Raw genomic sequence first — 134,384 nt, 5'->3', positions numbered from 1 at the left:
AACTGCATGGCCCTCTGCTTGACAAAAAAATTTTCTTTAAATTGGATACCACTCATTATAAATCAGTTTGCATATTTGAAACGTAACACAATGAGCATAAGCAATTTCCTGCACGGTTTAGTCTGCATTTTGTGCTCTGCGGTCCAGTGTTTCGCTGCAGTTCTGAAGCAGACTGCAGTTTGCTGCAGACGAGGGTTTGATCCCGGCCGTGGTGGTCAAATTTCGATGGAGGCGAAATTCTAGAGGCCCGTGTACTGTGCGATGTCAGTGCACGTTAAAAAAACCACAGATGGTCAAAATTTCCGGAGCCCCTCACTACGGCGTCTCTCATAGCCTGAGTCACTTTGGGACGTTAAACCCCCATAAACCGTAGACCATTACTCCGTGGTTTGCCGTGAGAGCAGTTGTAATGTTATGGCTGAATTCGCATTTTATGCCCAACAATAACAAAACCAACTATGCAACCTCATCTTCCAGACCGTGTAGTAGCATGAGCTATTATCCCACCCTACAAGCTTTACCTGAAGGATTGCTGTTCATAAACATTATTAATAGTTTCTCATGAATGCTGAAAATACTTCCTGTTATAGGAAGTGCGCAGACCTCTGCAAAACTGGTCAAAAATTGAAAATTGGTGCACTGACATCACACAGGTAGCACACGGGTGCCTTTTGCATTTAGATTGCGGCCGCCGTGGTCATGTTCGAAACCGAGTACTCTGGCTCAGTAACCGAGTGCCCAAACCACTGAGCTAGTAGAAGCACCAGGTAGAGGGTAATTTGGTGTCGTGGGCACGAAGGAAAAGAGAACAGGAGAAGGTGAGGAGGCCAGACGGACCGCCGACGCTGCAGGCAAATGAACAAAATAAGGAGTTTGTGGACCCATCACGTGATCGCGTGACTCCGATGTGGGCAAGTGCCGCGCAGGCTTGCGGCTGCCTAAAGAATATGCTTCGCATTGGCAGCTGTCAGCGTGCAATTAATGCCACTTCAAAGCTGCATGTCAGCAGTTGTTCCTTGGTTGTTTTCTCCAAATAATGATATCGCACAAATATGTTAGGCATGCACGTTTAAAAGAGAGGCGGGCAGGTAAATCAGAATCGTTTTAGTGGTTTTTGAGGAAAGTGATATGGCGCAGTTACCCCTCGGTGGACACCTGTACCGTACCGTAAGGAAGGAAGGTGGAAGTTAAAGAGAGAAAGGGGTGCCGTAGTGGATGGCTTTGAAATTATTTCGACCACCTTCTGGCAATTTTTAAAGTTTACTGACATCACACAGCAGACGGGCGCCTTTTTGCGTTTCGCCTTCATCGAAGCGCGGCCGCCACGGTCAGGATCGAACCCGGGTACTCTGGCTCAATAGCCGAGCGCCATGACCACTGAGCCATCGCAGCGGGTCATAATGTTGTTGCGGTTGGCTACCCTGCACTCTCGCCCTCCGCATAGGTGTGTAACCACCTTCGGGTTACGCTCTCTTCCTACACTCTTGCTACACTCCGCTCCCCTTATACACCCTTCCTTCCAAGCTAACTACCCTCCGGCAAAGCGCAACGCATACCCCTCTGTAGCCATACCTTCGTCTTTCAATGGTAACCCTCCTACTCCTTCCCTGTGATTATCACCCTCCAGTTACACTGACTACGACTACTGCGACGACGCTAAACCAAGGGGACGGGTATTTAACAACTGTTGCAGTAAAAGATTCTTCGAGTGAACCAAGAAAAATAGACAAACTATCGGGCACAAAAGTATTAAGGATGAGCTTTTAAAAATCGATCTCGGCGCATAGGTGCCTCACCTCGTTTGAGTTTGACTATGCCACACGCTACACCAGAAGAGTCCGACTTTAACCTTCAGAAGTGCGGTCACGAGCCTCCGGTTAATAACGGAGCTATGAGCTTCTGCTGCGGTTCACGCGTCCTGGGGTCTTTGGTCCCGATAGTACTTTCCTTATGTCCACAGGCAAGGGCGTCCGCAGAACTTTTTCCAGGGGGGGGGGGCACCCGATGTCCAGGGATGGGGGCGGCGGTAGGTTAGCACCAAAAAGGAACTAGTGCATAAATAATATCCGTAATTCCAAGGGGGTGGCAACCGCCCCCCTTGCCCCCCCCCCCTTACCTTCCGGACGCCCATGTCCACAGGCTACGTTCATTTTCAGCACGATTGGCAAAAACGGGATCCCAAGATTGCGCATTCACACTGGCCTGCTGCTCGTTCATTGGGATAGGACAATTGTATGGGTATAACAAAGAGGAATGCGCAAAGTATCTTGTCGATGGTTTAACCTAAAGTCCCTAGATAAGCTTTGCTTTTTTTAGAAAAGCTCATAAAGGGACTTTAGTTTAACCATGCTGGCTAAAATCGTTAAAAAGCTTCCGTTCACCCCGATGCGGAAGCGTGCCATTTTGTATAGAGATCAGAGCCGTTGAGTTCTTGTTCGTCGCACGGAACTTGATTATCGGTGCGAAACTAAATTCCACATTATCAGCCCCTCACGGATAAATACGCTGAAGAGAGGCCATTACCTGCCTTACCGGCGGCACCATGCGCATTATATGCGCCAACAGCCTTGCCAAGAGAGAAAGATGTCTTCACGCGATTGAAATCTGACATTGTAGTAAATACCTATAGCAAGGTCACTGTCCTGAATAGAGAGAGAGAAATGTATGTCTAACTGGGCGGATAGACATGCATTGATTGATTGATTGATTGATATATGCCCTTTATTAAATACCTTTCATGTGCATATTGCTTCAGGCATCTGTACGTGCGTGTGGCCCTACCGTTGTCACGGCAGCCGAGGTTGATGTTCACTCAGTCGCCGCCAACTGCTGTAAAAGTGTATTTCTATTGCTCAGGCCTTCTACAACAAAATACCCGAGCTTTGCTAGGAGACAGCATCGGCCGTACTCTCGAGTATTGAAAAAATCCAGTCGCTGTGTGTGGCTGGGCGGATCGCAGCAGGCAGTTCTGTAAGCTTCCTTGTGCGTAGCTGTGAATATTTTTGGCGTTACCGGATGATGTGGGAGCTGTCGCCGGGCTTCAGCACCGACGGCACATTCCTTCGCCAAGGTCTTTGTCGAAAAACTTGTGCCATAAAGGCCGGGATAAGTGCAGTGTTGGCGGCGAGGCGGTGGACTAGAGTGTGCGCGTCCCTATACGGAATAGGGCGCGCCTGCTCCTCAGTGCGTTCCTCCTATAGTTAACAGTGGTGGTGCTGAAGGGCGTTTCGGCGTCGCTTCTAAAAAATTTCTTTCAAGGTTGGGAGGTCCGTCAGGCGGGCGTGTGTTCCCGCTAAGGTGGTATGTGAGTTCGGCGTTATGTATACGCTGTGCGTTAAGGTGGTATGCATTCGGCGTGGCTGCCACCTTCTGTTCAGCTCCTAGCGCTTCGATGTTGCTCCCCTCAGTTCTGTCGATGCCTGCGTGTGTAGGCGCCCAATAAATCATCGCAGTAACGTTGAGCTTGAGGACAATGGTTGTCCGATGCTCGGGTATGTGGACGTCCTCGCGCTCACTCGTCTGCACGTTTTATATGCGCGAGACGAGTCCGCGTGTAGAGGCAAAGGCTGTGCCAGAAGTCCTGACGAGGAAATGTTTGTAGGGCCTGCTGCGCTTCTCTAAGAAGAGCTAGCCGAACATGTATGGACTGATCGATGTCGGACTGCTTCGGCCTGTGTGGGCCATATGGAATCACCGCGCATTCAGTCTTCTCCGGCGAGGCGTGCATGCCTACTGTGCTTGGGAGCCGTCACCTAGGTGGTCACTATAGAGATCTCGCTACGAAGCCTTCCGACAGTGATGAATTTCTTCCCAACCGTGTACCCTCATCACGTGTGCCGCGAGGGGCTACTTTGGAAGGACGTGGAGGACTTGTTCATAATACCGCGCATTCGCAATTAAATTTACACGGAATTTTGTAGAATCGCATGCTTGTTTAGATAACAGAAATGAAAGCGCGCGGGCTATGCTTAGTCTCGCGTGCTGCATCACTGAGGGCGAAGAATAAAACATTCGGAAGGCCGCTGTCCGGTAAACAGCGAACAAGGTTACCTTCCGTGGTTTTCTTGCATGACATATCATGAAAAAAAAATGGCTGGGACACAACTCCTCTAAACCTAGTTAGAGCGAAAGCATTGACAGTTAGCAGCTTCTGCCAATGCCTTTATCTCCTTTCCCTGGCTTGCAACGGCTGCTTAGCGAGTCGTTGCTCACGTTCTTCCTCTGTTTCAGCTGCTTCTTTGGCGCGTCTAGCTTCTCGCTTTCTCTTCAACAGCGCACTCCGTCGAGCACATCTGCAGGGTGCTCCGACTCGGCCTGCAGTCGATAGCGTACGGTTCTCGCAGGCGTTACGATCGCACTGCCCGCCGTTCGTCTCCTTTAAAGGGTCCCTGAAAGGGGTGTCTGAAGTTGGCAAACAAATACTTGCATTATGTAGAGCGTAGGCCACTGAACGTTCATGCCGCGTACAATACATCAAAGGCGAGTAGATAATTTACAATACATTTTCAAAAACTACCTCTCCCGAGCCTCGCGGCGACCAGCGGCGGTGAACTTCCGCCCGAATCCGTACTCATTACGTCAGTTTGTACTCTTTACGTCACAAGTGCTGGGCTATGATTGGTTCGCGGTGCCAACGTGAAATCACGCATTTAACAAACTAGAAGCTCTAGATACTTCACACTCTTACTCTATTCGGAAACATTTCGCATTTCAGCAAGCAGAGTTGTCGTTTATATGCATGTTTACGCAGTTATTGTGTGTTCGGTGTCAGAAATTAGTACTGCACTTCCGGTTTACAATGTTTTCGTCTGCTCGTGCCGCTTGTGTCACTCCGCCGGCGCCGACGTCGAACCGAATCGAGAATCGAGGTGCGATTTGGAGTCACCGCACTACTGATTTCTGTCGCGACCTCCGTCGCATGCGCAATCAAAATGGACCGGCCGTGCTGTGTCGTTGGTTGCAAAGCCAGGGTTCGGCAAGATGTTGCCCTTCGGTACTGTCTGCCGAAAGATGGAAGTGAGCGAGCCGTCGTCGTCGTCAGGATTCAGCGCTCGATTTCTGAACGGCGTGTCCTTAAAAGCTTGGCCGACGCGCTGCACCGATCGTCGCTTGCGAACTGCCGCCCCACTACAAGCAGGGAGACACGGGGCGGTGAGCATCGCTGCGCCGCCCTACCCAAGCTCCGCTCACAACCGGTGTCGCACTTCGCCGCCGTGCAGCAATGCCTGAGCGCTGCTTGGGATGGTGTACAAATATCACAAGGCAAGATCGCCTTGTTATCAGAAATACTTCTCGAGCAGCGACAAAGCACGCCTGCTTATGTTGCGAGCTTTCGGCAACGGCACCGCTCGCGGGCGCTCAGGGCGACGAGCTCTGCTGCTGCCTGGCTGCCGTGGTCGTCGCTAGGCCTATTGCCTCTTCGGCATCGAAGCTGCAGCGGCCGGCGCTTCGGAAGTCGCCTGAGCTATAATACAAGGCTTACTCTACACATCGCTTTTCAGTCAACAGCATCATCTCACAATAAAATAATAGTATGGTCACTTTCCGCGACTCCTTCTGCAGCGAAGCGAGCGGGCGCCAGGCGAGTCGGAGCCCACGTCGGGCCAGCGGCAGCTGCGAGACGGTTGTGGCAAGAAATTTGCTCGTATCACAGTCGTTACCTTTATCAGCAGCTCAGTATTGGTCAGCGATCCTCAAAAATGACACATTTTTCACATTTCTTATCCCAGGGTTTATTATTTACGTCAAGAACACACTTTAGCTCGTTTTTATGTCGCCGGCAGACGGGATCCAGGCTGGCCGGCCGGCCGGCATGCTCGGCGTACATCACGTTCGCACAAGAAAATGCAAAACAGCCATGATACCAGCGAGGATGCTTCCTAGATTCGAGCAACGAAAATATGTCTGTGCAAAAGTGGATCTTTCGGCAACGACACCGCCTGCGGCAACGCCGCGCGACGAACTGCGCGCTGGTCCCAGGCTGCCCTAGTCGTCGCTAGGCCTATCTGGTTTCGCATTGAAACCGCAGCTGACGGCGCTTCGGAAGTTGCCTGCGCTATAATAAAAGGCGTACTATTCACATCGCTTTACTGCGAACTCGTCCCATAATAAAAGATATGTTCGATTTCCACGATGCCTTCAGCAACGGAGCTAGCAGACGGTAGGCGAACCGCACCAAGTAGCAGCAGCACCAAATCGGTTGTTGGATGAAATTTGCTTGTATCGCAGTCATCACTTTTACCAGCAACTCGGTATTGGCCAACGATCGTCAGAAATTATGCATTTTTGACATGCATCTATCCAAGGGCTTGCTATGGACGAGAACAAACAATACTAGCGCGTTTTTCAGTCGCCGGTGGCCGGCATCAAGGCTGGCAGGCCGGTCCGGCGTGGCTCGGCCCCGAGCGCCCTGAGCAGCGCGCTGTACGGCATCATGACGCTGCCGCTCTCCGCACTCGTATTGGCTCCCGCTTCCCGTCGTTGCGTTTTCCGCGCGCGGCTTGTCGTAGACATCCAGCAGGTTGGACGCAGGCGACGAGCTGCGATCGGTTGTTACGACGTCGTTCACAACGGCGCGCCGCAGCGAATCGCACACACTTTTCGCACATGTGTCCCCGCCTTAAGGCTGAAATCCCATTTCGGCACTCATCCGCAAAAGTCGTTCCTTCAGCTCGGGGTCTATAGTACGAGAGAAGCCGCAGCGAGGGTTGCGAGACACAGGTGAACATAGCAGACAGCGGGAAAGCGAGCGAGCGAGCGATCGAGCGAAAGAGCGCGTCAACCGGAAGTAAACAAACCGATCTCGTCGATGACGTATTTGTGGGCGGAGCATGGTCCCGGCCTGTAATCTTTATTTTTTTATGGTTTGCTCCGGTGTACGAGTTGAGAGGGAAAAGGCTGGTGGTCATTTTTAATAGCCATTATCTCTGGTTCCGCACAAGGTAGATAAAAAATTTTTGCGGTAGGATGATGGATCGTTCAATGTCTATCAATACTTCGACTTCTCTTTGCCTACATGGACACCGTTTCAGGGACCCTTTAAAGCTCACTTTAGTCTCCTTATTAGGCGAACGACGAGTCACGAGGTTTAATCATGTGACCACAGCTGGCGATGCGTAAAGCCGCGATGCGGGGTTCAGCGCGCCGCTCAGCGACGGCGGCGGCGCAGCGGCTACAGCTGTGGCGCGTCACGTGGTATGGCGTCCGGCCACACCTCCGGCGCTCCTCCGGTTGAAGTTCATGCGGCGGCAGTCGAGGACCTTGGCGAAACATGTCGTAGTGGGGCTTTCGCTCCAAAATAAAAGTAACGTGGTGGCAAGCCACAACCATCACCAGCGTAAGTAGGAAAAGAAAAAACTAACATGCAATAAACTAGGCGCTGCCCAAGCACAAAATGCAAGGCAACGCCGGATAAAGGCTTGTTCAACACTGGCACCGGAGGTGAAATAGGCATATCGTACTTGTGATTTGCAGCGGTTACACCCGTGTCACATGCGCACAAGAAATGGCAATAAATGCTTAAGGCCTTAAGTTTGTTAATGTAATTATTTTCGGAGGTGATGCTACACGTCCACGTTTAACGTCATAATACGAAAGTAACGATACCATACTTAAACAAGGGAATTGCGCTAGAAAAGACACGCATAGCTCACTTTAACACGAACGAGAAGGGGACATGGACGGGCGCAAACTCGCGACTGATTTTATTCAGAAAGAACACAAATACACCGGGTGTTTCAGCGAACACTTTCAAAAATTCTCATAAGTAGAATTTTCTTGGTAAAGATATGGCTTTTGCAGCATAGTATTACCAATGTTGGCGGACACCAGAAAACCGGTAAATCATATTAGGAGTGAACTGGTTCACTAATTTTTAATAATTAACTTTTTAACTATTACACTTAGGTGCCTAGTTGCAATTAGATATTTGTAGCCGGTCGTTAGTAATAGCCATATCAGTTTTTAGAATTTCGAAAACGCAATTACCCTCACCGCTGTGGCTCGACAAAGTCTGGCTGTTTCGTGCGAAAAATACATGCGCTATCGAAAGCATGCAGGCAAAGCATCCCCTCCAGTGCACGTAACTAGTCGAAAAAGCCAAATTTTGTCGAGCCACAGCGCCGAGGATAATCACATTTTCGAAATTCTAAAAACTGACGGCTATTACTAACGACCGGCTACAAATATCTAATTGCAACTAGGCGCCTAACTGTAATAGTTAAAAAGTTAATTATAAAAATTTAGTGAACCAGTTTACTACCTAATATGATTTACCGGTTTTCTGGTGTCCGCCAACATTGGTAATACTATGCTGCAAAAGCCATATCTTTACCAAAAAAATTCTACTTATGAGAATTTTTGAAAGTGTTCGCTGAAACACCCGGTATATATACCTTGATGCTTATCCAATCATTGCCTAAGCGCACATGCCAGGAAAGTTTTCTCTTTCTTATACAATTTGATAGTAGAATCGCTTACGCATTCATCACCTGACTTATCAATGAAAAAAGCCTCTGCGAGTTCACGTGCTATCTGGTTACATGCGCCGCAATGTAAGGGCATATTTGACCCCCTTTTCCGTTATTCATAGAAAGCTGATGTTCCCTTAGTCGTTCATTTATACAACGGCCCGTCTGGCCGATGTAAACTTTTCCACATGTCAGGAGAACTTCATACACAGCCCCGACAGAACACCTGACAAACTGTGGCGTGACGCTTCGTGCAGTCTCGCACGCATTCCTCGCCGGAGACAATCCGGGGGCACAAAGAGGCCAACTTGCGCGGGGCAGAAAATACCGCCGGCACACCGTAGCGATTGGCTACATTCTTTAGGCTGTGGGACCGCCACCTTCTAGAGGTGTTCTAGCTTTCAAACTCTGCAGAAGCTTCTCTGCCACAGCAGCCACCACTGAAACAGGAAAACCAGCTTTCTGTAACCTGCGGTTGACCGCCACCTTCTAGAGGTGTTCTAGCTTTCAAACTCTGCAGAAGCTTCTCTGCCACAGCAGCCACCACTGAAACAGGAAAACCAGCTTTCTGTAACCTGCGGTTGACCGCCACCTTCTAGAGGTGTTCTAGCTTTCAAACTCTGCAGAAGCTTCTCTGCCACAGCAGCCACCACTGAAACAGGAAAACCAGCTTTCTGTAACCTGCGGTTGACCGCCACCTTCTAGAGGTGTTCTAGCTTTCAAACTCTGCAGAAGCTTCTCTGCCACAGCAGCCACCACTGAAACAGGAAAACCAGCTTTCTGTAACCTGCGGTTGACCGCCACCTTCTAGAGGTGTTCTAGCTTTCAAACTCTGCAGAAGCTTCTCTGCCACAGCAGCCACCACTGAAACAGGAAAACCAACTTTCTGTAACCTGCCAACCTGATTGTTGAGGCTGTCATTTACCAGGTGAACACATGATTTCTGCAAGGCTTCTTTCAGGCACAGCATAACAATGCATAACAACAAGAAATCATCTGTTCACCTGGTAAATGACAGCCTCAAAAATCAGGTTGGCAGGTTACAGAAAGCTGGTTTTCCTGTTTCAGTGGTGGCTGCTGTGGCAGAGAAGCTTCTGCAAAGTTTGAAAGCTAGAACACCTCAAGAAGGTGGCGGTCAACCGAAGGTAGCGGTTGTCCCCTATATTCATAGGGTGTCCCACAACCTAAAGAATGTAGCCAATCTCTACGGTGTGCCGGTGGTATTTTCTGCCCCGCGCAAGTTGGCCCCTTTGTGCCCCCGGATTGTCTCCGGCGAGGAGTGCGTGCGAGACTGCACGAAGCGTCACGCCACACAGTTTGTCAGGTGTTCTGTCGGGGCTGTGTATGAAATTCCCCTGACATGTGGAAAAGTTTACATCGGCCAGACGGGCCGTTGTATAAATGAACGACTAAGGGAACATCAGCTTTCTATGAATAACGGAAAAGGGTCAAATTTGCCCTTACATTGCGGCGCATGCCCTTTGGCTACGCCTGATAAAGCATGCCAGCCTTTGCTGGATAGAACCAAAATCTTAAGGCGCAGTCGTAACAGATAGCACGTGAACTCGCAGAGGCTTTCTTCATTGATAAGTTAGGTGATGAATGCGTAAGCGATTCTGTACAAGAGAAAACTTTCCTGGCATGTGCGCTTAGGCAATGATTGGATAAGCATCAAGGTGTATATATATATATATATATATTTGTGTTCTTTCTGAATAAAATCAGTCGCGAGTTTGCGCCCGTCCATGTCCTCTTCTCGTCCGTGTCTTTTTTAGCGCAATTCCCTTGTTTAAGTATGTACGACCGACTCGCCCAACAACGTGCTCTCTTAAATAACGATACCATAATGCCTGCAAGGCAGTAAAAAATTTCACCTGAATTAAAATAGAGCTAATGCGCACAATATTTCAGCAAAATGATTGGAATGTAATATAAAAATTACTTGTGGAAAAAATGCCGGCGCTCTTGCTTAATAAGTCGAAAAGCAGCCATAAACTCCCGTGTGAGCACACAAGCGGACAGTATCTCTCAGAAGTGCTGGTAAAAATGTCGCCTTTCGCATTGAAAATGCGGCAGAGATACCTCAACTGACTGAAAGTTTTGAATGACCGGTTAGGGAGTTGTTACTAACAAAGCTGAAATGGGGACGAGAGCCCGTATTGCTCGGACGAATAAGTTGTCGCGAACTCAGTGAGTTGCGAATGGCAGTTAATGGCATTAAATTTGTTAGTGCGGCAGGGGTATTATGCTCGTCTAAGCGGATTAGTGCGTTGTGGCGTACTCTAGTAGCGAAATGTGCGAACATAAGGTCACGAATGGATAATATCGCCAAAACTCGAGCAGAATGATCCCAGTCACAACACTCTCAAGTCGTTAGTCGGTGGGTGAGGTCACGGATGGATATGGATGGATGGATAGGAGCGCCCCCTTTGAAACGGGGTGGTGGCAAATGCCACCATGCTCAGCTTTTCTTCTTTATTTTTTTTTTGTTTACTGTGTTGGCAATTCTCATTAAGAATCGCCACCATCTTTACCTACGGTTTCCTACAATTATAACCTTATGCCACATCTCTGCTTTTCAGCCACCAATCCTCCAATCGCTTTTTGCTGACTTCCACTGCAGATTTATTTACATGACCATTGTTATCTTTAAACCCTAGGGCCTCAGGAAGAGTGATTGCGCCTGCATCGACATCCGGATGGATACCGTCACATTTGATTATGAGGCGTTCAATTGTTTCGACAGATCTACCACACACTGCACATGTGTCATCTTCTTCGTTAAATTTCTTTTTGTAGCTGCGCGTTCTAAGGCACCCTGACCTAGCTTCAAAAAGTAGGGCACTGCCTCTTGAGTTATCATAGAAAAATTCTTTCCTGATCTGCCTTTTCCAGCATCGATATAGTTTTACACTATGTTTCTTTTCCATTGAATTCATCTAATTTTTAACTTCCGCGTTTTTAACCTGTCGTTTAATGCTCTTTCTTTCTCCGTCCTCATGACCTGCATACTTACTGGTTAGTTTTCTAGTTCTTTTCCGCCACTGTGAGTCAACGCTCTTTCTGTATAAATATTTAAATACCTTAGCTGCCCACCTGTTATCGTCCAATTTCCTCAGGCGTTCTTCATATAGTATTTTACTCTTAGCTTCCCGTGCTTCGAACGATGCCCAGCCCATATCCCCTTGTACTGCCTCGTTTGTGGTTTTGCCGTGGGCACCTAGTGCTAATCTTCCAACAGCTCTCTGATTTACGTCTAATCTCGACTGAACTTCTGCCCTTAAGCACAGAACCGCATTGCCGAAAGTAAGTCCCGGCACCATTATTCCTTTCCAAATACCTCTTAGTACTTCATATTTGTTGTACCCCCATAATGCCCTATGTTTCATTATCCCGGCGTCTCTTCGTCCTTTTGCTCTAAGAGCCTGTTCGTGCTTTTCCGTGTATATCTGTCCTTCGTTTAGCCATATCCCGAGGTATTTGTATGCGGCCACTTTGGGTATTTCGTGGCCTTGTATTGTAAGCACCTGGTCAGTTGTATCGTTAAAAACCATCACACCTGATTTAGTTGCGCTAAAGCTGAATCCTAGAACGTCTCCTTCGTCTCCACAGCAATTAACCAAAGTTTGTAAATCTTCCTGTCTATCTGCTAACAGTACAATATCGTCCGCATACATTAAACAGAATGGAAAGCTGGGCTAGTTGTAGGTTGTTCATAATGAAAATTTCTGGGCGCGAACAAACAAAGGACAGCGAAGAAACCGGCGCTTAAGGCTTGTCCTGTGGTTTTCTTCCTGTGGTTTCTGTGTGTCCTGTGGTTTCTTGGTAAGGGCGCTTGTCCTGTGGTTTCTTCGCTGTCCTTTGTTTGTTCGCGCCCAGAAATTTTCATTATGGACGCATACATTAAACCCGGGAGTCGCTGCTCAACTACATTTCCGCCTAATCTGTACGACAGATTATAACCTAGACTACTTTCTTCTAGCCTTCTTTCCATATTTATCACGTAAAGCATGAACAGCAGCGGTGATAGAGGACAACCTTGCCTTAATCCTTTGTGCACCCCCACAGTTGTGGTACTTTTTTTCCCTTCCCATGTAATTTCAACTTCATTATCTCGGTAGATTTCCTGTAGAAAATCAATTACGTCATGACCGATACCTAAATCTTTCAATATGCTCCACAGGAGTTCCCTGTTCACGTTATCGTATGCACCGCTTATGTCCAGAAAGGCTAAAAACAGAGGTCTGTTTTCCGCCTTAGCTATTTCTATGCATTGGGTAAGCACGAACAGGCTATCATCTAAACGCCTACCCCTTCTGAACCCATTCTGAAGTTCTCCGAGTATCCGATTACCTTCTACCCATGCCTGCATTTTTAATTTCACCGCCTGCATGGCCAGCCTGTACATAACAGACGTTATCGTAATCGGACGGTAGGATTTCATGTTCATCTTATCTCCTTTCCCTTTATAAATCAAATTCATTTTACTCACGCTGACTGCGCGCCATGCCACCTAGCGGAAAAATTCTCCTGATCTTTTCGTGTGCATTAGCTACTGTTGCAGATAGAACAGCAGCGCAAATAAACAGACTGTGAAACGCCAGCAACGATGAACTGTGCTAAATGATGAAAGAAGCCAACAGCCACAGAAACCAAGGGGCACAGGGGATTTTTTTTAAATTTATTTATTTATTTTGTGGTGTTGATCAATTTAGAATATTACTGAACATCTTATCGCTTAAAGCTAATTGATTAGAAAAGCAGAAGAAAAAACAACCACTGCCGCCGGTGGGATCCGAACTCACGACCTCCGAATTACGCGTCCGGTGCTCTACCTCTGAGCTACGGCGACGGCTGTCAAATCTTCTGCTTTCGGGGGTATTTATGTTTACAAGTAACCTAACCTTGAGAGTGTTCATCAGCGCCACCCACGTTCATAAACGGCGGACGTAGAACGTCCTGAGTTACCGCAGGTAGTGACGTAGAACGTCATCGAACGGAGAGGGTGGAAGCTACGTGAGAACCCTCTTATGCTTCCTATGGAGTCAAGGCTGCCAGAACCGAGGCCCTCGCTAAGCAATTAAGCAAATAAGGGAAGGGGAATGAGGGGCTCTTTATAAATATGAAAGAAGCCAACAAGCCAAATGATGACAAATAGGTCTATATATATATCTCGGTCTTGCACAGTTCATTAGATAAGAAACTTCTCAGAGTCCGCGTTAGTATGTGTTTGTGTCAACGTTCGTCAACCTTATAAATGGCGAAGTTTAGCTTCTTCCGGCGAGGAGACTAAAACGAAAGGAATGGCGCGATCATTTGTCTTAATTTGCCCTCCTGCAAAGGCGTCGAATGGTACTCCTGCTATCGTGGTTAATCCCCTTGCACCTGCTAGCGTGACGTCACGGGGGCTTGCTGATTGCAAGGGGATTAGCCATGAATCAAGCGGATTAACCACGACGTCCGGACAACTTCATGGTGGACACTAGTCCATATCAGCTCTGTTAGTGGACACCATTGGCTGTGGGATCCTTTGAGGAGCGCGTTGCATCTCTTTACATAGAGCCAGCTCAACATTGAAGCAATAAGTTATGATGATGGAGGTGGTGCACGTGTAGTGACAGGCCAGGCCCCGGCAACGGGGCTGCTGGCTGACCCGCCTCTCTGAAGAAAACGTATTCTACGGAGCGCCAAAGCATCATCAAGTAAGGGCCGTTCGCTGCCGTTATCGCAACCATTGAGCTAAAACATTGCGTGCGCTTGCTGCACAGATTTTCCTGTTTCTATGGGGTACTTTGGCTTACTGCTTGCGAAGTTTGATCGTAGAATATGAAGGCTCCTCATATTGACTGCCTTGTATACAAACACGTACTAATTGGTTTCACCGACTTGAAGAGCACCTACTTTCAACACTTCAAGGTGCTATCGCACTAAAAATCACAAATAAAAAGACGAGGGCGTGGATTCAGGAAGGAAGGAAGGAAGGAAGGAAGGAAGGAAGGAAGGAAGGAAGGAAGGAAGGAAGGAAGGAAGGAAGGAAGGAAGGAAGGAAGGAAGGAAGGAAACGCTGAAACTACAGGTGCGTAGCGTGCAATCTTTTTGTTTCCAGCGCTTCTTCCACTCTTGTTTTTATGTCCAGCGAGCAGTCAGGGTGCGCACCCTGTCTCTGTGTTCTCTCACCAACCAGCTAATTCGTTAGTTCGTCGTATGCGCAAGTGATGCTGCATACTGCACCGTTGGCGCTTCTGACGTGTCCTGAAGAGTTTTGGCGGACTCTTTCACCTACGATAAGCCAATAGGGACTTTTACTTGCTGTGAACAAGGGCTTTTGCAAATACCGAAACTAAGGCGGAAGCTACTAGCGCAGCAGCACCAGAAAACAAATACAAAATCATGCGGCTCCATAATGACACATAGCGACGCTCTAGAGTCATATAGCCGTGAAAACTCCTTTGAGCCTAGGTCGGGCTCCGGTGTGGAAGCTCTCGTTATAGAGAACGAACGGCACGGTAAAATATCGAGAGCGAAGCCTAGCCTCCCTCCTGCAGAACATCCCTTCCACCCCGCGCCCGGAAACGTCCCGGGAGACATGCTACTACGTGAGCACGTGGCTTGCCTGTCCTGGAGCAACTGGAATTTTTTTCTGTGAGTACCGCATTCCATCTATTAACGGTGGCAGATTTGGAAGGGATATGGTTTCTGCCAGCTAGAGTTCTACAGCATACCAAACACCTTCGCAGTACCTATATTTCTCCAATGAGAAATTCTAGAGGCCCGTGTACTGTGCGATGTCAGTCCACGTTAAAGAACCCCAGGTGGTCGAAATTTCCGGAGCCCTCCACTACGGCGTCTCTCATAGCCTTAGTCGCTTTGGGACGTTAAACCCCATAAACCTAACCTAACCTAACCTAGCCTAACCTAACCTAACCTAACCTAACCTAACCTAACCAGGCCACTAAAAAGTGCAATTTCGAGGAGCTTGCAGGCAAACCAACCTTTTCAGAGCTCGCAGGCAAAGCAACCTCTCCAGTGGAATATATTCCGATAAAGACATCGACGGTTGATGAAACTAGCACATTGTCATTTCGTAGCTGGTGTGGCATTGCTGTTTATTTCTACCGGAGTTCAGATGCGTAGTTTTGCTGCAGACAAACACCAGTAAACCTCCCATCTGGTGTCATTCGTGTTCAGTGTGTACAAGCACACAGCGCAACACACTCGACGGGAAAAGAACACGTGTTTTTTTTTTCTAAAGTATCTCCTTAATATAGTTAATTCGAACAGGATACAACTGCATGGGGTGCATGGGGTTACGGGAATTATATGATGATATATGATTATAGGATGATAGGATGTGACGACGTCTTCCAAGTTCGCAGTTGACGAGTTAGTTTACTGGGGGACATCTTTAGTGGAAAGTTTGTATGGAAAAGGGAACACAAGCAAAGACAAAACAATTTAAAAGTGGATTACAGAAAAGACTGATGAATTCAGCCGCTGAGCCTACGAAAACCGTCTCTTTTAAACGCAGTTTCCCCGCCCTACCCGCACACACACGCACACGCACGCACGCGAAAACAAAGAACACTCCAAACATCAACAATAAATCTCAGGAACTTAGTTGACGCTCATACCGAGAAAGAGCAACTCGTCGCCCCAGCAGCAAGCCCTGGAACACGTATACACAAAATTTGTGCCGGCTGTACCTCCTTTGGGCAGCGTCGCAGGAGAATTTCGTGAAAGAGCCAGACGCAGACAACGAGCATCGGAACGGCTGCCTTTCCCGCTTTCGAGAAATAATCTGTTTGCTCGTCCCGAGACGTCGGCTTGCCCTTCGAGAGTCGTCGGTCAAGGCTACTTCCGCCAGCAAGAGTGGCAAAGAAAAAAAAATGCACCCCGTGGGGCTGACAACAGCAAACCTTGCCTTCATGCCCGATCTCAGAGGCCATGGCTGATACGTATGTATGCCGTGGCCCTTTCATCTAATTCGCTGTCATCAGTAGCAAAAGGTATCTTACCTCTATGTATAAAATGACGCCCATCAAGTTGGTATGCTGACGTGGTGTTGCCTCTTCCCGATCGACAATCGGCGGTTTTTTTTTTTTTTTGCAGCGGTTCGGCTGCAGAGCGCCGAACCGCAGAGCTGCCGAGCTTCGCTGTTTCGCATGCTGTTTCGTTTGGTAGGAATATTCGCGCAAGTAACGAATATTCGTAAAAAATATGCGATTTGTATTTGATTCGGTTCTACCACTACTGGATTCGTATTCGCATTCGAGTCGGCAGCAAATGTACATTAGTTGTGATATTTAGGTGTGAAAAAAATATTATTGCCACACCCCAGGTAGATTTATAAAGTGTTGCTATTTCATACCTAATCTGAGGGCGCGGTTGGAAAGGGTTTCTGCGTGTTCATATCATTACACTGTCCCTTGCGGCTTCTACCACATTCTGAGTAATATATAAACAAAATATCACCCTTATAAGAACCTAAGACACTGGCACGTTCAAAAAAAAAAAAACTTCACTAATATGTTTGATTCCTTAACAAGCTGGGAGGAACATTAAACATACGCTACTGAAAAAAAAGCTGTATGACGCAATATCCCCATACATGCTTTGTCATAAAAGTTTGATACAGTTAGTACAATAATGAACGACACTTGTATGACAAATGAATGGTTTTTAAGAATGTATGACATCTGGATGAGATTTGTACGACAAACCTGAATGAGGTTATTTCATTGTACAGTATTTTTAACTTGGGTATTAGGCATTATGCTATTATACTTACTGTGAATTCATTGCCTGACTAGAATGGTTTAGATATTTTTAGTGTGCTAATGTTGAGCCGGTCTTATCCTTCCAGCTGAGCCATAAAAGTTGTTTATTTTGGGGATCAGAGGAGCGCGCAAGGACTGGCACGGCTTGGCACGAGGAGTTCCGGTGACAGCAAGCGCTCCGAAAATAGGATGGGAAATTTGTTATTGAATCCTGCTTGAGTATTGATGGGATCTGCAGAGCGTCACCCGTGGCTTGAACTTCGGCCTGAGGAGTCTGTCACCTTGACCAAGATCGTGGCCCACCAATGACCTGTCGTCCGTGGTGCTTCGAACACATGGCCTCTCTCGTTTGCAAGCCGGGGATTCCGGGCTTGACCGGAATCTCGTCGGAACCCTGCGCGGGAGCTTCTTGAGTGAATTCGCTCTGAGTCTTGAACTCGAACTGCTCTCACTGCCGAACTGTTTCGTGGCTCCTCTGGTTGCTTTTTATACCCCTGACTGGTCGGTCCGCGCTACGTCCTCCTCTTCTCTAGTCTCACCCCCCCCCCCCCCCCCCCCCCCCCCCCCGTGGTAAGCTCGCCCTTCCTCCTTTTCTGGCTTTATTAATTTTTCTTCCTCAACGTTCTGTGAATAAAGCCTTTGTTGAGACCAGCGCCCGTCCAGTGTACTCCTTTTTCTAGTCCCGTCCTCCGCGCTGTTTGCCGCTGTGAATTAACCTGCCGGTTCAACCCGCCGCATGCTTGGGCCTCTGTCATCGCGCCTACTTTCAGCGTCCGAGAGACTTTTCGAAGCGTTTGATAGCTTCTTACGACAGCGCGTCCCATCAAATGACAACGAAGTATGTACGAGGCGCGTGGCATGGGTATTGCGTGTACGGAGTAGCCACGTGATCGCGGGTGAACGCACCACCCTCCCGAAGACGACGAAGGCAGCGCGAGGCGCGCACCTATCTCGCCCATTGCGTTGGCACTGCTCCTCCTCACCCACCTTGTTGCGCCGCCGACACCGTCGCCGAAGAAACAGGAAACATGCTGTGCTATAAAATAAACGGGCGTCGCTGCCACTGTGCACGCCGAAGCAGCAACGATGTCTGTAAGTAATGGGTTTATATGGATTTATGGATTTAACGTCCCAAAGTGACTCAGGCTATGAGGGACGCTGTAGTGAAGGGCTCCGGAAATTTCGACCCCCGGGGTTCTTTAACGCGCCCTGACATCGCACAGTACACGGACCTCCAGAATTGCTCAACTTGCTGTTTACTCTAGGTGCATACATCCTGTACCCTTTGAACGTTAATGCATGACGTATCACATAAGTTTCAGATTACGCTAGAACGTAAAAGCTTGTCACTGCAATAATGAAGAAATACAGGTACTGCGAAGGTGTTTGGTATGCTGTAGAACTCTAGCTGGTACCATGTCCCTTCCAAATCTGCCACCGTTATTAGATGGAATGCGGTACTCACAGAAAAAAATTACAATGACTCCAGGGGAGGCTAGCCACGTGCTCACGTAGTAGCATGTCTCCCAGGACGTTTCCGGGCGCGGGGTGGAAGGGGTGTTCTGCAGGAGGGTGGCTAGGCTTCGCTCGATATTTACCGTGCCGTTCGTTCTCTATAACGAGAGCTTCCACACCGGAGCCCGAACTAGGCTCAAAGGAGTTTTCACGGCTATATGACTCTAGAGCGTCCTATGTATCATTATGTAGTCCATGATTTTGTATTTGTTTTCTGGTGCTGCTTTGCTGGTAGCTTCCGCCTTAGTTTCGGTATTTGCAAAAGTCCTTGTTCGAAGCAAGTAAAAGTCGGATATATTGGCTTTTCGTAGGTGAAAGAGTCCGCCAGAACTCTTCAGTACACGTCAGAAGCGCCAACGGTGAAGTAGAAGCGTCACTTGCGCACAGGACGAACGAACGATTTAGCTGGTTGGTGCGAGAACACAGAGACAGGGTGCGCACCCTGACTGCTCGCTAGGCATAAAAACAAGGGGAGAAGCGCTGCAAACAAAAAGATTGGAGGCTACGCGCCTGTAGTTCCAGCTTTTCCTTCCTTCCTTCCTTCCTTCCTTCCTTCCTTCCTTCCTTCCTTCCTTCCTTCCTTCCTTCCTTCCTTCCTTCCTTCCTTCCTCCCTCCCTTCCTTCCTTCCTTCCTTCCTTCCTTCCTTCCTTCCTTCCTTCCTTCCTTCCTTAATCCACGCGCTCCTCTTTTTATTTGCGATTTCCGATGCGATAGCACCTTGAAGTGTTGAAAGTAGTTCAAAGTAGGCGCTGATCAAGTCGGCGAAGCCAATTAGTATGTGCTTGTATACAAGGCAGTCAATATGAGGAGCCTTCATATTTTACGATCCAACTTCGCAGACAGTAAGCCAAAGCACCACATAGAAAGAGGAAAATATGTGCAGTAAGCGCACGCAATGCTTTAGCTGAATGGCTGCGATAATGGCAGCGAACGGCAAGAGTCTTACTTGATGATGCTTTGGCGCTCCGTAGAATACGTCTTGCCCATTAACGACTTAATTAAGACAAATGGCCGCGCAATTCATTTCGTTTTAGTCTCCTCGCCGGAAGCAGCTAAACTTTGCTATTTGTAAGGTTGGCGAGTGTTGAGAGAAACACATACTAACGCGGACTGTTAGAAGTTTCTTATCTGATCCACTGTGCAAGACCGAGATATATATAGACCTATTTGTCATCATTAAGCCCACTTCATCGTTGCTGGCGTTTCACAGTCTGTTTATTTGCGCAGCTGTTCTATCTGCAACAGTAGCTAATGCACCCGAAAAGATCGGGAGAATTTTTCCGCTAGGCGGCATGCGCGCAGTCAGCGTGACCTTGACAACCGACTAACGACTTGAAAGTGTTGTGACTGGGATCATTCTGCTCGAGTTTTGGCGATATTAACCATTCGTCACCTTATGTTCGCACATTTCGCTACTAGCGTACGCCGCAACGCACAAATCCGCTTAGACGAGCGTAATGCCATTAACTACTTACTGCCTTATATTTTAATGAAATTCGCGTGATGCCACACGGCCTTACTGCCATTCGCAACTTACTGAGTTCGCGACAACTCATTCGCCCGAGCAATACGGGCTCTCGTCCCCATTTCACACGCAGAAAAGCATGCAGCCTTGTTAGTAACAACTCCATACCCGGTAGCAAGTTGTTTATTCAAAACTTTCAATCAGTTGAGGTATCTCTGCCGCATTTTCGATGCGAAAGACGCCATTTTTACCAGCGCTTCTGAGAAATAATGTCGGCTTGTGTGCTCACACGCGAGTTTATGGCTGCTTATCGACTTGTGAAGCAAGAATACCGGCATTTCTTGCGCAAGTAATTTTTATATTACGTTCCCATGACTTTGCCGAAATATTGTGCTGATTAGCCCTATTTTAATTCAGGTGAAATTTGTGACTGCCTGGCAGGCATTATGGTATCGTTACTTTCGTATTATGACATTAAACGTGGACGTGTAGCATCACCTCCGAAAATAATTACGTGAAAAAACTTAAGGCCTTGTCGTGTCCGGTCGCTGTGTTGAATGCAGCGAAAGACGCACACGGTACTTTAAGACTTCGTTTATTTAAAGCCGATGAGGGTGCGACCAGCGTCGACCGAGGCAGGAGCCGAACTGGCCGCCCGAAGAAAGGAGGGAGGGGAGAAGCGTCCACGGGAGGGAGTGGCTTCCCAGAACAGGAGGAGGGTGCGGGGACGCACCGTGGGGGGGCCTCTGGCGACAGCGTGCGACGAGGGGCAACTGTCGTGGTCGTTAGGAGGAGGATTGAGTGGTCGTTAGGAGGAGGATGCGAACTGTCGTTAGGAGGGGAATGCGAGTGGTCGTTAGGAGGGGGCGCACACACACAAAAGCAATAAGGGGACACAACACTTCCTTCCCCCTTAGAAAGTTGCCTGGTATCGTGCAGGGGGTCGGCGCTCACGCGTGGAGGCGCGCTGGCTTTGTGCGCTCGGGGGAGAAACACTTGTAGGCTGGCTGTTGTTCGCTGTGTCTCCTGGGTCTGTCCTGGGCGAAGTCTCTTCTTCCGGGAAGAGGTGCCAGGCTATGTGGGAAAATGGTGCACGTGTTCTCTCCGCTGGCGGACAGCTCTCAGACGGCGTCGTAAATCTACGCAGCTGGTTGAGATGTCGGCGTGCTACTGTGCCATGTATGTTGACGAGCCAAGAGCGCTGGCCTATGCGTCTGACAATTGTAGCTTCCTCCCAGCGTGGCTTTTTCAGAAACTGTCGGGCGAGGACGCGCTGCCCCTCATTAAGCGTGCCGCAGCGCGGAATTGCTTTTTCTTCCCGGAACGTCTCTGCCTTTGGCTCGGGGAGGATGGCTGTGAGCTGGGTTCGCATTTCACGCTCGAACATCATTTTCGAGGGGGTCTCGCCCGTTGTGCTCTGAACCGTCGTGTGCTGCTTGAAGAGAAAGCGCGCAAGGCGGCGCTGCAGCGAGCCTGTCTGATCTCTTTCAAGGGCGCGTTTTAGCTCGGCTACGTAGCGCTCGGCTTGTCCGTTTGTCGCTGGGTGGTAGGGGGCCGATGTAACTGATGAGATCCCGTTGTCGCGATAAAACTTGAGGATCTCCGCAGACACAAACGGTGTTCCGTTGTCCGACACTACCTTGCGCGGCAGGCCGAACGTTGCAAATAGTGATCGGAGGTTGTCAATGACTGCTGCCGAAGTCGTCTGTCCCATTTGCCTTATCTCAAGCCACTTTGTGTAGGCATCTACGACCACAAGGAAAGTGCAGCCCTCAATTGGTCCTGCAAAATCAGTGTGCAGTGTGTGCCATGGTGTGTCTGGCTTTTCCCATTCTGGGACAGGAGCTTTCGGCGGGGCGCTCCGGCTGCTCTGGCAAGGCTTGCATTCTCGCAACACTGTTTCGATGTCGTTGTCAATGCCAGGCCACCACATGTAGCTTCTGGCACACTTTTTCATTGCAACGATGCCCCGATGTCCGGCGTGGATGAGAGACATAGCTTGTGCGCGTAGTTCTCTCGGCATCACAACTCGGGACCCAAATATGATGCAGCCGCGATGGGTGCTCAACTCTGTAGTTCGCCTGCGGTAAGCGTCGAAGTTGTCCCCTTTGAGTTTATGCACGTTGCCTTGTTGAACAGCTGTGTAAACTAGCCGGAGAGCTGCGCACTTCTGCGTAGATGCTGCAACTGTGCCTGCTGTAAGCGGAGGTTCTGGCAGTGCTTCGAACATCAGAACGTCTCCTGGTGGAAATGGTTCGTCAACAGTTGCGTCTAGTGGCAGACGGCTTAGCGCATCGGCGTTTTGATGTTTACTCCCATTGCGGTAGACCAGAGCGTAGTCGTACGCTGAGAGTTTGATGCACCAACGTGTCATTCGCGGAGACAAAGTTGGTGGCATAGGCCTTTGTGGTCCCAGAATGCCCAATAGCGGTCGGTGATCGGTTATAAAGGTCACCTTCCGGCCGGCAATGTACTGGTGAAAATGTGTCGCCGCGTAGACGATGGCTAGCCCTTCTTTGTCAAGTTGCGCGTAGTTGCGTTCTGCTTGCGACAACGTACGTGAGGCGAAGGCGATGGGAGCTTCCCTTCCTTGCTCGTCAGTTTGCGATAGAACCGCGCCGACTCCGTACGGTGATGCGTCGCAAGCCAAAAGCAGAGGCTTCCTTTCGTCGTAGTGGCGGAGGACTGTACATCTTCGAATCAGGTCTTTCAGGGCATCGAATGACTGCTGATGGCGTGGCGACCATGTCCATGTCACATCTTTCCGAAGGAGTTGGTATAAGTCGTTGGCCACGGTAGCTCTCTGTTCCAAGAACCGGTCGTAGAACGTCAAGAGTCCGAGAAAAGCCTGTAGCTCCTGCTTGTTTGTTGGAGCTCGTGCTTCTGTGATCGCTCGCACTTTGTCCTCGGTAGGGTGAATGCCTTCCGCATCAATTCGGTGTCCCAGAAATTGCACCTCTGGCACCGCAAAACAGCACTTCGATTTGCTTATGCACAAATTAGCGTTTGCTAGCCTTTCGAGAACGAGCTCTAGGCGCACTGCATGCTCTTCAGTGGAAGTGCCACTGATGATGACATCGTCAAGGTAGACACAAACTCCTGGGATGCCCTGAAGCACTGTCTCCATGAATTTTTGAAATATGGCCGGGGCTGCAGCTACGCCAAAAGGCAGTCGCTTGACTTTGTACAAGCCTTTCAGTGTGTTAATTGCCAATAATTCAGCAGTTGACTCGCTCACCTTCAGCTGCTGATACGCCTGGGTGAGGTCCAATGTGCTGAAGACTCTTGCGCCACGTAGTACACTGAATACTTCTTCAGGTGTCGGTAGCGGGTAAGAGGACGCTTTAGTCGCAAGATTGACGGTGCTCCGGTAGTCTCCGCAGAGGCGTATGGTTCCGTTCTTCTTGCGAACTACGACAAGTGGTGTGGCCCATTCTGAATGCTGCGTCGGCTCGATGACACCTTGCTGCTCCAGTTTGTCCAACTCTTTTTCAACTGAATCTCGGAGAGCAAACGGCACCGGCCTGGCCTTCAGAAATTTGGGTTGCGCGTTGTCCAACAACTCCAGTGTGACCGGGGGCCCTTCGTTTCCTGGAATCTCTTCCGAGAATACTCTTCCGTATTTCTCTTGCAGTTGCTCAACCATGTTCTGGCTCGGCGTCTGGTGTATGCCGCATATCATCACGCCTAGTGGAGAAAACCAATTTCTCCCTAGAAGGCTTGATCCTGTGCCCTTCACAACAAGCAGAGGTAGCGTATGGGTCTGGCCGTTGTAGTTAACCTGCACGTTGGCAGAGCCCAATAGTGGCAGATTCTGTCCTGACCACGTTCGCAGGTGCGTGTCGTCTTGTTGCAGGGCGGGTGCGTCAGATGGCCATGAAGTTCGGAACGTGTCCTCACTGATCAGAGTACAGGCTGCGCCGGAGTCCACCTCGAACTTAATCAGCTGGTGATGTACGCTTACTTCTGTAAAAATCTTCGGTCGCGTGCCGAGATTCATGGTGTTCAGGTCGTACAACACAGATGGTGTTGCTGATGTTGTTCCATGGAGATCAGATAGCGGCGTATTCTCTGAGGCGTTGACGCTGTGATTAGGCTGGGAAGGTGACTTTATCTTGGCAAGTCTCCGTTTCGTAATGCATGCTCTTTCGATATGCCCTCGCTTGTGGCAAAAATTACACGTGGCTGACTGGAATCGACATCCCTGGGGGTTGTGTTGGTCGTCACACCGCCAGCAGCGTTGTGCCTTTTTGACCGATTTTACAACAACAGAAGGCTTGCGCACCTGGTTGCTTGTCTGGTGTACCGGCTCGGTGTTCCGGCGAATCCCTCTCTGCTGGTGACCGGCGCTCTCCGCTCGAACGGCGATGTCGTAAGCTTTGCTGAATGTGAGGTCCTTCTCAGCGAACAGGCGCTGCTGCAGTGACTCGTCACTCAGTCCGCACACAAATCTGTCGCGTAACATCACGTCCAAGGGAAGCATGGTGGTGTTAGCAGAAGAAGCTGCGTCTCCCTCCTGCCCGGTAGCTGTTGTCGACAGCGTTCCAAAATTGCAGTCGGCAGCGAGCTTCTTGAGCGCGGCTACGTAGGCGCTCACAGTTTCTCCTCCCAGTTGATCTCGTCGTTGGAAGCGAGCCCGGCTGTAGACCTCGGATGGCCTTGGGTCGTAGTGCTTTTGCAGCGCTTTTACGATGTCGTCGTAAGACACTGCCGCTGGTGTGCTTGGCTGAATAAGGGCGCAGACAGTATCGTAGGTCTGCTCCCCGCACAGCGTCAGCAGGTTGGCCCTCTTCAAGGCTGGGTCTGTGATGTTGTTAGCTTCAAAGTAGAACTGAAGGCGTCCAACCCACGATGACCACGATGAGCCGTTGAACTCTGGTATCTGATTGGGAAACCCTCGCGTAGCCATGGCTTGTCAATAGCGTTGCGTAGCGCGGGTCGAATCCACTTTCTCGTCGCCACTGTCGTGTCCGGTCGCTGTGTTGAATGCAGCGAAAGACGCACACGGTACTTTAAGACTTCGTTTATTTAAAGCCGATGAGGGTGCGACCAGCGTCGACCGAGGCAGGAGCCGAACTGGCCGCCCGAAGAAAGGAGGGAGGGGAGAAGCGTCCACGGGAGGGAGTGGCTTCCCAGAACAGGAGGAGGGTGCGGGGGCGCACCGTGGGGGGGCCTCTGGCGACAGCGTGCGACGAGGGGCAACTGTCGTGGTCGTTAGGAGGAGGATTGAGTGGTCGTTAGGAGGAGGATGCGAACTGTCGTTAGGAGGGGAATGCGAGTGGTCGTTAGGAGGGGGCGCACACACACAAAAGCAATAAGGGGACACAACAGGCCTTAAGCATTTATTGCCATTTCTTGTGCGCATGTGACACGGGTGTAACCGCTGCAAATCACAAGTGCGATATGCCTATTTCACCTCAGGTGCCAGAGCTTGAACAAGCCTTTAACCGGCGTAGCCTTGCATTTTGTGCTTGGGCAGCGCCTAGTTTATTTCATGTTAGTATTTCTTTTCCTACTTACGCTGGTGATGGTTGTGGCTTGCCACCACGTTACTTTTCTTTTGGAGCGAAAGCCCCGCTACGGCATGTTTCGCCAAGGTCATCGACGCCGCCGCATGACCTTCAACCAGAGGAGTGCCGGAGATGTGGCCGGACGTCAAACCACGTGATACGCCATAGCTGTAGCCGCTCCGCCGCCGCCGCCGCCGTCGATGAGCGGCGCGCTGAACCCCGCATCGCCAGCTGTGGTCACATGATTAACGTCGTGACTCGTCGTTCGCCTAATAAGGAGACGAAGCAGCCGCCCACGTGCAGTTTCGCCATGGAGGATAGCGCGGCGGGCAGTGCGGTCGCAACGCCTGCGAGAACCGTACGCTATAGACTGCAGGCTGGGTCGGAGCACCCTGCAGATGTGGCTCGACGGAGTGCGGTGTTGAAGAGAAAGCGAGAAGCTAGTCGCGCCAAACAAGCAGCCGAAAGAGAGGAAGAACGTGAGCAACGACTCGCTAAGCAGCCGTTGCAAGCCAGGGAAAGGCGACAGAGAACGGCAGTGGCAGAAGCTGCTAACTGTCAATGCTTTCTCTCTAACTAGGTTTAGAAGAGCTGGGCCCCAGCCTTTTTTTTCCATGATATATCATGCAAGAAAACCACGGAAGGTAACCTTGTTCGCTGTTTACCGGACAGCGGCCTTCCGAATGTTTTATTCTTCGCCCTCAGTGATGCAGCACGCGAGACTAAGCATAGCCCGAGCGCTTTCATTTCTGTTACCTTAGAGAAACAAGCATGAGATTCTACAAAATGCCGTGTACATTTAATTGCAAATGCGCGGTGCTGTGAACAAGTCTTCCACGTCCTTCCAAAGTAGTGCCTCGCGGCACACGTGGAGAGGGTACACGGTCGTGAAGACACATATCGCTGTCGGGAGGCTTCGTAACGAGTCCTCTATTGTGGTCACCTAGGTGACGGCTCCCAAGCACAGTGGGCATGCCCGCCTCGCCGGAGAAGACTGAATGCGCGGTGATTATCAATGGTCCACACAGGCCGAAGCAGTCCGATGTCGATCAGTCCATACATGTCCGGCCAACTCTTCTTAGAGAAGCGCAGCCGGCGCTTTTCCTCGTCAGGACTTCTGGCACAGACTTTGCCTCTACACGGACTCGTCTCGAGCATATAAAACGTGCAGACGAGTGAGCGCGAGGACCTCCATCTACCCGAGCATCTTTCGTGGTTTAGGCTCTGCGCTGACAAAATTTGTCCTCAAGCTCAACGTACTGCGATGATTTATTGGGCGCCTACACACGCAGGCATCGAAAGCACTGAGGGGGCCAACATCGAGGCGCTAGGAGCAGCACAGAAGGTGGCAGCCACGCCGGATGCATACCACCTTGACGCACAACGTACATAACGCCGGACACACATACCACCTTAGAGGGAACACACACCCGTCCGACGGACCTCCCAACCTTCAAAGAAATCTTTTAGAAGCGTCGGCGAAAGGCCCTTCAGCACCACCACTGTTAACTATAGGAGGAACGCACTGAGGAGCAGGCGCGCCCTATTCCGTATAGGGACGCGCACACTCTAGTCCACCGCCTCGCCGCCAACACTGCACTTATCCCGGCCTTTATGGCACAAGTTTTTCGACAAAGACCTTGGCGAAGGAATGTGCTGTCGGTGCTGAAGCCCGGCGACAGCTCCCACATCATCCGGTAACGCCAAAAATATTCACAGCTACGCACAAGGAAGCTTACAGAACTGCCTGCTGCGATCTGCCCAGCCACACACAGCGACTGGATTCTTTCACTAATACTCGAGAGTACGGCCGATGCTTTGCTCTGAGCAAAGCTCGGGGAAGTTGTTGCAGAAGGCCTGATTAATATACACTTTTACAGCAGTTGCCAGCGACCGAGTCAACATCCACCTCGGCCGCCGTGACAACGGTGAATCCACACGAACGTCCAGATGCCTGAAGCAATCTGAACATGAAAGGCATTTAATGAAGGACGTATATCAATCAATCAATCAATCAATCAATCAATCAATCAATCAATCAATCAATCAATCAATCAATCAATCAATCAATCAATCAATCAATCAATCAATCAATCAATCAATCAATCCGTGTCTATCCACCCAGTTAGACATACATTTCTCTCTCTCTATTCAGGACATTTACCTTGCTATAGGTATTTACTACAATGCCAGATTTCAACCGTGTGAAGGCATCTTTCTCTTTTGGCAAGGCTGCTGGCGCATATAATGCGCATGGTGCCGCCGGCAAGGCAGGTAAAGGCCTCTCTTTGGTGACTTTATCCGTGAGGGGCTGATAATGCGGAATTAATTTTCGCACCGATAACCAAGTTCCGTGCGACGAACAATTACGCAACGGCTCTGATCGCTATACCAAGTGGCACGCTTGAGCATCGGGATGAAAGGGTGATTTTTAATGAAAAAGTAGAGATTTTAGCCAGCGTGGTTAAGCCGCCGACATGATACTTTGCGCATTCCTCTTTGTTATACCCACACAACTGTCCTATTCCAATGAAGGAGACAGGCCAGTACAAATGCGCAATCTTGGGATCCCGTTTTTGCCAATCGTGCTGAAAGTGAATGTAGCCTGTGGGCATAAGGAAAAGTACTATCGGGACAAAAGTCCCCAGGACGCGTGAACTGCAGCTGAGGCTCATAGCTCTGTTATTAACCGGAGGCTCGTGACCGCACTTCTGAAGGTTAAAGTCGTACTCTCCTGGTGTAACGTCTGGCAAAGTCAAACTCAAACGAGGTGAGGCACCTATGCGCCGAGATCGGTTTTTAAAAGCTCATCCTCGATACTTTTGTGCCCGATAGTTTGTCGTTTGTCTATTTTCCTTGGTTCACTAGAAGAATCTTTTACTGCGACAGTTGTCAAAGACCCGCCCCCTTGGTTTAGCGTCGTCGCAGTAGTCGTAGTCAGTGTAACTGGAGGGTTGTAATCACAGGGAAGGAGTAGGAGGGTTACCGTTGAAAGACGAAGGTATGGCACAGAGGGGTATGCGTTGCGCGTTGCCGGAGGGTAGTTAGCTTGGAAGGAAGGGTGTATAAGGGGAGCGGAGTGTAGCTAGAGTGTAGGAAGAGAGCGTAACCCGAAGGTGATTACACAGCTTCGCGGAGGGCGATCACCGTATGAGGAGAACGGAGAGTATGGCGAGAGCGAAGTTGTAGCATGCTCCGGGCGGCTGCTGTGAAATGCGCCGCCCGAGGTCGGGCGGAGCGGTGGAGTGAAGAGCTAGTTAGTCTATGAACGAGCATGCATAGAAAATTAAAAAGAGTGCTCTATAACTATATATATAAGCAAGTCGCTGTCTAATTATTTACCGAAATATATATATGTTGTGTCCCCTTATTGCTTTTGTGTGTGTGCGCCCCCGCGTCCTCCTCCTAACGACAGTTCGCATCCTCCTCCTAACGACCACTCAATCCTCCTCCTAACGACCACTCGCATCCTCCTCCTAACGACCGCTTGCCCCTCGTCGCACGCTGTCGCCGGATGCCCCCCCACGGTGCGCCCCCGCACCCTCCTCCTGTTCTGGGAAGCCACTCCCTGCCGTGGACGCTTCTCCACTCCCTCCTTTCTTCGGGCGGCCAGTTCGGCTCCTGCCTCGGTCGACGCTGGTCGCACCCTCATCGGCTTAAATAAACGAAGTCTAAAAGTACCGTGTGCGTCTTTCGCTGCATTCAACACAGCGACCGGACACGACAGTGGCGACGAGAAAGTGGATTCGACCCGCGCTACGCAACGCTATTGACAAGCCATGGCTACGCGAGGGTTTCCCAATCAGATACCAGAGTTCAACGGCTCATCGTGGTCATCGTGGGTTGGACGCCTTCAGTTCTACTTTGAAGCTAACAACATCACAGACCCAGCCTTGAAGAGGGCCAACCTGCTGACGCTGTGCGGGGAGCAGACCTACGATACTGTCTGCGCCCTTATTCAGCCAAGCACACCAGCGGCAGTGTCTTACGACGACATCGTAAAAGCGCTGCAAAAGCACTACGACCCAAGGCCATCCGAGGTCTACAGCCGGGCTCGCTTCCAACGACGAGATCAACTGGGAGGAGAAACTGTGAGCGCCTACGTAGCCGCGCTCAAGAAGCTCGCTGCCGACTGCAATTTTGGAACGCTGTCGACAACAGCTACCGGGCAGGAGGGAGACGCAGCTTCTTCTGTTAACACCACCATGCTTCCCTTGGACGTGATGTTACGCGACAGATTTGTGTGCGGACTGAGTGACGAGTCACTGCAGCAGCGCCTGTTCGCTGAGAAGGACCTCACATTCAGCAAAGCTTACGACATCGCCGTTCGAGCGGAGAGCGCCGGTCACCAGCAGAGAGGGATTCGCCGGAACACCGAGCCGGTACACCAGACAAGCAACCAGGTGCGCAAGCCTTCTGTTGTTGTAAAATCGGTCAAAAAGGCACAACGCTGCTGGCGGTGTGACGACCAACACAACCCCCAGGGATGTCGATTCCAGTCAGCCACGTGTAATTTTTGCCACAAGCGAGGGCATATCGAAAGAGCATGCATTACGAAACGGAGACTTGCCAAGATAAAGTCACCTTCCCAGCCTAATCACAGCGTCAACGCCTCAGAGAATACGCCGCTATCTGATCTCCATGGAACAACATCAGCAACACCATCTGTGTTGTACGACCTGAACACCATGAATCTCGGCACGCGACCGAAGATTTTTACAGAAGTAAGCGTACATCACCAGCTGATTAAGTTCGAGGTGGACTCCGGCGCAGCCTGTACTCTGATCAGTGAGGACACGTTCCGAACTTCATGGCCATCTGACGCACCCGCCCTGCAACAAGACGACACGCACCTGCGAACGTGGTCAGGACAGAATCTGCCACTATTGGGCTCTGCCAACGTGCAGGTTAACTACAACGGCCAGACCCATACGCTACCTCTGCTTGTTGTGAAGGGCACAGGATCAAGCCTTCTAGGGAGAAACTGGTTTTCTCCACTAGGCGTGATGATATGCGGCATACACCAGACGCCGAGCCAGAACATGGTTGAGCAACTGCAAGAGAAATACGAAAGAGTATTCTCGGAAGAGATTCCAGGAAACGAAGGGCCCCCGGTCACACTGGAGTTGTTGGACAACGCGCAACCCAAATTTCTGAAGGCCAGGCCGGTGCCGTTTGCTCTCCGAGATTCAGTAGAAAGAGAGTTGGACAAACTGGAGCAGCAAGGTGTCATCGAGCCGACGCAGCATTCCATCAAACTCTCAGCGTACGACTACGCTCTGGTCTACCGCAATGGGAGTAAACATCAAAACGCCGATGCGCTGAGCCGTCTGCCACTAGACGCAACTGTTGACGAACCATTTCCACCAGGAGACGTTCTGATGTTCGAAGCACTGCCAGAACCTCCGCTTACAGCAGGCACAGTTGCAGCATCTACGCAGAAGTGCGCAGCTCTCCGGCTAGTTTACACAGCTGTTCAACAAGGCAACGTGCATAAACTCAAAGGGGACAACTTCGACGCTTACCGCAGGCGAGCTACAGAGTTGAGCACCCATCGCGGCTGCATCATATTTGGGTCCCGAGTTGTGATGCCGAGAGAACTACGCGCACAAGCTATGTCTCTCATCCACGCCGGACATCGGGGCATCGTTGCAATGAAAAAGTGTGCCAGAAGCTACATGTGGTGGCCTGGCATTGACAACGACATCGAAACAGTGGTGCGAGAATGCAAGCCTTGCCAGAGCAGCCGGAGCGCCCCGCCGAAAGCTCCTGTCCCAGAATGGGAAAAGCCAGACACACCATGGCACACACTGCACATTGATTTTGCAGGACCAATTGAGGGCTGCACTTTCCTTGTGGTCGTAGATGCCTACACAAAGTGGCTTGAGATAAGGCAAATGGGACAGACGACTTCGGCAGCAGTCATTGACAACCTCCGATCACTATTTGCAACGTTCGGCCTGCCGCGCAAGGTAGTGTCGGACAACGGAACACCGTTTGTGTCTGCGGAGATCCTCAAGTTTTATCGCGACAACGGGATCTCATCAGTTACATCGGCCCCCTACCACCCAGCGACAAACGGACAAGCCGAGCGCTACGTAGCCGAGCTAAAACGCGCCCTTGAAAGAGATCAGACAGGCTCGCTGCAGCGCCGCCTTGCGCGCTTTCTCTTCAAGCAGCACACGACGGTTCAGAGCACAACAGGCGAGACCCCCTCGAAAATGATGTTCGAGCGTGAAATGCGAACCCAGCTCACAGCCATCCTCCCCGAGCCAAAGGCAGAGACGTTCCGGGAAGAAAAAGCAATTCCGCGCTGCGGCACGCTTAATGAGGGGCAGCGCGTCCTCGCCCGACAGTTTCTGAAAAAGCCACGCTGGGAGGAAGCTACAATTGTCAGACGCATAGGCCTGCGCTCTTGGCTCGTCAACATACATGGCACAGTAGCACGCCGACATCTCAACCAGCTGCGTAGATTTACGACGCCGTCTGAGAGCTGTCCGCCAGCGGAGAGAACACGTGCACCATTTTCCCACATAGCCTGGCACCTCTTCCCGGAAGAAGAGACTTCGCCCAGGACAGACCCAGGAGACACAGCGAACAACAGCCAGCCTACAAGTGTTTCTCCCCCGAGCGCACAAAGCCAGCGCGCCTCCACGCGTGAGCGCCGACCCCCTGCACGATACCAGGCAACTTTCTAAGGGGGAAGGAAGTGTTGTGTCCCCTTATTGCTTTTGTGTGTGTGCGCCCCCGCGTCCTCCTCCTAACGACAGTTCGCATCCTCCTCCTAACGACCACTCAATCCTCCTCCTAACGACCACTCGCATCCTCCTCCTAACGACCGCTTGCCCCTCGTCGCACGCTGTCGCCGGATGCCCCCCCACGGTGCGCCCCCGCACCCTCCTCCTGTTCTGGGAAGCCACTCCCTGCCGTGGACGCTTCTCCACTCCCTCCTTTCTTCGGGCGGCCAGTTCGGCTCCTGCCTCGGTCGACGCTGGTCGCACCCTCATCGGCTTAAATAAACGAAGTCTAAAAGTACCGTGTGCGTCTTTCGCTGCATTCAACACAGCGACCGGACACGACAATATAGAAATGAAAATACGCCAACAGCTTTTGCAGTTATTCTCGCGTTACACAGTGGTAACCGTCTTGCGAGTTTTTCTATTTTTTTTTTTACGCCATGAGCCTCTGTTGTGAAGCAGAAGCGCGTCTCATGTACACCTCTGCTCCCGAGTGTGTCCGTGTTTTCTATGCGGCCTCGGCGGTTTGCACTGGTGGTTTGCACGAGGGGATCGACGCCTCAGTTAAATCACTACGACAGATATCGATCTACGGAGTACTCCTTGAAAACGCAGCCTGTGCTAGTTTTAGTTTCGTGCTAGTTTCAAAATTCGGGCTCCGTAAAGCGGGCTCCGTAAAACGGCTTTCGCCGTAAAATGTAGCAGCGTTCCTTGGGCGTTAGGCTGATCGGCGCCTTTCCTTGTGGGCCGCCGGAGACAAATCGTCAACTTAAGGAAGGAGTGCTCTGAACGCGGACCCGCGACGCCAGAGGTACGCTACTCTGTTTAGGCTGTAAATTACGAGGCTGATTCAGCGTTCAGTGCGCCAGAACAGCAGGAGAAACCGCATCGGCGCAGCCAACTATCGCTGAAGCGACAAGCGAAACTGGTAGCCGTTATTGCCTTCTCAGCTTTAATATTACCAGGAATGGCGCGTAAGCTTAATGTAACATGCATCTTCATGACTACCCTTTGTCATGTGGCCTTGTCGGGAGCACCTAACGGGAAACGCTACGAGACACGCTAAACACGCTAAAATGTGCGGCCATGCTTTTCGATACTATAAGCAGACGCCGCCCGCAGGAAAAGCTCCACTTCGGCGTACGAAGAGCAGGTAAGTCTGAATTCATTTAATTATGAAAGTGGGGTAGGGCTGAACACACACGAGATTAAATAGACTGTTTATAAGCTGTAGAATGAGGAGTTCAAGACACTTAGAGCTTTGAAATGTGCTTGATAGCTTCCATCTCTTCATCAGTTTCGCTTTTGCAAATTTCGTTGTGAATAAATGTCTATAAATCTCAGCCGCTGGAAGTGTTCCTGAACACCGGTGTTCTTGTGAGGTGCCACGCGGAACGTGATACCTTGCATCCCCCCGTCGCGGTGGCTCAGTGGTAACGGCGCTCGGCTGCTGGCCCGAAAGACGCGGGTTCGATCCCGGCCGCGGCGGTCGAATTTCGGTGGAGGCGAAATTCTGGAGGCCCGTGTGCTGTGCGATGTCAATGTGCATTAAAGAATTCGAGGTGGTCGAAATTTCTGGAGCCCTTCACTACGGCGTCCCTCATAGCCTGAGTTGCTTCGGGACGTTAAAACCCCCTAAACCAAACCATAAACCAAACCTTGCATCCCAGTGTGGCCGTGTTGGCTCGAAAGTAGCGGCGTGCTTGGCGCTCACCAGTTATCCAGCAGGTACAGCCTTTCACCTGGCCTGGTGTACGACTTCTCTGGGGTGAAATGCTTGAAAAAATAGGCTTTTGTCTCCATCTCGTGCAGACAAAAAAAAAAGATAAAAGAAGCCACGTTAGTCATAGCCCTTATTGGCCGAGCGGCTCTTGCGCCAAAACATCATTATGAATGCACTGGCGCAAATCACCGGCCCTTGCTAATAGCGGAGCGAACATGAGCAAACCAAGCCAAGTAGACATCGCGATAAATGCCTTGTAAATGTCACCCGAAACTCGCCCGTCGGGATTTCATAATACCACCACAGATGACGTAACAAATCGCGTACGGAGCACGGGAACTACCAACTACAGCGCATCAAAGGCACTTTCCGCTTATGTAACTGCGTCTAAACGAGCTTGAGAAGCAGTAAGTGCGGTCAAAAGATACCCGAACTGCGGCTTCGAGAAGCAAGTGGACGACGTATGAAACGATTTCGTTGCCCCTAAAGGACGATTTGCTTTCCTATAGTGGCGATCTATTTGCCTCGGCTCGATCGTGTATGCTCAGCTAAGGCGGTAGTCCGCTGGTTAAGCCAGCGTCAGAAGCCAACTTTACCAAAATGACGAACGAATCATGCTAGATGACGCAAGCTGCAGAGGTGTCCCCAGAGGTCTTCTCTATCTCAAATTGTAACACAGGAATGCATTTAACGTCTACATTCCTGGACCTCGGTGTCATTCACGTCTGCGGTTTCCTGTCCGAGCACGGAAGAAGACGACTGACTACCCTATCATACGAGTGGGCTGGATGGACTTCTCACGCGCATTTCCGGCGGCTGAAGAGTTAGTTCATCAAATTTGTCCGCATAATTATTCATTTGTGTTGTGTCCCCTTATTGCTTTTGTGTGTGTGCGCCCTCGCATCCTCCTCCTAACGACCACTCGCATCCTCCTCCTAACGACCACTTGCCCCTCGTCGCACGCTGTCGCCAGATGCCCCCCCATGGTGCGCCCCCGCATCCTCCTCCTGTTTTGGGAAGCCACTCCCTCCCGTGGACGCTTCTCCGCTCCCTCCTTTCTTCGGGCGGCCAGTTCGGCTCCTGCCTCGGTCGACGCTGGTCGCACCCTCATCGGCTTTAAATAAACGAAGTCTTAAAGTACCGTGTGCGTCTTTCGCTGCATTCAACACAGCGACCGGACACGACAGTGGCGACGAGAAAGTGGATTCGACCCGCGCTACGCAACGCTATTGACAAGCCATGGCTACGCGAGGGTTTCCCAATCAGATACCAGAATTCAACGGCTCATCGTGGTCATCGTGGGTTGGACGCCTTCAGTTCTACTTTGAAGCTAACAACATCACAGACCCAGCCTTGAAGAGGGCCAACCTGCTGACGCTGTGCGGGGAGCAGACCTACGATACTGTCTGCGCCCTTATTCAGCCAAGCACACCAGCGGCAGTGTCTTACGACGACATCGTAAAAGCGCTGCAAAAGGACTACGACCCAAGGCCATCCGAGGTCTACAGCCGGGCTCGCTTCCAACGACGAGATCAACTGGGAGGAGAAACTGTGAGCGCCTACGTAGCCGCGCTCAAGAAGCTCGCTGCCGACTGCAATTTTGGAACGCTGTCGACAACAGCTACCGGGCAGGAGGGAGACGCAGCTTCTTCTGCTAACACCACCATGCTTCCCTTGGACGTGATGTTACGCGACAGATTTGTGTGCGGACTGAGTGACGAGTCACTGCAGCAGCGCCTGTTCGCTGAGAAGGACCTCACATTCAGCAAAGCTTACGACATCGCCGTTCGAGCGGAGAGCGCCGGTCACCAGCAGAGAGGGATTCGCCGGAACACCGAGCCGGTACACCAGACAAGCAACCAGGTGCGCAAGCCTTCTGTTGTTGTAAAATCGGTCAAAAAGGCACAACGCTGCTGGCGGTGTGACGACCAACACAACCCCCAGGGATGTCGATTCCAGTCAGCCACGTGTAATTTTTGCCACAAGCGAGGGCATATCGAAAGAGCATGCATTACGAAACGGAGACTTGCCAAGATAAAGTCACCTTCCCAGCCTAATCACAGCGTCAACGCCTCAGAGAATACGCCGCTATCTGATCTCCATGGAACAACATCAGCAACACCATCTGTGTTGTACGACCTGAACACCATGAATCTCGGCACGCGACCGAAGATTTTTACAGAAGTAAGCGTACATCACCAGCTGATTAAGTTCGAGGTGGACTCCGGCGCAGCCTGTACTCTGATCAGTGAGGACACGTTCCGAACTTCATGGCCATCTGACGCACCCGCCCTGCAACAAGACGACACGCACCTGCGAACGTGGTCAGGACAGAATCTGCCACTATTGGGCTCTGCCAACGTGCAGGTTAACTACAACGGCCAGACCCATACGCTACCTCTGCTTGTTGTGAAGGGCACAGGATCAAGCCTTCTAGGGAGAAACTGGTTTTCTCCACTAGGCGTGATGATATGCGGCATACACCAGACGCCGAGCCAGAACATGGTTGAGCAACTGCAAGAGAAATACGAAAGAGTATTCTCGGAAGAGATTCCAGGAAACGAAGGGCCCCCGGTCACACTGGAGTTGTTGGACAACGCGCAACCCAAATTTCTGAAGGCCAGGCCGGTGCCGTTTGCTCTCCGAGATTCAGTTGAAAAAGAGTTGGACAAACTGGAGCAGCAAGGTGTCATCGAGCCGACGCAGCATTCAGAATGGGCCACACCACTTGTCGTAGTTCGCAAGAAGAACGGAACCATACGCCTCTGCGGAGACTACCGGAGCACCGTCAATCTTGCGACTAAAGCGTCCTCTTACCCGCTACCGACACCTGAAGAAGTATTCAGTGTACTACGTGGCGCAAGAGTCTTCAGCACATTGGACCTCACCCAGGCGTATCAGCAGCTGAAGGTGAGCGAGTCAACTGCTGAATTATTGGCAATTAACACACTGAAAGGCTTGTACAAAGTCAAGCGACTGCCTTTTGGCGTAGCTGCAGCCCCGGCCATATTTCAAAAATTCATGGATACAGTGCTTCAGGGCATCCCAGGAGTTTGTGTCTACCTTGACGATGTCATCATCAGTGGCACTTCCACTGAAGAGCATGCAGTGCGCCTAGAGCTCGTTCTCGAAAGGCTAGCAAACGCTAATTTGTGCATAAGCAAATCGAAGTGCTGTTTTGCGGTGCCAGAGGTGCAATTTCTGGGACACCGAATTGATGCGGAAGGCATTCACCCTACCGAGGACAAAGTGCGAGCGATCACAGAAGCACGAGCTCCAACAAACAAGCAGGAGCTACAGGCTTTTCTCGGACTCTTGACGTTCTACGACCGGTTCTTGGAACAAAGAGCTACCGTGGCCAACGACTTATACCAACTCCTTCGGAAAGATGTGACATGGACATGGTCGCCACGCCATCAGCAGTCATTCGATGCCCTGAAAGACCTGATTCAAAGATGTACAGTCCTCCGCCACTACGACGAAAGGAAGCCTCTGCTTTTGGCTTGCGACGCATCACCGTACGGAGTCGGCGCGGTTCTATCGCGAACTGACGAGCAAGGAAGGGAAGCTCCCATCGCCTTCGCCTCACGTACGTTGTCGCAAGCAGAACGCAACTACGCGCAACTTGACAAAGAAGGGCTAGCCATCGTCTACGCGGCGACACATTTTCACCAGTACATTGCCGGCCGGAAGGTGACCTTTATAACCGATCACCGACCGCTATTGGGCATTCTGGGACCACAAAGGCCTATGCCACCAACTTTGTCTCCGCGAATGACACGTTGGTGCATCAAACTCTCAGCGTACGACTACGCTCTGGTCTACCGCAATGGGAGTAAACATCAAAACGCCGATGCGCTAAGCCGTCTGCCACTAGACGCAACTGTTGACGAACCATTTCCACCAGGAGACGTTCTGATGTTCGAAGCACTGCCAGAACCTCCGCTTACAGCAGGCACAGTTGCAGCATCTACGCAGAAGTGCGCAGCTCTCCGGCTAGTTTACACAGCTGTTCAACAAGGCAACGTGCATAAACTCAAAGGGGACAACTTCGACGCTTACCGCAGGCGAGCTACAGAGTTGAGCACCCATCGCGGCTGCATCATATTTGGGTCCCGAGTTGTGATGCCGAGAGAACTACGCGCACAAGCTATGTCTCTCATCCACGCCGGACATCGGGGCATCGTTGCAATGAAAAAGTGTGCCAGAAGCTACATGTGGTGGCCTGGCATTGACAACGACATCGAAACAGTGGTGCGAGAATGCAAGCCTTGCCAGAGCAGCCGGAGCGCCCCGCCGAAAGCTCCTGTCCCAGAATGGGAAAAGCCAGACACACCATGGCACACACTGCACATTGATTTTGCAGGACCAATTGAGGGCTGCACTTTCCTTGTGGTCGTAGATGCCTACACAAAGTGGCTTGAGATAAGGCAAATGGGACAGACGACTTCGGCAGCAGTCATTGACAACCTCCGATCACTATTTGCAACGTTCGGCCTGCCGCGCAAGGTAGTGTCGGACAACGGAACACCGTTTGTGTCTGCGGAGATCCTCAAGTTTTATCGCGACAACGGGATCTCATCAGTTACATCGGCCCCCTACCACCCAGCGACAAACGGACAAGCCGAGCGCTACGTAGCCGAGCTAAAACGCGCCCTTGAAAGAGATCAGACAGGCTCGCTGCAGCGCCGCCTTGCGCGCTTTCTCTTCAAGCAGCACACGACGGTTCAGAGCACAACAGGCGAGACCCCCTCGAAAATGATGTTCGAGCGTGAAATGCGAACCCAGCTCACAGCCATCCTCCCCGAGCCAAAGGCAGAGACGTTCCGGGAAGAAAAAGCAATTCCGCGCTGCGGCACGCTTAATGAGGGGCAGCGCGTCCTCGCCCGACAGTTTCTGAAAAAGCCACGCTGGGAGGAAGCTACAATTGTCAGACGCATAGGCCTGCGCTCTTGGCTCGTCAACATACATGGCACAGTAGCACGCCGACATCTCAACCAGCTGCGTAGATTTACGACGCCGTCTGAGAGCTGTCCGCCAGCGGAGAGAACACGTGCACCATCTTCCCACATAGCCTGGCACCTCTTCCCGGAAGAAGAGACTTCGCCCAGGACAGACCTAGGAGACACAGCGAACAACAGCCAGCCTACAAGTGTTTCTCCCCCGAGCGCACAAAGCCAGCGCGCCTCCACGCGTGAGCGCCGACCCCCTGCACGATACCAGGCAACTTTCTAAGGGGGAAGGAAGTGTTGTGTCCCCTTATTGCTTTTGTGTGTGTGCGCCCCCGCATCCTCCTCCTAACGACCACTCGCATCCTCCTCCTAACGAGCGCCCCCGCATCCTCCTCCTGTTTTGGGAAGCCACTCCCTCCCGTGGACGCTTCTCCGCTCCCTCCTTTCTTCGGGCGGCCAGTTCGGCTCCTGCCTCGGTCGACGCTGGTCGCACCCTCATCGGCTTTAAATAAACGAAGTCTTAAAGTACCGTGTGCGTCTTTCGCTGCATTCAACACAGCGACCGGACACGACAGTAAAATAAATAAGAAACTTCAACAAATACAAGTATAACCAAAAACCCTTGAGCTTATTTTACGCATGTCGCCTATCTGGTGGATTTCACCGGATTTGAGAATGTTTAAATCCAAATTTCACATTACGCGGTAATGGCGTGGCTGCAATTATGCGCTAATGCAGGCCATTTACACTGCTTCGTCACGGAGAACGTGTAGAGGGAAGTGTGCACCATGTACACTCCGGCTTTTTTTTTCTTCTTTAGATGGTTAAGGTTGAGTGGCGGCAAAGGTGGGTACAGATACCGTTAGGCAGCTACTTGGTCGATTGTTCAACAAAGTCGCTCACTGCGGCAACTGACAGTCTATCGTACGGAGGAAAGCACACTAGTCTGATGCAATGCTCCGCAGCGGTGCGCTGCAGGGGAAAATGTAGTAAAATCTTTACGCAGCTGCTTTGCTAAGGGCGAGGTGCTTGTGCGTATACTCAGTTTGCGAGTCTATCCGGCCACGCTCAAGCGCGAGGATAATTTGTGAAGCACAGCCACTGCTTTGAAATTTCGCTTCTTTTCCTCTGCAGAGCACCGCTCCAGCACTCTATACAAGTGTGCTCACCTCCGTACCGTGGCGAGATCTTTAAGCCCAATCCCTTGTTACGAAAGTACAGTCATCAGAATGCTGACCAGGTATGACGAAGCGGCGCCCAAAACCTATGCACTCTAAACAGAAAGGACTAAAAAGGGAGTCAGTTGTCGTCTGGAACACACTTTTTTTATAAAAGGCTATGCGCTAGAGGACAGCTTACTGCACTTTTACTAACATATAGGTGTATCCGTGTTTAGAGTGTATTGGTCGTGTCGTGCAACTACCAGAACATGAACCTATAGCGAGAAAAAACTCCGCCATGCGTGCTAGAGCGCAGAGAAGCCCGCCTGCATATCTGGTGAGCTGATGGGCCTGCCTTCGTTGGCAAGCTTCTATCATTCATACGGTGATCCCTTTAGGCTCGTTTTACTATCTATTTTTGTTTTCGTTTTGCTTCTGTTGATTAGTTTTACAAAACTGGTTTCACTAGCGTTATCACCGCAGAATTATTCCACTCGAAACGAGACGCGGCAGTGCTGTAGTTCTGACGTTTATCTTGTTGTTGGTTCGTGTTCTCGTGAATTGCACGCAGCCAGTGGTGGTTGACAGTCGTCGCTATGTCATTTCAGGTTAGCTAGCCCATGACTATACGCACCGTCAACCACAAGGGCGGTGAGTGACCCCGAACGCACTGTCTTGAATTTATCTCCACGTGAAAACTCATCCCTGAACATGCGCGCAAAGGCAAAAAAAAAAAAACAAAGTAGAAAGAAGAAACACTCTCCTCGAAGCACGAAGGTGTTTCGGACGCTGTGGCGGAGCTCCACCAAGCAGGAAAGTTTGAAAGTATCTTTCGAATAGTCCGGGCGAATGCACTGCGGCGTAGCTTTGCGAAAGTGAAAGTTGCGCAGTACGATGTCGCAGCAGCTACATGCGGAGGGAGTTCCGCACGGATGACCTTCACGGCGCACCTGAGTCTGTAAGAGAAGCTATTTTTCTACAGGAAGAGCGTAAACATGTCAGCACGTGACTTTAAAGGGCCTCTTGAAGACGCCTCGTCTTAGCGCTTGCGTAACTACACGTGCGCTGCTCAACTCCCCCGTAGGCAGGCTGGTGTTATAGCATAGGAGGGTGATCCAATTTTCACGAAGTGCAAAAAAAAAAAAGAGAAAAATAAGGAACTGCGAAGCTAATTATCTCCTTGCTGAAAGATTTATTCTTAGCATTTGTCGTTTAAGTCATTCTGCAGCCGTGAAAGGCTGCACGGTGAATTCAATGATGGGGAACACTGCTGTAATGAGCTCTTCGCAAGCATTCTTGTCTTGACCCATGATATTTCGGAAGCAGATTCCAGCGCACCAAATCTTTCTCTGAGCAACGACTTCCCATTTGGAAAGAGAAAGAAAGGAATCAACGGGTAAGAATATGGAATGACTGCGATGAATGGCCATCGTTTTAGCAACGTGTATGTTATACGTATATGTATATACAGGGTGTTTAACTTGAGGCTTTACACAATTTTTAAAAATAGCCTTTTTGACTTAGAAGATTGCTTTATTTGGCATAGCGTTGTCAGCCGTAAAGTACATCAGAATAGAGATAAGACATGCTAACTAGCAGGCTGATTAATGTTGAATAGTTAATTTTTTTAACTATTACTGTTAGGCTCCTTAATTATTGAGAGGCGTGTTGACCACGGAAGTAATATCCATATCAGTTTTTATAATTGCGAAAACGCGGTTACCCTCGGCGCTGTGGCCCAACAAATTTTGCCTACATTGCGCCAAAATACATGCGCTTTCGAGAAGCTTGCAGGCAAAGCAACCTCTCCAGTGCATCCAAACTCATCAATATAGCCAAACTTTCAATTCAATTCAATATATTTCAATTCAATTTATTTATTTCGAATTTCTTTTACAGAAACTTTGTTGGCCACAGCACCGAGGGTAATCGCGTGTTCGGAATTCCGAAAACTGATACAGATATTACTTATGGTGGGCTACACGCCTCAAAATAATTCAGAAGCCTAACCATAATAGTTCAAAAGTTAACTATTCAATATTAGTTAACCAGCATGCTGGTTAGTATGCCTTCAATATATTCTGATGTACTTCACCGCTGTTCTAACTGAAAAGCCTGTTTTTAAAAATTGTGCAAAATCTTAGATGAAACACCGTGTATAAAGATAAATGCACGGCGAATCCCGCGAAGACGGCAGGCGAGGTAAAGAAAAAAAAAATATGTCGGGATTCAGTTCGTGTGATCTTGTGTAATGTAGTAGCGTGGCAGCCAAAAGGCATCACTAATATTTCTGATTGCTTTTCGTAGTTCAAGAACTTTTCAAATAACTGCAACGCTGTTTCACTGATTTGGAGGATTCGCCGAAGTCAAGCAGTGAGACGCCGCCGTACTTGTGAAGGCATTTCGAAACACTATAAAGAACGACCATTCTTTTTCTTCTTCTTGTGTCTGCTTCGTCATTTGGGGAGCCAGATGGTTTTTAATTACAACGAAGATTTCTCGCGACTCAACCAACCTCTTTCTGGGCGCGTTACAAACCACGAGGAAACGCGTAATCTCAGACTAATGACCCCCCCAGCATTAAAGACGCCCGCTGTGTTCTAGATCCCTGGAGCACTTTGACGTTCGACATTCTCTCCTTCGACGCGCCCCGAGGCTGGCTTTCTCGACCGAGTGTAACTTTCTCTTATCTCAGAAAAAAAAAAGACCTGAGAGGGAGGGAGGGGGGGGGGGGGAGGCAAAGAAAAAGAAGGTGCGTAGGAAAACAGGAAAAAGGAAAAGCTGTGTTTATAGTCGTCTAGGCTCTCCCGCCTTCTCCGCACACGGGACAGCGCATGAATCCTTTCAAGGGGTGCTAACCTCCGGGCCTCTTTCTCCGGCGCCGCCTCGCTCTCGCTGGGAGGCGATGGATCCCGGGTCGAGAGCGGGTATCTATCGCGCCCGTGAAATAGCGCAGTCGTTAACGCCCGCAGCGCCAGAAAGGAGCCCGGGGCCACATGCTGTCGCATCGCTAAATGCGCTCCGCTAATGGAACGACAGCCCGAACGCGGCGCTCAGTGCCGGCCCCACGCGCTCGATCGGTGTCGTGTGACGGCAGTCGGGGCCCGCGTGGCGACAGCGGCGGCGGATGCGTGTATGCAGCGGGGGCAACGCGACGCCGCTCCGCTGCCTTGCTGGCCGACGAGGCCAGACACGGGGCTCACTGCGGTGAGGCAACCTGTTGAAATATACATGACATCGCGCGGTAATCATTCCTGTCCTGCTCACGTGCTCCGCGACCTCCTCGTCGTACGTCGCCGCGCGGCACCTCCCGAAAGCGTACAGAGCTTCGCTCTATGCACTCACGGCCGTGGGTGGTGTTGACTGAGTTGAGTAAAATGCGCACCTCTCGCTTGCTTCGCTATTGCTGTGCAACCCCACCCCTCCCAGCCCACTGTTTCTTTTTTTCTCGCCGCAGCGACAGATGTTTTGGTTAACAGGAGGAGCGCAGAAAAACAAATAACTCCATGAAGCGCTGTGTGCTAAGAGAATATTTTTGAGCTATGATTTGTGTAGCTCATGGGGAGAATTCAGCGCTGCTCCGAGACTCAATGGCATCAAGACAGTAGAGAAGTACACTTCAAGAATACGATATTGTTGCAGGTGTATGATAACGTCTCCACAATATAGTCAGCCAAATGCAGAAAAAAGGGGAGGCAAATCGTTTCACTCTAAGGGCCACGAATAGACAACTTGCCAGATAATGATCACAGCTCCTATCACATCTTCTGACGACTGGGCATTACTGTAATTACCGCAACAATCAAATTAGGCCGCCTTTCAGGCTCTGTGGTGGAGCTGGGTTCTGTCAATGAACAGACAGGTATGGTGGAACGTAAATTAAACAACAATGTGACATTTAATAATGACAAAAAATGTATATAACCTCGCAAAGTACACTCGACAAGATCTTCAGCGCAATACGAGTATATACCCGCATCACAGCCCGCGGCAACGGTGCAGTTCGATGCAGCGTCTGTCACAGGTCGAAGCGGGAAAGTGAGGTAGGATGCCACGGTTTCAGTTCCTTCTCATTCCCACCAGACGTACACAGAACACGGCACAAGGAGCACGCAGGCCGAACGTTTCCTTCGCACGCGCTTACACGTTGTCCGATCATAATGTTCGTGGTACTGCATCACCTTAGTCTCTTTCTGCACTCACATCACGCACAGAAACGTTTCACACTTCTTGCGGCTGGGGAGACTTGCTTGGCGCTTTCACGAACGTCCGCACCTTCTCCACAATTGGTCCAACAAACCATATGAGTGAAGACAGGATGCATGCCGTCGCCATGCTGTAGAACAGGCCATCGTAGCTGTGCCAGTTGTCCTTGAAGTAACCTGCAAAAGGAAGTGTAGAGTGATGGACTATCTGCCGGCCTGCTGACCGCCAGACACGCGTAAAGGCTCGCGGCTCATCATATATTGGCCAGCCCGTTTTCCTTCTCAGCGAGCGGATGCCCCGGCGGACCGGGACTGATCTCTGAGCACATAAACGTGCTATGAGAAAAGCTTTGCAAGATACGCCGGAAATACGCCGGAAATGGAAGCGGAACGCAAAGTCATTTGGGAAAATTTTTCGCACGCTTCAAACACTCAGTTTCTATTTTGCTTAAGATTGCATTTTCTGCTCAAAGGGAAATAAATGAACGTCTGCCTGCAGTTAACGAGGACGGTTATATGTGATCATAGAAAGCGTTGCTTACAGGATTTTTTTAGATAAATGTAGACCATGTTTAACTGGTTTTTGACGTTTTCCCACATTCACACCTCTAAAGCGCTCCAGTGTGCGCAGATAAATGTCAGGCTGCTTTAATTGTAAAAGTATGCCAAGGAAATCAAGAAACAAACTTCAAAACAAGCCATAGCAGGTCGTGCAGTGAGCGTATCAGCCGTGAGCGCATCTCACGATATTCTACACATCTCGAAGTCAACGGCGGCTTTAAGAAACCCTGCCTTAATTTGACGGCTATTAAATAAACAGCACGAAAAAATTGACCATCCTTACGAGCTCACCTATGATGAATGGTCGCAGCAAGGAAGCGATGCCAATGAACATGTTGGACATTCCAAAGGCCATGACAGCTAGATGAGGTCCCAAGAACTCGGTGAGAAGAACGGGAGACATAAATATCAGCCCACCGGTCACAAAACCGAACAGCAGGGTCATCAGCACAAAGGACCAGTAGCTGTCCATGGAAGGCATGACGAGCATTGTCAGGCCCGTGATAAAGCCTCCGCAAATAAAGATTCCTTTATTGTCGATAATTTTCTTGTAAGCCAAGAGGCCAGGAATCGGTTTGCTGAAAAGGTCCGTTATGCCGTACACAGACAACAGAAATACCCCTTCACTTTGCGTCAGACCTTTGTCCGTGGCATAGTCTGGAATGATGATGATGAACGTGCTGAACACGAAGAAGAAGCCCACCGCCGAGGTGGTCACCAGGATAAAGTGGTAATTTCGCAGCAACTTCAAGTCGTTGAGCACAACGCGAATTATGTTGCCGCACAGGGAGGAGCCAGCGCGGTCGACGTCGGTCAGCGACGCCTTGAGAGACGACTGGTTGCCGTTCTTCCTGGCGTCGAGAGCAGTGTCGGGCGCTGGCCCAGTCTCCCAGAGCGGCTCGAGGGGGCTGGGGTCGCTCAGTTTCTTCAGGCTGGTCGCGGGGCTGCATGCGTGGTGCTGGTCCAGATGCTCTTCCCGGCTGTGCCACTGGTCGCCATCGGACAGCACCATGCAGAGGCCGGACACGGACACCGCGCACGCCGACGCGCTGTCGTCCGCGAAAGCCGAACGAACGGACATGCGCGATGAGTAGCGCCTCGCGAAGTGTCCGCCGTGGGGGTTGGAAGCGCCGTTCTGAAAAGGATGGAAATCGAGGCTCTGGCACTTCTCGCGCAGTGGTTCGAGCATCTTCTCCTCCTCGGCGTCTGGCTTCGGCTCCTCGGCTTCAGTTTCCTTGCGCGGCGCCTTGGAAAGGGGAGTCAGCAAGATGGAGCCCATGACTCCGTGCAGGATGGTGGCACCGTAGATGAGCAGCGCACCGCGCAGGCCGAACTCGTTGATGAGGTACTCCAGCAGCGCAGGCCAGAAAAAGGAGCCGATGGTGGAGCCGGAGTAGGCCACTCCGCAGGCGATGGCGCGGTGGTTCTCGAAGCACTGGGTAAGTAGCAGCGGCGTCAGGTTGCAAACCATGCCCGTTCCTATGCCTGCAATAGTCGAAGAAAGTCTCCTACTTACCACACTGCCTAATAATAATGAAACAAACAAACCCGCACGCGCATGCTCATAGATAGGCGCGCATTACAATTACGAATCTGTGGTGTAATATTCCCTTGTATGCGAAGAAAAACACGCGGTAATGAAGGTAGAGTAAAAAAAAATACCATAGCGCTTAAAACTTAAGCATATTTTAGAAATTCGTCTTCGTGGTAAATAGAAATTGCTTTGTAATTAGTTCATCAGTACTCGTTTTTATTTTTGGTCAGTTGCGATTTGAAACGCTTGGTAAGTTCTCCCTTTGCGTAATCAAGGTTTTCGAGCTGCCATGAGGCATAACAGAGGGTGTTTTTTTTTTATGTACTCGTATTTTTACAACCAGCCGCTTACTGCAAAAAAAAAAAAACATTGCAGAAGCATAAACATTGCAAAAAAAAAAAATATCTTACAGGCTGCCATTTAGTTTATTTTTTGTTCACAGCTGCGATTCGAGATTTGCTGCAATAAAGCGGGGTAAGACATATTAAACATGAGTTTTCTGCATGATGAATCGCATCTTATTTATTAAATTAGCAGCCACATGTACGAACGCTTAAACAAATTTCGATTCAAGAATCAGGCAATTACTTTCGCTCTAACAAATTTTTACGAATTTCTTTGCGCATTATCTACATGCAGAAAAACACGCATTCGCGCAGGCGAACTATACTTCACTGAGCAGCTGTTAAACGTGAAATTAACGAGGAGATGACAAAGGAATGCTCATGTATGTGTAACGCAGACTTAAAGCTGCTTATTGAGGTTCTTGCCAACCAAGGTATATTAGCAAATGCTATCAACGTGAAACATTCTTTTCAAAACATTCTTTTCAAAAGAGAAAACAGAAGAGAAAACATGCGCCTCAAAGCGCTCGCCTTTGCGTTGCATGTCAAACAGCGTAGAAAATAAAAAAAAAAAAACGACAGAGGCCCAGTGCCTCAGTCTATTTTTGTTGCACTGTTTGGCAACGAACTGTGCGTGTCGAGAAAAGACAATGGAAGGAAAGAAAAGAAAAAGAAAGAAGGCAGTGAAGCACAAAGAGAGGACGTGGACAAGCGCCAGCTTCTGGCTATTTACTGAAACGCTTCTCAACCAAATATATGAACTACTGCCAGGACGTGCACTTGCTTCACAGACAAGCGTGCATACTGCGACACAACAATGCAAAAAAAAAAAAGAAAAACATGCGTACATAAACGTCAGCAGTCTGTGCTTCCAAGTGTTAATAAAATCTCGGCATGGAAGTCGGCATGGAAGCTAACGCCTGTCCAGACCACATTTGTCTTTTCGCTGCCTTCTTTATAGCAGTGCGTTAATTCTCAACCTATGCCGGATGCTCACACGCCAAAGTCGATCTTTTAACACGCATAAGCAATGACAGCGAAATCAATACAACGCTTCGTTCTGGGCACCTGCTGACACTTTGCCAATTTTACGCATCGCAGAAACGGCTGTCGTCTTCCGAACGCCAGGATTAATTCGACAGCAAGCGGTGGAGGAGCCAGTACTGACCGTATAATATTCCCAGAAGAATTACAACGACGATGATGTCTTCTGTGAAGAAACACGAGCTGATGGCGGCGGCTGTGACCACCACTCCTGCCGACACGATTACCCTTATGGACAGCAGTCGGCTCAGGGCGCCGGCGAAGGGTCCTGAGGCGAAAAAAAATATATACAAGACAGTTTGGCGCAATGTAGAACAATGCTGTAATACAGCGAGCTTAGTTTCAACCTAGTTTGCACTTTGAAAGAGCAGCGGACATTTGCAGTGAACTGATAGCTGCGTGAACAGTAAAATAATTAGGGAAATAATTAGCCTATTTAGCCACTTCGAAAAGTGGATTAGTTACAGGATACAAAGAAACTTCATGCAGAGGCGAGGTGTAGCAAAAAAACCCCAGCGACGGGTTACGCATCAATGAATACATAACAAGAAACGACAACTTGAAATGTCTCACAATGTCAAAAACAAAGATTGACAGCCCCTCCGTGGTGGCTCAATGGTATATGGCGTTCGGCTGTTGAGCCCAAGATCCCGGAATCCCAGCCGCGGTAAACGCATTTCAACGGAGGCGAAATTCAAAGGACGCCCGTGTGCCGCGCGATATCAGTGCACATTGAAGGATCTCAGGTGATAGAAACTAATCCGGAGTTCTCTACTACGGTGTCCCTCGTAGAATTACACTATCAGGATTTTAAAAAATAAAGATGCGCAGCGCACGAAAGCCGTTTTCAAATGCAGGTTATGCGACCAGGCGGATACAAAGTGAGAAGGTAACTGTTGTCGTCAGCCTAGTAAATAAATAAAATTAATTACTAAACGTCTTCGGCACTGCAGTTAGCGCACAAGATTATATTGCAATCTTATAGAGGCAGTCGCAATCCATGACTGCTCCATTTGGTAGAATTCTCCTTGTATTCGCGTGCTTCGAAGTATCCACTTTCATACGGGTGCAAGGAGGTGACAATCGACGCGAAACTTGTTCAATATGACGCGGATGTTGTGTATGGCGCTTATTCCATTTCGATAGCTAAATGTGATAGGGAAACAGCAGATAGCTGCACCAGTCGCCTGTAGACCGTTGGCGAACTAAACGCCACACGCAACAACTGCGTCACGTCGGGAGGAGTTGCGCACCGATCGTCCCCGTCTTCCAGTCGTAATTACGCGGATTGAGTTGAAAGTCTGGGGGTGCGTATATACCTCGGGGCACGCGAGCACAGGGAAAATTCTACCCAATGGGGCACTCATGCAACGCGACTGCCTCTTAATTTCTAATATAAACATGCATGCTACCTGAAGAGAGTAGAAAGCTTTTTTTTTTTCTTTTCAGTCAGTTAGGCAATTGACGACGAGATTTATGCTGTGGCCTAGGCGCGAAAAATGCTTTTGTATGCTGCGCATTGCTTGTTTGCAAAAAAAAAAAGAAAAAACCCACAGTCCGATTTTTAACACCATGCGTAGCTAGTGCTGATAGTCTTAAGTTTGACCAAATGTAAATTTTTTCACGGGGGGAACCATCTTTAAATTTAGTTGGGGTAAACTACACTTCTCTTCGTAACGCGTAGTGGTCAGCTAAGTGCACATCGCCCCAGCATACACGCGCTAAAAAAAAAAAAAAGCGCCTAAAACTCTCCGCGATGCTTGCATATCAACGAAAGAAAGTTAAGCGTGCGCAAAGAAATCCGTGCGTCTGCTTCCATCACTCGACTGCGGTGACGTTCCAAAAACGAGCCAAGGCCAAGGGCATCGCTACCGCGTTCGCAGTTCCCCGAGCGCGAGTTGCGCATGCACACGCGCACGCTGTCAGCCGTTGAAACGGCAGTCGGGCGTGCTGCGCAAATACCTTGGACCTTTGTCTTCGGCGGAGAAGGCCGCACGGGTGTTCCCCCCCACTGACGTCGTAATGACAGCTGCCGGCGAAAGAAGATGAATCCTCGTTCGTGTACAGACGTGTCCAGCGAGCCGTAGCCGCAGTGGGGGGCGAAGTTTGTGCTCGTTTCTTTCTATACCTCATATGCATTATACCGAGGCGCTTCACGTGCGCGTTCACGTCACGAGCGAAGCACGCTGCTCGAAAGAATTGCCCAACGCGGAAGTGGTCGGCTGCCGCCCATTGACGGCACCCAGCTATTGGGAAAGACATTGGGCAAGCCGGGCACCCCCAGCACTTGCTTTGCTCACTCATAACCGCGCTGTGTGTGCATATCTGCACGCCCTCCGTAATGCTCCTCTCAGTTCGGAGTTCTTTCCTGCTGGACTAGTTAAGCGCTTGCGTCGTAAAGGTGTTCCTGTCCAGCTCCGCTAATTACGGACCACGTCTTTCAAAACGCGCGAGCTGGAAGTTCCTTGAGGTCGTGAGCGGCGTTCGCGTGCAACTGACTGATAGTTTAGTGGTACGGCCGATGTTGCTCTCTTCGACTTCATACTACGCAACCTACCTAACTCAGTTATCGAGAGCGTCACGTATATCCTGGTTGCGTATTTTCTGACTCGTTAATTATTTCCCGCACATTACCAGCATATCTGCCTCAAGAGGAAAGTTTATATGAAAATTTCTAGTGTCATGTGCTAATGCAAATAGACGATAATCCAGTACTTACTAGAACAGATGCACGATGTTTAAAACCTCTGCTACACTGACAGCCTGTTATGAACATTGTCAGCTCTCGGTAGCTCCTTCAGCAGGTCAATTACCTGCATCGGCCGGTGCGTCTCTTCAAATATATTTCACAAGAGAGCAACATCCGATAAATGCGCTTTAATCGAACTAGCGCTACCATCGCTTTTCAAAAACGCTTTCGTCGATACAGTCACCGCGAAATTTCAGAAGTTTGGCTGCGTGATGTAGACACTATATTTCTGATTCTTTCCGTGTCGTTGGACAATGCTTGCCTTCAATGGAGGCAGAGCGCCCGCCTAGCAGTGGGCCTATCATATGACGAGTGCTCCGTGTAAATAAATACGCTTTGCACAGAATGTAACCGCAGAAGTAAACGCCAACCGAATCCGAGCATGCCGTTTGTATATCATGGGCGACTTCTAAACAGCTCTCTGCGGACGGAAATGGAAACAGTTTGAAATCTCCTAGGTGCGATACAAGAAGCTGTTTTTGCATACCGCACGAATACACTGAGGGCGGGCACAGAAGCTTTTTAATGATTCATGGGCATCTGCAGAATGCGGACACCTATATTTCCAGCGTCAGCTGAAGTGTTAGCTTTACCGCGTAATCACGAACTTTTCCGAAAGGGACTAAACTGCAAACTGTAGGGTTCAGCCCCCTGAAGCTACACATAGGCTATGAGATACGCCGTAGTGGAGGGCTCCGTACTAATTTAGACCACCTGGAGTTCTTTCACGTGCGCTGACATCGCGCAGCAAACGCGCGACTTTCGCGTTTCGCCTCCAGCGAAATGCGGCCGTTGCGGCCCTGCACACTGCGCGCGGTATACGCATGCGCGAAATGGCAACAGTACCGGCACACGCTAATATGCAGATGCATTATAGTGGGAAGGCCACTGTTCGCAACTGACGCCTGAAATCAACGTCAACCCAACGTATTTGTATTTTTTTCTTTTCACAATTCAGCGTTGGTGTTTCATTGCGTTCCGCACGGTTCACAACCTGATAGATTTTTCTTCACAAACATCTATGGCGTACGCATTCTCCGAGCTGAGAGAGTTTTGAGGCGTTCATTTCTTCGCATCGCGCACGGGGGACAAAGAAGAGTCATTCGTCTCTTCTTTGTCCGCGTGCAAAGGGAACGCGACAAGCGCTCATTTCCTTCATACAGAGTCCTGCCTTTGTTCCCGTCCGCACTGCATATTAATGCAGCTTGGAAGTCTTGTCTGGAATTCCCTCGCTTTTACACAGGGTGCTCAACGAATTGTGTCTTTCGGGCTGTAACTTTTTTTGTTATCTGATGTAGGTGATAAAGATCGCATTCATATGAAAGGGCCGACGCACCACCGCCACCTGTGCAGCCTTCGTAATATGCTTACAGAGATTACATATAGCTCTCAAATAAAACCGTTCTTCGTACACTTGGTACGTTACACGTCACACCGACATTATGAACAAAGACACAGGTCTGAAAGGAGTAAGCAGGAAAAATGGCGACCAACTGGGGTTATTTAACGTTCATATAAATCATAGTATACAGAGCTCTTCCGTACTTCGTCGCCAACGAAATACGGCCGCCGTGGCTGGGATCTAATACGCGCTGCCACTAAGCCCCTATGGAGAGCAATTTACTGTGCAGTCAATAATGCCACTTTGATATCAACCATTCCTGCATGGTAGTTACTTTTTACGGATATCAGATCGGGAGAGTTCCAAAGTGAAGCATATGTACTTAGAAGAGTGAGTTTGTAAATATTTCGCAAAGCGTTGTGGGGACATGCTCCAGATGTAATTTTCTTTTGTTAATGTTTGTGCCAGGCGGGTGCAGTTTTCACAGTTGAGCGATTTTTGCCCGTTATTTCTTAATTTCTTTTCCGTTTTTGCCTACGTTGCTTGGTTCAGTTTTTGAAAGTCATTCATTTGAAATTCAGGGGTGGTCTTGTGCACCCTTTTGTCGCCCGTATACAAATAAAGACAGCGCTAAAAAAAATAGCACTAAAAAAACAGGGACACATGGCGGGCTATGAGGGGCGCCGTAGAGGAGGGCTCCGTATTAATTTAGACCACCGGGGTTTGTTAACGTGCGCCGACGTAACACATAACTCAGGCTTTTATTTTTTTTTTTTGCATTTCACCTCCATCGAAACGCGGCCGCCACGGCCGGGACTCGAGTCCCCGACCTTGGGACAGCATCGCACTAACCCGACCCAACTGTTTATCACAAGTGAGAGTCGACAAGTGTTGATATTTTCGCTCGTTAAGTTTCCTTCCGCGCGAGGTAATTCCAGCCGGAGAAAACGTTCGCCTCCATTTTGAGAGGCTTTTGCACCCTTCTGGCGCGCCCGTCTTTTGCGAAACCGGGCGTGTGGGCTTGTGAAGCAAATAGCAGCTCCGCCTGCCCCGTGTTAGTGTCGGAGTTTCGCGAAACGCCGCCAGCGTTCCAGCGCGCACGCAGCGATCAAATTTCGTTGCCAGGAGATGCGTGCGCAAAGAAGTCGCGATTCTCTCGGTGCGTCCGTTGCGCCGACTATAACGGGGAGCGAGTACTTCGGTGCGAGCGGGTGCCCCGCTTTCGACGGGGCTACTTGGGAGGCCTTCGCAATTTTCCCTCCTGTCGTGGAGAAAATTGGCCGTTTTGTCTCCCTTGCGCGCTTCTACACGTGCCGCTGAATACGAACCCCCCCAAAAAAGTAAGAAACCATATCTGTTCTCGAAGGGCCGATTACTGAAAGTGCGCCTGTCGACGGTCTGTGTGATGCATTGCGCCACCGACGTCAGCAAACGGAGCAGTCTTTTTTTTTTTTTTTTTTGCGATGCTTACGCAGCCGTCTCTGAGTCTGGATGCGATATGCGTGCGGGTATGGTTTCGCGGTGCGCTTATATAGTAAGGCAGCCTCGGATATTAATTAGCTGATTGCCTGAGCACGCTTCATATTATTTTCCTTCTGATCGCACCCGAAGCTTCCCCTCTGCGGCGTAATTGGAATGATTGTCGTAACATTCGGGTTTATAGTGGCGTCGGCTCTCTCCTCCATCCAACGTTATCTGCTATCTTAGCGCAGACGCTCTAACGTCCGACCTGCACGCGAAGCGCGCTGCCAGATATATTCCGTATTCAGAGCCGAAGTGTTTCCAGCAAGGCCGTCGGTGAGATCCTAATCGTGTGAATAAGAACACCTGTCTTATTCTCGTGGTTATATCAAAGCAAGTCCGAGTGATTAAATTACAACCTAGGCAAGAAATAAGCGAAGTATAGAAATGCCGGAAATCTGCTCGCCAACCTTTCGCATGCCTGAAGAATGCTAAACATGATATACCAGGTGTCCCAGCCAAATGTAACCAAGCTTTTAAAAAGACTAAATGTCCTAGCCTGGTGAAACCAACCGAGGGCTGTTTAAAGTCGCGTGACATAGTGTGCAGTATTTTTTCGTTCTTGAAAGTTAATTAATTAGTTAAGCTTAATTCGCCAATTTTAATTATTGACTTCAGGAACAAAGTGTCAATGGAAATGTTGTAGATCGTCTCGAAAAACCGCTACCAGCGCTATTTCCAGCAAAGTACGATTTACGCAGCTTTATTTATTGGCCTTAAAAGAAAGCTCTCACGTGACCAGCTCCTGACTGACATCTGTGCCCCAGAGTGGACGCAAAGGCTTATCGAGGAGAGCACTTCAGAAAAAAAAAAAAAACGGATTTTGTTCTCCACGATGCTTCTTGCGACGTTGAAGTGGCAACACGTGGAAGCTTTTTTTTTATTGTGCGAGCTGTGCGAGTAATGGCTTAAGACCGGTAAAAAACTACTTTACGTAAACGGTACCTTGGCTTGGTTTATGGCGGTTTAACGTCCCAAAGCGATTCGGGCTAGGAGGGACTCCGTAGTGAAGGGCTCCGGAAATTTCGACCATCTGGGGTTCTTTAGCATGCACTGATATCGCACAGTGCACGGGCCTCTAGAATTTCGCCTCCATCAAAATTCGATCACCGTGGCCGGGATCGAGAAAGCGTCTTTCGAGTCAGCAGCCGAGCGCCATAAGCACAGAGCCACCACGGCGGCTAGACGGTACCTTGATGCAAACGTTTCAGTCAGCTGTTTTTCAAAGCGATCTACAATGTTCCCATCGAAACTTTGTTCCTCAAGTCAATAATTAAAAAGTTAGCGAATTAAGCTTAACTAATTAATTAACTTTCAAGAACGAAAAAATATTGCAGACTAGGTCATGCGACTCTAAACAACCCTCAGTTGGGTTCACGCGGCTAGGACATTCCGTGTTTTTTAAAAGCTTGGTTACATTTAACTGGGACACCTGGTATATGTCAAATGGAGCGACCACGACAGCGCTTAGTAAATTCCCAGCGAGTCTACCAGTCCCCGGCTTCCGACATGCACGCAAAACAAGTTTGTTTCTAATTGCGTTACTCGTCAAGATTCCTGCAGCGCGTCAAGACACAAATTGACAGAAAAAAAGAAAATGGAGACGAACACAGCGCTGAAAGTCAGCGCTGTGTTCGTGTGCCTTTTTTCTTCTCTTTTTATTTTCTGCCAGTCCATGTCCTGGTGCCCGAAAAGTCCCTTCTCAGTGTTATGTGACTCGGCGGCGCAGTGATCGATCCGCTGTATTTATTAATCCTCCGTCCCAAAGATGAAAACAGGTATGGGCTAACCACCCCAGATGCATTCCTCTCGCAGCGCCGGCCGCATCGCGATACACTTGTACTATAACAACACAGGTTAGCGCATGCGATTCAGTGTTCGATATCCATAACCGGTTCCTGCCCTGGGACACCGGACGCAGACGCGATCGTGAATACAATATAGTGTGCCGCTCGACACATACACGCCTTCCTACAGCATCGTGAATGTTGAACCCTACCTAGCGAACGTAATGCCCTGATTGTGCTGTACAAAGTCGTGCGAACGGATCCGATACCGATCGATATATTCGAACATTTCAAGAAGAAAAGAAGAGAAACGATGGCTCAATTGTCGGACCTCTGCAAGCTCTGAAAAAGACCCTCGAGGGCGCTCAGTAATCGACATGTGCCTCGATCATCACATATCTGTCTTAGTTCTTTTCTTTCTTTTTTTTTTAATTCAGTAGCATGACTTCCTTTATTTGCTGCCGCGTTGCTACAGAGGAAAAAAAAGAAAAAGAAGTGCGCTTCCGTGAAAGGTTGCGAAATGCGACACGCGCCCATTAGCAGCGACCCCATTTAGCCGGGGATTACCCTCCATGACCAACACGGCGCTTCAGACCTCTCTAAGCTGCGTACTAATTATATATGTAAAGCAGAATAATTGGTTCCCCCTTTATTTTCATGCTCTGGAAGCAGGCAAGTTAAGAGCAGTTAATTTATACGCCGAATACGGTAAGAAACAAAACAACACAGCTGCACATGTAGGTTTAAGGTGGTTCTTCACCTATACGGCTGTAGCCGTGTATAACTTGCCGCAGTTTGCGCAAGGGGCCGAGGTCAAGCGTGAACTACAGCTTGACTTAGTTTCCTGATCGTTTTTTCCATCCCCAACTTCCTTGTCGTACTGCACGAATGAAAGCCATTGTGCGCTGGGGGCTTTTGCTAGCTTGGGTGCAAGGAAACCAGTTTCAACAGCGGGCTTCGATCCCGCCGGGCGAGAGAGTTATTGATAAAAGTTCCGGTCATTTGGTGGTTGCGTATCTGGACGTTTTGCCCCGTACACTTCCTTCTTGCGCAATGCATTCGCCAAGTAGCAGCCACTTTCAAGACATAGTTTCCCATTAGATAAGACAACACGTGCGAGAACGGACATGAAGAACATGGCGATTTTTTTCTATCGACTGTGCGTGTTGTGGGCCGTATTGCTTTTTGCGGTGTAAATTGTCGACAACAAAGCAGTCTTAACGTTTCGACCTTTTATTCTGCCACTCGACAAAGAAAAGGGGCAGGCTTTTCTGTAATGACCTGAGGAAATTTGAAATCTCACATTTATCAGAGCTTCGTTGAAAATAGTTTGTACTCTGCGCTAATCAGCGACGCTGACGATTTCTATTCGTACTGGCTCTCTGTGCCCCCGTACGGCTCGTAAAGAAAGCAATCTCCTCATTGATAAAGATGGCTAGATCTGAGTTGTGTTTTATGTCGCATAAGTTACATGCGCCTGAACGAAAGGTATTTAAATTTAGCCGCTGCGGTGGCTCAGTGGTTATGGAACTCGGCTGCTGACCCGAAGGACGCGGGTTCGATCCCGGCCGCGGCGGTCGAATTTCGATGGAGGCGAAATTCTAGAGGCCCTGTACTGTCCGATGTCAGTGCACGTTTAAGAACTCCAGGTGGTCGAAATTTCCGGAGCCCATCACTACGGCGTCTCTCATAGCCTGAGTCGCTTTGGGACGTTAAACCCCATAGACCTAGACCAAAAGATGTTTAAAATACAACTTGTTTAGGAACTTCGCTTCTTTAGAAAAACTGGTTAGTTATATTGGGTTTTGTGGCACATAAGCTGCTAAGGCTATCATGCGGCAAAAAAAAAGAGTTAAAATGGGTTCGTTTTGTTAGACGGTTAAAATTTTCTATACCTATAGTTTGTTCAAAACAATTTGCTTCCTTGAGAAATCTTAAAACACACGAAAAATCAACAGCTGCATTTTAGCCTAAAAGCAACTCAGGGTGAAAAGGGATTTGGGCTTTCAAGCTTAGAGAAAACATTTTTCTTTAGTGTTTCTAGTTTTGTGCATCCGAATAAAATGTGGTTTACTCTGAGCTCGCCTCCTCATATTTCATGTTTGTCTTGTTTCGTGATTAAGATGTGTGTGTCAAATGCAAAGGTGGAATAAAATTTCTTCGGTAAATGTTCCGTATGTCTGCATGAATTCCATTCAGCCATGACGGGCTTCACAAGATCTAGTAGTTTATTGCTCACTTCGTTATCCCACGCAGTCTGCCATTTATTCCTCAATTTGCTGTGCACTAAATTCCTGTAATCTCTATTGGGTACATTACATTAATTTTCTTCGTTATACAGCTGAGAGTACGTGCAGCACATGCATTCGCTCTCTCGTTGCCATCTTTCCCAACGTGGCTCGGAACACAGAATTTCAATGCGTGTGGTTGTGTGTTGTGTTGATTTGAGTTTTATGGCATATAGGCAGATGTCCTTATGGCGTGAGCGCCACCGGAGCGGTGCCCTAGTGCTTTGAGCATCCTGCTCGCATGCGGGAGGAGCAGGGTTCGATCCCCAGCGCTGCCGGGTACCCACTGGGGATACAATGAGTACAAGCTTTCCCATGGCCTGCTGCTCGGCTTCCTTAGGGTGAAATGCTTGGGAAATAGGTTTTGGACTTCAACTTGAGTAGACGAAAACACCTAGTGCCATGGCGCTCTTTGGCCACAGATGCCCTTGCGCCATATGAATCATCAACCTTGTGTCGTGACCTTTGTCATATCGTGTATTATGTTTTTATTAAGATCTCGGAAGCATTTCTGGAATGTAATGCATTGAGTATTCAGTGAATTAGTGTAGCTAATATTATTTTTGGCAATATCATTTATTGCTTTCTCTACACCTAGACAGATTGCATAAAATTCAGTCGTAAAAATTGACGCGTACTGTGGCAATCGTATTCTTCGCATTTTTTTTCACACTACTGCACTTCCGACATGAATTTAAGTTTTCGAGCCATCTGTGTAAAATACTGTGCACATTGCATACTTTTTCTTTTAGTGCGCATTACATATTTGCTTTTTGAGAAGTTGCGTTAAAGGGAAGCTGAAACGGTTTTTTGAGAATTCGAGGTTATTCAAGAATTCGAATCTATCAAGGTTCTAGACAAAGAATACAAAGTATTTTTGCGACAGCATTTAAAATGGTGACATAACCGTCGATTAAAACCGCGATGATGTTCAGGCTTCTCCTCACTACGTTGGAGGAGTGCGAGGAAACTCGGCAGTGACGTCATTGTTGCCGAAACTTCAATGACCGCTGCTTACGCCAACATGCTGCTGTGTATCGTCAGATGGCGCCAAACAATGCGTCGTGAGCTTCACCTTGGATGGCGTCGGTTTTCTTCCATGGAATAACCGTTTCTTCGCTGGAAACACAGTGCCGCTATACGTGACGTCATTATCGGGGCCTCTGCCCGTCGCTGTGCACTTCAGAGAAACCTGAACGCCGACGACGACTTTATTCGGCGATTACGCCACCATTTCAAATGCTAGAGCAAAACGATTTCGCAGGCTTTACCAGCACATTTTGCACATTCGGCAAGCTAAAACTCATCGAATTCTAAAACCGCTTCAGTAGCCCTTTAATGTGAAGTCGCATAAAGTGAGGCAGCGGTACCATGATGGGAATGGATCATGTCTTGGGGCGATATGGGGTCGAGCATCTAGTATTCTTATCTCTTGGCATTTCTCCCCAAAGCACAGTTTCAAACCGATTGCGGCTTGTTGCTGAACAGCTGATTTGGCTTTTCCTCTGCACGTTCGAAACAGGCATGCTGGGACTGACGTCCATCACCTCGCTAGAGGTCCGCGCAGGTAGCAGGCCTCTCCTGATGGGGCGGAAGCCTTGCGGGCTGCCGACTCAAGGGCCAGCGGACCCTTTATCAGAGATGGCAGAGCAGCTTTCACTGTCCCTGCCTGGGGCATGGACTACCCTACAGGAGGCCAGGTTACCCTGTCTTGGGCAGGTGCCAAAGGCCGGTGGTGCATAACGCTTTGTCGCACCACATTGGCGAAATGTGGTGCGACAAGATACGTCTTCTCGCTACTTTAAAGGGTAACTGCATAGGTTTTGGAAATCAACGAGCTTAAAGTGGTGGAATGTGTGAAACTTGCAGGTAAAGCATGCGAAGTCCTGCTTGGCTAGCATTTGAAATTGTGACACAATCGTCGATTAAAATCGTGTTGACCTTCAAGCTTCTCCGTAGCACACAGCGTCAAGTGGGGAGGGGGGGCATGATGACGCCATCGAAGGTACTGGTGCATTTCCAATGTATAAACGCTTCCTTTAGAAGAAAAAAAACCTAGGCCACCGAAGGCAAAGCCCGCCGACCCGCCGAGAGTTATTTGGCAGCTTCAAACGAGCCACAGCAGGGTGCGGTTGACGGCATCATCAATTTAAAATCTTACTTTCCGTGACGTCACACCAAACTTGCCCGCAAATCTTCGGTGCATTGGGGAGAAGCCTAAAATCAATTGTCGATTACGTCACTATTTTAAATGCTAGCACAAAAATACTTGGCAAGCTTTACTTACAGCGAATATAAATTTGAATCCTTAAATATCGCGGAATACTCGAAAAGTGGCGCAGCTGCCCTTTAACTGAGGTATTTTCCTTTGTATTTGGTGTGATTATTTCTTTTGCATTTCATTTCATTTATACAATAGATATATAGATTGGAATGATTGCATAAGGCTATAACAGAATTAGCCCTTTAGCCCTGTACATGAAGGTATTTCATTTATTTACCCTAAGGGCCCTCTCGGGCATTACATAGGGGTGGGGGGGGGGGGGGGAATACAATTCTTCGAGATTGGTTATACAGGGTGTTTCACCTAAGACTTTCTGCAATTTTTAAAAATAAGCTATTTGAATTAGATGCGCGCTTTTTCCGGCATAGCATTGTCAGTGGAGTAGTACATCATAATTCAACTAAGACGTGCTAACTAGCAGGCTTGTTAACCAATATTTAATAGTTAACTTTTAAACTATTACCGTTGGGCTCCTTAATTATTGAGAGGCATGCAGCCCACCGTAAGTAATGTCCATATCCGTTTTTAGAATTTCAAGAACGCGATTATCCTCGGCGCTGTGGCCCAACAAATTTCGCCTACATCGCGCCAAAATACATGCGGTTTGAGAAGCTTGCAGGCAAAGCAACCTCTCCAGTGAACCTAACTCGTCGAAATAGCCAAAATTTGTTGGGCCATAGCGCCGAGGATAATCGCGTTCTCGAAATTCTAAAAACGGATATGGACATTACTTTCGGTGCTGCTACATGCCTCTCAATAATTAAGGAGCCCAACGGTAATAGTTTAAAAGTTAACTATTAAATATTGGTTAACAAGCCTGCTAGTTAGCACGTCTTAGCTGCATTATGATGTACTACGCCACTGACAATGCTATGCCAGAAAAAGCGCACATCTAATTCAAATAGCTTATTTTTAAAAATTGCAGAAAGTCTTAGGTGAAACACCCTGTATATGCACATAAGCAAAAACACACTTATAAGGTAACCATACATATATAAAAGGAAAAAAAAAAATGTAGGAAGAAATAAACTAATGCGGAACCTGTGTGTTAGAGTTTACAGTTTGCCATTTCCGCTTACAGTTTGCCATTTCCAACAATTCAATTTACAATGGAAGAAGTCGCCTTAAGGATTGATTTTCCTGATGTCGTTCTCCGCACTCCCGATGGGCTTGCCGCTACCGTTTTCTGGAAGCCCACACGCACTAGCAAGTACGTGGCTTTTAAACCTGTTCACCCCAATGGCCACAAACGTTCCGTCGCGTCCCCTCTATTCAACCGAGCAGCTACACTATGCTCCAGTCACGGTCTGCGCTCTTCCGAGCAGAAAAAAGCCTGCGTCGACCTCGAAAACAATGGGTACCCACGACAACTCCTGCAAAACGAAGAACGCCGCTCTCTGCAACCTGCGGAGCCCCGGTTCGACGGACAATAGAAGAGCGCGAACGTGCCTTACGTAAGCCCGGGGGACAAGTGAGACTCTGGCGCAGATATCTGCGAAATACGACGTGCGCATTGTGCACGTGTCGTCAAGCAACCTGAAATAACAGCTCCGTCAAGTAAAAGATCGTCTGGAGTGCCCACGTTACCACAGAGTCGTGTATAAGATCCCCTGCAAAAACTGCGATGCTTCATACATTGGCGATTCGAAGAGATTTTAAAAGAAGATTAAGCGAACGAAAGAACGACGTCAACCAATGCCGCACGTCCTCCAACGCCCTTGCAGAGCATGCTCATAAGATGCAACACACCACAGACTGGCAAAACGACACCATCATGAACAGAAAGAAATCTTTATCGTCACGATTGATTTTGGTTTTTACATACAGACTACCAAGAATGTTGTCAACAGGACGAAGGGCAATCTCCCCCGTAACTAATCCCACTCACTGCGCTGTCAAGTACGCATATAAGAAGCGGCCCATTCCGACCATCCTCATTGTGAACAATGGACCGGTACGGGTCCCGAAACGTCATGTTTTAAAGCCATTTTTCGCGAGTGAATGTTTCATTCAACCACTATGCTTCCCCCTCGTAAGACTGATTTCTCCCGAACCCTTGACTACGATATGGATATTACTTAGGAGGGGCTACACGCCTCTCAATAAAAAAGGAGACGAACAGTAACAGTTACAAAGTTAACTATTCAGTATTAGTTAACCAGCCTACTAAACAGCACGCCTTAACTATATTTTGATGCGCTACACCGCTGACAGTTCTATGCCGAAAGAAAGCGTTCTTCTAACTCAAAAAGCCAATTTTTAAAAATTGCAGAATATCTTAGGCGGAACATCCGGTAGATATGTAGTACTTGCTCGGCATGCACGCCTCCCACAAGGGCGCCCGTCTCTTCCGGCGGGGCCGCTTTCTGCGGCTGTTGCTAGGGCTCCCTGCCGCGCGTTCCCGCCACGCTTCGGCCGGTGCGAATGCAAAGATTTTGATAAGCGAGTTGGAAGGAAAAGCGCTGTCATCGCGTCTGCTCCGCATCGCGGTGAGGAAACTTCTTTGCTGGCGGAACGGCATCACGCAGGGAGCGTATACGTACTTACAAGGACGTGCACCCCACAGCGCCGGGTCTCCTTTCTTTCAGCTCTTGTGGTACATAGCGCAGGCCTCGAAATAAGCGCAGATCTCATAACCACGAGAAAGGCGCCCTTGTGGGGCGGCTGGGGGAAGGTGGAAAGAGAAAATAAATGGAGAAAGTGCGTTCGCGTAGTTTGTTTACCGCTGTATTTGCTTGCTCGACCTAATAACAAATGTAAGCGTCGTGCTCCTCGGCGCCGGAGGCGGCAGATAGCGCCGAATGCAATTTGCAACGAAGCGATATTCTCCGCCAGTAGAAAGGAGGGAGGGAGGGAGGGGGGGGGGGGGGGGAAGCACGGAGGAGGCGGGCTCGCAGATCGAGTGTACCGTTAATCACTCGAAGCCAAGATGCAATCGGTCTAAACACGCAAAAACCTGGCATTTCAACCGCAGCCCTTAGCTAGCCCAGTACCCTCACCATAATTTATTTTTATTATTTTTTTATAACACCGCCGCAATCTAGCTCGCGAAAGCGATGCGTGGTTGGATAACGGACCTTCGCGAGCGTGCAGAAATCGTGGTAAAAGCTACCAAAGTTTACGTCCTTGTTCCGTATTTTGAACGTTCAATTATATTATGAAAGCGTGGTGCGCGTGAGCGTCGCAAACAGCGCGACGCGAGATTTTGCAGGAAAGCAATTTCTATGGCAATCAGCACAGAACGCTCCAATCATGTTATCACGGCTTCTTCCTTATATCTAATAACATTTCGCTCACAGCTCAACTTGAAACAATAAACGAAGTGTCGCTACGGGCTTACACTTGGAAGCTGTGACAGTAAGCGACAGAATACACTATACGTAGATATTAACGCCTTCCGCATCCGCCCTCACAAGTTTCCGTTGCGTGGCCACCGCGCTCATCAGCGCAATTCTCGAGTCGGCTGGTGACGCATGATATGGGACTGCGTTTCAATTTCTCTCTTAAGCTTCTCAGTTGATACCTCCTACTGATGTCACTGTATAGTACAGTTCTTCGTCAACGAAACAATCAGCGAGTACAGAGTAAAATCTGAGTCTAATTACATCTACCACATGTTGCCTGTGTCTCCGGCCTAAACTTCGTCACTTTAATTAAAAGTATCGCTCTGTCTTGTTCAATGAAGCACAAAAATATTTTATAAAAAAAAAGAGAACTTCCTTTTCCTCTAGCAAGAAGGCATGCATCTGGCCATACGCCGATCAGTTTGTCTCCGTGGCCGTCGGGTAGCAGCGCGCAATATTTGTCGCCCCCATGTTGGTGCCAAATGCGCACACGGATGCAGTGATATCACCGGGGTCAGCTGCACTAGGTGCGATAGCTGTCACCCCCCCCCTCCCCCCTTTATCTTTTCCCTGTAATCGACTGATGCAAACATTTGTTGGAATATGTGAAAGCGTGGGGTATCCCTTAGCGAAAAATACGTTTTTAGCATACGACGGGATATATATTGTATTTAAAACATATTTTGTTTTCAAGATCGGGCTAACTATATGCGAGAAATGGGCGCGTCAAATTTCTTGCACAGTATTAGATATATATTCTTAAAATTTGTCAAAAATACCTCTCCTGAAGGTATGCTTCGAGCAAAGTCAAATTTATATATATATATATCATATCTGCAATGAATTAAATGCACTTTCGTAAATATGAAACTTTCGTCCAAAGTATACTTCCATTTCTAATGGGCAGTCCTCCAAAACATTTGCAGCGCATTTCAATCTGCCGTAGAACAGTCTACTGCTCTAAATAGTGTTTTTGGGAACAGTCAAAACACTTCTTTCCTGAAGTCATTTCGTTTGTCATAATTTCTATCAGGCAGACAAGCACCACTTAATTACATTAAGAGTGGAGAACGTGATAGCATTAGACCGGCAAGTTCGTCTCGGTAACCTCCGGACCCGAACCTGGCCTGCGTGAAGGGCCCCATCTCACAGGTTCGGCCGGCTCCCATAGACGCCCATGTATGCCTGTCGCAAGTTGAAACTAGTGATTCGGTTCTAAATCGCAAGCAGGTTCGAACCCGAACAGCCCCGCTCATGTACAACAATTTGGGGGTCCACAGTCTTTGCGCTAGAAACACCACACCGGGCAAGATGTGTCCTTTCTCTGGGTGTACTACATAAAGGCGGTTTCACCTGAGACTTTACACAATTTTTAATAAAAAGCTTTCTGAGTACAAATAGTGCTTTTTTAAAGATAATATTTCCAGCGGTGTAGTAAAGCAGAATACGTGCTAACAGCAGGCTGGTTAGCTAATATTGAATAGTTAACTAACTATTTACCGACAGGCTCCTTAATTGTTGAGAGGCGTGTATCCCACCTTAAGTAATATACATATCAGCTTCTAGGATATCGAAAGCGCAGTTCCCCTCGGCGCTGTGGCGCAACAAATTCTGGCTACATAGCGCCAAAATACATGCACTTTCAAGAAGCTTGCAGGCAAAGCAACCTCTCCAGTGCTCGTAACTCGTCGCGTGCTAGTTATCACCTCTTAGGTATATTCTGATGTACTTCACCACTGACAATGTTACGTCGAAAAATGCGCTCTTTTAACTCAGAATGCCTAACTCCGAAAGTCCTGTACATTGTCATCACCCTCATCGTTACCACTAAGTAAAATTTTGGGTCAAGAAGTCTGAACACCCTGGGGAATCAGTTGCAGATGACCTCCAATCAGGGCAGGGCTGGGCACGATACTTGAAAAAAGTATATTCGATGCCGATACCCTCAAAAATTGTATATCCGATACAGATACTCGATACTGTATCCTCGATACACCACTGAAATCACCAGTATTAATAAAGCTAGTAATATGACGGGCTAAGCTAAGAAATTTCTCCATGGTTTCTGGGAACTTTAGCGCATTTAATATAGCGCACTGTACCTGAAAGGGTTTCAACAAATCCGACTGCATGGATTTCTCCAATTTCTTTAAGCTCCATTGTCGGCATGGCTGGTTTCGTTAAAACTTCAGCATTGAAATGAAGCCATCGTGATGTTGGAACGATCAGAGCCATAAGCAGTCTAGCAAATTTTTTTTCACAGCTAATGTTCTTCATGCCAGCCGGTCCCTGAGCACTTGACAACATGCAAATAAACTTGAAACTCTTTCTGCAGTTGTTCGTTTGTTACTGCGGTATTTGCCGGTTTGCTCTACATCTGCCTTGTGCTAAAAGGTGCAAGCTTCGTGCTTTTGGGAAAGCCGGACAATTATTTCCCCAGCGCTATGTTTAAAAAAAGTTTCAGGTTGAACATTCTTCGTTAAAGGCCAGAAGGAAAACAACTAAGAATAAAATTGAGAAAATCTTTCATTACTCAAGGCATATCTTTCGTACGTACCTGTTATTTAGTCGTTCTTTTACTTAACGGCAGGAACAGCATTTGCTCAAACCGTCGCTCCGAAAGAGTCAGACAGATGCGGCCGTGATGTAAAATGGCTCTGTATACAGGACCGCACGAGCACGTTGCCGCCTTATATTTTATGAAGGTGGCTTTTAACGCTTTAGCGTTAAAGGTGCCGTTTAGAGGAGAAACCACAGTAGTTGTTGGCGTGTCGAGAGAATCGGGATTGGTCGAGAGGGTTGTGGCGTCATAACCACATGACCTCGCGCGGATAAATGGTTTGGTTTGGTTTGGTTTATGGGGTTTAACGTCCCAAAGCGACTAAGACTATGAGAGACGCCGTAGTGGAGGGCTCCGGAAATTTCGACCACCGTGGGTTCTTTAACTTGCACTGACATCGCACAGTACACGGGCCTCTAGAATTTCTCATCCAAAGAAATTCATCCGCCGCGGCCGGGATCGAACCCGCGTCTTTCGGGTCAGCAGCCGAGCGCCATAACCACTGAGCCACCGCTGCGGCCCACGGATAAATAAAACACCCCACAACAATCAGACAGTACAGTGGTGACGTCACCACATAATTTCTCATTGATCTATACAGGGTCATGACGTCATTTATCACCATTACGCATTGCCTCTGAAGAAAGAAAAGCAATTAAGCTGAAAAGAAAAACGGTCGAGCCGGGACTCGAACCGCTGCCCCACGAGTCATGAGGCGGGCGCGATACCCCGCGACAACTGAATAACTTTTGGTTACTTATTGCCTTCAAAGGCTGGGGAATACAATGCAATACAAATCAGGTGGTTATTTACAAAACTACAGCACTCTTAGCTGGCAGTGAACATTTAAACTGTTTCAGTTGTGTTAGACTTTGACCCAGCAATACAATTTCATCGCCTCAGTCTTTCCTACACCACTTCACGAATTTTTGAATTCTCGTTCTTCTTGGTTAACGTGAGGCCTTGTGAGAAATAAAATAAAAATTTATAAATAATAAAATAAGAACAGTGTGTGTCTGCGAAATGAAAAGGCCACTGAAGAGACTCATTTAAGCTATCGCATCATACCCTTAAAGCGAAGCTAAAGTGTGCCTCGAACCTTCATCATCGGATAAGAGAAGCATAGCCACGTCGACTCGAGGATTCTGAAGGCACAGTTAAGAAACTAAGCTTCACTATCGCATCTTGAGAGCTACGGCTGCTTGTAGCGTTGGTCTTCTAAATTAAAGGAATGCGTCAGCTAACGCATTTGACGCTGATGACCCCATTGACCCGCGTGTGGAAGAATGTGTGACCTTCATCATGCTTACAAAGTAAAGTAAACAACAAACGTTCTGTAAGCTTCTGAGCATGAAGACGAAAACCTTCCGTATCTGTTGGCAACCTCCGTCACTTGAAATAGGGGTGAAGGGGTGTTGTTCCTACCATAACGGCGAGCCTGTCTCTTTGTCACTTCTGTCACCGAGTGTGCAGAAGCGCCAAAAAAACTGAATGTAATAAGAAAGACTCTGCCTGGACCAACGGCCCCGACATGTCTTCCTAATTCTTCACTTTTTTGAGTGCGCTACCGGCTGAGCGAGTGCCGCCGGCTTTAAGTATGACTCGCAGGATCACCAAAATGCACACTTTTTTTTTATATCGAGCGTCGTTAAAGTAAATGATACAAAAATGCATTTTCGATACCGATACTCCTATACTTTCAGTTTTGGCAAGCGATACGTAATACCGATACACAAAATGTATCCAAGATATATGTATCTTCGATACTGCCCATACCTGTTTTAGCATGACAGCGCAATGGCACACGGCCAAGGAGAGGCAGAAGAAAGAGCAGAAAGGACGAAGCACAACGCTTCAACGCCGAAGACTTGAGTCAATGATTTGAGATTTGATGTCAATGGCAATTATTTCTTGAATATTTTATTTTTTAATTTTCCTGTCCGTTTGTTCTCGAACAATGAGCAGAATCGGAACACGTACTTTGAACACTGTCATTTAAGTGGAAACGTGACCATGCCGAAAAAGATCGTAACTTGCAACATCCGGCATTAGAGTATTCAACGATTTTCCTTACGCACCAACAGAAACACAATCCCTTTGCTGAAGGTAATTTTTGGTCAGGGGAAACATTTATTTTTGCAAATACGCCTTATGTTGATCGCCTATTCAGTGCATACGCCTTTTGAAATTTGCCCTTTCTGGATGCAGCCATATTGCTACTAGAACGTGGCGTTCCTATCAGCACGTTACTGAGCATGCGCTAAATCAAATTGCAAACAGAGAAAAGGTCCATACAGTCAACCATCATTTGTTTACTTTTGTTAAGCGTCGAAAAACAAACTACACCTTTCAGCGCAGCCTGAGGTGTTGCTGCTTCATGCGGTGTACGCCTTCAAGCAAAAATGCAGTACTGTATAAAAGAGGGCGAATTGGTGCAATTCGTGGTAAAATAAAGCAGAAGACGGCAGGACGTACCGAAGAAAGAAACGGAAGAAGCTGAGGCTCAAAAGAAGAAGAGGAAGGTTTATCAGGAGGCAGGAAACTTCCCAACTATCGTTTAGCGGCACCTGGCAGGACGAGCACGCTTTATTTGTTGGCTCACAGCTCGAGATGAGGGTTTGTCCCTTCCTTTGAACGCTGTGAAGGTGTAGGTTGCGCAACCACGGGACGAACCACGAAGAAAAGACACAGAGACACACATCATGTATCAACTAGGCCCAACCGAAGTTTTATTGAAGTTCCTTTGAACGCGCCAGAACTCTCTTCGAAAGCAGACTCCCGGCTCATCGAGGCAAATCGTCAAGAAATCAGACCTATTCGTCGGTTGTCCGTTGGTGACGCTACTTAACAGCGAGTTAGCCTTCGTACATGGCACGTGAGACGTGCTCTGTTTCTGTTCTACTTTATTTTTTTTAATGTCTACTTGTGTCAGGGCTCCGATTAGTTCTCGGTCGCAAACTCCCTGCTTCTTAATTATTGCGCATAGTTAGTGAAGAAAGGGGTCTGCCCTGCCACTTTCTTCACTAACTATACACACCATCGCCTTTTGCGCTGTTCCCCTGTGTGCCACGCAAAGGGGGTTAGTGAAAGTAAGCCCTGTCGTCCATTTTCGCCATGCATTGGCCGGAGCGCGCTGCGCAGTTATCTGCATAAAAACAGCGATAGCGCGACCTTGGTGCTATCGATTGCGGTAGCGATCAGCCGGCAGCACGCGTGTTGCCGCACCATGCTTGGGAAGCCGGTTGTCGCCGGCTCTAAGAACCAGGTGTTCTTTGGAAGAAACCACCTGCAAGTCTGTCCGACTTCGGACCTCATGCATGACTAGAGGTATAAGCGCTTAGCAAATTCGTGCAGTGTCGTGAAAGTTGGCGTCAGCCATTCGGAGGCCAAGTTCGCGAAGCTGGTCTCGCGCATGAACGGCTCGTGAGCAACGCCAGTGCACTCGTCGATCACAGTAGCCAAGGCACCTGTCACTTATGAACAGCTCTTACGCGAGTCCGGAGTTAGACCTCAGCCTCTGAGTGGTTGACGCTAGATTTTTTCAAGGTCGCGTACTGCGCTCAAGGTGGTGACAACAGCAGTCGGGCGCGCACTCACCGATCATGCAGAGCGTGGCACCTGCGAGGCTGAAGGGCCACGAGGCCTGCTCGTAGCTGCAGCGGTAGGTGCGCACCAGGGCCACGTAGAGCACACCGCCGGCACGAAAGAAGCCCAGCACGAACATGTTGATCCAAAAGACGGCCACCACGATGAGCACGCCGTGCAGCTGTCGCGCGCGCAGCGCCGGCTTGCGCGACAGTCCCATGGCTCCTCCGTGGCCCGACTGGCGCTGCGAGAGGGAGAAGGCGGCGACGACGATATTTAGACTGAGCCGCTCCTATGTGCGGCGACGGGGCGAGAGCGCCCGCTCGCACCGGATGTCGCGGACGCGGCTTCACCCCAGGACTCCCGAGAGGGAGAAAAAAAAAATCCGTGAAAGAGGTTCGCACGGAAGTGCTTTTCGTTGACCGACTTTCGCCGTTCGCGCAAAGTGGTGACTCGGTGCATACGCTAATGGCGATCCGTCCCCGCGATCATCGCAGACACTCGCGCGCGCACCTTCGCTTCTTGGCAGCAGGACCAGCGCGGTTCCCATGGACCGTAGTTCCTTTCGGCTTTACCTCTGCTCCTCTGCAGCCGCCCGCCACCCCTCGCCCCTTTCTCATCTGGCAAAAGCCGCCGCCGCCTCCATAATGCACACGTGCAAGGGGAAGTACCGCGCCTCCTCGTATTATTTTTTTTTTTAACAACGGAGCTTTCACAATAGGGTGCCACCACGGCCAAATGGGAACAGCCCGTGGGCGGCCGATACCGCCAGGGTTTTCTCCTCTCAGTCGTTGCACGAGCGCTGGTGGTTGCACGATCATGACGATAAAGTCGTCCTGCAGCTGCGCATGCGTGTGTGTTAGGTCGTGAAACATTTGTGCGTGTCTGTGTGTGCGGCATGAGAGACACGCTGCGAACACTACCGCCAGACGCTGCAATCAGTGACGTGACAAGATAAACGGGGTTCAGATTGCGCACCGTCTTGATAAACGCTGTAATGGAACACCGCAATGTGTTACCGAGAAAAAAAAAAAAAATTCAGTGCACTGCGATGTACGCTACAGATAAAGCTGAGGCAAATACCCTGGCACGAAGCATATTTTCATCAACAGCACAAAAAGGACAATTACACTGCGTTTCAGTTATTTATACATAGGGGTTGGGCATTCCAGTTTTAGTTTTTCAAATTCGGGGACTTTTTTCAGTGTTTTTTTCCAAACGGAGGTTTCGTTTTCTTTTTGACGAATATTATTTCCTTCCTATGAATTGCTGTTTTATTCGGTGGTATAAAGTTGCACTCCTGCGCGGCCAAAATTCAACTAGAATTTATCTTGGCTTCTTTGTCAGTCTGAGCATTCGATAGCGTTAATTACTGGCAAAGCACTTATACCTGTGCTTTCAGAAGAAACTTCTGTCGGCAATAAAAAAAAAGGAAGTAAATTATGGGACCCTAAGAAAAAAAGCACGTCTAAGCTGATTTCTAAAAGTTTGTTTGTTTGTTTATGGGGTTTAACGTCCCAAAGCGACTAAGGCTATGAGAGACGCCGTAGTGGAGGGCTCCGGAAATTTCGACCACCTGGGGTTCTTCAACGTGCACTGACATCGCACAGTACAAAGGCCTCGAATTTCTCCTCGAAAGAAATTCAGCCGGCGCGGCCGGGATCGAACCCGCGTCTTTCGGGCCAGCAGCCGAGCACCATATCCACTGAGCCACCGCGGCGGCTGATTTCTAAAAGATCGGTTGCCATGTTATCACTGAGACGGGAGGACAGGGCATCGCGTGGACTGCGGGGTGACGACAGAGATGGAATTGCCGCTTAACCGTCGCGGTAGCCTGGACATTACCCTTTTTCGTGACGATTATGCAAGGTTTTCAGAGGAGAAACCTGCTCAGCCAAATAACTGTACTAACCGAGCGATGACAGCGAACAGCGCTACGCCAGCAGACGGCGTTTGACGACGAGATGAAGCCTCCCAGTCTGCAGAGATGCATAAGGTAATGGAGCAATACTTCAAAGCGCACAACTGCGGTACTTAATCCAACGGCACCACCGTATCGCTAAGCCCCTGGCTTACGCATTTTCTTAATTTTCTCCTATGCCTGAGTCTAACTCTGACGCTACAGCCAGTTAGCTGTTGTGGTGTGCTTGTCAAGGATACTGATCTTTTTAGGTTAAAACCGAATTTCTAAAATTGAATTCGGCGCACTTCTATCGTTCTTTTTTTCTTTTTCGGCTCAAACGGAAAAGTCCAACGCTTACTTATAAGCACTGCTTTCGCTAAATAATTCTACATTTATTTCATCTAGACGTCGTGGTCAGTGTTTATGGTGCTCGGCTACTACTCGAAAGACGTGGGTCACTAGGTCGGAATAGAAAATTTCGGTTGGTATAAAGACCCGACTACTGTGCGATATCAGTGCACGTTAAAGAACCCCAGGTGTCCGAAATTGTCCCGAGCCCTTAACTGCGGCGTCCCTCATAGCCTCAGTCGCGTTGGGACGTTAAAGACTACAAAACAAACAAAATCAAACCATTTATTTCATTTTAATTTTCTTGATTCCCTGTGGATCCCTTCTTGATGGGGCAAATTCTATTTAGATGCACAATGGCACGCTCGAAGACAGTATACGGTTGCACGAGACGAGGCGGTTTACACGAGGTATTACCACTACCATGCGCAAAAAAAAAAACAGAGCAAATAAAACAATGCTAAAGGCCAAAGCAGGCAGATATCTAATAGATATGTGCCTGTCGCAAAACATATAGGGCTGAGTCCAAATAAAACTCTACAAGTTAACCGTAAACACAGCAGGTGATACAACCTCTAGCTCATCATTTTGTACAAAAGCATGCTGCTTCTCAGATGGCCTTAAAGTAAGGTGGGTTTCGCGTTTAAACGTCTTTAGACTAAATATTATATGCTTCTTTACTATCCACAGGTTCAAAAACTGGGGATACACAAAGTACCGCAACAGCTTGAGCGTACTAGAATATTTTTTTCTTTCGAATTACGCAGAACATTCAGTGATGGTGTTGAAGGCAACGGATGACAGGCAAAAGGAACGCAGAGTGTCAAAACCGTGCGCATGCTTTACTCCGTTGATATGACAAGTGCGCAAATAAAGTTGTGTAGGGGGTGAGTTTGCGACTGCAAGCTGCAACTTTTCAAGATAATTTGTTTTTTCTGTCATCATTCGTTCTTGTCATCGTTCCTTCAAGTTGCGGTCAACCACATCTCCATAACGTGGTTTATATCGGGGCGCAAACTATGCGAAGCTTGTTATATGTAAGAGCCAATCAAGCAATCAATGGCCGCAAGTTGCTTTCAGTTTTTTTTTTTTTTTCCTTTGCGTGTGGTGCCCACATGTTCCAGTCTAGCTTCAGATTGGACGGATAGTTGCCACAAAAACATCGCCGGTCCTCTCAACTTGTTTCCTGCACTACATATGTAACCGTACCTACCGCATGAGGTGCTCCATCTCTCAATACGAAGAAATCTCGCTTCTGTTTTTGTTGAATTCACTCCATTGCACTTCGGTTATGACAAAAGAACAGCTTGCGAAGAACGCCAGTTTCCAGTTTCCCCCCAACACCTCCCTCCTCAGTAAAGCATGCTAAACGCTTTGTTAAGGGAGTTTCTACACTGTAAATAAGCACGGAAGGGGTAAAAAAGGGAGTAAGTTGTCCTCTAGCCCACTCCCTTTTAAGTGGCAGAGTATGGTGCACAAGGTCTGGGGTAGATTTTCATCACTAAAAATACGAAATACTTACGGTTGGCAAGGGAACAAATTTCCTCTTCAGAACGTGCTATGATCTAGCAGTTACGAAGATTCTAACCGAGGTTCCAATCTCCTCCATTTGCTAACCTCTAGGACTCCGGTGCCGCGTTTTAAATGCTAAGTGCGTCATGTTACTATGCATTCCAGTGGGAATATACCTTCGTTGCCAAGAATAAGCACTCTGTGTATTGAGTGATGGAAGTCTACTCTGTTAATTGGGGAGCATGCCCTGTCCCGCAAAAGGGAGTGAGCTAAAGGACAGATTACTCCCTTTTTACTCCCATATAGGTATATTCGTGTTTAGAGTGCAGAATACTTAGGACCGTTGTTGGCCTCCGACAGAGGATGCTTGTTGTCGTCTGCTTCCTGTCGCTATGTGGACAAAATTCAGTCGTTTGCCCAGCATCCATATATTCTACGGCGTTCGGATCGGTTTACTGGGTAGAATGTTATAAAAAATTGCGACCAGTTTTCTAATAAGCCTCAAATGTCCGTAACCGGAGCCGGCGGCACGTCGGCTATAATTAAATAGAAGCGACTAACAAGGAAGAAGCGCACGCATAAGACTGCGGATAAAATATGCCTGGTGGTGCCGGGCAAGGAAGGCTCTGTGGTGACCTGATTTCGCATCCGCATTCATTTCTTCTAAATCGGGTCACCGCTACTAGTTATGCTATTGTGACTGGTGCCCGCGCCATGTGTGAAGGGAGTATAAGACAAGCTTTTTGTCCTGTGTCATTCTTTCTCTTGTGTTACGTGCATTTGACTGATTTGCTTCTTCCAGAGTCAGCGGAAGGCCCACCTTTCAGCTTGGTTGAAGTGCGAAAACTTCGGGTCGCAGGTCGCATTGTTCTCGGCCAAGATTCCAGCGTTAAGACTCCGAGATGTTTGATCCCTACAAAAGCAAGCGTCACTGAAACGAAGAAATGTTTGAACTATGTTCCAACGTTTCTTCTGGCGTATATCAAACAGCATTCTTTACAGGTAATGTAAAGGTACAGGTCAAGGATTCCTGGAAATAATTTGTTATCGTGAGGCAATTGTAGAATATTGTAAGGCATTGTTATGGAAATACTGAAGGTAATGGTTCATTTTTCTGATGCGTACCAAACTCTTCCTTTAAAGTTTGTCCATCGCTCGCATTAAGTAGTTACGACTGGCACAGAAAACAAATGGGAACTTTTTTGACCATAGAAAGAACGTTAATAGCAAAAAAAAAAAAAGCAAGTCTGCTGAGGGGAAATTTGCAGATATATTGATCGTTACAGTGGAGTCTTGCGATGTATGAAAAAAACTGCGTTCATAAACAATTTCCCTCTGAAAAACGCAGATTGTCCAGAATTTGAGTATGATGGGGGAAAACGGGTAACAGGCCAGGCGTCAGCCGCATGCCTTAGATGTGATATTAGATGCTGATGAGAGGGTCTATTGTGGCCTCTGATGGGGGGTTGAACGTATCCAACTTATCTGTGATTGGAGTATCCTTCCCTGGTGCCCTGTGAGGCCGCTGATTAATCAATTCTTTCAGCGAATTTTTTTTCTTTTGTTCGACATCGAAAGCTTGTGGTATTTTTTAATTACTCCTTCCCAGAAATCCTGTCACTGCGCTGCCAAGATCCTGATTTGCACATTACCTTCGCCCATCATTGTTATCGTCTATTCGATACACGTTCATTGTTCTCAAAGTGAGATATATTATCGATACTTGCATACGAACATTCATATGGACGTTCTTCGGCGCGGGCATACACCTCAGCTTATAAGTACATCAGAAAAAAATTCAAGGCACGCTAGCCCGATTCGTATCAGGAAAATTATAACCAGCAACTTAGCACCACAGATGGTGAAGGCAGGCTCAAGTAGTAGAAATTTCATTGTCGCGGAAGCAGTCTGAGATTAAAACTTTTTTCAGAGCACGTACCATTCTCGAAGCCCCACTGGCCATAAAGAAATATATTCAACCTACAGCTTGCACCTTGCAACGTATAAATTACCTTTCCAAAGTCAATGAACTTCTTTTTGGCGGCGACGCTTATTTGAACTGTCCTTCATTGCAACAACCTGCCACAGTGTAGTTAATACCTTACCCCCCCCCCCCCCCCCACACCAAAAAAAATTGCGCTTTAAATGCTTAATATGTTCATGTTCTCACACCACAACTGTGACCCTAACACTCCCATGGGGAGATGCAGGAAACAAATTTTTTAACTCTGCTGTTTCTTCAATATATTCGTATCTATTATTTTCTTACTGCACTGATTTCTGTATAATGCTGCTATAATTCAAACTTTTTCTTTTCATTAGGATTGTATTGCGTAGATTTATGATTTACTATCATGTATTTTTCTCTTTCTGATTAATCACTTATATATCACTTAGGAGTCTCATATAGTTAGACCATTACATCGGCGATTTTCTAATAGAAGGTCCCCCGTGCAGTTTTTGCGTCGGGCCTTCCGGAACGCTCTCGAATCTGTCTATCGAATTTATCGCGCGTTGAGACAGCAACTTTGCAAACTTAGTGCATTCAGGATGTCACGAGAGCGTACGCGGAAACCACCCGATCGTGCCTCCTAAGCACAGTTTTTGGAGCAGTCGCTTATGATATGAAAGTCACGGTATTTCACTACGATTTAATAAAGCGCATGACTTTTATTGACCGGAATAGTTCCTGTCAACGCTTTGCGCGCACTGTGCACGCAAAATCGGCGCATTCAGGGCACCTCAGCAGTAGAAGGCCGCGCGCTTTATCCTCGTATCAGGCGCCCATCTAGTGGGCTCTTAGTTCGCTGCCTTTAATTGATTTAATTACTCAACTAAAGTTAACAGTAAGAAACTGGGTTCGACAACTGCGTCTCTGGGTCTTCTTTCAGAGGTCTGCAATTTCCTGCATAAATAATATGCCTCACTCCAAAAACGAAACAAATTAATTTAGTATTTTTTATATGCCATAACAACACTCCTTCGTAGTCCAGAGTCGCCCCACTCTTAAAGCTTGGCTTTCACAAGACACACTATTCCCTGCCCCCCCTTTTCGCCAAACTGGTTGGGCTCCGATATTCACCCTGACAGGGTGGAGAGAAAAAAAAATTTCATTGTGGTAAGGAACAACGTCAACAGTTTCGTTATTCGGGCTCATTCTGTGCCCTCTGTCAACTTATTACACTGCCACAAAGAAGTTGAAGTGGCAGCAGAAATTTTCGAATCAAGGGCGGATTTACCGGCGACTCTTGGAGGTGGCGGTTAGGGAAGGGGGAGTCCTCTTTGCGCGATGCATTTCGTTAATTTTTTTCGTTGAGGAAATAATGTCGTCCCCCCCCCCCCCTCTACTCACCATAGAAAATTTCTCCTTTGGGAAAGGAAGGGTCCCCCCCCCCCTCTCCCCTTAAATCTGTATCTGTTTCGAATGTATTTTACGTGTAGCTCGCAGCATTCATTTGCTTGCCAAGCAGAGTGATTGGCTCTATGATGGCAGACAACTGAAGCAAATAGTTTTCGCTTGATGTGCCAGCTACAATGAGCGTCGCGCAGATCAGCCCACACAGGTGTCGTCATCGGCAGAATATACGCACACTCCTTGTGAGAAACGTCGATGCTGCAAAGAATATTCGTAGCGCCATCACCGTACAGCTTCTTAATCATCAGTAATGTTTCCGCACCTGATTTGCTTGGTTTTTGGCTAACGTTGGTCCTTCCGTTAATCTGTCGACCGCAGGCCATTTATGCCGACTGCATAGAGGCGAGTGCAGCAGCTACGTGTACGCAAAATCCTTCTGCAAATATTGTACACAGCAGCTTTTTACTGCAACCTGTCTTCTAATTTTCTTACTGTGGAATGTACAAATTGCTAATTTGGACAGAACGAGCAAAAACAGTTGCCTCACTTTTATCTTTGGAACTAGCATATTCAGGACCATGCAATGTTCGCTCTCGGGAACCAAGGTAGGCTAGTTTTTCATTTTAAGACTTTGGGGCGTTTTTCATCTAGTACATGGATGTCCCGCAGATGAGGGCTCTCGTGAATGAAAAGCCCAGAGGCATCAAACATTTAGCTTTTCTTTTTAAAATTATGCGTACATACAGTGACCATAGACCGCACTGCTCTCCAATGAGTTATGCACCATTCAAAGCTAGTTTTCCTATCCTAGAACGTGCTTTCTGTCTCTCAAACTTTCCGAAGTTGGTGCAACCAGCGCCATAGTGACGCCAGAAGGTGTGACGCAAAGATAGTGGCGCTGGCACGAACCTGCTGCCAGTACGACGTGCAGCATCCTTGCTGTCGTTATCACCCGCGACTGCAATTTCTGCGCGCTCGATATTTCTGGGTGGAGCGAGTTTGTCGACACCATATATTCGTAGGAGTGAGCAGCGTCTCGTAGCTGCAGAAAATAGAGAGCTCTAACAGACCATGATTCAGATCACTGTGCGGTGCGCGCCATAATAAGGCGCTGCGCCGCATCGGTTGCGCAGTTCGCATAAGCTGCATAGTACCGCGACCGAAACATGGGTATGCTACAACTGACCAGTGATGCGCGTGCCTAGCCTTATTCTTTTTACTCTCGTAAGCAGCGACACGTTGCTTGACCACAGGTGCCACCGCTCCAGCCCAAGTAGTATTCAACCCGTTTCGACTTCACGCTCAGAGCCAGACTCGCAACAATTACGACAGTCGCAGCATACTTGCAACAGTTGTGGAAGCTCCCTCAAACAGTTTTACGTTGTGTTCCAAGGTTCGTAGTTAAACTTATAATATTTTAGCAAAAAAGGCACTTCTATTATTCCGATGCGCCTTATCTTTTAATGCTAATTATTTCCGCCCCATTATCACGCATTTCAACACAGCCTTCATGGGAGCTTTTTGGCAGCAATTTCTCTCTGGGCCGGAACTTCGAAACTAAAGAAAAGCCTTGATAATGTGGAGAGTGTAGCGAGCTATGGAAAGTAAAATGGTCGGGACAGAAAGACAGCTGAGTGGGTCAGGGGAAAAAAAAAACTTAAGTTAATGATACCTTAGCTGAGATTATGAACGAAAAATGAGTATGGGTAGGGCTTGTCATGCGGAGAGCAGACGGCCGGTGGTCGTTAAAGGGTAACGGAGCCGATTCAGAAAGAGGGCAGACGCAGCAGGAGGCGACAGAAAGTCAACTGAGTGGATGAGATGAGGAAGGCTGCAGGAATAGGATGGTCTCAGGTGGCGCAGGACAGTGCTAAGTGGATATCAGTGGGAGAAAGCCTTTGTTGTGCAGTGGACGTAACGTGGCTGACGGTGATCGTCAAAAGGGACTGAGTTAGAGCCGGGATACATGTAATGATCTTACGGTGGCAGGTCGGTGATTTTCGTCCGACGGCGTGCACTCGATGCCTGGCGTCGAAAAAAAAAAACTCTCGGCTCCGCCGATCTGGGCGCGCGACGTCCGGCGAGACCGGAAGCGGCGCAGAAAGCCTGTTCTTCCGGTTTGACCGTTTGACTGCATGCGCCTGCCGCCGCCAACATGGCTGCCATGGCTGACGAGCTACGCAATGATTTGGGTACAGAAATGTGATTATCATGAAAATAAACGCTGCATAAGGCATGAAATGTCGTTTTTTTTTTTTGAGAAAACACGACCTAACCTCGGATCGCAATGTCTGTGTTTACTCCCAGAAGCGAAAGGTGTCGATGGAAATCGCGCCGCTAGTATCTGCGGCTCAACGGGCATCCCAAGGTACGCGACTTCATGTATTGCAAATTCTTACAGATACCTATGCAAGCGTAACATTAGTACAGTGGAGTCGAAAGAGCATTTTCGTGATTTAAACAGAGGGTTCAGCGTCGCTGCTCTCACAGACCTCCTCGCTCAGTGGTATTTGCCACTTGTCGGTCACAGTTGCTTTCGCGTCGAGCGATAGCGGAGCCCGTCGCTTCTTCGCTCCGTTATCTCCAGATGGGCGTCGCACCGCTGCGACTCTCTACCGCGCGAACTTCCCTCGAACTTCGCGCGAACTTCGCGCGAACTTCACGCAAAAACCTGCGACGTCGGTGTGAATTGGGAGCACATGTGTGCATGCACGTCAAAAACAGATAGAGCACGGTTCTGGCATCAAAGGGTACTTTTTGGGGACCTTGATACTCTAGAGAGATACATTGTATGTGTGCGGCGAGCCTCCTTTTAATTCAAAATGCCGAATTTCTAATACTCTGTGCGGAATTACAACCGGAAACAGCCTTTGGTAAGTGTGATTTCCCCGATTCATATTTTGCCCCCTCTGTTGCCAGTAGCTACCACCTGTGACGTCAGAGCTGATAGGAAGCCAGCAACGTCAGTCGCCGGATCCGGTATCGGAGTGTGGAGGCAACCGTTGGCAGGGAGCCGAAAGTGACCCCTTGGTGACTCTAGCTCATTTATAAATAGAAATCTTCTCCACAAGGTCTTTGGTTTATTAACCAAGCTTCCTCCAAACAAAAGACATACTTTCCATGATAAATCTTAAAGCCCTGATTCTATAGGATGCATGAGAGGGTTCTCACACAGCTTCCACCCTCGCCTTTCGATGACGTTCCACGTCACACCAGCGGTTACTCAAGACGTGCTAAGTCCGCCGCTTATGGACGTGGGTGGCGCTGACGAACACTCTCAAGGTTAGGTCACTTGTAAAACATAAATACCCCCGAAAGTAGATGATCTGACAGCCGTCGCCGTTGCTCAGTTGGTAGAGCACCGGAAGCGTAATTCGGAGGTCGTGGGTTCGGTTCCAAACGTCGGCTTGCGGTTGTTTTCTCTTCTGCTTTTCTAAACACTTATCTTTAAGCGATAAAATATTCAGTAATATTCTCCATTGATCAACACCACAAAATTAAAAAAATCTCCTGTGTTCCTTGGTTTCTGTGGCTGTTTGCTTCTCTCACTTATATATATATATATATATATATATATATATATATATATATATATATATATATATATATATATATATATATATATATATATATATATATATAAGGGAAGAGGAATGAGGGGCTCGTTATAAATATGACAGAAGCCAACAGCCACAGAAACCAAGGGGCACAGGGGATTTTTTTAATTAATTTATTTATTTTGTGGTGTTGATCAATTTAGAATATTGCTGAATATGTTATCGCTTAAAGCTAATTCTTAATGCTTTTCTAATCAATTAGCTTTAAGCGATAACATATTCAGTAATATTCTAAATTGATCAACACCACAAAATAAATTAATTAATTAAAAAAATCCCCTGTGCCCCTTGGTTTCTGTGGCTGTTGGCTTCTGTCATATATATATATATATATATATACGGCAGCCAGCCAGCGCGAGACACTTCAACGTCTTTCTTTTCAAGCGCCACCTGAGAACATCAGGTGGCATTACTCCCCCTCCCTCCCCCCCCCCAAAAAAAAAAATATAAAAGCGGGACTGGAGCACGAGCAATGGAAGGGAAAAATAACAACAGCACAAACACAGAAAAAATGTACAAGGGAGGTGGGCGAAGGTGTCCCACAAGACAACTAGCGGAACACTGAGCGTACTGAGCGTATGGAGTGAAGGGCTCCGGAAATTTCGACTACCTGGGGTTCTTTGACGTGCACTGGCATCACCCAGTACACGGGCCTCTAGAATTTCGCCTCCATATATTAGTGGCCGATAGCGTGTTGCAGAGGCTAAATATCACTGCAGCTTACTCGTACGAGGGTCACAGCGAAGAATTATCTTGAGAGGAACTTCGCACTTATGGCAGCATAAGGACAAGCTGCGTTTGTCGAATAGAAATATAAGCAATAAAATTCATCAAAAATGCTTACGAATGGATTCGTTCTACACTATTATAATATTGAGATAATGTATAAACTGCGACGCCGCGAAGGCAATCATAAAGGTTTTTCAACATATGAGAGCGAAAAGCTCTACTCTCCGCATGCAAATCTCAAGGTCAAAACCGCTTGACAATGACGTTGAACTAGGAGGAGGGGCGGAGGTGCCGATGTGACGTCAGATCACGTGCCTCGCTCGCCGCCGCGCCGTAGCTGCACTCGCTCCTCGCCGCTGTCTCCCTCGCCTTGAATAACACCTGAGCCACCTCTTGCCGAACCAGGTGCTCAGAGTGGAGAGGGACAAAATAAAAAGTGGAAGTCTGGAAAAGACTAGGTGTAGCCGAGCGTTTCGCTCGCCTTACTCGGTTCAGCCGGGCTGAACCGCAGCCAATTTTTTATTTCAATGGCGAGATTGCACAATGCACATGACTAGCCGCCACCTTCCTCTGACGCTGGGTAAAACGTGTCATGCGGGGACAACTAATGGATTGCCTCCTTTTTCGGGGGCGCTCGTGCGAAAGGTAGATGTGGATGTTGCTCACAGTGGATGTTGCTAAAGCGGACATCGCTGAAGTACAGCGCCAAAAGGCTGCCGATTCCAATCGCCTCATTCGCCACCGGTGTCTGAACCAATTCCACAAAGAGTGCACGTGCCAGATTCATGAAATCTTTCGAATATAAGCTGACCTTCACATCTTACCGCTGCCAGCGCATTCGAGATAAAAACCACAGCAACGTGAAGCGAAGGAGCAAACAACGACGGACGAGCAGCCGGTAGAAGAAAATGCGCGCCGTAAACACGAGATGGGCCACGGGCATCACAGCTCGCGGAAGACTAATCCGCACGCAGGTCTGCGATACGTACTACATAAAAGCAAAAGGTTATCCCTGAAGAGCGCGGCATTTTTTTTACCCGAAAGCCCTGCATAGCCACCGCTGAGATGGCCTCCCTAAAGTCATCATAATCGTCATCAGCCCGGATGATGCGTCCACTGAAGGACGCACGTCTCTCTCATCGATCTCTAATTAGCCCTGTCCAGCCCCGGCCATCCAATCCCATATAATCTCATCTTCCCACCTGTCCGGCACTCCGTCGGCTCCAGTTGTCTCCCTTTGAACCCGTTCTTTTCCCTCCAGCAACCATCGGTTATCTGCTGCCGCATTGCATGTTCTGGCCAAGCATTTCCCCCCCACGGTTTCCGCTATGATATCATTACCTCGACTTTATTCGCCAATTCAGGTATGTGCTTTCCTGTCTCTCGGCGTCATCCCTATAGTTTTTCCCCACAACTCGCCACGCTATCTTCCATTTAATTTCAGGCCGGTTTGTAAGTCTCCAAGTCTCGGCCCCGCAGGTGAGTATAGTGACTTGATACAATTATAATATATTTGCCTTATGAGAGATATCGATAAGTTGGTGCCCATAACAGCGCAGTGCCAGTCAAATGCAATGCAACTCATTACGCGGCTATGCGGTCACTGCTTTGACTAGGTGCATATACTGCTCATACTCACTACGTATCGCAAAATGAGGCCTGCTGAACATTAGTTCAGTTTTCTTCATATTAACTTTTAGGCCTACCTTTGAACTTTGCATGTCCAGGTCCACAGCGGGGAGCTGAAATTCACTATAGTATGCACACTTCGGTATGTACTACTCGTTCTCCTCGGAGTTTTGTGCAGCTCATCTTAAATGCACATTTTGAGCCCCTGCCGGGGCTGGAAGGGGTCAGGGACACGGCTCCATCCTTTACGTGCTCCAGTGCATCGAATACAGAATGCATATTATTATACATCTAACGTAAACGCCAGTGCACAAAAAATGACTAGATGAACAGAATAACAAATTATCACATGCTCGCCACAGCATCATGAAACGAAATGCCGTATGAATGCCCCTCGCTAGAATTTTTTTCGTAACTTAATTTTAGTGACAGTGACAACTAAAGGCAAGCTTTGTCTGGAGTGGTAGGGGGCGGGACTGGCTGGTAATGTGGTGCCCCCTGGTGATGTGGAACTCACTGATTAGCGTAGCATGCTGCCCACCACCCTTGTACGATAATGCATGCGATGCGGGGCTGTGCGACACGAGAAATTACACATGCGCATTATGGACAGCATCACAAAAGGAGCCGAGCCAAGCTCGTTATTGCGACATCCAGCCAGAGGAAGTATGCCCAACATGCTGAAAGACCGCTTATGCGATAAACAGCCCGAGCGGTCATAGCGAGCGGCCCTTTTATGAGCTATGACTGCGTAATTCGCTTGGGATGACGGACCAGCCCGAAGCCCACGAAGACACCAATAATTGGAAGCCCCATAAAGAGCTCTTGCTCAAGCTCCTAATTGCTAAAGGCACTGCGGCGAGTTCATTGCATCCAATAACGATGTTAGGCATCAAATATATTTCCTCAAGGACGTCCTTACGCCTTATTAATGCGTCAAAACTGCAGCGCCGCGCATCCTAGAACGTCAGTATACGTATAATCGCTACGCGTCGATAAAAAGCAAATGACGCAGCGCGGTTGGCTTCGTAGCATACGGTCCTACGTCACAAACGCGTCTAGTGGCGGGTGTGTAACCGCGGTATCGTATAGAGGAAAACGACTCCTTTGGCGGCGGCGCCATGCGGTTAAAGACGGCTTTCGACTCAAAGCTGCAACCGTCACGCTCCTTGCGCGACAGATTAGGAGTCTCGCATTTTACTTCTAACTTTATGCGCTAGTGCCAGGCGGCACATTCAAGAAGCTATCGGGCATGTCTCCCTGGAGACAGGACCCACATGGCCCCAGCAACTCGTCTGTCCGTGACTCACTCTCCGGTTACACGCCAGAATAAAACGGGCCGTGGAGTTGGTTGGCCGGCGTCGCGAACTGAAGCTGGGAATGCACGCTGCCGCGTGTGGGCGCCAAGGCGGCAGCAACAGCGAAACATGAAGCCGCAATGCCCCACCTGTCCCGCACCGTATACAGCCTCATTTTTCATGCTCGCATCGGGATCCAGACCTCCCAGTAAACGCCTGCGACGGGTGTAGATATCTTCTGCGTCGTTAAAAATGATTGAGTAGAGGGTTCGACTCGAACACTGCTTCCGCAGCTTTCCGACCATGTTTCATGAGGCTTGCTCCTGAAGCCTTTTCTGAAGCCAGAGCAGGCGGCGTCCAGAATGTAACGCTGCTCGCCGCTCGTTAGCATTCCGCCGGGTGCTCAAAGCGAACGGAAACGACAGGGCCGAAAGGAAGATAAAACTGATCGCGTATAATCAACACCTTCTTTTCACCACTCGTGGCGTGTAGAAAATTAATGACGGAACTTATTATAGCCTCGCATGACAAGCTCAAACGAACAGCGTTCAGAACAGCTGAATCCATCGACAGAGAGCACGACCGAAGGCGCGCCATGTATGGTCGCGGACACAGCTACATGGACCACGCTTCAGCGCTCAAGCATTACCTATCGAAAATTAATGGAATTTGGATATTTATAAAAGCAAATGCCGCTTGCGCTTTGGCGCATAAAACCAGCAAACTTTTAACGTTCCGTTACGCAACGCAAGGAAGGGTCGGGACATTGAAGCGTGGTCCAATCACTCTGTCCGCGACCGTACGTGCAACGCAAAGTTCAGCGTAACGTTACTGTGCGTTATTTTCTTTCAGTACCAGTGGACGCGTGCGCAACCAAAGTTCACAGCATGTGAGAATCGTTCTGTCTTTTTTTCTGTAGCTTCTCACATTTGCGGCGCAATACCTTAATGTCGAACGGGAAATTCCTCGACAACACAACGACGGGCTGACTTCGTTTATGAAATGCGAAACTCTTGAGCGCAGCAGGGTATTCCGGCTAAATAACAGCAGCCACCCCCCCCCCCCCCCCTCTTCCTTTCTTTTTTTGCTGCTTCTCCCAGATGCAATGTAACAACCGGTCTCATGAGTATTTAATCCCCGCGTTGTTATTAAAAACCTTAAGTCTAACTGGTTCGCAATTCCATAACAAATTCCTATTCCAGCATTTCACTAATCTTCGGTACTGCACGGCTGTTAGAACGTCCTGCGGAACTAACCGATCAATAAATATTGAAATAACGTGAATATGCTCATTTAATTAGTTTAATGCACTATTTACTGCTTTTTTATTACTGTGGTTTGAATTTCAGCGCTCTGTTATGGTTGCACGCCGACGCCTCGTCCATCTGTTCCTTGTAATTAAAGTACACGGCATGGGGCTGGAAACGCCCATTATTGCCTTCTAACGCGTGCAAGTCGCCAACACGTGTGGCACTTTAATGACTCGGGGGAGTTACCGTATGACGCACGACGGGGTTTCCGGGAACGTGCGGATCCTCTGCAATCCGAGCCATACCGGCTCGTGCGACTGGCTTTGTCCTGGGTATCCCCGGCGCACATACCGCTAGTTCGTCTCTCTGCATCTCAGCCTGCGAGTTCCGGTAACATGCGTGCAGTAAAAAGCAGAAATAATCAGTACGTTCACTGCACTGAGGAGGGTAAGGCAGTTGTTGTGGTCCTTGATGTCGTCCCTTATGGGTCCCTGATGTTATGGTACCTAAAGAAAACCGCCGCATGGGCTGATAACCGGCGCGGTACACGGACAAGCATTCCCTGCGTCCTCCCTTCACTCGGGGTGCCTTGTTTGCTGTGGATGCGTGGTCTCCGAGTGATGCAAGTAAAGGCCCATTTATTCGTGGAGGTAGCTTGAAGTCGCAAGCGTAGCCAGTACTGTTGCCAGCGAGTCTTGGCGTCCTTAAAACACCTTCAGCAACGCCCACTGCTGGAGTGAGTATACATGGCTTTTGAGACGTTCGAGGTTTAGAGTCGCACTGCTGCTGTATGCATTAATATACTGACACATTGCTGTCTGCGTAGACCGGTGTGTTTGCTGCTGCAGAGAAAAGGTAATGCTTCTTATTTTAGTGTCACTCTCAACGCAGGAGAGGAGCATGCCATGCCTCTTGCTCGTTTCGGGCCGAGAAAATAAACATGGACAATCCCCATGTTTTTATCCAAGCTACATGAGCGCTCAGCGCGTACTGCCGGCATGAGATGAGACGTGACCGTTTCGTCCGCTCGCCAACGCAGACCAACAGCGCGAGGACGACACCTCAGCGCAGCACTGCGTCTGCGAATTTGTATGCGCGTTAAAGTGCACTGACGTTAACACTGAATGTCTCGAAGTCGTCTCTAGCGTGCGAAGCCAGAAAAGTTCACTGGCGTTTGATCTCAGTGCCCCGCTTACTTATCACAAGGTGCAATCAGGGAAAAAGTTTCAGCCGCAGCAAAAAAGAAAAGACAACTGACTTCTCCACGCAGTTTAAGTATGAAGGGTGCAATTCAAGAGTGAAATTTCCATTCGCAAGTGCCTCCGCAGCACTTTCTGCCACAAGGGAGTTTGCTCTTTCGTGCAGATCCCGCAGTCCGCAACTTTCATCCCGGATAAAATGTGTCTCCTTTCAACACAGTACTGCTGCTGAAAAAAAAAATGTTGAATAAAGAATAGTTGTGGTTTTTGCGCTTTGCTAATAGGGGAAAAGCGCCTAGCATCGCCAGTCGGCAACAGTGCGATGAAATTAGACGGCGACCGGATTCCACTGGTTTCTTCGTACTTGACAGCAGGATGTCCTCGCTTGCAAGCGACTGGCGTCTCGCAACAAGACGGAGAGCGAACAAAAGGAAAATGGATGGCCCCCGGGCCCGAACTTGGACAAGGAAAGCGCAAGACAGGATGCGGCAGCGGCAGTCCCGCGTCGCTCGAGGCAGTCTCACACTAGTTGTAAACCAGTCTGAGAGATCGCCGTAGCTAGCAGATGTAGTTTCCCTTTACCCTCTCATTTACTGCGCAAACGCTCCAACCCTTTGTGTGCGTCTGCCTTTTCAGTATTTGGTCCACACGCTTTTGCCTTTCTTCTCGTTTCGCTTGAAAGGCGGCGAACCCATCGCGGGTTTTAGCAAGCGCGAACTACGTAATGGCCCCCCGTAGCGCGTACTTGGTTGCTTCTTCACGACCAGAGGGGGTCCCGAGTTCGAAGCCTTAAAAACTGGCCCCTAAAAAGCAGCACTAAAACTTCTGGCGGCTGCAGTATAACGCTTCGCCGCGTGTTAAAATGAAACTTAACAGTTCGCTTAATGACGTCAAATTTTCCAAGGAAGGCCCATAACCGAATGCATGTTTAAAACAGACGCCAGCAAATATTCGGAGCTTACATTTTATACCTAGCCAGTATGTTCCGATCCGAGGAAGACCCGCGCTCGTCTGCCAGATTTTTTGTTTTCTTATATACGGAGGCGGAAATTGAAACAAAATGGACTCTGAGGTGCCTAACTGAATTAGTTTCAAAGCCTGTAGTAACACCACCACCCCGGGATACCGTGGTCTGTAATTGCACGGGCACCGGCCAGCAAAGAGACGTCACGTCGCCACACACCTTTCGCTTTTCAATTATTGGCTCGGCTTCAGCCATCCATGCGAGCCATCCATCCTGCATTAGCTAATTTATGCAGGTAGAAAGTGAGCAAATTAAAACACAGGCTCAAATTGTAACCGGCCGGCTCCAATTAATCGCATGCACACCCTCTCTTTTTGCGGTGTCTGAAATCCGCACTGCTAATATCTCCTGCGCAGGAGTTCGCATTAAGAGCTGCTCCCACAACACAATTAGCGGGAACTGTGAACTAAACGACGACGTTTAGGAAAATGTGTACCGTGGCTAATCACGGGAACGCCAGAGAAACCGCCGAGTTTACCTACGTCCATGACTAGTGCAAACCTGCGCAATACAAGAAGCGTGTTCTCGGGTGGCGGGATTAATAAAGAAATAAACAAAGCGCGTTAGTTGGGTTAGCTTGCGTGTGCGACTTCCTCGCGGTTCATCCTCAATAGGTAGCGGGCTTCATTCAACGTAAAAGTCGGCTCGGAAATTGCGCCGCCCACATATATCTGGCCTAGCAATAAAGCTGGAGCGTCAGTTTGTCCTGGCCCAGACGTCAATTACCGGTTGTCAGGCGGGGCGGCGACACGTTGGAAGAGAGACAGAAGGCGACGCTCCAGGCCTTTTCCGAACGTGCGCCCCTCCCCTTCCGCCGTCGTGGGGCAATCAACGCGAGCGCAGAGAATGTGAGGAGATCACCCCGGACTGACGATGCCGGTAGCGGTAGACAAAAGCAAATAGCGGACGCCCGCACTACAAACAGCGCGCGGCGGAAAGGCTCGTTCTTGCGCTTCCTGCGCGTCGTTGAAGGTCACGCGGTTACGACGACGCACGCCTTTCGAGCGTGTGCGCGCTTGCAGGGGGGAGCAGTGGGGCACCGCGGCTCCAGCTCAATTCTCGCGCGATCTGGCGGAAATTAGGACGTGCGCGGTGGCGTTCCCGGGACAGTGCATCATATATATCGGGGCTGCAATTACGCGCGAGGATACCACAAGTCGACCTAGAGACGATTTTCGGAGTGGTTCGTTAAGGGTCGGTTTCTTACCTGAATGCAGACCCGCTGACTATCGGATTCGACCGGTGCATGGGTGCTGGCCAGTCGAGAATTGAAGATACGTACGATCACCGTTGCGTACCATGTCTGCTAGTTTCTGCTCACGACAGCTTGCGGCTATTATGTGTCTATATAATCACCGTGCGCTGGTATGGGGCTGCCCGCAATCTGCAACGCCTAGCGTCTCCGTCTGGCCGAGTCGAGGACTTTGCGGGCACTTCCACCCATTGAGTATACATGTTTTTGTCGAACGTTTTTTGTTCTGGAAACACTGCGATTTAGCCTTAGAACACTTCCTGTTTGAAGTGGGAGAGTTTTTCGAGCAAGCATTTACCCCAGAGAAAAAAAGGGAAGCATCAAAAGCTGGCGAGTCACCCGCACCGTGTATACTGAGAGAGCCCCGCGAAGTGAACAGATTCTGCTGTTTCGCGGCCTCAGGGGTACGGAAAAGGGCAACGAATACTTCTGGAAACAGTTTATTCTTCCGTCGAGTAACCTACTAGTTTAATCACACCTAACACGTACGAAATATCCAGCGACTCGAGGCTAATTAGCTTCACTGGTAGCTGGGTTCGTCTGCATGCTTTTATCGCCCCAAATGTTTTCTGATCTACTGACATTGTATAGTTTCCACTGTGTAGCGATTGTGCTTTGTGAAGTGGCCTCCTTTGCCATTTATACAGTCCACCGAGTTCTACATTAGGCCTTACAACATGTAAAAAACAGCGGCAGCTACGGTCATAAGGCAACGATACCAGAGTGGTACAATTGGTTTGGAAGCGCGTGAGGACTGCACTCCTGCTTAGGCCATCCTCCGATTTCGTAGCTCACAATTTTGTTGCGAAAGCAACACTACGCGAGTCGCCGAGCTATTTCGCGGAGCTGACGAAAGGCCATATCGCGCATGAGCGAGGAGCGTGACGTAACACGGCGCACAGCTGGCGCGCCGCCGCCGCCGTCGCTGCGCGGGTGACTCAGAGGTGCTCCCGCCGCGCTCGCCAGTTGCGCATGCGTAGTAGCTGCGGCCGCCACCGCTGCCGCGCACTCTCCATCGCCTCTCTGTCTCTCTCCTCGTTGCTTTCTCAACCCTCCAGGCTTAACCAGAGCTAAACCACTCCCAATTTTATTGGCAATAAATATGGAATCGTTTTGACAGATGTGTGCACGTCGCTGAGCGGCGGTTTTCCTTTGCTACTTCTTTAATCCCCATGCAGCTCTTCGTGAGTGCAGAAGGACTGCTTCTGGAATTCTTCGGCGCATTATTTGACCTTTTCCGAAGTATCCATTAATTCGATGTTGTGGCCGTGTCATGAAGGAGTAATTATTCCTTTGCTCATCAATTCCTTCGAAATTAGAGCCACCACAGCAGTACATTCGGGAGAGAAGCGCAAGCGACATGCGAAAAATGCGGACGGCGTATTTCCTTTTCTTCTTTCCATCAAACTATGCCATTAAATATTTCCACGTCTAATACAATAATAAAAAATTTCAGACGCTCTTGTTGCTTTCAAATACTGTTGTCTTCTTTCGTGTATGCCGTAACAAGCCCCTCTTTTGAACAGCCTTCCGGGACACGCACGCACGCACGCACGCACGCGCGCACACGCGCACACGCGCACACACGCACACACGCACACACGCACACACACACACACACACACGCACACACACACACACACACACACACACACACACACACACACACACACACACACACACCTCAAGGTGCGCGACAGAACAGCGCCACTTTTTGGTATATTATTTGTATTGGTTTAAGTACTGTTGTGACCATAACAAGCATTTCAGGAGTAGTTTTGGGCTCCAAATGGTTGCAAACAAAAGGCAACAATCTCAAACAAGCGACGGCTCCGAACGCCGTCGATTTAAAATTATATAGTGATGCTGCCAACGGCAGATGGCGCGACATGTCCAACAGCCGGATTCAGACGGCGCTGTAATGCGTCCCCTGAACTCAGCAGTAAACACGTGAGTTCACACAGGTGGTTAGTGAGTTGGGCTCTGAACCACATATTTTATCGAACTCGACGATGCTGCGCAACGCGTTGAGGCGTGTAAGACAGGGCTGAGACCTCTACTGCGTCAGGCCTCCAGCACCCCCCCCCCCCCCCCTTTCCTCGTTCCTTCAACTCGTTTCTTTCTTTAATGTCTTTCAAATCAGTGGGAAAATTAGTTTGCAGATCAGGTTCGTGGCCATACCACCACCAGTTTCTATGAGCCCGCGTCTGGGAGTGTAAAATAAGTAACCGTCACAAATATAGCCCAGGTCTACGATCTCTGTCACACCACGTTAAGCGCACTTCGGACGTTCTATTTTCTTTCTTTATTTTATTGGTGAGCGCAGTCTCGTTTTGTCCCTTCAGACCAGGTAGCTACCGAAAACTATTCAGCTAGGTCTCAGCACTTGCTCTGTGAGTGCCATGAACGCTGAAACGAGGTGCTACTATCAGATCGCTTGTTCGCGCTTCTTATTCAAACTGCACAGCGAAACGAGTTAAAATGCTTCTATTCATGGCAGTATCAAGGTGTGCTTGTGCTTAGATAACCACTGGAGCGTGGATACTTTTGAAGCCTAGTGAAAAGGAGAGAAAAAAAAAGAAAAGCAAGGATCGCTGGCGAGCGTGTATACAGGACCGCTGGATGAGAACCAAAGCGAATTTTCGCAAAGTAACTGTGCGGTCGTTTGTTTCTTAATGATCTGGAGCGCGGGAGCCTTTAATTGCCGGCTGTTGCACAAGTTTTCTCACTTTAATGGCGCTTGTTCGAGGTGCATTAAAAGCACCATTCTCAAGCTGCACGCTTATTTTCCACCCGACTGAACGACCTGCAGGTGGAACATAACCTCGCGATGGGTCTGCTCTCAGCGAAGCTTCTAACGTATCTCATCCAGAGCTGTGCGTGTGCCTCACCGATAAACAGACCAGCGCTGTCCAAGTGCTCCAAGACGCGTAAGCGTCGAGCACTGCGTTGCTTGCTCCCAATGCAGGGGAGATGTTTTACATAACCTGTCAGAAATTTTAGCGCTGCACTCGTCTTAGCAGCCGCATCTTCAATTCTCATACGAGGTCGCAGAGCGGCGTGGTATGCTTGGAATGTACTCAACAGTTTGTTCTCGACAGGAGAGGCGCGCGTTCTGCTGGCTTGTTCATCAAAATATCTTTTTCGGCGCGTTGGTGCATATCGATCTTGTAAAATGCTTCAGCGCAAGAAGGCACATACGTTCGCTTCTGAAAAGCCAAAGAAAAAAAGCTAATCTAGCCGAGGCTTGCATAACTTTACTGCTTTGAAGTGACGATATCATTCTTTACTTAGCCGCCGCGGTGGCTCAGCGGTTATGGTGCTCGGCTTCTGACCCGAAAGACGCGGGTTCGATCCCGGCCGCGGCGGTTGAATTTCTTTGGAGGAGAAATTCTGGAGGCCCGTGTACTGTGCGATGTCAGTGCACGTTAAAGAACCCCTGGTGGTCGAAATTTCCGGAGCCCTCCACTAAGGCGTCTCTCATAGCCTTAGTCGCTTTGGGACGTTAAACCCCATAAACCAAACCAAACCAAACCATTCTTTACTTCACCTAACTTAGTCAGCGAGCACATGTATTAACTGACAGTTCGTACGCGTAGGAAGAACGCTGCAAACAACCTTTCGCAACTCGCTCCTGTCTACTCAAAGAAAGAACAAAAAAAAAAATCAAACCATGGCTATACGTGCCTAGCAGCTAGGTCTTAGTCTTAACTTAGGAAACAGTTGAGAAAACAGAAAGCATTGGAGACATTTAAGTGCGTAGTGCCACGGGGCTTCCTCGCCGTGGAGCGCTATAGAAAGTGAAGTGTTTTTGCAAGGTCATGAAAACATCAGCTGCCTCGCGGTGCTTCCGACCAGCCCCACGGGCTGATCCCAAGGACAACAGATACGCGCCGCCATCTAATCCAGCTTCCGTTCCCTAAAATCCCCAAAATAAGGGCTCTCGTCGCTCCCTAAGTGGCGACGAAGCTTTCAGAAGCCGTATACACACCGTCCCAGTACACAGAAGCTCTGCATTAGCCGCTGCACATCTTGCTTCTTTCTTCTTTCACTCCCTCATTTGCGGAGAAAAAAAAAATGCCTTCTCGAAATAAGGGAAAGGTGCATCACTTATTCATTGCAACGCGCTTCATTGAAGACGAGCCACCGCGCAGCGTGGCTTCACTTGACGTCTCCAACGAAGATGCATGTACTGTGCACGCGAGGCAATTTGCGTCGCGCCGGGCGTATTCTTTCCATGTTTCTTTTTTTTTTTCCCTGTAATTTCACCCAAGACGACGATTCGGCGCACATAGCGCGGCGCATTGCAGACACGTGCGTTATGCTGCAGGGAAGACTGCCGCATTGCCGAAGCCCGCAAATGCTGAACCTGGAAGGCGACGCGCAAGTCAAACATGTTCAGGGAACCGCCGGCATCGCTATTGATTACCCTAAAACTGCCGTTAATTGGGAAAATATAAAATACAGGACAAACTATTTGCCTTGAAGTAATAAAAATAAGCGCCGCACGTTCAAGTTTTCATGTCTTTGTTGAGACTATAGCGCCCATGCTTTTGCGACAACTTGGCACGTCAGTTTGAGCTCGCTGATTGATATTTGCCTTACATGACTATAACCGTGCTATGCGCTGTCATGCTTTTGCTCATGTGATTTTAACGCTTTGACACGTTGTAAAGACACGCGGATTTGCGCCGGTAATGAAGTATGTCTCATAAACTGCGGCCCAATTTCACACTTAAATCTGGTGATATAGCATACCGCGGTAACGCGCTTTGCCTCAGTACACGCATAATTGCTCTTAAAGAGGGCACTGAGGAGAACTGTGGATAATCTCTGCAAAAACTGATTCTTTGGTTCTCTCTATAGGCACGTTGACGTAATTGTCCGGCAGCAATAGACGCATTTATTGCCCACAAAATTGGATTTAAAAATATCCCTGCCTGTCGATTCAAAATCTTCAGGTCCTTACTGAAAATGACGGGTCGCCACAGTTTCCAAGTGAATGGCGGTGCAGCCTATTCTCCGGGATCCGCGAAAAAATCGGTGTCGACGCATGCATATTACTTGCGAAATCAATCACTGATGGCGATACCTGTGTATTGTTTTTATTTTGTTTTCTAGTTTATAAACGGTCCATTTATGATGACATCGGTCTCTTCGTGATTAGAACGCGGTACCCTATATCTATACAGGCCAACTTCTATATGCCCTCAGCTTCCCTTTAAAATCGTAATACGCGTGGTCAAATATGAAAAAAAAAAGAAGGGGTCACCAGAAGTGAGCAAAATGCGGTCGAAATTACTCATTACAGAATGTTGGAAGAGTCCAATAAAGCTCATAAATTTAATGTAACGGCTCTTTTTTTTTTTTGCTATTAAGCAGGTATATTTTCTTGATTTTTGCTCCGAAGTGTATGAGAATTATAAGTATAACACAGAAGGCACTATTCCTCCATTAGTGACGAAAGATTCCGTATGGCTCTGTGACGTTCCAGAGAGATGTCGAGAGCCCTGTTCGATAGCTCTTGAAATAAGAAGCGATAAAGTATAACCTGCATATCGGTGTTTCAGCACAGCCGGAAGACTATACGGCAACTCGCTGCCCTTGCTTACCCGCTGCCCCAAGGGGCAGCGTAGGGCGCGCACCTGCCGCTGAACATGCGCATTAGGCGCCTGGCTGTTGTGGTATAAAGTTCATGCCAATACATCACCGCTGTGCTAGCGCACTCTGATCTTAAACTGTTTGGCTCCGAACTGCAGCTGTGCTTGAGGAGAACTGAGAGGTTGGCATGTTGGTGCAGGTTCGAAACGCAGAAGGAAAGCACATTCTATACAGCGCTCCTCTTCGGTGTTTCGTCTTCGTCTTCCTAATTGAATGGGAGGTAGCTGCGCTTCCTGCCCCCTCTTTGCACTTGATTTCAAAACTTACGACTCCTAAAAAGAGCGATTTAAGGTTTGAGCCTAAGCGAATCGTCCATATTAATCGATCGACTTACGAAAACTTTGCACCGCCCCAATGGAGGCTATAGTGCTGGCTCCAGCTAACCAGTCACTACGTTTCGCGACTGGCTGACATGCATGAGCTGACCAGTGATGAACCGTAGTGAGTTTACCCGGCAAGCCGACTCAATCTGTATACTTTACCCAATGCTGCACCGTGCCAGTGAGATGGAATGCATTGCAGCGCGTAGGTGGAGGCAATGAAAAAGTGTGGCAAACAGCCGCATATGTAAGAACCATCGACGGCTATAGCGTTGTGAGAACGAGGCAGACGGCGAGGATACTGCACGGCAGCGACCACTGTGGAGGAAGATGTTTGGTTTAGAGCTCCCTTAATCTCCACACACCCGCACTGCGACAGCTTTTGACGCGTGGCGGCCAAAGTTAGCCCTCTGTCCTAAATTTCCCGCCCTGTGCTACGCAGGAAATCTGGGTACGCGTTTCTGGACGGCGCTTCCTCGAGGCGCTCTGAGCTCGTATGCACGCGCTTGATTTTCACCGCATGCAAACTAATAGCGGAACGCGCTACACACCGAAGCACACGGATAACGAAAACCCGAACTTTGATCACGTCATCGCTGAGCTGCGCCGAATGATCTATCTGTATACGGCCAACTTTCTTACGCTCACCACTCGGACACCACGTAATTTGCGGTTCCCGACAGAACCAACACCCCAAAAGTAAATTTTTGCCTGAACTACCCTCCTTCCATATTTTACGATATTATCCGGAATAAACAAAAAAGCTTAGTTGCCAAAATTAGGAACGGGAAATCTTTCCCTGCCCTTCGGACCTGTGTGGCTCAATCTAGCCCCCAACCTTGGCAGACCTGTGAGTTTTAGTCAACTGTATGAAACATGAATCGCAACTCCACCAAGGCTAAAAATCATGAGACACAGGCCCTGGGCACGGGGTGCCTCGTAACAACTCTCCCGTGTAATAAAATTGCTTTCTGGGCTCCCCGCCGCCGCGCCTCGCTCGCAACGAATAAGCGGCACGGGCATGTCACGCGCGAGAAAATACGACGAGATGGAATGCACGGGGCCAGCAAATAACAGAGGAAGTGCCTGTGGTTGGCAAAAAACACAATGCGGGGATGCAAACATGCGTTTCGAAGTGAAGAAAGAAAGTAAAGGGTTCAGCAATTGCAAGGGCTAATAGTTTGACAAAAGATGACAAAATAACAATGGCGAATTTTTATTCTAGCCTTCGAAGCGCACAGCTCTAGTCTACGAGCAATCAAGGAGTTTACCTGCCGTCGTCAACCATAACTATCCTGGCATCGCATGCATTCGAACTGACATTCTGAACAAAAAGAAAACATGACATTGCTCTTTTTTTCTCCTATTATCTTCATTGATCTATTTAAGAATAAACGGACAATATTTCAAGCCACTAAATGTTTTCATGGAGCTGTACGAAGAACGCAGGACAGCAAAACGGAAACAAAGAGGACGATGCAGAAGCGCTTGGTAAAATTCTAAACCTTTATTTATGCCGATCGGGGCTTTCGATATCCAACCTTTGTGAGTCTTGTGGCGAAATTCAGTCTATAGAACATTTTTTCCTCTCCTGCCGGCGGCTCGCTGCTCTCCGTAGAATTTACTTGGAGATCCCCCTCGCTCGGCTTGGGCTTCCTCTATCAATTCCGATTCTCTTATCCTTCGGGGCAAGCGCCAAGGGATATGCCCTGAAACCAGTGTTCGATTCTATTCACGATTATATAATTTCATCTGGTAGATTCCTCTGCTAGAATGTGAATTCACAACTTTTCTTTCTCCGTATTTTTTGTTTTGTACAAATTCTAGCTCTGCGTCCCAAAATTTTAGATTTAAATATACTCCATTCCCTGTACACGAGTGCGTTTGTATCCGCTATGCACCCTGGCCAATCACCCGCCGTGGGTATGTGCCATTCAGCCCGAGGACATCATCATCGAACCATTCAGCGCGGTGTGATTTCGGAAGGCTAGGTATCCGCTGATTGATGGAAGCCTGAGCTGAAGCAAATGAACTAAAGACGAAGCTGATTTGGTGGGCCTCTTCCATAATTTCCATCCCAACGATAAATTATTTAATTGGGGAGTAATTACTAATTACCATCCACCTGAACGCAACAACACGGCTACAGAGGATAGGTGTACAGCTATACACAATTATTCATTTCAACAGATGCGTCTCCGAAGGACCGCTGAGGTAGTTTTTCGAAAAACAGGCGGACCTGCCTACGTCTCTTAAATTTTAACGGTTCTCAACAGCAAATCAATTTCGCCAATCTCAGTTACGATTTTTTTTTTTTTATGGACTTGCCTAGGCATAAGAGTACACATCAACCTGCGTACAGACTTTCTGTGCTTTAAATTCTGATCTTACTGGACAAAGGTATTCAGTTCCTTCCAAAGCAATCAATTTGTATACTACTGCTGTAATTGAACCGAAACCTCCTTGTTGGGTTTTGGCTTATGCGCAGGCCGCTCCTTTCGAAGAACGACTCTACCCGCTTCATCTTGTCGTAGATTCTTGGAGAGAAGTATGTCGAGTATGCGCTATAAGTGTCTACGCTCTCAGAGCGCCATGGCTCCGGTTTTCGCCTGCAGCTTTCTTGGCTGCGCGGCTGCCATGGAAGAAACTCATGTGAAGGCGCCGCCTATGAGGACTGGTTCCCCAGTCACCCTTCCGTTTAAGCTTACGCAACACCACCACCCCCTGCTGCGCTAGGAGCCCGTGTGCAGTCCCCTTTCGTGACTTATGTTGCGTTTATCGCTCGAACTTTAAGTTCTGGTCACGTAGCACTTCATCAGGCGCAAGCAAATTGCACTTCCTACGTTGCATCACACGTATGCTGCTGGTAACTCAAAGCGTAGCAACTCAAGGGTAAAACCCTGCGGGCAGATCTCACTATTCGCATGTCCAAGCCGCCCTCTTTTTTATTTTATTTTCTGAGAACCTGGCCTCGTTGTGAGAGCCTTCGGGGACGCGCTCTTGAATGTGTGTGACCGGCTGCTAACCCGGTCGATGCTTCCCGTTGTCATCTCACGTGTCAGCAGAGCTATGCATTCTTACGTCGAGGCGTCCTAGTTTCCCTTCCGCTCTGTTTGAGCGCGTGTTCCTTATATGACGTAGCAGCGATGAAGCTTATTGGCTGGTGTGTCAAGCTTGGGCCCATAGGCATTTGTAGCGGGAAGTACAGAACATGGCATCGACATCGACTTTTTTGTCTGGCTACATCATTTGTTCGGTAAGAAATTTCACAACGTAACGTGAGTGCGCACGCGAGGTGATTAGACGGGAAGAAGGGTTGGGAGTTTGCCAAGCGATGTCTGCAAGTCAGTTTTCTCTGCTCTTTCGGTGGGTCAACATACTCCGCTGGCCGCAGTTTTCTACAGTCATTCTTTAGACAAGTTCTGTGAAGTAATTAATGCATTCCGATAAGAGATGTGCTGCCTCCTATCTGATCGCGAATGTCATCGTCACTGAGGCTATAAACGAGACATTCTGTGAAAAAAAAAAGTGCGAAGTGTAGGTGCAAAATATTTGTACACGCAACAGATGACATCTTTTACCTATCTGCTTTTTTAAACAAAGCGTGATAGCGTTCCGATACCAAACCTGTCATACGACTGGCGCTCGAGCACGTTGGATGTTAAGTCGAACCAATGGCTGTCATTATTCCCTTCGCTTGACAAGCGTGAAAAGGCTCCTGTCGGCGCAGTATGCAAACACTGCTCTTCCTTTCCCCTTCACGCGCGTGTTTCCGTGTCCCTGCGGCACAGCCGGGTTTCATCCGACGCGGTTGACCGCAGGGTCCCCGGGAGCAAGAAAACAATGAGTCAGAGAAAGCAAGCAGAAACAACAAAGGCTCCAGTGGAACAGAGCGTCGTGAGGTAAAGAATGAGCTGTCACGATGTCTTACAGGGCGGCGAGCAGCTCACCTGACGTACTGTACCTTGGCAGCGGCTGGCGACGTACGGGTCGAGATCACCGCAGACCGAGAAAGCGGGTCCGCTGGCGCCAGATCACAGCGCCGAGCACCAGCGGCGAACAGGGACACCCGAATGTGTCGTCTGCAGGCAGCGTCGGACGCAGGGAGAGAGACCGGTCGGGAAGTGCGAGCGTGCGGTCGAAAGGGAGCGTCGCGGACTGCCGCTGCTCCCTGCGCTACGCAACGGCCTGTGAAGCCGGTGACGCCGTCTGCTTTTCCCGGTGGCGGCGTTACGAACGAGCGAAACCCTCTTTTCCTCCCGGGTGCCTTCTTTCTCTCACTCTTTCCCTTCTCTTCGTTTCTTCGCTCCGGTTGGCATTGCGGCCTTTCATGCCGATTCAAGCAGTTCCCTCCGCCGCTCGCGAAGACCCGAGTCAATGTGCGCGCAATCAATTTCGCGTCGCTGAAGAAGGCAAAGAAGCGTATAGGAAGCAGACTCTCAGATGCTCGCGTTTGGGTTGTTCTGCGTCGACGCCTCCTCATTCGCTGCTTCATGCTTTCGTGCGTTCGTCTTTCCACAGATTGGACGCACTTGGTGGGTGTCACTGGGCCGGGGTCCTTTCTGAGCTCATCCGTCATAATTGAGTGTAGTTGGCCGCAGGGTCTTGAGCCTTTGCCCTGTAGATTGGACGCCTTAATTCGAGCCAGCCGCTGCGACTGACGTCACTAAGTGTTTCAACGCGATGATAGGCTACGTAGGACTTCTCCCTTTCTCTCTTTCTTTATTGATTTTATGGACATGAATCGGTTGTAAACGTTTACACGGTAGAAGAAAAAAAAGCGTATTTGCCTCGAAATACAAGCTATTTCGCAGCGTCGATTTCACGAATTCAAGTGAATGCTTGCACATCCCAGGAACGAATTTTGTAAGTATTGATTATATTATCTCTTACTTTTCTCTTCTCAGTCTCCTTCCCTAAACCAGTCACATCCATCTTCTTACGCTGCAATCCTTGTATAAACGGGTGAGCATTTCACTTATCAGCGTTTTTGCTTTCAGTAAGCTTTAAAAAAAAAAAAACGGTTGTGCGACACACTGCATCGGCATGCATTACTACAGAAACGATACCAATTCCTTTTTACACGTCCACAGGCTGTACTAAGTGGCTGCGTTATAATGTTTATTTGATTTAGTGCATTGCCGCGTTGGGATAAAGACGGGCACACAGCAGACACGCGAGGAACATGAAAAAAAAAAAGAAATGTGTAATGGATGACTCTGCACCCATCAAAGAAGGAACGGAACACGGCCGCACCGATAGCGACATGCAAGGTACGCAGCTGTGACGCCTGATGAATGGTATACCTAAGGCTGCCCCTTATTTGACTACATCGACGGACGTGCATTCTCGGTCTGTCGGTCATTTTGAAGGGGGCTTCAAGAGGCGGCCACGTTAGAAATACAGCTAAAACTTCATCTAACGAAATTCCCTATCTAACGAACAAATTTTGTTTCGCCGGCAAGTGCCCATTGGGTTTTAAATGTTCTCAATAACCTAAAATAACGAAACAAACGACCACTAAACCAGATTTAAGAATGTTTTTCCGGGAATAATTGAGTAAAAAAAGAAAAAGGTGATTACTCAGTTATCTTCCCCACAATGCCCCGCAGCATCTTGGCAGCGTGCCAACAGTAACATGTTGGCGCCGACGTCACGACCTTGGTTTTGTTCTGACGGAGCTGCAAGCTGCGCCGCTGCACGGAACAAATGACTCGGCAGTCGGCGGCGCTTAACACCTTGGCTTCCTTCGAATCCGTTTTATCGTACGGCGCTTGCATGCACAAGCGATTTGGGCCGCTTTCGCGGACTTTTCAAACGCACAGGCGCGGGTTGTCGGCAAATGCGATGCCGCGGTAGCTTCTGGGTGCCGCTACGTTATAATTTAAGATTTAAAAGACCGGTGAAAAGCCTTCCTCGATTTTATGAATTTGCCGATTTAATGAAATAATTCGTGGCTGCTCTTCGCTTAGCTAAATCGAGTTTTAACTGTAATCATATACCGCGTCTTGCGCCGCCCAGATAGGTACATAATCAACAGCCTGCTTCCGCTGAGAAAAAGTGGACAAACATAGGGCGCGAGAAATTACTTCCGACCCTATGTATAGGGTCGGAAATAATTTCCCGTGCCCTATAGTGAGCCACCACCACCTCTCTTCCCAGAAGCCCACAGCGCATTTCCATTTGACGTGGAGAAACAGGCCTCGGGACAATACCCCGCCAACGTGCTTCACACAGACGTGAAAGACCGGGTTCAGTTTTTCCGTGAAATCAGAGCAAGCGCTTGAGCGTGTCTATCATCTGGTCTTTAATCGCGTAACAATACAGAAGTAGCGGGGCCCACCTCGAAGAATCAGCGGTGAAAGAGAGAGAAGGTGGAAAAAAGAAAGGTAGCGAGGAATTCCGGTTTGCAACCCTGCACCGGAGAAAAAGAGGACAGAAAAAATATAGGGGAAAGAGAAAGTGGTTATACAGTCTGAGAAATATGAAAAGGAACAAAATGTTTGCACAAAAGTGCGAATTCTCTAGTTATTTCCTCATTGAATATCGATATGACGTTTGGATATCATACGCCCAGAGGAAAACTAGTTAGCAAACATAAAAACCGCGCTTGTCACGCACAATTATGGAGTGATCAATAAACGAATGCTTAAATTTGGTTTCCTGTCATATTTCCTGTCATAAGATTTACATACGAAGGGCGTCAGTTAAGGACGCGTACGGAACTTTAGCGCGGTTCGTGAAGGCTATTCGCGAGTTTCACGACCTATATTGGTCACCATTGATGCTCCAACACCCGCCGCGGTGGCTCAGTGGTTAAGGCGCTCGTCTACCGAGCCGGAGTACCCGGATTCGAACCCGGCCGCGGCGGCCTCGTTTCGATGTGCTGTGCGATGTCAGTGCACGTTGAAGATCCCCAGGTGGTCGAAATTATTCCGAAGCCCTCCACTACGGCACCTCTTCCTTCCTTTCTCCTCTCACTCCCTCCTTCCTCCCTTGATGTTCCAACATGTTCTAGACAGATACTGCGCCATTTCCCTTCCTCAAAAACCATTTTGATGTTCCAACATGGCTGCCCGAGATATATGATCCGGAGGCCGCGCTGCACTGTTAGTTTGCATTAAAATGTTCGTGCGAGCGTGCTGCTTAGGCGAAGGAGCTCTCAATGCTGTCTTATGCTGTGGCACAAAGATATGCATGATATCGTCAGTCAGCGTACAAGCCCCGCAGGTGAGATAGGAACCAGCGGACGCAGGTGGGGCTGGTCTGGTATGCAAAACATTCGGCTGCTGACAGCGTGGAGCAGTAGGTGCGTCGAGAGAAAACATAGATACGGAGAAAATTTCCGGGTTTTACCCTATTCATGGTACTCGCGGGTGCCGAGGTCGCAGTCAGTAGCACCGCTTTTCACCCGACTTCAGCGCGTACGCCGTCGCATCTTGCGGCCTGGACAAGCAAAACCCAAGAAATCGTGGCCTACGCACAAGAAGAAAGCAAGAATAGAAAGCAGCAATGTCGGTCTCCAGTACGCATTTCGGCCCTGGTGATTTATTTTGGAGCATTCACACGTATAGGCAACGATTTTTGCTGACGTATAGAGTGAAAACGGACATATTTGTCAGCAGCAATCGCTAGACAAGCGAGGTAGCATTGGCTTTAAAGAGAAACCGTGCTACTACTTCCTCAGTGCCATAAATGCTGCGGATGTAGCTTCACTTTGTCGTAATGTTCAACAGACTTCGAATTTAGTGCGCAGTAGCTCACTACTGACTGCAAGCGCTGCACACATCATTGAATCATGCAAGAAACAAGATTTTTTTTTATTTCTTATAAAACACCTGCCCGGTCAAGCGGTCGCTGTCGAAAATATTGCCCTCAAGGGCAGTCCACAATTTAGGTCAGTCAAGATCATTGCCCCAACAGTGGTATGCTAGCAGAAGTAACTGGTGCAGAAATGCGCACTGAAAACTGTCACAATCTTGCTCAGAGGTTTTGCAATGCTAACCATGGTTATGCTGCAAATTTAAAGCCGCTGGAAAAAAGGGGGATTACTGAAAGGGGGATTACTCTCTCTCTTTGTCTCTCTCTATTCGCGCAGAAAAGCGATACGTAACCTCTGAGCTGTGTCTTCGTGCAGACCTAGGGTTACATACACTTGCTTGTCTGGGTCACTTACTGTGCATCCTAAACCCCGCATGCTGGCGTGTTTGCATTTGATCCCATTTCAATAACTCCAGCAGCTTGGATAGCAACCACTTCCCGGCTGAGCACAGAACTCGTTGGCACCCAAACTTAGCGAGGCGTTATCAAGTCATATGTATTTTCGGTTGCGCTACTTTGTTTACTTCAGTTCCGAAACCATATATGAAGGCTCGTTATGCTCCAGTCGGGTCCACAGAGCTGCCCACACATAGTACTAAAAACATTCATTTCGGAAGAGAAGAGTTTGGTATAGGAGGTGGGGAAGAGATAGATTTGGAGCTCCAGTGGTCGGTCTTCCCTATTCCAGGATCCCGCTGGCCTCCGCCACCGCCTTGGCCCTTGTCACAAGCATAAACTGTGCGCTCGGGTCGGAGTCAGACAGGAGGGCCTCCCACTACTCGAGACTATGACTATATATTTTGGCAGCAAAGGAATTTTTTCACAGCCCCAGGCGAGATCATCGGAGTTGGGCAGGTTCCTGATGAAGATACATATGGTTTTGTATATTGACGCATCCAAGTTCAGAACGGAGGAAAACGCGAGGGTGGTAACAGTAGTGAACGCCAAAGGAAAAATAATCACCGGTGCGTCAGTGCACACAAAGAGGCAGCGGAAGAGATCGCCATAGCTCTAGCCCTGACCGAGGCCAATCGGGACTGAGTTACTGGATAGCGACGGATTCTCAGAATGCAGCTAGGGAATACAGAGAAGGAAGGATCGGCCGCAAAGACGCGAGGATCCTCTCCGAACAAAAACAATACAGACACAGAATAAACAACGCAAACATTCAACGCACCATCATTTGGGTCCCCGACACTGGGGTTGAGGGAAATGTCTCGGCAGACACCGTTGTCCGAGGGTTCACGAAGCAGAGGGCGGGTTTGCCGGTCGAACCCTTCAGCACGCCAGCATTTTACGGGGAGGCAACGAAGGCGTTGATGGGAGCGCGCAAGAAGAACTCGGCTCCGGCGGACAACCTCAACACAGAGCACACCACCACGCTCAGACGACTGCAAACAGAGACCTACCCAAGCAGAGGAATATAGCATAAAATGTTGCCGAATAGATAAGTGAAAGAGTACACGTAAGAGTTGAATGCACCTAGTGTGTGCAACAATCTACCCACAGTATTGTGCACACAAAAAGGCGTTGATGTAGTCTTGAAAGGCGCACATAAATAACAAAATCTAGGAGAGACACTGCTCTCCCTTGTTAGGCCATGTTTTCTAATTTATTCGCTGTAAATAAAAGGCGGATGGTGTGTCAGCAGGAAGCCATCCAATTACCAACAAATCAAGATGATATCACATAATTAAGTCTTAGAAGCTTTGCATTCTGAAAAAGATAAAGTCCTCTATGAGAAGCGAAGTCACCTAAAATGCACAGGAAGAGTTTCAAAGCCAGTAAAACAGTTCTCTAAATGCAAATTCTCTACAATAATTTGATATTGATACATGGTGTAATGAAGCAACAGAACATGTCGCCGTTCAGAAGTACTTCAGGGCCGGCGGCAAACTGATCAGAGAGCCTGCGCTCAATAGAAGGCTCTCAACGGCAGGAAAGTACTCGTCCCCGGGGGGAGATGCGGGACGTGCAAGTGACATCGGAGAGTATGTGCGGCAGAACAGGTGCTCGACACAGCAGTCAAGTTCCGGTCTCTTTGAGAAGGAAATGGAAGGAACAGTGCTTGAAAACCTAAATGGTCTTGCTATTGTGCGCGACCAGCTGCCTTAGCAAAGTTGCCACTAGCGGCAGGAACGACGCTGGCAATATTGCACTCGAAAGAGTACGCAGATAAGAATATTCGACGATTTTCTTCTAGAGTAACTGATGAAAATATGACTAACGATTGATTTGTAACATGTGTTCAGGAAACATACATACGTGCTGGAGTTAAATGTAACAGGAATAGAAAATATTGAGCTAACTTTAAATGAATGAACAGATGTCGGCAAGACTACGCATGCGTCTGAAATAGCCAGTAAAGGGTGCATTATGTGGTCATGTGCTAGGTGTGCTCATTTTTACCAACTTATCCTCGGGACCATCCTCTTCTCACTCAGAACTCACATTTACAGAACACGTGACCACAGCTTTTCGAACCAAACACCGCCTTTCAGCGCTGTGTTGTGTCCCTGCGTGTTTCCCTTTTCTATGTCACGTTCGTTGCGCTGTAGTCATGGAATATCGTCACCAACTCGCCCAACAACTTACCTTGTCGCCATTCTCGGCTCATGCACTAATAATTAATAAATTAATAGTATATTGCGAGACATTTTCTCCAACCAAAATGCCCATGTCATCCCTGGAGAAAAAGCCGAGCCGGCTCCGACACGTGGGGACTTTTTAACTTAAAATTTTTTGTTGGAGAAAATGTCTCACAATTTGCTATTAGTTATTCCCAACCAGACAGGAGTTCTGTCGAAATGTTTAGTTTGCAATAATAATTTCATTATGTGCAAAGGCCTGATCTTTATCGAGACATCTAGGGGTGAAGGCATTTGACTGAAGCGAATCCAGCTGATATCCGGAGGTGTTTGATCGTGTCACAGTATCAGGGTGGAGCAAATTCTGTCGCAACGCTGCACACCTTTATAGGGCGCCAAGAAGTGATCGTGCCCAAAACACGACTGAGCTGCTGCATTTTCTTTGAGGTCGGAAGAGCTAGAGGGCACTGTGTCATTGAAAATACAAAAAAACACTGCCTAGTCGGGCGTTTTCTCGTTGTATGCAATGACTGACCAGCGTGAGGAAAAATCGAGCGTTCTTCACACCGGGTCCTTTCGTGGATTGCCTTTCAAACTGCAAGACTTCTCTTCTATCCTGCAATTTTCATTTTCCTTGGGTACTCTGCAAAGCTCATTCATTCGTCGGTAGTTGCTGGAGTAGCGATGTAGGCGAGGAGCTTGACCATGCGATCTGCACGCTTTCGCCTTTTTGAAAATTGCGCAGAATAAATACTACACTAACTGCTGGTGTTCGTGTTGAAATCATCGCGTCAGTGTGCAATATCTTTCAGATGTATAATTGGTTCTAAATGAGCTCGTTACAGAACAGGGATGCGTGACAGCCTGCAGAAGTTTCACCAGGATGGACGTTTTATCAAAGCCATCCGAGTTCCAAAAAATAAAAACCTGATTCGGCAAGCTATTAACACGACTAATAGCACAAAACTCGCCAGACGTGCTCACGTTCCTTATTAGATTGCGTAGGTTCGTTCATGGAATCTGCGTGGGCTGCGTCTCAACAGCTTCTTGGCTTGGTACGGAAGCTAACGCGCAATAATTACCGGCCTGTTGAGTGCACCTCGTCGACCTTGAACTAGTCTAGGCAGCTTGCACTTGCTGCACGTATCATTGTCTGCGTCACGGACCAGTCCCTCCGGTTACGTCGTATCGGACCTCTCCTCTGCTCCATTTAGCGCGCTGGCTTCACCGAGCCCAGGTCAGGCACTCATAAAGCGCCGTAGAGCTCCCATAAAACCCTTATAAAGTTTCTTCCCGTGTAATGACTGTCAGTGAATAGCTATCCACAGTATGCTTAAGGTAATTCAACAGTGCCGTGTTGCTGTAAACGCGAGAGACGTAGGATCCTGATATGGTACTGAACAGAGTTTTCGCAAATATAGCTCGCCGGACTGCAGTAGATTTTGAGATAGTGGTCGTGGCGGTGAGTGTCGGCTACTCCCAACGACAATGTCGGCACAAAGTTTGCAGCCACAATTTAATTGTGATGATCTCGTGAGCCCTCGACCACTGAACTATCGCATCTCACGACTTGGGAGTAAATCTAATAGGAATTCGCCATCTGCAATCCCTTCTACAGCTAAATGCAATAAATTGGCACCCATTTCACCAGCATTCAGTCGAAACATGCCACTCCGTGCCTTTCTCCGCTGGTCTGTTTTCTCTCCCCCCATACCTTGCGGTCGCTTAATTTTTGTTCACCCTCTGACTCTTGACAGATCGTACCTACAGTATTTCGGCGAAAATATTGAAACTTTCTTTTTCACTTGATGTCGCGCTCCCCCAAGTCCATGCGCTAATATATTCATGCTGCTAATATATTCATACTAAAGACACTGTAGATTTTTCTTTTTACTCTGTAAGAGCCATTTCGCAATCGACTATCGCAAGAAGTTTTATGGAGAAGCGGAATGTTGAAGCAGGCACCAGTAATATCGTTCGCCAGGTTGATTACTGAAAAAAGGCTCAATGTGGACAAAAGGATGCAGGCAGCAGAAAGGGCATAAAGCGCGGAAAATCAAGAATTTACTAAATCCAAACAAATGCCATTTGCAATGTGACTGTGAAAATAAACTTTGTACTGCATGAAGCCATGAGACTAGAAATATACGAATGCTCCGCAAGTAACAGCTCGGAAAAATTCAGGGGGCACTTTGACTGTCTAAAGTGCACGTAGAGGCGAAAGCGTTTTCCGCACCACTTTGACTGCCTCTGTGGCACTGGTGACGTCACCACTGGATGACGTCACATATAATTAATGACGAATTACTAAGTAATGCCAAATTACTAATTACTGGTTAATTATCGATTAATGAACAAATACTAATTAACTGCTAATCAATGACGCTTAAGCTTCGCCTTTAGAAGTGGAACGTGGCAGCGTGTTGTAGCGCTGCCAGGGAGTCAACGGAACGCCACCACTCGTTCGGAGCGATGCCTTGCCCTTTGAACGCAACGCTTTTTGTGGAAAGGAAATGGCGCAGTAATTGTCTGTCATCTCGGTGGACACCTGAACCGCACCGTAGAGGAAGGGAGGAAGTGAGAGTGAAAGAAGAAAGAGGAAGAGGGGCCGTGATGAAGAAAATCAAAATTGTATTTGAGGAAAGGAAATTACGCAGTAACTGTCTCACATATCTCGGTGGACACCCGTCAAAACCGTGACACCTCTGCTCACAAGCTTCTGCTGACAGCCTTCTGTCGGCAACGATGAGGCATTAAAGGCTTTCGCCTTAATATGAAAAACAGGCGCTGCTCTGGATGTCCATGTCCTTCTTCTTATGCATCAAAAAAACAAACGTAAGCTTCGTGTAATTTCACGCGCTCTTATACTTAGCAGTAACGTCGTGACCTCACTTAAACAACCTAGCTGCGTAAGTAAAAAAAAATTGACAGACGATTACGATAGTCGGTAATGCCACCATTGGCAGGTGGCGCATTGCGCTGCTAGCCACCCTTCGGACACCTTCCGGTTGTCCATTCCTCCGCTCTCGCCGTAGCAGGTGGCGTTTCGCTCCAATACTGCCTACCAACAGGCCACCTGTCGCTGCCAACACGTCACCTGGCTACGCAACACGCCACCTGTCAGGTGGCGTGTCAGGTGGCGTGTTACGCCGACTACGGCGCGAAACGCAGGAACGAGCGCATAAGAGTTGCGCATTAAAACGCCTGGCACTTTGTCGGTTTATGGAGGCCCAAGAAACAGTTATGAAGCAGGATGCGGCTACTGCTGCGTCAAACAATTACCGGGACGTGGCATGCCATAAAAAATAAAACAGTAGAATGGAACATCGGTACACATTGGAAGGAGGCAGGCAAGTTGAGCAATTCGTCGCAAAGAAAACATTCAAATGAAACATAGCGTCCAGTTTAAAATCGTCACAGGCGTCATGCTAGGCTATTGCTGGTATATATGAAGTGACATTGAATGCTTCCTATAGCAGCCTGAACAAAATTTTGCAATTTGAAGCCCGCAACTCGGTATGACAGGAAAATTGTGCTGCTTTTTGGATTTTCGCGTAGCTTTTGGCACCTATTGGTAGAGGAAAGGCGATTGCTTTCTGCTAGTGTGCACGCCCAGGAGAGAGCCAAAATTTTGTGCCACCAGCGAGAAATCGCTTTAGATTTATTTGAGAAAGGTGTTACAGCTGGCCACTTTCCAAGCTTAATGTGAATTTATACACGAAGAGTCACTAATCCAAGCGTCCGTGCTATTTACTTATCACTTTTGCTTTTCTTGTTTTTGTCTTGAAATTAGGTATTTAAAAAACGGTGGGAGCTCATAATATCTGGAAGCCTGAATTCGCGTTAGGGTCATTACGCCTTAAAAGTTCCAAGTGCGCCGTTAGACCATCCCGAATTTCTCTGAAAAATTCGTGCCCTATTGGTGCATTGGAAAAAGAACTTTGCCAAAATATTTTTAGCAAAAAAAATTTTTTTGATGACTGAGCTGCTTGTAATTTTTTTTCATCTTAGTATAAACATTCAAAACATTTTTTTTCTTTAGCTAGGTTAGGATTCCTTATTGGTTTAAAATTAGTTTCTTCTTTCTTTTGATCGAAAACGAAACATGAAGTATTTTTCTTTCCACTGCATCTGGGCTTTCTGGGGTTACGAACAGACAGTCATGTTCTCGAACACAAGGATTACATTTTAGCGTGCGATCTTACTGATCCGGATAGTGCCTTTAGTCCCAAGGCTTACTGATGCATTGCAGAGCGATGTCAAATCTACCAGCATGCGAAAATAAACACGCCATTCTGAATGAATGTACTTTAGTTTCATTATTCGTTATTCGGTTCTATATTTGAAGCTGCCTATTCGCATTCAGTTCATATTCGAAAATGTTGATAGTTGCCCGCCCCTACTTATGTCTTATGTTCCTTTTTTGTTTTTTCTCTGCGCAGGCGTAGTGCTGCAGCGGAAATGAAACACAGACTCCGACCTTGACAACCTGAAGACGGGATACTCGGTACGAGTCAGTCTTGAAAGGGGCGTCGCGAACGGTTTCTCGGAAGCAAGAGAAACATAGGAGACGCCCCCTGAGAGAAAGTGCAAAGAGCAGCAAAGGCAGCATCTAGACCGGGCAGAGGGTGCGAAGAATGCGCACTGTTCCGAACGGCGCCGCCTCTCACTGCCAGCCGCCGGTCAGGAGTTATGCGGGGTAGTTACATCGTGAAGCACTGCTCCCCTTCCGAACGGCTTCGAACACCTGCAAGCAGGCGAAGCCCTTCCCCAAGAAACACACATACCCAGAATCTGTCTTGTTCCTCCGGAGGGCACTCACCTGAGAGACGCCACAAGAAAGGGTCTACTTTCTAGTTTTGTGCAGCTTTCTTTTGTTGAAATCAGTTTTCTCTCTTTACCCGGATTATTTATTGTGCCGCGTTCAACGCTTTTCAACGGACCAGGCAAACGAACGAAACATTTACAAAGCAATAATAATTGCTACAGGGGGCGCTGGACGAATTAGTGTGCCTGCCGACCGGGTGCTCCCGAAGCAGAGGATGGGGGAGCACTTCACTGACATGTAAGGTCAAGCGTGCTTTCGGGCGCATTACTTTGCACCTGCACAAAATAAAGCATCTACTTGCTGTTCGGGGGTCAAAATTTACCCCCATAACACTATTTGCGTTCAACGTTGATAAAGCTAGCAAACAAACGAGTCATACCTTATATTTTTGTTTCGACCACCAGTGCGTGCTATCATCAGCCAAACATGAGCCAAAATAGCGCTGTTTTGTGCCTGTGGTTATTTTTTTCAGGAATGTGCCCAAATACAGCAAGCCAAATTTAGTCCTCTTGAGTAGTACGATGCCTTTCCGATGCTTTAAAAAAAAAAATTCGAAAAGACTTAAAAGGAACAGTATTTTTTTTTATCTAGAAAAAGCAAGTGTTTGGCGGAAGTATATAGAACGAAATTAAAAGCAGAAAATGCAGAAAGTTTGCTCAGTATCTCATTCCACTTCGTTTCCGAACTGCGCAGTTATAGGAGGACCGGTAATCAAAGTGGTGCGCAGAAACGTTTGATTTGTTATAATTATTTACCCGATACCTTGTACAGCGCCCAGCCGTAAACTTTTCTCAAGAGATCAAAAAAAAATTTTTCTGCTGAAATGTGCTGGCACAGTGAGCAGGAATTTTTTCAGGTAAATCCAAAATGGTCGAGCGTCACACCTGGGACATTGGAGGTAGAATGGCCCGTTAATAAGGTTAATCTCAAACTATTCCAGATGTTAGAAAATTGTTAGGCAAAAATTAGCACAATTTTTAATGGCTTGTGAATGCTTATTACTGTACGTATACGCTTTGACTCAAACGTAACTGGCCATCCAAACACTCCATAACATCAAAATTAAAAGCATATATAAGACGAATCATAAATTTAAATGTAACGTCACCTAATTTTGTAAGTTTAAGCACTAGTAGCATTACTTAGAGATCAGAGGAAGTTTTTAATAGGTGTTTCTTTGCATAAACCTGTTCTTTCAGGCTTTTTCCTCTGTTCGTGCATGATAACATTTGTCGCTTATGCGTCATTAAACCGAAAGCGTCTTCACCGCACGGAACGTTTACGCGGGCTTTTTTTTTCCGCAGCTGAGATCCGGCCGCATTAAACGCGTTCAAGGTTACCGTCGCGTATTGGCTAGCTGTGGTATCACAACTTTTCAACAGCAACAAGCCCCGGTCATGGTGGCTCAGTGGCTATGGTGTTGGATGCCGACCCGAAAGACGCGGCTTTTATCCCAGCCGCGGCGGTCGAATTTCAATGGAGGCGAAATGCTAGAGGCCCGTGTACTGTGCGATGTAAGCGCGCGATAAAGAACCCCAAGTGGTCGAAATCATCCGAAGCCCTCCACTACGACGTCCCTCATAGCCTCAGTCGCTTTGGGACGTTATAAAAAGCAAGAAGTTTATTGGTTTATTGGGGTTTAACGTCCTAAAGCGACTCGGGCTATGAGGGATGGCGTAGTGAAGGGCTCCGGAAATTTCGATCGACCACTTGGTATACGGGCCTCTAGAATTTCGCCTCCATCCAAACTCGACCGCCACGGCCGGGAAAAAAGCATAAAGTTTTCAGCGGCATCGTCTGCACGAGAAATAAGTCTGGCAAGTTGTTTGTTGTCAGTACGTTTGTTAGCTCTGGTGGGAGCGCTGGTGTACGGTTATCCCAAGCCACCTCGTCAGCCGATTGTAATGCTATCCCTTGAGCTTGCTGTGATGCGCGACGCTGGGAATGCGAGCTGAACAAACTTACGCTTGACGCCACCGACTCCTCTTGCACGAGGGTCCATCGGTGGCTTCCGTGACCACACTCGCGTACCTGAAAGCGTATGGGAGCGATAAATGGCGTGCGCCTGGTGCGGATGTCCTTCGACAGCCCACAAACATTCCAGTTCAGCACCGCCGAAGCGCTGTGACAGCCAAGTGTTTAAAGGGTAGGTCGGCACGGAGATGGCCCAGCCAGGGAAGATATCAGCTGTATTCTGCACTGGCTTGCGCAGTTCACGCTTCCATTGGCGTATCCACTTGTAGTTTACCATTGCACGGATTAACAAACGCCGCAGCGACGGGTGCGCACCATTTCGTGCGAACAACCGCTGATAACCGACCTTTGTTTAAGGTCATCCTATAAGTATGAAAGCTTCGTTTTGAACCGCCAAACCTATCATATTTGCAAAAGGACGGGAAGCAGAGCCAGTTGGTGCGTATGCATTTTTTCTTTCTCTGTCGTCGCCTTCACCGGGAGGTTTCAAATTTTATAAATGCAACCACGCTTTCTCAAATCATTCTCGCACACTCCTTGACAAGCAGTCCGGTTCTGTGGAGTTCTCACGCAGTTTCAGAGGAAATGGTGGCTTTCGACGCTGAATTAAATTTTTTTTTTAATGACTTACTTACTCAAGAAGTCCATAGACACGTCAATTAGCATCATAAGTGCACTGGGAAGCAATGGAAGTTGCCGAAAATACATTTACTTAGGGCAAGCAGTAGCAGCTGACCTGCACCACGGCAGTGAAATAACTTTATAGGAGGATAAGACTGAGGTGGAGTGCATTTGGCAAGCATTATCAGATCATGGATGACGGTTTACTAATATCCCTCAATAAGAAGGTGGAGCGGAACCTGTGTGGCGGGAACTTGGAGTCTAACAAAAAGGCCTAAAATTAAGTCGGGGCAGAGCATCGAGATGTAGAAAGGAAATAATATGTGTACCTATATACTATAAAGGAAGACAGCAGAATGGGTCAGGGAATAAACGCGAGACAAAATATATTCTAGTTCAAACCAAGAAGTATAAATGGGCATAGCCAGGGAATGCAGTGCGAAGACTGGTTCACCTATGGGCCCTTGTTAACGGAATGGTTTCCAAGAGAAGAGAAGGTAAACGCAGCAGAGAGTGACAAAAAATCAGGTAGGCGGATGAGATTAGGATGTTCGCGGGGATGAGGTGGTCGCAGATGGTACAGGATAGGGTTAACTGGAGTGATATTGGTGAGGCCTTCGTCCTGAAATGCACATAGTTAGGCGGGTGAGGGTGATATATTCAAGTTGTTGACGCTAGATACTGCAGCGGACAGGTACTTGCAGAAGCGGTACTCACTCCTTGAAGCGGGCCTGTCTGCAAACTGACTGAAGCTGCAGCGGGCACTAACACCTCCCTCCCAGCATATGCAGGTAAACATAACCGAGACCTCGATGCAGACATAACAGAACAGGAGGTCCTCTCCGCCATACAATCACTGCGTACCTCCTCGGCACCGGGGGCCGGCAAAAATCACTAACAGAATGATAAGCAACATAGACGACGTGTTACTCACCCAGATCACGGATTATTTCAATGAATGCTGGTAGACAGGCACCCTCCCCCAAGCATGGCGGCACGGTAAGATTATTTTCATCCCCAAACCCAATAAACCTGTTTCAATAGGAAACCTCAGGCCCATCTCCCTCACCTCTCGTCTAGGAAAACTTCTGGAACACATAGCACTCAACCGACTTACAAATCACATGGCCGAGCGCAACCTATACCCACACAGCATGGTTGGTTTTCGTCCCCACCTATCCGCACAGGACGCGATGCTGAAACTAACGCACGACGTCCTCGACCCCACTATCCCAGCCCACACTAAAGCCATACTCACATTTGACCTCTTAAAGGCCTTTGACAAGATCCACCACACCCTAACCGCACTTTGCCCATTAAACATTGGACATAAAATGTATTCTTACATCCGCGCCTTCCTCACCAACCGCACCGCGGAGGTTCACATAGGTCCGCACTGCTCCTCCTCGTTCACCTTTCGAGGGGTGGACACCCCACAAGGCTTGGTACTATAACCATTCCGATTCAACGCCGCCCTCATCCCCCTAGCTGCTTCTCTCAACCGCATCCCGCACCTTTGACACACTCTATATGCCGACGACATCACCCTGTGGACTACGACAGGCAACGATGGGCACATAGAACACACTCTCCAACAGGCCGCCATACACACACAACAGTACGCTCGCACTATAGGCCTCACTTGCTCCCCAACAGAATCCGAACTCCTAATCGTACTCCCTAAACCCCGCACCCTTCCTGTGGCGGTTGTGGACCCCACGGTCTGCGCACTCATCTCCGCCCCCTCCCACCCACATCCACCCCAGAGTCGGCAGAGGAGGCTGCAATAGCCGCTGCCATTGCCCACACTGAAGCCCGGTACATTCTCTCTGAATCTAAAACCACATTACTAAGTTTTGCTAGAGGCAGAATCCACGAGTCCACCTACTCCGTCTTACAGTCCCTTCCTGCTACACTACCCCGCCTGGTGGAGCTGATCTGGGTGCTGGCGCACTCGCGAAACAATGGTAACGAGGGCGCCAATGTCCACGCCCGAGGACGAATAAACCGGGCGGTGGCGGACTCGAGCCTGGACGACTCGAGAGAGCGCATTCATACCTTCAGCGAGCTGACGCAGGCCTATCGGGCCGAACGTCAGCTCTATTCCCCACCCCGCCCATCCCTTATCAACCACCACCACTTCCTGTGGCGCCGCCTGCAGACCCGAACACTCCCCACCACCTACTATTCCGCATCCACCTGGGTGCCTTCACCTCATCCTGTTCCTTGTGCTCCCACCCCGCCGCTACCCTAACACACATCCTCATGGAGTGTCAGGCTGATACTCCCCCGCCGGGCTCGGAGCTCTCCACCTGGGAGGAATGGGAGGCCTCACTGCGCGCGACGGACCCGCACCGGCAGAAGACCGCCACCACGCGGGCCGCGGATGTGCTGCAGCGTCATGGACTGCAAGACATCTAGCGCAGTGGGGCCATGTCTGGCTGGCCCGGCCTTGTAACCCACACCAGTGAACAATAAAAGTTTCTTCTCTCTCTCTCTCTCTACTTAATTGTGCAAGACTATGAAATCGCCGAAAAGTGCATACCTCACAAAAATTAACGTACCGCCAAGACGCGTGAAGCTTGATTTAATGGTGCAGTGAAGAGGAATCTGAACTCCTCTTTTTGCCGCGGAAACTCGATCTACACGTTCCGAGCATTCTTAGAAACTTCGACTTATTGCCCTGTGTGGCCGATTTCCCTAATTAAATCGGATTAACGTCCGGCTCACGCCTTTTTTTTTTATTCTCCCCGTACGGTGGGCGGAGTCGACCGCTCCTTCTCTCGAGCGGTGGGAGACCGTGCTGGCTAGCTCTAACCCCAGAACGCAAGTTTTGACGGTGGAGTGGGCTGACAAAGTCGTCGAGGGCTACGTACTCTCGACCACTTAACGCGACCTCTTACCAAGCTCTTTCCGGCGAATAAATGTTTTACAATCAGTCGACCAACGCGTGAAGTGCCTTTCAGCCAGCTCCGTGGAGGCTTTGCTTTCGCTTTATTTTGTTTTTTAGGTTTCCATGAATAAATAGTTTCATTCGCAGATAATATAGCCGCAAAATTAGCCCGCATAAATAAAAATATGCGCGGACTATTTGCTACTACGGATTACTACGTACTACTCCACCAATGGCAGAGCGGCAAGCCTCCACGGAGCTGGCTGAAAGGCACTCCACGCGTTGGTCGACTCCGCCCACCGTACGGGGAGAATTAAAAAAAAAAAAAGTGGGAGCCGGACGTTAATCCGATTTAATTACTGAAATCGGCCACACAGGGCAATAAATCGAAGTTTCTAAGAATGCTCGGAACGTGTGGATTGAGTTACCGCGACAAAAAGACGGGTTCAGATTCCTCTTCACTGCACTTTTAAGTGGCGTCTTTTCGAAAGGACTGCATAAAAAGTGTATTTAACTAGTGTATACTGCGATATGCCGGCTTATGTTCCCACTGTACCCCTGTTTTCGGTCGAAGACAGACGAAGAATCTGGGCTGAGGCTGCCGCACTGACGTGGCTTCAGATGTAAGCTACGTGCTTCAGGTGTAAGTTACGTACAAGCCAGAGGCGAGCGTGGGGCGCTCCGTTATTGTGCAAAGTGTCTTTAAAGATGGCGAAGGTGCCGGGAAAGAAAACGGTATAATATTTGGCTACTTAGCCTGTCCAAAACGACAGTAGCTCCGTTAGTTTGGAAAGCCAAATCGCTCTATTATTTACGATGATTAATACTATCTTTTTCCTACATTTCAGTGCGTGGAGAGAGCGTTGATGGTGGTCAATCATGAGCTGGGGTTTTTCGGTGACATCACAGGTCCGTTAACAGACATGCTTCTCGCTGCAACAAACACGTTGCCAAACGAGCTCACCCAGCTGCTCCTGATTGCTTTGAAGGAGCCCTAGTGCTTTATGAGTGGCAAGGAAAAGGCGAACATTTTGGCTGTAATTATGTGCAGGAAAGTGGGAACAGACTGGTTCTTGAGCGATGTAATTTTTCGGAGTGTGAGGTTATAATCTGCTTGTAGTCGTTCAGGGTATCATTTTTAATCAAGAAGAAACATATATTGTCAAAGCCCAAATGGACGTTTATTGGTTTTGCGCAATTATTCGTTTTATATCGATCACGTAGGTTGTCAAGTGTCCAGAGAAAACTATATAAGCAGTGAGCGATCGTGAAAGCCAAGAATGTAGCTGGGTTATGCGCAAGAACACAGACTGACAGACTCCTCTAGATAGCGAAAGGTTGGGGGTCACCCCAACTACACACATATGACAGTAGTGTTGTACTGCTTTTTTGTGCAACGCAGAACCTCTCTTGTAGTTTTCATATGCTATGACATATGGCTGCTTTTTAGGTGCGGACGGAGTCCAGAGCGTTTCGCTTTACCAGCCGCGTTTTATACCGCCACGTGTCATTCTTGTACTTCTCGAAGCCTCAATGAGTCGAAGGACGAAAACATGGCAAGAGGCATAAAGAAGTGCGGGAGGTTGCCAGTCACGCTACGTGAGATTTGTCGCAACGAAATATGCCCGTGTTCACTTTGGTTGTATGACAAACTACTTTTTTGGGCATGGACAACAGGCGCACAAGCTGTGGCAGCGTTGACTCCCCACGGCACAGGAACAAAGGGCCGTACCTTTCCCTTTCCTGCATAGCCTCTGCTGCATTGCCATAAGTTGTGTGCGGGTATGTGAAATCGTAGGTGACTGGAAAGTGCCTCCGTGAAATGGTATTAACCGCGACGTCATGACGATGTGTCGACACCATCGGCTGGAGGGCCTCTTTTGAGGGTTATTTGCCGCTGCCTTCTTGACTTGTGCATTCTAAACACGAATGCGCATATATGGGAGTAAAAAGGCAGTAGGCTGTCCTCTATCGCGCTCCCTTCTATAAAACGGAGTGCACTACAGGAAAACTTACTCCCCATTTTACTCTTTCCTGTTTAGAGCGTACCCTACTGTAGAACGCATGCGACGAACAGTCGGCGAACAGTTTGCACCAAAAAGAATATCGGCGTCCACCACTACCGGAAGCGACCATCAGGAGGTGCCGGAAATTGGCCAATCAAGACACACTTCCGGCCCGTGATTTCCACCTCACTCTCCACTCGCCACCATGCACCATTTACGCTGTTTGTGCGCTGTGCTCGACCATGTTTTCTCGATTCATTCGGTACATAAATGATAAGAACATAATGGAACAGATTCTCCCAACACGGCATGCAAAGACTAGTGTACCTGCGCCGGAAGGGAGTCGCCACTGGTGGACTATGTTCCGAAAAGTGATGAGCTCATGACTGAATAAACCATTACTGCGCACAACAAAAACACGGACTAAATACGTAAGGGCCGCCGCGGTGGCTCAGCGGTTATGGTGCTCGGCTGCTGACCCAAAGGACGCGGGTTCGATCCCGGCCGCGGCGGCTAGAATTTCTTTGGAGGAGAAATTCTAGAGGCCCGTGTACTGTGCGATGTCAGTGCACGTTAAAGAACCCCAGGTGGTCGAAATTCCCGGAGCCCTCCACTACGGCGTCTCTCATAGCCTTTGTCGCTTTGGGACGTTAAACCCCATAAACCAACCAACCTAAATACGTCAGAAACAGGCCAAGCGCCGACTCGCAGCTACTTTTATTTTTAAAAAAACACAGGGAATATATACACACTGTATATATTCCCTTTATATGTGCACTGTTTCTGTATGCTTCTTTTTCACGTTGTCTTTTGATTGACTATATTAATTTGTTATTGTTTTGATTTGCCTCGTTTTCTCTTTTTTTTCTGCCTTTTCTTTTGTATGACCGTCAGACACTTAATTACCCTCCCCCCCTCTTATGTAATGTCCCCACGGGACCCTTAAGAGTTTATAAATTATGATGATGATAATGAGGACAGAACTAAATGACCACACTAGCAAAGGCACCTGCGCGAACAGCAAGTAAGTCAAAAGACACTGACATTAATAATTCCGTGCGTTGTCCACATATGCCCCTTCACATTCTATAAGTGAAACATTAGAAGGGGGACTGGCGCGGACAAACAGTAGAATGGGCTGGAAAAAGAAATAAGGCCCGGACAGAGAGGATATAGTTTCAGCCATTTTAAATTATTAAGAAAAAAGAACTTCGCCCGCACCATTGATGTATCGCGGGTGGCACGGACAGAGAGTGGACCCAGTTCAATCTTCGGTCCAAGGCGAACTTTTCTTTGGCTGCGAAGTTTCCGAGAAAGCTCTGTGCCTTTCGTTTCCATGCCATGCGACACGCAAACAAAAACGGAAACGTCTGGTACAGGACCCTTTTCACCCAAGCATTTCACCCCTCAAAAGGCAAGCACCAGGCCGGGGGGAACCTTGTATCCATTAGAAAACCGGTTGGTACCCGGCGGCACCGGGGACCGAACCCCGCACCTCCCAAATACGAGGCGTATGCCCTAGTACAAGGTGCACAAGGATCAGTCACTGCCATAATAGTGTGGAAGAAAGTGAAAAAACTAAAAACACAGACGGCTTCGAGAAAGAGAGAGATAATCATTCATTGAAGAGCGCAGATCAAGCGCTCACTAAATCTTGCGCCTGGTTGAATAAAACGAGCAGGTCCCAGGTAGCAAACATCTCGAAATTATCTTCGCGAGGCATACATCGAATAAAACGGATTTTTACCCAATTTACCCTTTCAAGAGGTCTAGAGAAGCACAAATTTAAGTGGTCTTAAAAAAAAAAAGTTTGAAGAAATGTGCACTGAAAGGAGTGTTTTATGTTTGCCGTCTTGCAACCGAATTGTAGACGCTTTTTTGGCCGGGAACTCATTCCGTACGTTTAGCTCCGCGTGCGCAGCCCGCGCTGGGTCGGTGGCTGGCGCGTGAGCCGAGCTGAAGACTGTCACACGTGGAGGAAGAAAAAATTTAGGAGATGCCGTCATGTCACATTTTTTCCAGCCGGACCTGAGGGATCCTCCTCGCTAGTTAACTGCCGTCTCAGCACGCTTGCGCATGCGCAACAAAAAATCTTGCGCCCCGCCGGGACGCCGGCAACTGACGGAAGCGCCGGTAATGCAGACGACGCCGTTGTGCCCAACTATTGGCTATTGGTCGATGGCGCTGCTATTGGCTGCGCCATCGGCCACAGACTCTCAGTAGTCTTTTCGAAAACACGTGACTTCTGGCACACTTTTCGTCATCCAGCTCGGAGAGCGAGGACTTAAGCCTTCCTTCCTCCATGAATCTCGCGTAGCGAGTGGTCAGAATCACCGGGCAGCGGAAACGAATGGAAGGAAGCTTTCTTCGTCGGCATGGGTAGGGTAGCTAGCATGGATATGGATTTCTTTCTTTACTTTATCAAGTACAGAAGCACTTTCGCTCTTGCTATGTTGACTCCTCACGCCTATCTAAATTTCTGTAGGTACAGAAAGCGCGCATTTTTTATTTGCATTGTACCGGGGCTGGGCTGAAAACGTTAACTACTTTGCGGTATACAACCGGAGCCGCCTTCTTGGAACACCAAGCAGAGAGCGCATCCAATATCTGCATCAAAATATCATCAACACATTTCCTTGCACGCCTTCCACTTAACGGTCCTGATTTGTGTTGTAGCCTGTTCGCCAAGAACCTCGCGGCTAATAGAGAAGCTATCGCGGCATGAAGAAATCATCGGTGCGTCACGCAGCCTGGGCAAGGAGTCGGGAAAGTCTTTTGTTCCGCTTGCCTGGCGACGTTACAAACACAGTCAGACAAGTTTCAGTGTGTCTGGGGTAAAGGTATAGGTAGTATGCACTGGCGGACAGCCGCGCCGCCGCCTAGGGTGCCAGCCATCGAGGCCCCCTACCGCAGCCGGGAGCCATGATTGCGGTGCACGTAGCAGACGAACTCCTGCTGCGCAAGCATGCTTTCTTCGCGTGTCGCATTCAGACTGCCGTTTGGAATCAGCGTGCATCGGAGATTCGGCCGGTAGTCTATGGGCGTGATGGCCGCACGTAACTACGTCGTAAACGAACGCCACTTCGATTGGGCAACTGCGCTTGTTAGCGCTGCTCGAGCCTGTCGAGGAAACAGGCGCAGCGACGAAAGGTTGTCGCGAGTTTGGTTCCCCTCGATTCTGAGATAGAAGCTGGGATAGCGGTCATTGGCAGCAACGCTTCCGTGAAACCGCAGAACCGCATGTAGTTCAGGCAGATTCGCGGGGAAGATATCGGTGACCCGGCGCCAATCGATAGTTGGTGCGCGTATGCGGTGCTCCTTGCATAACTGGGGACTACGTATCTGCGCAGAGCCGCTGATTTTCGAAGTGTTTGGTTTGGTTTGGTTTATGGGGTTTAACGTCCCAAAGCGACTAAGGCTATGAGAGACGCCGTAGTGGAGGGCTCCGGAAATTTCGACCACCTGGGGTTCTTTAACGTGCACTGACATCGCACAGTACACGGGCCTCTAGAATTTCTCCTCCAAAGAAATTCCAGCCGCCGCGGCCGGGATCGAACCCGCGTCTTTTGGGTCAGCAGCCGAGCACCATAACCGCTGAGCCACCGCGGCGGCGATTTTTCGAAGTGTACTACATACCTGACCTTGATATGATGCTTCGGATCTTAATCTTCGGTTGACCTGCGAAATTTCTGGACGGAGTGCATCCTAAACAAGCGCAGGATGGCCACCAAAGTTTGCTTAAATGTTGAATGAAAGGATGTAACCTCATGCTTTCTTTGATCTTGAAATGAATTCTTGGGGCATGTGCTTCGTTTTTCGGTGGAGTGGTGGCCACCTAAGCGGCGTCTTTTTATCGTGGACGATGTGAACTCTGCGCTTGCGTGATAAGGTGATAAGCTCGAGAGCTGGTGCGGCAAGACATGGTTTACGGAAAAAGAGTATTGGCGCTAAAAGACGGAGACAACACACACAGGACAGGACTGGCGCCAACTTCCAACTAAGTTTATTTATTGAAAAAACCGCTTAATAACCACACGAGCAGACAAAAAGATAAAAGCAAAACAGATACAGGGTGATTTAACAAAGACACACGGGCCAAAAGGACAAAAGCAATGATTATAACGCAGACAAAGACCCACGAAGAAAGCTAATCTCTCCATCTGACAGCGACACAGATGGCTTGCTTATGCAGATATGGCCCCTCTGTCTTGTGTGTGTTGTCTCCGTCTTTTAGCACCAGTACGCTTTTTGCGTAAACCATGTCATGCTACAACCAACTAGCTCAAATCAAAGTCTTTCGGGCGCGGCAACCTCGATCCCTACGAAAACAGCACACCAATTTTTGCACCGTGCGCTGTGTTGTCAGTTGTCAGAACGAAATAGAAACACGACAGTGACGAAGCGCGGATTATCAAGTGTCAGCTAGCAGGTACTCTCGTGTCGAATTTTGTCAACACTGAGCGCACAGAGCAAAGGTGAACAACTACCTATATATTGCCCACTTTGCTGCCTTATGAGCGGCCGTTGTGACAATCTACGACCATCTTTATGCAAAAGAACGACTGCTCCGGAGTGGTAACAAGGCTTCCCAAGTCCGGTCACGAGTATGCGTTGCGTGCAGAGGACTCCCATACAAGACATAATCGGCGCCAGTTCTCCGATATTTACCCAGTGTGCTCATGCACCGCAGACGCCGTAGAGCGAGAAGCCGGATCACCGATCACTTCCCCGCGAATGTGTCTCAACTGAATGCGGCTCTCTAGTTTCATGGAAGCGCTGCTGGCATTGACCGCTATGCGAGCTTCTATCCCAGAATCGAGGGGAATCAAACCCGCGACCAACCTTCGTCGTTTTCTCGGCTGGCTCGAGCAGTGACTAAGCGCAGCTGGCCAATCGAAGTGGCGTTCGTTGAACACGTAGCTGCGTGCGGCCATAGCGCCCATAGACTACCGGCCGAATCTCCGATGCACGTTGATTCCAAACGGCAGTCTGAATGCGACACGCGAAGAAAACATGCTTGCGCAGCAGGAGTTCGTCTGCTACGTGCACCTCAATCATGGCGGCCGGCGGCAGCGCACCGCAGCGCAGCGGCGAGGCTGTGCGCCAGTGCATACCACCTATAGCACGCCTTATGACGTTCCGAAGGGGATTTTGGCTGCTTGTGTCACAATGCTGCTTTTTTTTTTTTGTCCGCTACCATTCATTCACGTTAGATGCTGCTTTTACGATTTTTTAAGGTACGCTCTTTTTCTACTCTGCTACTCCATTCGGTGCATCCAGCTGAGATGCCGCTCGTGCAGGTTTTTTTTAAGTGTTGTTTTACTGAGCCCAATAAAGAGTATTGCATTATTATTCTTTCTTTTCATTTACGCGGATCAGGAACGATTAGCGCCAACATCAAGCTCGCAGGCTTTATCAGGTTTATTTTGTAGTGCGCAGTGCAAGCTTGATGCTGGAACTACATATGGATGCTGGAAAAAAGCTTGAATTTTGAGTGCAAAAAAACTGCGCGAAGACGACGGGACAAGAAGACGCACAAAGACGTACACACAAAGTGCAGAACTTTCAATTGACTTTATTTTGAGAAATCAGAGCACTTATAAAGGCTATCAATCTTAATAACCTTTATAGCCTTTGCCGGCCTTTATATAAGCGCCCTATTTTCACAAAATGAAGTCAGTCAGAAGTTCTGCGCTTTGTGTGTGCGCAAGGGCGTCCGCAGAATTTTTTGCAGGGGGGGGGCCCATTGGTTGTTGGCGCCGGAGGGGGGGGGGGGGGGTATATTCGTAGCAAAAAGGCACTATTTGCGGAGTGAATTTATTTATTTATATATAAATAAAAAATAAGTAAAATACACACATGAAAGAAAAATTACAAACAGCAAATTAAAGCGCGGCTAGGAGAGATACATTGGAGCTTATCAACGAAGAAACCATTAAAACCAATAAAAAATGCAAAAAGATACTATCACTTCGTGGAGAAGTGTGCTCAGTCTTGCTGCATACGGGTTCTCGACTCACCCGGATTGATGACCAGCACACAGCACAATATGTTCACAAACACGCAACTACAGTCACTCACTCACTCAGTCAGTCTTCCTTGAACAGCAACTGTAGGCGCCTCTCGGTGCACACTCATCATACATATTGATTGGAAAAACGGTTGAACGCGTACGTCGAAAACAAAAGATGACTATAGTATATACAACGAAAACTTATTTACAAGATAAATGCACGCTCGCAGCTTCATACACCTCGCTCCATCTTGCTCGCGCATCCGCACAGTCGAGCAACCGCACACACACTGCTCGCCGCTCGTCGTGTTCTCGTCCGCTGTCTTGGTTGTTCTCAGCTTCGTTGACAACCGGCCACTAAAAACACCGAAGCACACATACAGAGGCGTGCACACGTGCAAGGGCTTACTTGCCGCAATATCCCCGAATGCGTTCTCTGGGGTGAAAGGAACGCCGCGCGACTTCCGAGGGGAAGGGACACTCGCCACTCCGGTCGGAAAATTTGTTTTTGTGTTTTTATGTGGTTCAGAGCCCCAAAACAACTCAGGCTATGAGGGACGGAGTAGTACAGAGTTCCGGATAATGTCGACCACCTGGGTCTGTTTACCATGCACTGACATCGCACAGTACATGGGTGCTGTTGTGATTTGAGGCCCAGCCAGAGGGGACAGGCGAGCCAGGCAGGCGCCATCGGGCTGCGTTGACCAAAGGCGCTGGTTTTCGGAGAAGACGTAAGGAACGCTGGTGTGGGGCGCCTGTGGAGACTGCGTCGCCGTGAACAAAAGCAGCTAATCCCCTTTGCCGAAGATTCTGAAAGCGGCGCTTCTTCCGAACTGCGCTCTCCCGAGGATCGGAGGAGACATCGAGCGGCGGCGGCGCCGTCTGATCGCCCGCTTGCCACTGAGCACCAAGTGGGGGTGGACACGGCTGATTTGTCCTTCCCTCCTGAAGAATTCATCGGTGGCCGGCGTACGAAGGCGAAAACAAGATGCCCTGTGCACTGTCTGCCTCCATGTCGCTTTCTCTCTAGAGATCAAAGAAACAGACACCCATCTCAAGACGGCTCGAAACACATGCTCGCCGGTGCCGCTGTATGTGTGCAACAGGTCGCCCTTTAGTAGAGCTAACGATGGCGTGGTTTGAAAACGACGGAACGACGCGCGCCCGGACGCGGCATTTCGCAGATGTGACCCAAAGCGTGGAAGCGGGGCTGCTTTCACCCTTTTGGCTGAGCGCACCACCGACCCTGGCGTGCGGCCATCACTCACGGTTCGAGTGAGTGATTTTCCAGGGGGGTGCAGCCGCCCCCCCTTGCCCCCCCCTCCGGACGCCCATGAATGGAAGACAGTTGGGCTAGTTGGTGTGAATTCGTTAGTGACTGCGACATTGCAACTAGCGTGGATAGCACAAGGACAGCGACAAAAGGAACGTGTCCCGTCGGTTCCTTTTGTCGCTGTCCTTGTGCTATCCACGCTAGTTGCAATGTCGCGGATACTGCAGGGAAACGAACCCAAGGCGATGGAGCAGGGTGAGTCCCCACACGGTGCAGTGGTCGTTCTGCAGATAAATTCCAGTTCATTTCAACTTCCGAGCATTATGAAGGACCGTTCGCTTTTCGTATAATCCTGAAAAAAATATAATTATTCTATTCGGAGCAGGCTTTCCTAGGCAATGTATCCGAGGTACAGATGAACTGCTCGCTCCTAGTATTTGTTCAACCACTTGTTTAATAACTTTCGTACATAGAAGACACTCTTACTCGTTAGGGATGTCAGGAATTCTGAAAATACGATCCGTCCGCCGGCTGCGATCTTCCAAGTCAGCTAGCTTTGAATGCTCGTACTTAAATTAAAGAGTTTTCCATCTTAGTTACAGATGCGCTCAAAACGTCGGCTACGGTGGTCTTTGTTTGAATGTCCTTTATGTTCCTTTCTAAGATGCTGAATATTTTGTCAAAACTGTTAACAGCCTTTTCGGTAGTTTCAACGCGGCTTCTGAGGATGGCAGTGTCGTTTCCAATGACCTGTTGACCTTCTATTAACGGTTGAAACGTGTCCCCAACAGGTGATCCTGGGTTTTCATGTTGGAATGCATTTAACGGGTATACATTTTCCCCTCTCTTGGTCCGCAGAATTTTTTCCATTCGTCCGTCTGTCCGCTCCGCGAGACAATGACAAGTATCGCCAACTGCGCCACGACCACTACGGCGTGCAGACCGAAGGGGCTTGATAGAATTAGGGGCCAGAAAATAGACTGAAAAAATCGGCGCGTCGCAGCAACCACGTCCGTCGAGGCGATTGCTGGTGCTGATGATGATGATGACTTTTTATGGCGCAAGGTCACCTGTGGCCACAGAGCGCCATGGCACAAGGTTGTTTCTTCTACTCAAGGTGCGGTCAAAGACCCATTTCCCAACCATTTCGCACTGAATAAACCGAGCACAAGGCAGGGGAAAACTTTTACCCATTGTATCACCGGTGGGTACCCGGCGGCACTGGGGATGGAACCCCGCACCTGCCGCATGCGAGGCGGATGCTCAAACGACTAGGTCACCGTTCTATGTCCGTACGCAGCGAAACACAAGAAGGAAAGCAGATTGATTCAAAAGATGTCGTAGGAGAGATATATTTTATCCGCTTATGAACGCACTTCCTCATGAGATGACCAGATACTTCTTGCAAAATTTACAGCTTTTTATGCTTTTGTAAGGCTCAGAATGTCTTTCTTTGTGATGAGTTCTCTGTTGTGTTCGAGCACACGTTCGTAGCCTCCCTCGCATGTGCTGAAAAATCCGGAACAAGAAGATTTGGAACAAGAACAAAAAGGAACCGGAAAGATTTCTTTGTCAATTTTTGTTGGCAAATATTCATCATTACTGGCTGCTGTGGTTTCCCAAGCACTGCCGGTTGATGGCGTGCGGTATCGGTGCAATTTGCTCTGCACTCGCAGCCATGGTGACTGAAAGAATACGCATGCGGAGCAACGCACAAAGGTTTTCAGAGAAGTGGCCACCGGGCGTTTAGGGTCATCTCGTGTACACGACGGTGTTTCAGAAATCCCGTCTAGTTACAGCCGTCCAATCCGACGAAGTTGTGAGGTCCAGGAGTGTATATGCTGTTACAAGATGACAGCGCCAACGATGAAAACGAAGCTTGCAGACAAGCCGATCAGCATACTTTACAGAAACGTCTGTTGAACAAATTGCACGCTTGATGGGGACCTGCCACAGATGATACGCGTGAGTGGGGCAGCTGCCTAGAACCGATACTGGTTTCAAGCACTCGTTAGGCGTGCCACTCCCGGAGGTTGGACATGACAAGTTGGTGAGGGAAGGCGAAGAAATAAAAAAAAAATGCACAGCCGATCTTACGATCTGATACGACAAATCTTCGTTAGCAGTACTGGTTGCACATTTCGCTTTTACGCTGATCACCCCCCTCTGTTCTGTATTTGAATTTGCTTTCGCCGTGGCCTTCTGATGACAGGTAGGTGAAGGCTGGTGCATGGCACATTCATTTTTACCGGTTGGTGCATCGACAGGAGCGAGCCCGGAGGGTACTAGGAATGCTTTCAAAGAGGCAGATACAGCGTTTTTTTTTTTTTTGCCTAAAAAGGGCTACACTGCTCTGCGCTTTCGGTGTACAACTTAGTTTTCTGACCACCTGCTGCTGCTGAACCAATGTGCGCGGGAAGAGCGTGATGAAGTTTTTTGTGGCTACGTTTCCATCCCTTTACACCACCATATAAAATATGACCGTAGGCAAACAGAAGAATATATCTATGCTAAAAGGCGTGCTGCCGTGAATAAAAAAGGGTTTATTTGCATAGGTTTCAAATGTAATTGGAGAGCTTGAGAGAGTGTTCACTCTGAGAGCACTGAGAGAGTGTTCGCCATATAGTTACAGTCAACGCGATCATTTTTGCAGTTGCATATGGATGGTCATACAGGCAGCATTATCCGACGTCAGAACGTCGGGTGCACATAACATACTCTTTTCTGATGTTATTACGATAATGACGCTGGAAGAAGTCGAAATGTTGCCATAAAATATTTTTAAAAATCTCATGTCATGTCTGCTCAACTTGCATACGAGGAGAAATTCTGATAAAATCAAACTTCTTTCTCTATCACTACCACGCTTGACAGTTCGCGGCTATGAATCTGCATAAATTACAAATAAGTGCTGTAATATTTGCAATGCAAGAAAGGACTATAAGCTCTTTTCTTTCTCGAGAAAGCAAATTTCTTATGCGTGGATAAGCACAGTGAGGGAACAACAGCGGATTCAAAAAAATTAAAATTTCATCGCGCGTGCAACTGCATTATCTTGTACAACAGAACCGTGCAACCTTTCTAGGAGTGCCTTGGCTCCGGCTCAATTCGAATGGAGTCATTTAGACCTCCCGCATTAACTGGCAACTACTACAGGACCTCATCGCCCAACCCCGAATAATTTCGCAACGAAAACATAATACTAAGTGAAGCATACGTTGTCATATTTTTTTTTTTTGATGCAGCCGGCCATCGCACTTTTAATGTTCGTCGAAGTGATGGAATCGATTTTATAGTGCTTAACGTCCCCAAGCGACTCCGGCTATGAGGGACGCCATGGGCGTCCGGAGGGGGGGGCAAGGGGGGGCGGCTGCACCCCCCTGGAAAATCACTCACTCGAAGCATGAGTGATGGCCGCACGCCAGGGGCGGTGGTGCGCTCAGCCAAAAGGGTAAAAGCAGCCCCGCTTCCACGCTTTGGGTCACATCTGCGAAATGCAGCGTCCGGGCACGCGTCTTTACGCCGTTTTCAAACCACGCCATCGTTAGCTCTGTTGAAGGGCGACCTGTTGCAGACATACAGCGGCACCGGCGAGCATGTGTTTCGAGCCGTCTTGAGATGGGTGTCTGTTTCTTTGATCTCTAGAGAGATAGCGACACGGAGGCAGACAGTGCACAGGGCATCTTCAGGAGGGAAGGACAAATTAGCCGTGTCCACCCCCGCTTGGTCGGGCTGCTCAGGGGCAAGCGGGCGATGAGTTGGCGCCGCCGCCGCTCGCTGTCTCCTCCGATCCGCGGGAGAGCGCAGTTCGGTAGAAGCGCCGCATTCAGAATCTTCGGCAAAGGGGATTAGCTGCTTTTGTTCACGGCGACGCAGTCTCCAGAGGCGCCCCCACATTCCTTGCGCCTTCTCCCAAAACCAGCGTCTTTGGTCAACGCAGCCCGATGGCGCCTGCCTGGCTCGCCTGTCACCTCTGGCTGGGCCTCAAACCACAACAGCGCCCGTGTACTGTGCGATGTCAGTGCATGGTAAAGAGACCCAGGTGGTCGACATTATCCGGAACTCCGTACTACTTTGTCCCTCATAGCCTGAGTCGTTTTGGGGCACTGAACCCCATAAAAACACACAAAACAAATTTTCCGACCGGAGTGGCGAGTGTCCCTTCCCCTTGGAAGTCGCGCGGAAGTAAACCCTTGCACGTGTGCTTCGGTGTTTTAGTGGCCGGTTGTCAACGAAGCTGAGAACAACCAAGACAGCAGACGAGAAAACGACGAGCGGCGAGCAGTGTGTGTGCGGTTGCTCGACTGTGCGGATGCGCGAGCAAGATGGAGCGAGGTGTATGAAGCTGCGAGCGTGCATTTATCTTGTAAATAAGTTTTCGTTGTATATATAGTAATCTTTTGTTTTCAACATACCCGTTCAACCGTTTTTCCAATCAATGTGTGTGATGAGTGTGCACCGAGAGCGTGTAATGAAGTACAGAAATGAATTTATCACCCGTGTAATCACGCAATTCGCCCAGAAAAATCCGAGGCGTCTACAGTTGCTGTTCAAGGAAGACTGACTGAGTGACAGTAGTTGCGTGTTTGGGACGATATTGTGCTGTGTGCTGGTCATCAATCCGGGTGAGTCGAGAACCCGTATGCAGCAAGACTGAGCACTTTTCTCCACGAAGTGACAGTATCTTTTTGCATTTTTTATTAATTTTAATTGTTTCTTCGTTGATAAACTCCAATGTATCTCTCCTAGCCACGCTTTAATTTGCTGTTTGTAATTTTTATTTCATGTGTGTATTTCACTTATTTTTATTTATATATAAATAAATAAATTTACTCCGCAAATAGTGCCTTTTTGCTACGAACATACCCCCCCCCCCCCCCCCTCCGGCGCCAACAACCAATGGGGCCCCCCCCCTGCAAAAAAATTACCGACGATTACGTTACTTCCTAATGCGAAATTTGAGCGCAGCAAATAAGCTGTTTCACCTTTTCGATAGTGAGTCAACCCCAGCTGCGGAGTTGGTTTCAGGGACAACGCCGCCGATGCCGACACAAACAATATGATACCCTCCCTTCCGCAGCGCTAAGAACCAGGTCTAGCCGTGGGAAGGTGGTCACGTATTCGTCGACGTGCCGGGGCCTACGTGAAATAACCGGCGCGTCGGCAACTGAAGAGCACCCTATCCGCCACACAAGAACAGGGGGGGGACCCTTTCCTCCTCTTTCTGCATGGCGGCGACGGTGTTCTATGCAGTCACGTTATCTTGACTCTCTAGCGGCGTCAGCGGCATCCAGCGGTATCAGTCGGTCGTTATCAGTCGGTCGCTGCTAGCGCTGGGGGGATGAAAGGGGGGCGGAGCTGGTTACGAGGCCGACGCCGACGACGACGCGAAACCCAGGAACGGACGCCAAAGAGCTGCGCTCTAAAATTAGGAGTCACTTTGGCGACTAAAGTGGTGCAAGGCGAAAGCCTTAGTACAGCATTCTGTCACGAATGTGGTTGTGAATGATGAATCAAGTGCTGCCAGCGAATGACGCGTCCATTGGCTGTCTGCGTGTGTTACTGATGTGTGGTTAACATGTTAAGCTTCGCCTGTAAGAGTGGAACGCGACAGCGTCTTGCAACGCTGCCAGGGAGTCCACAGAACGCCATCGCCAATTCGGCTGTACGCCTTGCTGGACGGTAAATTTATTTTTTGAGGAAAGGAAATGTATCTCTCTCGCATATCTTGGTGGACACCTGCACCTCGCCGTAAGGGAAAGGGGGAAGATGGGAGTGAACGAAGACGCCGTATTAGCTAAACGCGCCTTTGTTCATTCCAAACCATTCAGCTGGCATTACGGAGTGGCTAGCGTGCTCGTATCGCACTCCGGAGACCCTGGTTCGAATCCCCAACTCGACCAATTTCGTTCTCGGTTTTATTGATTTATGCGGTCTAACTAGAAAGGTTAATTAGGCTATTTCATATTTATATTATTGTATTTCTATCCATCGCGTTCTGTCATTAACCTGTCAATTGTTGGAACTGTCTAGGATGTTCGACACAACTATATGAAACGAGCAACGTCTTACTGAGTGGGGAAGTGCGTGGTGGTGGAGGGAACGCGGCTTCGTACTTATCTGTTTTTTTTCAACAGCGTCTCCTTCCGCGGACGCTGTTGTCGCTGTGGCGCGCGTCTTTCTTTTCTTTTCTTCTGACCTCTTCATTCTCCCCTATATTAATTAGGCTAATTGATTAATTAAGCAATTAACTAAACTCAGTCCAACTTAGTTGCAGCATCACTATACGATCCCTTTGATTGGTTGCATGGTTACTAGCCAAAGTACAATTGGCCCCATTTGAAATTCGCGCACTGTGACGTCACGAGCATTTCGACCAATTGAAAAGCGTGACATTGGGGGCGGAGCTGGTTACGAGGCCGACGCCGACGACGACGCGAAACCCAGGAACGGACGCCAAAGAGCTGCGCTCTAAAAATTCTGCGGACGCCCTTGCTTCCATTACCTGCAGTATCGCGTCCTCCCTATGAAACGAGGGCGCCTGCGCCGCAGCAGTACTAGCGCCATGGACGGCGTGACTGCTGCTGTCTCTAGGCGAACAGGCTTCACCCTATTCGGCCTCGGAAAGTCACTACAGATGGACGTTTCGGCGTTGCTCCGCTTTCCGCCAGCGGGGCGAAGCCTTGCGGGAACAGCCCCCGAGCTCATCCCGTCCGGCCTCAGAGCGTCTTCCCTATAACCTAGCGTGGGCGAACACTCGCTCGTAACCCTGCTGGTGAGTCGGACGTTCTCGATTCCTTAGCGTATTTTGTTGCTAACCGTCGTTATTGTTGCAGCAGCAATAAATGCCATTTTGCGTCAGCACGTGTTGTTCCTTCGTTCCCAATTGCAGGGCACGCTGTGGTCGGCTTGTGCGCTTTATAGCGCTCGCGATCACGGGGTGAAGAGAGCGGTTTGAACTGCCAGCCGCGAATAAGCGGGGAAGACGTATCTATCCCCTGTTTTAACGCAATAGCGTTAAGGCTACCCCCCTTTTCAGAAAAGCCGTTGGCGTCCATGGCCGTGGGCGCAAAATCCCGCTGGATGCAAACAATTAATTCAGTTCAGGAGCAGGTCAAAGAATATTCGGATTGGCGCCAAATTTCTCCGGGAGGCAGGCTCCTGTAACCAAATGAGGGTAAACTAGTTGAAAAGAACATTGAGTGAATTTCGGTTTTGGTGGCAGTCGCACCCAGGACCTTCGGAATGCGAGACGGGCACACTACCCATACACGGCAAAGGTTTTTTGGTTCAAACTGAATAAAGGTGGACCTATAGTTAATGCGTTGTGGTCTTTGACTTAGTGAATTGTCTTAATGCACTGATACGTACATGATTGGTTTATGGGGGTTTAACGTCATAAAGCGACTCTGGCTATGAGGGACGCCGTAATGAAGCGCTCCGGAAATTTCGACCACCTGGGTGGGGCTCTATAACGTGCACTGACATCGCAGAGTACACGAGCCTCTAGCATTTCGCCTCCATCGAAATGCGACCGCCGTGTCTGGGATCGAACCCGCGTCTTTCAGGTCAGCAGCCGAGCACCATAATCACTGAGCCACCGCGATGGCTTCTGATGCACATATGAGTAATTATGAGCACGATAATTAGGAATTCAACCATCGTGTGAATGTTGAGTTGGCGATGCGAACGGTACCCGATAAAACTGCCACGTTCAACTCTTTAAGGCAAAACTTGAGCGTCTCCTAAGGTTCCGAACCCATTCAATCGACAGGTTGTGCAAGAGCAGACTGCGTATTGTTAACGATAGTGTTGACCGTTGTTGGCAGGACTTTCGAGATGCTATTAAGTTCGGTACTGAAAATTTGTTCCCTTGGAGACAGCTTCGAAATAGGCGTTTAAATGCTTGGATTGCCAGAGATATATGTCATTCACGCTAAACGTAAAATCAAAATATTTAGAAAGAGGCACAAAATAATGGCATCACAGTTCGCAGAGCTGAAGCGTTATTTACTAGCTAAAGTGACATTTGCTGTAGATAAATATTTGAGTCATAGCCTTGCTGGTTTAATTTCCAGCGATCCACGAAATTTTTCGTTGCATTTAGACCAAACTAAACAAAAGATAGATAAAATAAAGCCTACTCACGTAATTATATCGAATGCAGATAGCACTGTGGAGCAAAACAATATTTACTGTTCAGAGTGTTTTTTCGCAGCTTGGACAGTTTGAACTCAGTGGCATGAAGAGAGCCTCGATAAACAATCATGTAATTACCCGGAACGTATTTTGGCAATGCCCTTAAACGTTACGACAAAAAAATCCGCCGGGACATTCAGTCTTCCAAATGATTGTTTGACGCGCTATGCCGACACAGCTGAATTTCTTACGAAATATTTTGGTTACAATAATTAGAAGGTAGAATACTCTCAGATTAGAGGAAGTAACGCGCCGTAGTCCATCGCGTTAACATGCAGCGAGTTGGGCTATCTAGCGTTCGGGGCAATTAATGACTCACGTTATGCTGTATGCTTTTGCGGTGATTGTATGGTTTGTAGTGTTGCTTGGCTTGTCTACATAATTCCTATTCGTTTCAATAAATTTCGCCTGCGTGTCAGCGCATGTTTTGTCTCCTTTCACGTCCCTGTCTTTCGCGCTGGTAGATTCAGTACGATATAACTTGGGAGCTTCGCGTCGGATACAAGATTTCGAAACGCAGTACATGTTTTGGCCACATATGTGACCGCTGGGTTACAAAACGTTAGCGGGGCACAAATTTTCCGCTTCTGAAGGCTGTGGACTTTTTCATTTTCATTTTCACAGGCTGAACTTTACTCCAAGTGGTCCAGAATCTCTCCTTTCCGCTGACCGGCTCTTCTGGACGTTGCCCGCGACGGCCATGTGGAAACGGCCAATGCTAACTACGCACTAGCATCGACGTTTGGCCATGACAGCTCAGGCGAATGGCTAGCCATCAGGGAACTATATAGCGAGGACTATATAGCGAGGGAACTATATAGCGAGGATATAGGAGTTGCTCTCGAGACTTCCTGGCGCCGCTCATCCTTTATTTATTTTCTCTTTGCGAAATCCTCCTGGACAGAGTCGACATCGAACACTGCGTTGGCCTACCAAACAAGACTCCTTTGATCTCCCCGCCTTAAAAGCTTCCGGCGTAGATTGTGCTCGCTTCCTCCTGCATCGCCATCATCCTCGACGGCAGCAAGTGGGCGATCGATGAAAGCAAATGTTCGCGGCTCGGCGAAGGTGAGACCTCCGGCTCGAGATCGTTTCGAGTTCCGTACTGCCGTCTACCCGAGGAATCGTATGTGACCGCGGACTCGATCGTCTTCGCACACTACACCTGCCTTCGCCGTGAGATACCGCACGTGCTTCATTCTCGTCCAGCCGTTCCGAGAAGAAGCCACAAAGAAATTCTGCTGTACATTCTAAAGCAATGACAAACAACGAAGGTAGCGGCATAAAGAAGCTGATCACACCACGCTGCATAGTTTGTTTGTTTTTTTTTTTTTTAACTTGAGAGCTTTTAAATGATCTGAACATTCACAGCTTAACTGAAAGATAAGGTGAGCAGTTCCGACCTGCCGCAAGCCCAGGGCAGGACCCGTAAAAAAAATTAAATGACTCGTTTGTTAACCATGTTCTTAATAACCTTTGTGAAACTTTAGAGGGGGGGGGGCGCTTCTGGAGGGCGGAGGCTTCACTCGCCGAGGTTTCACACGACGCTCTGTAAATGCCACTCCCACAAGTTCCACTCGCACAAGTTTACTCACACAAGTTCCGTCTAATGAAT

The 134,384-nt window shown here is 48.7% G+C and overlaps 1 protein-coding gene across 3 annotated transcripts; it reads right to left on the bottom strand.

Annotated features, from left to right (window-relative positions):
• Nucleotides 1-44,187: 44,187 nt before the first annotated feature.
• On the bottom strand, nt 44,188-98,733 carry LOC149350180 (putative monocarboxylate transporter 5). 3 transcript variants are annotated; one of them, XM_089579153.1, is made up of 5 exons: nt 98,504-98,733; nt 69,469-69,700; nt 48,121-48,264; nt 45,366-46,559; nt 44,188-44,690 (listed from the first exon to the last, which is right to left on the bottom strand). In XM_089579153.1, exons 2-5 carry the CDS (start codon nt 69,674-69,676, stop codon nt 44,530-44,532), a joined length of 1,707 nt encoding a protein of 568 aa, XP_089435279.1. In that variant the 5' UTR covers nt 69,677-69,700; nt 98,504-98,733; the 3' UTR covers nt 44,188-44,529. The 3 variants fall into 3 exon arrangements, with proteins under 3 accessions (XP_089435279.1, XP_089435280.1, XP_089435281.1); XM_089579154.1 differs by having other exon boundaries at nt 98,518-98,733; XM_089579155.1 differs by lacking the exon at nt 98,504-98,733 and adding an exon at nt 69,970-70,074.
• Between the last annotated feature and the right edge of the window lie 35,651 nt (nt 98,734-134,384).

Source organism: Amblyomma mixtum, chromosome 3 (genome assembly GCF_055824585.1).
Source record: "Amblyomma mixtum isolate Tamu chromosome 3, ASM5582458v1, whole genome shotgun sequence".
In the NCBI taxonomy this organism is placed as follows: domain Eukaryota; kingdom Metazoa; phylum Arthropoda; class Arachnida; order Ixodida; family Ixodidae; genus Amblyomma; species Amblyomma mixtum.
Note: the sequence above shows the minus strand (reverse complement) of the source record. Positions and strands in the feature narration are given on the sequence as shown.

Bases quoted from the DNA above. Each gene is read 5' to 3' on its own strand.
- LOC149350180 (XM_089579153.1), bottom strand. From the start codon at position 69,676: ATGGGACTGTCGCGCAAGCCGGCGCTGCGCGCGCGACAGCTGCACGGC. The intron at 48,265-69,468 runs GTGAGTGCGCGC...TTTTCGCCTCAG, and splicing joins TGCCACGCTCTGCATGATCG to GACCCTTCGCCGGCGCCCTG. The intron at 46,560-48,120 runs GTCAGTACTGGC...CGACTATTGCAG, and splicing joins TCTTCTGGGAATATTATACG to GCATAGGAACGGGCATGGTT.